We start from the raw sequence: 144,179 nt of genomic DNA, 5'->3' as shown, positions 1-144,179 counted from the left end.
CTGTAATGAGGGGAACGGTCACTGAAGCAGAACTACCCTAGATACTTGGTAGATGAGAAGGCAGGCAAGGTCGACAGAAGTATATTGGATATACATTATATGAATGTGTACTTTACTAGTACTCCTAGCAGCACCAGGGTATTAGATACCGTTCGGTTGCTAAGTGTTAGTAACTCGAATAAAAGCTGCGGAATAAACGGAGACTAGCTAAAGGTGAGATGATGATATGTGTTGGAAGTGTTTCCAAGGTTGATGTGATCAAGCATCGCATGCTCCCTCTACCATCGAGATTGGTGTTAAACCTAAATAATTGTTATTTGGTGTTTGCGTTGAGCATAAACATGATTGGATTATGTTTATCGCAATACGGTTATTCATTTAAGGAGAATAATGGTTACTCTGTTTATTTGAATAATACCTTCAATGGTCTTGCACCTAAAATGAATCTCGATCGCAGTGATACACATGTTCGTGCCAAAAGATATAAAATAGTAATGATAGTACCACATACTTGTGGCACTGCCATTTGAGTCATATTGGTATAGAACGCATGAAGAAGCTCCATGTAGATGGATCTTTGGACTCACTCGTTTTTGAAAAGATTGAGACATGCGAACCATGTCTATTGGTATATATGCATGAAGAAACTCCATGCAGATGGATCGTTTGGACTCACTTGATTTTGAATCACTTGAGACATGCAAATAATACCACATGGGCAAGATGACTAAAAAGCCTCGTTTTCAGTAAGATGGAACAAGAGAGCAACTTGTTGGAAGTAATACATTTGATGTGTGCAGTCCAATGAGTGCTGAGGCACGCAGTGGATATCGATATGCTCTTACTTCACAGATGATTTGAGTAGATGCTGAGAATATTTACTTGATGAAACACAAGTCTGAATTATTGAAAGGTTCAAGTAATTTCAGAGTGAAGTTGAAGATCGTCGTGACAAGAGGATAAAATGTCTATGATATGATCATAGAGATATCTGGGTTACGAGTTTGGCACACAATTAAGATATTGTGGAAAGTGTTTCACAATTAATACCGCCTGGAACACCATAGTGTGATGGTGTGTCCGATCATCATAACTGCACCCTATTGGATATGGTACATACCATGATGTCTCTTTACCACTATCGTTTATGGGTTAGGCATTAGAGACAACCACATTCACTTTAAATAGGGCACCACGCAATTCCGTTGAGAAGACACCGTTTAGAGAAACCTAAGTTGTCGTTTCTTAAAAGTTTGGGGCTGCGATGCTTATGTGAAAAAGTTTCAGGCTGATAAGCTCGAACCCAAAGCGGATAAATGCATCTTCATAGAATACCCAAAACAGTTGGGTATACCTCCTATTTCAGATCTGGAAGCAAAAGTAATTACTTCTAGAAACGAGTCCTTTCTCGAGGAAAAGTTTCTCTCGAAAGAATTGAGTGGGAGGATGGTGGAGACTTAATAAGGTTATTGAACCGTCACTTCAACTAGTGTGTAGCAGGGCACAGGAAGTTGTTCCTGTGGCACCTACACCAATTGAAGTGGAAGCTTATGATAGTGATCATGAAACTTCGGATCAAGTCACTACCAAACCTCGTAGGTCGACAAGGATATGTACTACTCCTGAGTGGTACGGTAATCCTGTCTTAGATATCATGTTGTTAGACAATACAGAACGTACGAGCTATGGAGAAGCGATGGTGGGCCCATATTCCGACAAATGGTTAGAAGCCATGAAATCCGAGATAGGATCCATGTATCAGAACAAAGCATGGACTTTGGTGAACTTGCCCGATGATCGGCAAGCCATTGAGATAAATGGATCTTTAAGAAGAAGACGGAAATGGACGGTAATGTTACCGTCTATGAAGCTCGACTTGTGGCAAAGAGAATTTTCACAAGTTCAAGGAGTTGACTACGATGAGATTTTCTCATCCGTAGCGATGCTTAAGTCCGTCGAATCATGTTAGCATTAGCTGCATTTATGAAATCTGGCAGATGGATGTCAAAACAAGTTTCCTTACCAGTTTTCGTAAGGAGAGGTTGTATGTGATACAATCAGAAAGGTTTTGTCGATCCTAAGGATGCTAAAAGGTATGCTAGCTCCAGCGATCCTTCTAGGGACTCGAGTAAGCATCTCGGAGTTGGAATGTACGCTTTGATGAGATGATCAAGGATTTTGGGTTTATACAAAGTTTATGAGAAACTTGTATTTGCAAAGAAGTGAGTGGGAGCACTATAGAATTTCTGATGAGTATATGTTGTTGACATATTGCTGATCAGAGATGATGTAGAATTTCTTGAAAGCATAAAGGGTTGTTTGAAAGGAGTTTTTCAAAGGAAGACCTGGATAAAGCTGCTTACATATTGGGCATCAAGATCTATAGAGATAGATCAAGACGCCTGATGATACTTTCAAAGAACGCACACCTTGACATGATTTTGAAAGAGTTCAAAATAGATCAGCAAAGAAGGAGTTCTTGGCTGTGTTACAAGGTGTGAGTATTGAGTAAGACTCAAGACCTGACCACAGCAGAAGAGAGAGAAAGGACGAAGGTCGTCCCCTATGCTTTAGACGTAGGCTCTACAGTATGCTATGCTGTGTACCGCACTTGAAGTGTGCCTTGCCATGAGTTGGTCAAGGGGTACAATAGTGATCCGGGAATGGATCACATGACTGCGGTCGAACTTATCCTTAGTATCTAGTGGACTAAGGAATTTTCTCGATTATGGAGGTGAAAAGGAGTTCGTCGTAAAGGGTTACGTCGATGCGAACTTTGACACTAATCCGGATGACTCTGAGTAGTAAACCGGATTCGTATAGTAGAGCAGTTATTTGAAATGGCTCCAAGTAGCGCGTGGTAGCATCCACAAGATGACATAGATATTCGTAAAGCACACACGGATCTGAAAGGTTCAGACCCGTTGACTAATAACCTCTCTCACAAGCATAACATGATCAAACCAGAACTCATTGAGTGTTAATCACATAGTGATGTGAACTAGATTGTTGACTCTAGTAAACTCTTTGGATGTTGGTCACATGGTGATGTGACCTGTGAGTGTTAATCACATGGTGATGTGAACTAGATTATTGACTCTAGTGCAAGTGGGAGACTGTTGGAAATATGCCCTAGAGGCAATAATAAATTGGTTATTATTATATTTCCTTGTTCATGATAATCGTTTATTATCCATGCTAGAATTGTATTGATAGGAAACTCAGATACATGTGTGGATACATAGACAACACCATGTCCCTAGTAAGCCTCTAGTTGACTAGCTCGTTGATCAATAGATGGTTACGGTTTCCTGACCATGGACATTGGATGTCGTTGATAACGGGATCACATCATTAGGAGAATGATGTGATGGACAAGACCCAATCCTAAGCCTAGCACAAGATCGTGTAGTTCGTTTGCTAAGAGCTTTTCTAATGTCAAGTATCATTTCCTTAGACCATGAGATTGTGCAACTCCCGGATACCGTAGGAATGCTTTGGGTGTACCAAACGTCACAACGTAACTGGGTGGCTATAAAGGTGCACTACAGGTATCTCCGAAAGTGTCTGTTGGGTTGGCACGAATCGAGACTGGGATTTGTCACTCCGTGTAAACGGAGAGGTATCTCTGGGCCCACTCGGTAGGACATCATCATAATGTGCACAATGTGACCAAGGAGTTGATCACGGGATGATGTGTTACGGAACGAGTAAAGAGACTTGCCGGTAACGAGATTGAACAAGGTATCGGGATACCGACGATCGAATCTCGGGCAAGTACCATACCGATAGATAAAGGGAATTGTATACGGGATTGATTGAATCCCCGACATCGTGGTTCATCCGATGAGATCATCGTGGAACATGTGGGAGCCAACATGGGTATCCAGATCCCGCTATTGGTTATTGACCGGAGAACGTCTCGGTCATGTCTGCATGGTTCCCGAACCCGTAGGGTCTACACACTTAAGGTTCGATGACGCTAGGGTTATAGGGAATAGATATACGTGGTTACCGAATGTTGTTCGGAGTCCCGGATGAGATCCCGGACGTCACGAGGAGTTCCGGAATGGTCCGGAGGTAAAGATTTATATATGGGAAGTCCCGTTTTGGCCACCGGAAGAGTTTCGGGTGTCACCGGTAATGTACCGGGACCACCGGAGGGTTCCGGGGGTCCACCGGGAGGGGCCAGCAGCCCCGGAGGGCCCTATGGGCTGTATGTGGAGAGGGACCAGCCCCTTAGTGGGCTGGGCGCCTTCCCTCCCAGGGCCCATGCACCTGGGGGTTTGGGGGAACCCTAAGGGGAGGCGCCCCCCCTTGCCTTGGGGGGCAAGGCAACCCCCCTGGCCGCCGCCCCTCCTCAGATTGGATCTGAGGGGGCCGGCCCCCCTCTCCCTTGCCCCTATATATATGTGGGGGGTGGGAGGGCAGCAGCAACCCAAGTTCTGGCGCAGCCCTCCCCCTCTTCCATGTCCTCCTCCTCTCCTGCGGTGCTTGGCGAAGCCCTGCAGGATTGCCACGCTCCTCCACCACCACCACGCCGTCGTGCTGCTGCTGGACGGAGTCTTCCCCAACCTCTCCCTCTCTCCTTGCTGGATCAAGGTGTGGGAGTCGTCACCGGGCTGCACGTGTGTTGAACGCGGAGGCGCCGTGGTTCGGCGCTTAGATCAGAATCAACCGCGACCTGAATCGCTACGAGTACGACTCCTTCATCCGCGTTCTTGCAATGCTTCCGCATCGCGATCTACAATGGTATGTAGATGCACTCGCCTTCCCCTCGTTGCTAGATTACTCCATAGATTGATCTTGGTGATGCGTAAAAAATTTTGAATTTCTGCTATGTTACCCAACAGTTAAAGGGCCCAAAACCCAAAAGCGGCTTAATGTGTAACGCCCACGATGCGGCTATATCTCCCACGTGTCGAGGCACGACTTAGAGGCATAACCGCATTGTAGGTTTTGTCGCAAGAAGGGTCATCTTCACACAATCCCATGTAATGAACAAGAATGGGATAAAGAGAGTTGGCTTACAATCGCCACTTCACACAATACTTAAATAAATCATACATCAATCAGAGTACACACATAGACCGACTACGGTCAAAGTCAAAAGAAAAGAAGATAACCCAACTGCTAGATCCCCGATCGTCCCAACTGGGCTCCACTACTGATCAACAAGAAACGAAACATAGTAACGACCAAGGTCCTCGTCGAACTCCCACTTGAGTTCGGTAGCATCACCTGCACTGGTATAGTCGGCACCTGCAACTGTTTTGGTAGAATCTACGAGTCACGAGGACTCAGCAATCTCACACCCGCGAGATCAAGAGTATTTAAGCTTATAGGAAGGATGGGGTAATGAGGTGGAGCTGCAGCAAGCACTAAGCATATATGGTGGCTAACATACGCAAATAAAAGCGAGAAGATGAGCAACGGAACGGTCGTCAACTAGCAATGATCAAGAAGTGATCCTGAACCCCTACTTACGTCAAACATAACCCAAAAGCCGTGTTCACTTCCCGGACTCCGCCGAAAAGAGACCATCACGGTTACACACACGGTTGATGCGTTTTAATTAAGTCAAGTGTCAAGTTCTCTACAACCGGACATTAACAAATTCCCATCTGCCACATAACTGCGGGCACGGCTCTCGAAAGTTTATACTCTGCAGGGGTGTCCCAACTTAGCCCATTATAAGCTCTCACGGTCAATGAAGGATATTCCTTCTCCCGGGAAGACCCGATCAGTCTCGGAATCCCGGTTTACAAGACATTTCGACAATGGTAGAACAAGACCAGCAAAGCCGCCCGATGTGCCGACAATCCCGATAGGAGCTGCACATATCTCGTTCTTAGGGCAACACCGGATAAGTCAAGCTACGAGTAAAACCAGGCCTCGAGTTTCCCCGAGGTGGCCCCGCAGGCTGCTCGGTTCGGACCAACACTTAGAGAAGCACTGGCCCGGGGGGTTAAATAAAGATGACCCTCGGGAGCGCGACTCCCTAGGGAAAAGAAATAGGTGATAGGCAAATGGTTAAACCAAGGTTGGGCCTTGCTGGAGGAGTTTTATTCAAAGCGAACTGTCAAGGGGGTCCCATAAATCACCCAACCGCGTAAGGGACGCAAAGTCAAGGAACATAACACCGGTATGACGGAAACTAGGGCGGCAAGAGTGGAACAAAACACCAGGCATAAGGCCGAGCCTTCCACCCTTTACCAAGTATATAGATGCATTAATTAAATAAGAGATATTGTGATATCCCAACATATCCATGTTCCAACATGGAACCAACTTCAACTTCACCTACAACTAGCAATGCTATAAGAAGGGCTGAGCAAAAGCGGTAACTTAGCCAAACAACGGTTTGCTAGGAAAGGATGGTTAGAGGCTTGACATGGCAACATGGGAGGCATGATATAGCAAGTGGTAGGTAGTGCAACATAGCGATAGAGCGAACAACTAGCAAGCAAAGATAGAGGTGATTTCGAGGGTATGGTCATCTTGCCTGAAATTTCGCTAGGAAGAAGATCAAGTCCATGAAGAAGACAAACAGACGAAGTCGAACGAATCCTCACAACTCAAAAGGGCCCAAAACCCAAAAGCGGCTTAAGGCCCGTAAGTGTAAACCACCATGGATATATGACTTGTATTGTAAGGCATGTAAGATAAGTCACCGGACTGGACACATTTGTATGAGCCGGCCGGGACTCTGTAAGCCGCGGGGCATCAACCCATGTATATAAGGGGACGACCCGGCAGCGGCTTAGGGCAAGAAAAGAACAGATCGAAAGCCAGGCTAAGCGTATTCGCTCCCTAGTAACCGAAATCCTAGCAATACCACCTCAAACTGGATTAGGCTTTTACCTTCACCGTAAGGGGCCGAACCAGTATAACTCCTCGTATCCTTTGTCCCGTTTTAACCCCTTTAAGGTAACTACGTCGCAATGGCTCCACGACTATGTCCTTCTGCTAGACATCTGTCGTGACAATTCCACGACAGTTGGTGCCCACCGTGGGGCCAGCACATGGTGGTTTTGAGTTCTTGAAGGGCAGCTTTGAAGGGATCAAGGGATACGCTGTGGGCTGGATGACCAAGAGTCATCGCGGCAAGCTCTACATCGACGATGCAAGCTGGGGCCCCGAGGCCGGCTCAATTGAGTACGGGTACCGGGTCCCCTTCGGTGGAGTCCATGTCTTCATCGGCAAGATCGGCGAACCGGGCCCTGAGCCGGACATCTGCACCGACATCATCGAGACGTCTCAGCATGCACGACCCGCCCGGGTTCAACCCGCCGTGAAGCGTGCCTTTGTCGGATTTATCCATGGGGCCGAATTGGAAGGCTCTATGTCTGGCGGTGAGACGGCCATCTACTCTGATGGTGAGTCGTCCACGGGCAAGACCAGCTCAATGTATCAACTACAAGACAGACGGCTTGGGGGCTGTTCCGATGGTGACAGTATTCTAGACCCCCATGAGCGGCCGAACAGGGTGGCGATCTTCATGGCTGGCACCCAGCCGGTTCTCGGTTCGACAGCCGCCGCGGCTATGACTTCCAGCGCAGCGGCGGTAACGGCGGCGGGTACTGGCGGATCAGCACGCCCGCCGGCTCAAGTTTTAACGGATTCGTTGGAGGCTCTGGCAACTTTGATGGGAGTGGAGGTAACCCCGGACAACCAGGAACATCATAAGGTGGATGTGGCTAAGCTGCGTGATGAGATAGCACAAGCCAAGGAAGAGCTGGCGACGGAGAACGCTAGGATGATTGTAGAGCGGGCCGTTTTGAACGCCCAAGCACAGCGGATTCAAGCGGATTCATACCGGCTCACGGTGGATCAGAACGGTTCAAACGAAGTCTTGAGGAGAAAACACTGGAGTCGTCAGCCCTTGGTTTATGAGTCGAGGAACCTCTTCAACACACCGGGAGGAGGGGTTAATAACCCGCCGGTGATAAACCAGACGGCTGAAGCGCCAGGGGGTGGAGTGCCGGTTCAGCCGTGCGTGACAGGTTCTCTGCAGATGAATAACACCCCGCCTCAGCATGTGGTAACGCTGCTGGGTCATTATTCCAACCCTTTAGACAATATGATTGCTGCAGCTACGCGATTGGCGGCTCTGCCAGTCGAGGGCGAGACTCCGATGGCGGTTGAAACCCAAAGGGCCAGGGAACTTCTTCAAACAGCGCTAGTACAGCAGCAGGCTTATTCTTATAGTCGTGACCGGATTCATTCGACCCCTCGTCCAAGCCGGAGCTACAGTAGGCACATTGACTCGCCAGCAGTTTTGAGTACTGAGCAGCACCGTAACCAACCTCGTGGGCATGACCCGGCGCGCAATGGTGCCAATGCACAAAATTTGGTGGACCAGGGCAGAGCGCGCCGCGAGGCCGAGCTGGCGGCTCAGCTGGCGGTTCATCAGCACGCGTCGGTTTACCCAACAACTTCAGTGGAGGCAGGTGTGACTTCTAGAGCTTGGGGTGTGCCGTGTTTAACGGCGGCTCTGCGAAACGAGCGTTTGCCCAAGGACTTCAAGGGCCCTCGTAAGGTGCCTAATTACACAGCAGATCAGCCCCCTGAGGCTTCGGTGGGATTTATGAAATGGCTATGGAGATGTTGGATGTTAGTGAGGCTGCATATGCTAAGTATTTCACCATGATGTTGGAAGGGATGGCACATACCTGGTTGAAAGGGCTGCCTGCCAACTCCATTGGGTCATGGGCAGAGCTGAAGGCCCGGTTTATCCAAAATTTCAAAGATACATGCAAGCAGCCTATGTCGATCGTGGATTTGGTCTCTTATGTTAAATCTGAGGGCGAGTCGACGACCAGCTGGGTGCGCCGGGTCTCGACTATCATACATTCTTCAGATAATATCAACGTTGGCTCAACGGTTTTAATGTTGGAGAAAAATTGCCGTTTCCTTCCACTCAAGCAGAAGCTTGGGCGGCTTAACTATCATTGCAGTGACATGGGGGAGCTCATGGCGGCTCTTTTCAAGTATGCCGACTCTGATAGTACCAAGGACCCCGACTCTGAGGATGAATGATCGGGAAAGGGAAAGAAGAGTAGTGGTGTGAGGGGACAGCAGCACAACCCGGTTAATCAGGGCGGCAACGGTAAGCGCAAGGCTGATGATTTTGTGGCTAACACCGGGGCACGGAATTATAACCAGCGTCATAAGGGGAGGCCGGCTCAAGGGACAAAATTTGACCTTGAAGCAACAATGAATCAGCCATGTCCGAAGCACGGAAAACAGGAAAAGCCGTCTACCCATCTATGGAAGGATTGCAGTATCATGAGACAATTCAGGGAGTCTTTCCAACACAACCATGGTCCGAATGGAGGTTCAGGGTCCGGCCCTCATGGTCCGAGTCATGGAGGCGGCGGCTCAAATTCCAGGTTTCAAGGCCAAGGCAGTCAAGGTGGTTACAACCAGCAGAATAACCTGGGGAATCAGCAGCAGCAACAGTTGGGTTATTAGAGCAATCCGAAGCAATTGAACAGTGGACAGTACCACGTCTTCACCACTAGCTTGTGTAAGCGGGATCAGAAGCTTCATAAGAGGGCAGTGAATGCTGTTGAGCCGGCGGTGCCATGTTACTTACGGTGGTCGGAGCAGCCTATTGTATGGAGTCGTGAGGATCACCCGCCCCGGGTTTACAATCCGGGTCACCTGGTTCTAGTGGTGGCGCCTCAGGTTGGGGGCTATAAATTTACTAAGGTGCTCATGGATGGAGGCAGCAGCATTAATATACTTTACTATGAAACCTTCCGTCGCATGGGATTGACCGACAAAAGTCTTAAGCCGTTAAACACCGTCTTTCACGGTGTGGTGCCTGGTAAGTCAGCATATCCAGTGGGTAAGATATCTTTGGAGGTTGCTTTTGGAGATGAGCATGATTCCAGATCTGAGACCTTAACCTTCGAAGTGGTTAAAATCAAGAGCCCTTATCATGCTCTGTTTGGGCGGCCGGCTTATTCTAAATTCATGGCAAGGCCCTTTTATTTTTACTTGCAGCTTAAGATGCCAGGTTACAAGGGCACCGTCACAGTGCATGAGAGTCGCAAGGTGGCCTTGGAGTGTGAAGAAGGCGATGCTGCTTATGCTGAGTCTGTTTGTGCAACGGAGGAGCTGAAATTTTACAAGGATAACGTTGACCCGGCGGACATGACGTCCTTGAAAAAGCCAACCACAGAGCATGATCCTTTGCTAAAGTTTAAATCGGCAGATGACACTAAAGTGGTTGATTTCGTTCCTGGCGACTCATCTAAGCAGTTCAGAATCAGTGCTAATCTGGATCCGAAATAGGAAAGCGCGCTCATCGAGTTCATCCGTGAGAACCGGGACATCTTTGCATGGAAGCCTTCAGACATGCCGGGTGTACCAAGGGAACTCACTGAGCACACTCTTAATATTGATCTGAAGTTTAAGACGGTCAAGCAATTCCTTCGTCGTTTTAACGAAGAGAGGCGGAAGGCCATTGGTGAAGAAGTGGCCCGGCTCTTGTCGGCCGGGTTTATCATTGAAGTTTTTCATCCTGAGTGGTTGGCTAACCCGGTGTTGGTGCTTAAGAAGAACGGCACTTGGAGAATGTGTGTGGACTACACGGATTTAAACAAGGCTTGTCCGGCTCATCCGTTTGCTCTCCCTCGTATTGATCTAATCATTGATGCTACGACGGGTTGTGAGCGTTTGAGTTTTTTGGATGCTTATTCTGGTTATCATCAGATCAAGATGGCAGTCAAGGACCAGGAGAAGACAGCTTTCATTACTCCATTTGGAGCCTTCTACTATGTGTCTATGCCTTTCGGGCTCAAGAGTGCCCAGGCGACTTACCAACGGTGTGTGCAAAACTGCCTTCACAATCAGATCAGGCATAATGTTCATGCTTATGTAGATGACATTGTGGTGAAGTCCAGGAAGAAGGAGACCCTGATTGATGATTTGAAGGAGACGTTTGACAATCTCTGGGTTTATGAAATTATGCTTAACCCGGCCAAATGCGTTTTTGGTGTACCGGCGGGTAAGATTTTGGGTTTTTTGGTTTCATACCGAGGTATCGAAGCTAACCTGGAGAAAATCAAGGCTATTACTTCTCTGGCTAAGCCAAAGTGTGTTAATGACGTCCAACGCTTGGCGGGTCAGATAGCGGCTTTAAGCCGGTTCATAAGCCGCCTAGGAGAAAAGGCTATCCCTCTGTACCAGATGATGAAGAAGACAGGTAATTTCGTTTGGAGCGATGTTGTTGATGAGGCATTTGAGGCGCTTAAGAAACAACTAGCTGAGCCGCCGATTCTCGCTGCTCCTATTGATAAGGAGCCTTTTTTCTTATATGTGGCTGCCAATGGCCGGGCTGTCAGCGTGGCCATTGTGGTGGAAAGGAAAGAGGCAGGCAAGGAGTATCTGGTTCAATGGCCGGTTTACTACATCAGCGAGGTACTTTTTGAATCCAAGCAGAGGTATCCGCATTGGCAGAAGCTTGTGTATGGGGTCTTCATGGCAAGTCGAAAGCTCAAGCAATATTTTTTAGGTCATCCCATTACTATGGTTAGTTCTGCTCCTTTAGGGGATATCATCCAAAATAGAGAAGCCACAGGTCGGGTAGCCAAGTGGGCCATTGAGCTTGGACCTCATGGTTTAAAGTATGTGCCTCATACGGCCATCAAGTTGCAAGCACTCGTGGATTTTATCAATGATTGGACAGAGCTGCAGACGCCTGAGGAAAAGCCAGATAACACATATTGGACTATTCACTTTGATGGATCCAGGCAGTTGGAAGGCTCGGGGGCTGGAGTTGTCTTGACTTCCCCACGAGGTGATAAATTTTCTTATTTTCTCCGGTTAATGTTCCCTTGTACTAACAATGCAGCTGTAGGAGATGAATTTGAGCCGGGTGAGGTGCTTCGGTGACTCAGATCTGGTAGCTCAGCAAGTTTCTGGCACTTGGGATTCTAAGGGTCCACTCATGGCGGCTTATCGTCGAGAGGTTGATGCTATTGCGGGTCACTTCAAGGGTTACCAAGTTGAGCATATTGATCGCAGGAAGAATGAGGCGGCTGACACTTTAAGCCGGTTAGGGTCTCAGCGTAAGCCGGTGCCACCTAACACGTTCTTGGATATTCTGCTTAACCCTTCTGTCAAATTACCTACAGAGGAGGATCTTGCTGTTCCTGACCCGGAAGCACAATTGGTGGCGGCTCTTCATGCCATTCCTGATTGGACAGTTCCGTATTTGGCTTACATGACCCAGGGCGAGTTACCTGAGGATGAGATTTTGGCCAGGCAGATAACCAGGAGGTCTAAGTCAATGACGATTGTCAATGGGGAGTTGCACCATCGTAGTGTCACAGGGGCGTTTCAACGTTGCGTCTCTCCTGAAGAAGCCTGTGAGATTCTGCGAGAGATTCACGAAGGAGATTGTGGTCATCATGCCGGCTCTAAATCTCTCGTATCCAAGGCTTTACGTCATGGGTTTTATTGGTTGACGGCTCATGCTGATGCTGAGGATTTGGTCAGCAAATGTGACGGTTGTTAGAAGTTTTCACGACGAGCTCATGTTCCGGCTCAAGAGTTGAGGATGATTCCAATTACTTGGCCGTTTGCGACTTGGGGGCTTGATATGGTCGGGCCTTTCAAGAGGTCGAAAGATAAGAAAACCCACCTTTTGGTGGCAGTTGATAAGTTTACTAAGTGGGTTGAAGCGGAGCCGGTTAGCAAGTGTGATGCAGCAACGGCGGTTCAATTCATCAAGAAGGTGATCTTCCGTTTTGACTTTCCCCACAAAATTATAACGGATAATGACACTAATCTGTCTAAGGGTGTTATGAAAGAGTTTTATCAATGAGAGCATATTCGACTTGATGTTTCCTCCATGGCTCACCCCCAGTCTAATGGTCAAGCGGAACGAGCTAATCAAGAGATTCTGCGAGGCATCAAGCCCCGGCTTATGGTTCCTTTGCAAAGAACGTCGGGTTGTTGGGTGGAGGAGTTACCCTGAGTGTTATGGAGTATCAATACAACCCTCAACAGATCTACGGGTTACACACCTTTCTTCATGGTCTATGGAGCAGAGGCGGTTCTCCCTGGTGACATCCGTCATGATACGCCCCGTGTGGCGGCTTATGTTGAAGCTGATAATGAAAGGGCACGTCAGGATGCACTTGACCTGTTGGATGAGGAGCGTGACCTCGCGGCGGCTCATTCAGCGATTTATCAACAAGATCTACGTCGTTATCACAACTGCCGGGTCAAAACCAGAACCTTTCAAGAAGGCGACTTGGTGCTCCGGCTTATCCAGGATCAAACTGATATGCATAAACTATCACTGCCTTGGGAAGGACCTTTTGTGGTCAGCAAGAATCTGCATAATGGGTCATACTATCTTATCGATGTTCGAGACCACAAGGACTCATGCACATCGGAGGAGGAGACCCGTCGGTCGTGGAATATTGCTCATCTTCGGCCCTACTATACTTGAGCCACCGGCTCTCATGATGTACATAGTTTGATGATGTATATATTAGAAACAGTATAATAAAGCTGACATCTGTGATAATTCAGGGCCTCTGTCGTTTCACTTCTTCGAAGCTGAGTCTTTATCATCGTCTTATATGTTCACCTAAGAGGCTTCACGCCAAATTACAGGGACCAAAGAGAGTTGGATGCACAGCACAGCTCAAACATAGGTCCCCAATGAGCACAACTCATAAATATATCACTTGGGGGCTTCCTGTTCAAACATAGGTGTATTCACCAAAGAGAACATAGCATTACTACCTTCTTGACCAGGTTATCTTGTTCAAACATAGGTGTATTCACCAAAGAGGACATAACCTTTCCGGGTCATCCTACTTGTATACCAACTGCTTCTTCATCAGGTAATCCTGATTGACCCGCCGAACTCTTAACAATCAATCTTTTATGGTGTATTCACCAAAGATCCTGATCTTGTTAAGGTTAAAACGCCGGTTTGTCATTTGAGAGCACGATTTACAGATAGTCAGGATAGATCCAGGCTCATAAGCCGCCTTCCTTGAAACTTGGATAAATCGGCATGTGATGCACGATGCTACTCCGACCCCGCGTACTCTTGATAAGTCTATCTTTAAATATGACCTGAACTTATCTGGGTTCAAATGTGGATTGGGTCATGTGAGAGCTGGCTCACGGAAAGCGTGTACCTTCCAGTGGCCATCAGGCTAGTTTCATTGAAGAAGAAACTTTGGCTTGGCGGCCTGCAAAAGCCTTTGATTTTTTTATTTTGGCTTTATATCATCTCTTTTTTCTTACCATATGGCTTTTACGAATCGGGCCAAGCTGCCCTATTTATGTCTCATATTTGAAGCATCTTCGGGTCTTTGCAACCCGCCAGGATGGCAGACTCTAAGTCACCAGAGAATAATAAACTTATGCTTAGACTTATGGCTCTAAAAGCTCTAACTGCATGGAGCTGATAAGCTTGCAGTTTAAGTAAATACCACAGGTATGATATTATGTTATATAAAAAGTTGTGATCATCCCGGCCCTCGTTATGGACTATTTGTCCCCAGCAGTTTAATTTGGGCATTGTGACCCGCCCGGCGGTAAACCGCCAGGGCAGTTGTAATCTATTTGTGTGCAGGGTACTGTTCAATCTGATCTGCTCAAATCAATGCTATCATAAGCATAAAGCAGTAGCTTTTCAAGTGGTGGATCATCAGTCTTGCGCCAAACAAAAACATGCACGATGGCACGACAGATCAAGGTTTCACTAGCCTATTACATGACTGAGTGAGCCAATAAAGATCGAGTGTTTTTTCAAAGGCTCACATATATAACCTGCTCGGTGGATCACTCTTCTTGGCCTTGCTGACTTGAGGCTTCTGGATCATCCTTCTCCGGTTCTTCGTCCTCCTCTGCCGTCTGAAAGTTTGGTGATGACCAATCGATGCCACATAAGGCTTGAAATTCAGCATCATCATCTATAAGTTCGGACGGGTCAACTTCAGGGGCAAAAGTATGCTTACGGATTGGAGGGATTAGATCCATCACTTTATAAGCCGGCGTGGGCATCTTCTAATTCTCCATGCTATAAGCCAGGTGGTATTTTGACAGATCCGTTTCATTTGCAATTAGACTGGCTAGAGGACATATTTCTTTCACACAGGCAGCGAAGTCCTTTTGATCAAATGAAGTGCCGTCTTCTTTCAAGCTAGGATATCCAATAGCTACCTCAGACGGGTCTAGCTCTGGTAACCATGCCTTGGCCCGGCTCAAAGCTGTCATGGCACCGGCTCTTGCAGACGACCACTTCATCTCGTCCATCCTAGCAGGCAGCATAGAATTTTTTTCAAGACATCTATCAAGAGAGTAGGTGCTTGATTAGTCAGAGAAATTGTGGCCAGTGCACGCTGAGCTCCAGTGTATAGCTGTTCCACAAGTGTGTAAACAGCCTTGAGCTTCACAAGCATATCTTGGTTAAGATTTCTGCTCCTGCGACGTGAGTAAGTCATAGATTGGTTAGAGGCGGTTTATACTATCAAGGAAAAGATTCACTTTTGATGATTAGCAAGGCGACTCACCAAAGATAGCAGAAACCATCTGGGATACACGGTGTTTTAAACCAGTGAGCTCAGTGGTCACCTCTTGAAGAGCCGTCTTCGCTTTTTCAGCTCGCTGCGTCAAAGGAGTCCTTTCTTCAGCCCAAGCGTTTTCCTCCGCCTCAAAACTGTTCTTCAGCTTTTCCATTTCAGCCACGCTTGGAATTTTGACTCAGCTTTCCGGGTCTCAGATTCTTGATTCTCCAGCCAGGTCTTTGCATCAGCCAATTGTGATTGAAGTTCAGCAGTAGCATCCTGTACAAACACAGAGTTGCAAATACATTCATATCTGGGTGACAGGAATATAAGTCCCAAGCCTTTTGCAAGCAACAACACTTGGCACTTGGGGGCTAATGCCTGCCGAAACATTATTCATACAACGGCACATATAAATAAGTCCCAAGCACTTTGCACGCCAGAATACTTGGCACTTGGGGGCTAATGCATATCGCTTGCGTCTTCTTATTCCTTTATGATAACCCGGTGGTGCCGTAAACAATCACAACCGGTTTATGGGAGCTATATAGGTAAGCTCTCTTTATAAACAATGGTGAACAGGACCGGCTCATTCATGCTGATTAAACTGGCCCTTGGGGACTACGGATGCAATGTTAACTGTTTAAAATCCGGTTAACTATAATGGTGAAAGCCGGCCTTGGAAGGATTCTACTAAAGATGCTCATGCTTATTCTAAGTCTACAACACATTCAATTTTAGCACACCCAGTAGACTTGGGGGCTGGCAGGATGTACATAACTTATTCAAGCAGGAATTCATACCTCAAATTTTTGATGCATCTGCTTCACCATATCAAGTTCAAGATTACGGCTGGTGTGTACTTGATTGAGGTAGCCAGGAAGTATTTCACTACTACTCAATTGCGCATAGTGGGCGACATCAAACCTCACTTTCCGCCTTTCAATGACCTCTTGTTTGGCGGAGTGCTTAGCCAAGACAGTTGGATTTCCCTGTTCTTTAAATCCGGTGCCAGTGATCATCACATCTTCACTATGCTCTTCTGACGGTTTAAGTGGGCTTGATGATTCAGTGTTCAAAGAATTGATATTTGTATGGTCAAGGGAGAGATCAGGAATTTCAGGCTGAACATCATGGGCAGGTTCTTCTGGTTGTTTTTTAGAAGCATCTGATGCCGGGACTTGCTGCTCCGGTTCAACGACTTTAGGATCTTCAGCCAGCTTGGTCACCTTTGCCTTCTTACTAGGCTTTGCTTGGCCACTTCACGGGTTATGACAAGTCAGTACAATTATAAAAGCATAAGAAGGTACAAAATAAAGAGTAATTGTTGTTACCTAGGGGCAGTTTTGAAAGCCGGCAGCTGGGTATGTGATGAGTCGCCGGAGGAAGAGCGAGAAACCTCCTGGTAGTTTGAATCGGAGGAATTAAGTGGCTGGCAAATGAGACCCGCCAGCGGGTAAAAAGAGTTTAAGTTCGGAAGGACCTCGTTTTGAAGTTTTCGTCGAGCTGGTGTATTTGGTAAGCAGGAGGATCATTCTTCACCTCCGTTGTTCCGAGTCTGTCGCCGGTTCTCGTGCTGCTGTTGCTTGAAAAGAAAGTGAGGATCCAAATGAGCAAAGGGGTGTGAAAATCTTACTTTCCGGGTTACTCGTCGAATTTTCTGTCTTGGCTAATGTGCTGAGCCGGAGGAAATAATAGTTACCTCTTCTTCAACTGCTTGGCTGGCCCCCGTATCATCCTGATAATAATCAGTGTTAAGATAATTGAAAAAGGAGCCAAGGGAGTCAAGGGCTACCTCCGACTCAGAGCTATCATTCAGCTCAAACATTTCAGAGGCACTTGGTTTCTTCTTATGTTTTTTGGCGGCTTTCTTGGCAGCCCTGGCCTTTTTGGCAGCCTCATGGTCATATTTCTTCTTCCAAAAATCAGATTCAGCCTGTGAAAATCAACAAAGTTGAGTTAATAGAGTATATAAATGATTAGGTAAAAGTAAGTAAGTTGGAGACTCACATCCGGTGGCGGGTTAAGTTTGCAAAAAGGGTTCAGACCCACTTTGCTACAGTCTTCTGGATCTTCATTTAGAAGGGACTTTGTCATCTCATTGATGGCTTCGTTAGTTAAACACACAGATCTGTGGTGCAGTGGATCCTTTATGTCGCCCGTGTAAGTACACATTAAGCCGGGCCGGCGGCTCAAGGGTATGATTCGCCAAGAAACCCAGCACCGAACCAAGTCAATGCTGGTTAACCCATTTCCCGGCAGAGCCTTGACCTTTGCAATGGTAGGAGAAAGCTTTGCATGTTCAGCGGTGGTAAGCTTTTCAAGAAGATGATGCTTCGGGTCAAGAGGCTGGGCACGATAACCCGGCAGTGGATTCTCATCAGCCGGAGAGGTATCTTTGCAATAAAACCATATCTAGTTCCAATCTTTTGGGTGACTCGGCAAGCAAGCATAGGGGAAGATGGCATCTCTTCTTCGTTGAATTCAGATTCCGCCAAGTTCCAAGCTGGTCCCATTCGTGAACTCGTTTTGGCGGTTCAAGTAAAAAATTTCTCTAAAGAGTTCAACGCTGGGCTCCTCTTGAAGGTACACTTCACAGAAAACTTGAAAGTTGCAGATGTCTAACAGGAATTGGGTCCAATGTCCTGAGGATGAAGTTGAAAGAAATGCAGAACATCTCGGAAATTTAGAGCCGGGTGGTGAGAAGCCCCGATTCATGTGATCAGTAAAAACAATGACTTCATCATCCTTTGGCTGAGGTTTTTCTTCATCTAGATTGGGGGCGCGATAAGGCATGACATTTTTTGCTGGCAGGTACCCGATTTTGACAAAGTCTTTGAGTGTATTCTGAGCGACAATGGAGGGAACCCAATTACAGGAAGTGATTGTCTTTGGTGGCATTGTGAAGAAATAAGCCTAAAAGAAAGATTTTTTTTGCCGGTTTAAGTTGATTCATTAAGCCAGAAGTAAAACGCTACAGTATATATTCAGAGTTGCGGCTTAAATGGGGCCTAATGATATATGACTAATTATAACTGGTCATGTAAGCCGCCGTGACAGCAATGGTACTCAACATCTATCAAGAGGAAATTTTACTAAGTGTTGGGACAAATAGGTTTCACAGATTGGAGCTATAAGATTGGGTCTGCAGCAGTTCAGAGAAATGAAATAAAATCTAAACCTAAGGTGGTGGCAGCAGAAAAGTGGGGATGCCCAGATGAGATCTGTTGCAATGAGGATATATTCTGATATTAAAAAACAGGTGCTAAAACTGCTACCGCACAAGATTTGTGTCGTTTTCAGATCAAAACTATGCAATCTAGGAAAGGGAAGGAGGAACGGTGATGAACACCGACGAACAGGGAAACCCTAAGACAGATCTATTAAGAGGAAAAGTGAATACTTACCGAAGCTGATGAATAGCGGAGGGGCGCCGAGATGTTCTGGTTCGTTCAGGGTGATGCAGTGGCCAGAGTTGAAGCAGTGGACGAAGATCGACGGTGGCGGAGCTCGGGCGCGCTGGAGCGTTGCGAGGAAGAAGATGAAGACGAGAAGGCAAAGGGGGAGAGTACAAAGAGGACCCGTGGCCCTATTTATAAGGCTGGAAGGATAAGTGGCATGCGCGGGAATCGAGGAGACAAGAAAATGGATATGTGGCGGCGCGAGCACCTCGATTTTTGAAGGTTCATTAAAAAGGAAGATTTATTAAGATTTGGGCCGAATGTAATATTAATAACAAGTGACGTCACGGCGGGTTACCGCAATCTCAGGAGATGACATCATGGCGGGTTACAATATCTCAGAAGAAGATGAAGAATGATTTTTTCTAAGTGTTGAAGATTGACATGAACAAGTTCAAATCAACCTCGGGCCTAATTTTGGGGACATGACTATTGGATATGATCCGCCCAGGAGGGGCTGGGTTATCCCAATGGAGGTTCATAAACCAAGCCCATGAATATGTTGAATATGGCGGTTCATGTAGTAGGCTTGTTAACGGGCCCAAAACCCAAAAGCGGCTTAAGGCGCGTAAGTGTAAACCACCATGGATATATGACTTGTATTGTAAGGCATGTAAGATAAGTCACCGGACCAGACACGTTTGTATGAGCCGGCCGGGACTCTGTAAGCCACGGGGCGTCAACCCGTGTATATAAGGGGACGACCCAGCAGCGGCTTAGGGCAAGAAAACAACAGATCGAAAGCCACGCTAAGCGTATTCGCTCCCTGGTAATCGAAACCCTAGCAATACCACCTCAAACTGGATTAGGCTTTTACCTTCACCGTAAGGGGCCGAACCAGTATAACTCCTTGTGTCCTTTGTCCCGTTTTAACCCCTTTAAGCTAACTACGTCGCAATGGCTCCACGACTAGGTCCTTCTGCTAGGACATCTGCCGTGACAATTCCACGACAAATCCCGTGAAGAAGCCCAAAGGTAGACCTAAGCCTGAAACTAAGTGCTTCTACTGCAAAGGGAATGGTCACTGGAAGTGGATCTGCCCCAAATACTTGGCGGATAAGAAGGATGGCAAAGTGAACAAAGATATATTTGATATACATGTTATTGATGTGTATTTTACTAGTGTTCATAGTAACCCCTGGGTATTTGATACCGATTCAGTAGCTAAGATTAGTAACTCGAAACAAGAGTTGTAGAATAAGCAGAGACTAGTTAAGAGTGAGGTGACGATGTGTGTTGGAAGTGATTCCAAGGTTGATACGATCACCATTGCACACTCCCTCTACCTTCGGGATTAGTGTTGAACGTAAATAAATGTTATTTGGTGTTTGCGTTGAGCATGAATATGATTAGATCATGTTTATTGCAATACGATTATTCATTTAAGTCAGAGAATAATTGTTGTTCGGTTTAAGTCAATAAAACCTTCTATGGTCATACACCCCATGTGAATGGTTTATTGAATCTTGATCGTAGTGATACACATATTCATAATATTAATGCCAAAAGATGCAAAGTTAATAATGATAGTGCAACATACTTGTGGCACTGCCGTTTAGGTCATATTGGAGTAAAGCGCATGAAGAAACTCCATATGGATGGACTTTTCGAATCACTTGATTATGAATCATTTGATACTTGCGAACCATGCTTCATGGGCAAGATGACTAAAACTCCGTTCTTCGAAACAATGGAGCGAGCTAATAACTTATTGGAAATAATACATACCGATGTATGCGGTCCGATGAGTGTTGAGGCACGCGGCGGGTATCGTTATTTTCTGACCTTCACAGATGATTTGGGTATGTATGGGTATATCTACTTAATGAAACACAAGTCTGAAACATTTGAAAAGTTCAAAGAATTTTAGAGTGAAGTGGAGAATCATCATAACAAGAAAATAAAGTTTCTACGATCTGATCGCGGAGGCGAATATTTGAGTTACGAGTTTGGCCTTCATTTAAACAATGAGGAATAGTTTCACAACTCACGCCACCTGGAACACCACGGCGTAATGGTCTGTCCGAACATCGTAACCGTACTTTATTAGATATGGTGCGATCTATGATGTCTGTTACCGATTTACCACTATCATTTTGGGGTTATGCATTAGAGACAGCTGCATTCACGTTAAATAGGGCACCGTCTAAATCCGTTGAGACGACACCGTATGAACTGTGGTTTGGCAAGAAACCTAAGCTGTCGTTTCTTAAAGTTTGGGGTTGCGACACTTATGTCAAAAGGCTTCAGCCTGATAAGCTCGAACCCAAATCGGAGAAGTGCGTCTTCATAGTATACCCTAAGGAAACAATTGGGTACACCTTCTACCACAAATCCGAAGGCAAGATATTTGTTGCCAAGAATGGAAACTTTCTGGAGAAGGAGTTTCTCTCAAAAGAAGTGAGTGGGAGGAAAGTAGAACTTGATGAGGTAATTGTACCTTCTCTCGAATTGGAAAGTAGCTCATCACAGAAAACCGTTCCCGTGATGCCTACACCAACTAGAGAGGAAGCTAATGATGATGATCATGAAACCTCAGGTTAAGTTACTATCGAACCTCGTAGGTCAGCCAAAGCACGTTCCGCACTAGAGTGGTATGGTAATCCTGTTCTGGAAGTCATGTTAATAGACCATGATGAACCTACAAACTATGAAGATGCTATGATGAGCCCAGATTCCGACAGATGGCTTGAGGCCATGAAATCTGAGATAGGATCCATGTATGAGAAGAAAGTGTGGACTTTGGTGGACTTTCCCGATGATCAGGAAGCCATTTAGAATAAATAGATCTTCAAGAGGAAGACCGACGCTGATGGTAGTGTTACTATCTACAAAGCTCGAGTTGTAGCAAAAGGTTTTCGACAAGTTCAAGGTGTTGACTACGATGAGATTTTCTCACACGCAGCGATGCTTAAGTCTGTCCAAATCATATTAGCAATTGCTGCATTTTATGAAATCCGGCAAATGGATGTCAAAACTGCATTACTTAATGGATTTCTTAAAGAAGAGTTGTATATGATGCAACTAGAAGGTTTTGTCAATCCTAAAGATGCTAACAAAGTGTGCAAGCTCGAGTGATCTATCTATGAACCGGTGCATGCATCACGGAGTTGGAATATACGCTTTGATGAGTCGATCAAAGGATATAGTTTTATACAGACTTCTGGTGAAGCCTGTATTTACAAGAAAGTGAGTGGGAGCACTACAGCCTTTCTGATAAGTATATGTGAATGACATATTGTTGATCGGAAATGATGTAGAATTTTTCTACAAAGCATAAATGAGTATTTGAAAGGAGTTTTTCAATGAAAGACCTCGGTGAAGCTGCTTACATATTGCGCATCAACATCTATAGAGATAGATCAAGATGCTTGATAAGATTTTCAATGAGTACATACCTTGACAAGATTTTGATGGAGTTCAAAATGGATCTGTCAAAGAAGGAGTTCTAGCCTGTATTGTAAGGTGTGAAGTTGAGTAAGACTCAAAGCCCGACCACGGTAGAAGATAGAGAGAGAGAATGTAAGTCATTCCCTATGCCTCAGCCATAGGTTCTATAAAGTATGCCATGCTGTGTACCTTGCCATGAGTTTGGCAAGGGGTACAATAGTGATCCAGGAATAGATCACTAGACAATGGTCTAAATTATCCTTAGAGGACTAAGGAAATGTTTCTCGGTTATGGAGGTGATAAAGAGTTCGTCGTAAAGAGTTACGTCGATGCAAGCTTTGACACTGATCTGGATGACTCTAAGTCTCAATCTAGATACATATTGAACGTGGGAGCAATTAGCTAGAGTATCTCCCTGCAGAGCATTGTATTCATAGAAATTTGCAAAATACATATGGATCTGAATGTGCAGACCCATTGACTAAACTTCTCTAACAAGCTAAATATGATCACAACTTAGTACTCTTTGGGTGTTAATCACATAGCGATGTGAACTAGATTATTGACTCTAGTAAACCCTTTGGGTGTTGGTCACATGGCGATGTGAACTATGGGTGTTAATCACATAAAGATGTGAACTGTTGGTGTTAAATCACATAGAGATGTGAACTAGATTATTGACTCTAGTGCAAGTGGGAGAATGAAGGAAATATGCCCTAGAGGCAATAATAAAGTTGTTATTTTATATTTCCTTATATCATGATAAATGTTTATTATTCCTGCTAGAATTGTATTAACCGGAAACTTGATACATGTGTGGATACATAGACAAAACACCGTGTCCCTAGCAAGCCTCTACTAGACTAGCTCGTTAATCAAAGATGGTTAAGTCTCCTAACCATAGACATGTGTTGTCATTTGATGAACGGGGTCACATCATTAGGAGAATGATGTGATGGACATGACCCATCTGTTAGCATAGCATATTGACCGTTCAGTTTTATTGCTATTGCTTTCTTCATGTCAAATACATATTCCTTCGATTATGATATTATGCAACTCCCGGTACCAGAGGAATGCCTTGTGTGCTATCAAATGTCACAACGTAACTTTGTGATTATAAAGATGCTCTACAGGTATCTCCAAAGGTGTTTGTTGGGTTGGCATAGATCGAGATTAGGATTTGTCACTCAGAGTATCAGAGAGGTATCTCTGGGCCCTCTCGGTAATACACATCATAAGAAGCCTTTCAAGCAAAGTGACTAATGAGTTAGTTGCAGGATGATGTATTACGGAACGAGTAAAGAGACTTGCCGGTAACGAGATTGAACTAGGCATGAAGATACCGACGATCGAATCTCGGGCAAGTAACATACGATGGCAAAGGGAATAACGTATATTGTCATTACGGTACGACCGATAAAGATCTTCATAGAATATGTGGGAACCAATATGAGCATCCAGGTTCCGCTGTTGGTTATTGACTACAGAGGTGTCTCAGTCATGTCTACATAGTTCTCGAACCCGTAGGGTCCGCACGCTTAACGTTCAATGACGATTTTGTATTATATGAGTTATGTGATTTGGTAACCAAATGTTGTTCGGAGTCCCGGATGAGATAACGGACATGACGAGGAGTCTCAAAATGGTCGAGAGGTAAAGAATGATATATAGGACGATAGTATTCGTACACCAGAAGTGTTCCGGGGGTACAGGGTACATATCGGGTCATCGAAAAGGGGTTCCGGGCACCCCTGGCAAAGATATGGGCCTAATGGGCCAAGAGGGGAAACACAACAGCCAGCACGTGCTGCTGCGCCCCCATATAGGCCGAACCAGGAGGGGAAGGAAACAGGGGAAGAGAGAAAGGAAGGGAGGGATTCGGCCTCCCCTTCCTTCCCTCCTCCCTCCTCCTTCCTTCGCCCTCCGGTAATTATGGTAGGGGGGCGAATAGGACTACGGCCCCAAGTAGGATTCCTCCTACTTGGGCGCCCCCTTGGCTGCTCCCTCTCCCTCCCACCTATATATATGAAGGGGGGAGGCGCCAAGAACACACACCAACAATTGTTAGCTATGTGCGGCGCCCCCCTCTGATACGTCTCCAACGTATCTATAATTTTTGATTGCTCCATGCTATATTATCTACTGTTTTGGACAATATTGGGCTTTATTATCCACTTTTATATTATTTTTGGGACTAACCTATTAACCGGAGGCCCAGCCCAGAATTGCTGTTTTTTGCCTATTTCAGAGTTTCATAGAAAAAGAATATCAAACGGAGTCCAAACGGAATGAAACCTTCGGGAGCGTGATTTTTGGAACAAACATGATCCAGGAGACTTGGACCCTACGTAAGAGAAGCTTCCAAGAGGCCACGAGGTAGGGGGCGCGCCCACCCCCCAGCTCGCGCCCTCCACCCTCGTGGGCCCCACGTTGCTCCACCGACGTACTTCTTCCTCCTATATATACCTACGTACCCCCAAACGATCAGATACGGAGCCAAAAACCTAATTCCACTGCCGCAACCTTCTGTACCCACGAGATCCCATCTTGGGGCCTGTTCCGGAGCTCCGCCGGAGGGGTCATCCATCACGGAGGGCTTCTACATCATCACCATAGCCTCTCCGATGAATTGTGAGTAGTTTACCTCAGACCTTCGGGTCCATAGTTAGTAGCTAGATGGCTTCTTCTCTCTTTTTGGATCTCAATACAATGTTCTCCCCCTCTCTCGTGGAGATCTATTCGATGTAATCTTCTTTTTCGGTGTGTTTGTTGAGACCGATGAATTGTGGGTTTATGATCAAGATTATCTATGAACAATATTTGAATCTTCTGTGATTTCTTTTATGTATGATTGGTTATCTTTGCAAGTCTCTTCGAATTATCAGTTTGGTTTGGCCTACTAGATTGATCTTTCTTGCAATGGGAGAAGTGCTTAGCTTTGGGTTCAATCTTGCGCTATCCTTTCCCAGTGACAGCAGGGGCAGCAAGGCACGTATTGTATTGTTGCCATCGAGGATAACAAGATGGTTTTTTTGATCATATTGCATGAATTTATCCCTCTACATCATGTCATCTTGCTTAAGGCGTTACTCTGTTTTCATCAACTTAATACTCTAGATGCATGCTGGATAGCGGTCGATGAGTGGAGTAATAGTAGTAGATGCAGGCAGGAGTCGGTCTACTTGTCTCGAACGTGATGCCTATATACATGATCATACCTAGATATTCTCATAACTATGCTCAATTCTGTCAATTGCTCAACAGTAATTCGTTCACCCACCGTAAAATACTTATGCTCTTGAGAGAAGCCACTAGTGAAACCTATGGCCCTCGTGTCTATCTTCATCATATTAATCTTCCAACACTTTGTTATTGCCTTTGCTTTTTTACTTTGCATCTTTATCATAAAAATACCAAAAATATTATCTTATCATATCTATCAGATCTCACTCTCGTAAGTGACCATGAAGGGATTGACAACCCCTTATTGCGTTAGTTGCGAGGATTTATTTGTATTGTGCAGGTGCGAGGGACTCGCGCGTAGCCTCCTACTGGATTTATATCTTGGTTCTCAAAAACTAAGGGAAATACTTACGCTACTTTGCTTCATCACCCTTTCCTCTTCAAGGGAAAACCAACGCAGTGCTCAAGAGGTAGCAAGAAGGATTTCTGGCGCCGTTGCCGGGGAGGTCTATGCAAAAGTCGACATACCAAGTACCCATCACAAACCCTTATCTCCCGCATTACATTATTTGCCATTTGCCTCTCGTTTTCCTCTCCCCCACTTCACCCTTGCCATTTTATTCGCCCTCTCTTTTCTGTTTGCCTCTTTTTCGCTTGCTTTTTGTTTGCTTGTGTGTTGGATTGCTTGCTTGTCACGATGGCTCAAGATAATACCAAATTGTGGGACTTTACCAATACCAACAATAATGATTTCCTTCGCACTCGGATTACTCCTCTTACCAATACTGAATCTTTTGAAATCAATGCTGCTTTGTTGAATATTGTCATGAAAGATCAATTCGCCGGCCTTCCTAGTGAAGATGCCGCTACTCATCTAAATAGCTTCGTTGATTTGTGTGATATGCAAAAGAAGAAAGATGTTGATAATGATATTGTTAAACTGAAGCTATTTCCTTTTTCGCTTAGAGATCGTGCTAAAGCTTGGTTTTCGTCTTTGCCTAAAAATAGTATTGATTCTTGGAACAAGTGCAAAGATGCTTTTATCTCTAAGTATTTTCCTTCCGCTAAGATCATCTCTCTTAGAAACGATATTATGAATTTTAGGCAACTTGATCATGAACATGTTGCACAAGCTTGGGAGAGGATGAAATTAATGATACATAATTGCCCTACTCATGGTTTGAATTTGTGGATGATTATACAAAAATTTTATGCCGTATTGAATTTTGCTTCTCGAAATCTTTTAGATTCGGCCGCGGGAGGCACTTTTATGGAAATCACTTTAGGAGAATGTAACACCCCGAGACCGACGCTTCAGAAGACTTCCATATTTTGTTATCTCCGCGTGTTTCTTTTGGCGCTTGCTCTTTTATTTTTGCATTGCATCATGTCATCATGCCATCATGTCATTAATTTTTAAAACTCAACCAAGTAAATTGCATGGATCTTCGATCCATTTAAATCGAGGGAAATGCACATGGTGATTTCTCTTTATAACATATCCTCCCAATATTAGGGAGCTATATTAAAAATATTCCATTAACTTTGGAATCACCATAACACACTTGCAATTTAATTCTCATGCCTTTTGCTTCATGTTTGTTCTCCAAACTTTCTCCATTTTTCGAGGCTCCTCCTAAAGTCTCAACATTTCTGGACACTCCTAAATCCTAGACTCCATTCAAACTCCTTTCGCGCAAGTTAAATAATTTTGGGTTTAACTTCGCCTATTTTGCTGGAACCACTTTTGTTGGGTTGGAAACATTCCATAAAGCCTTACAAAAATATCCCACCATTGTATTCTTCTCCTTGGCCTCTTCTCTTGATTCTTTTTGGTCTCTCTCTATTTTTCTGTTAGGAGAATATCAAGAGAGAGGGGAGCAGTGCATAGCCGAAGCCCGCTTAAGGCCACCTGCGGCCTGACCTAGCCAGCCCAAGAGGCCTGCCCGGTCTCCTCTTATCCACACTCTCTCCCGATCCCCATCTCTCCCTCTCGTCCCTCCCTGCGCCGTCACGCACACACACGCATGCATAGAGCCAGGGAGAGGAGCTCCCTTCTGCTCGCACCCTCCATGGCGCTGCCTTGCTGCTCCCTCGCGCCGCCATCTTCCTCACTCGATCTCTCCCTCCACTCTCTCCCTCGCGCCCGACGCCCTCCTGGCCAGCCGTGCCCCTCCATGGCTTGCTGCTCCCTCCAGCGCCCAGCCTCCTCCTCGTCCAGAGACGCAGCACCATCCCCACCTCCAGCCGCGCCCATCCTGGAGCTCGCCCGCCGTCCAGTCGTGTCGCCATGCCTGGCTTGCTCCGGCCATGGCCACGTCGCCCCGCGCCTCTGCCTCCGCGCCACTCGTCGGAGCCCCGCGAGTTCGTCCCCGCCGCGCCAAGCCCTCTCCATCGACCTCCGCGACCAGCACCTCCACTACCTCCCCGTCGCTGCGCCTGCCTCCTCTCGTCGCTGCCGCCTTCCGTTCCTCGTCACCGCGCCAGTAGCCGTTGCTGCCGTGGTCTTCTGCATCAACAAATCCCAGCACCCGCGGCCCTCTGCTTCGTCTCGCCAAACCGTCGATGTTCCTCCTCCGGTACCCTGTCCCCGTTGGTTTTGCTCGAGCACGCCACCACTGCGCCTCAAGTTCTCCTACATGAGCACCTCAAGTTCTGCTACAGGAGCACCTCAAGTTCTGCTACATGTAACAGCTAGTACCTTGGAACGTCTACGACTACGCGGACTCGCCAAGTACCACGACGACCGTGTACCACTACTTCCACTACGACCGTTTCGAGAACTTCTACTTCCTCTACACCGCACCGAAACGCCGAGTTCCTCGCCGTGACCCCGAACATCTACGGAAACTTGTGCGACTATGAACGTGAACGACTACCGTCGACCCTAAGTTACTCGGATTCGTCAAGTACCTCTCCGAAAACGAACGGGTGCCACTACTTCCACTTCGAACGTGTTCCGCCCCAAATGCATGCTTCGAAGGTATAACCCCGAGACGATGACCCGTGGACGAGCGCTTGTGATGTGTTGTATGAGATGCCCGTGTTTGCACCATGTCCAAATTGGACCTTGCACGTTCCTCGTTTCCTTGCCACCGTCTTGTGGGAACCCGTTAACCGGGATCACCCCACCATCATTTTGCATGTTCCGTTCATCCACAGTTTCTTTTGCACCGACATCTCGACGAGTTGTCGGATCACCGTTATGTTGTCGTGGCATCATTTTTGGATTCGTTGCCATGGCACCCCCTTTCTTCCACCACGGTAACAAATGCCTCGTATCATTTTATACCAACACTTTCATAAAATTGCATATACCTTGCATATGTCATTCGCATCATGATAACAACATTTAAAATGTCTAAAATTGATGTTTGCATTAAAATTGTTAAATGACATGAGGATTTATCGGAATTGTTATTTGTTATTTTCCGGCCTCTTTTAAACTTGCCTAGATAGGTTGTTTAATTATGCTTCACCTCTTGCCATGGCTAATAACATTTAATATTGTTGGGTACATAATGAGAGAGAACTAAATAATTGATGTGGTGTTTCGTCAATATGCAACTCGTTGCATATTGAGCTCCACTTAATTTGTAGTGTTGTTTGTTGCACTTTGCCATGCCATGCTCATTAAACCGGACATGCATCATACTTGATTGTGCATCATGCCATGTGTATGTGGTGATTGTTTACTATGTTGTTTGTTTCTTTCCGGGTTGCTTCTCTCGTTAGCTTCGGTTTCGTTCCAGAGTTGTGAGGATTCGTTCGTCTACGTCCGTTTGTCTTCTTCATGGACTCGTTCTTCTTCCTTGCGGGATCTCAGGCAAGATGACCATACCCTCGAAATCACTTCTATCTTTGCTTTGCTAGTTGCTCGTTCTATTGCCATGCTGCGCTACCTACCACTTGCTATATCATGCCTCCCATACTGCCATGTCAGCCCCTAACCTTGTCACCCTTCCTAGCAAACCATTGTTTGGCTATGTTACCGCTTTGCTCAGCCCCTCTTATAGCGTTGTTAGTTGCAGGTGAAGATGAAGATTGCTCCATGTTGGATTATGTTTATGTTGGGATATCACAATATCTCTTATTTAATTATTAATGCATCTATATACTTGGTAAGGGTGGAAGGCTCGGCCTTATGCCTGGTGTTTTGTTCCACTCTTGCCGCCCTAGTTTCCGTCATACCGGTGTTATGTTCCTTGATTTTGCGTTCCTTACGCGGTTGGGTGATTTATGGGACCCCCTTGATAGTTCGCTTTGAATAAAACTCCTCCAGCAAGGCCCAACCTTGGTTTTACCATTTGCCTACCTAAGCCTTTTTCCCTTGGGTTCTGCAGACTCAAGGGTCATCTTTATTTTAAACCCCCCGGGCCAGTGTTCCTCTGAGTGCTGGTCCAAACTAGAGCCCTTTGCAGTGCCACCTCGGGGAAACTTGAGGTCTGGTTTTAGTTGTACGGACTGCTCATCCGGTGTGCCCTGAGAATGAGATATGTGCAGCTCCTATCGGGATTTGTCGGCACATCGGGCGGCTTTGCTGGTCTTGTTTTACCATTGTCGAAATGTCTTGTAAACCGGGATTCCGAGACTGATCGGGTCTTCCCAGGAGAAGGTTTATCCTTCGTTGACCGTGAGAGCTTATAATGGGCTAAGTTGGGACACCCCTGCAGGGTATTATCTTTCGAAAGCCGTGCCCGCGGTTATGTGGCAGATGGGAATTTGTTAATATCCGGTTATAGAGAATTTGACACTTGACCTTAATTAAAATACATCAACCGCGTGTGTACCCATGATGGTCTCTTCTCGACGGAGTCCGGGAAGTGAACACGGTTTCTGGGTTATGTTTGACGTAAGTAGGAGTTCAGGATCACTTCTTGATCATTGCTAGTTCACGACCGTTCCGTTGCTTCTCTTCTCGCTCTTATTTGCGTATGTTAGCCACCATGTAAGCTTAGTGCTTGCTGCAGCTCCACCTCATTACCCTTTCCTTCCTATAAGCTTAAATAGTCTTGATCTCGTGGGTGTGAGATTGCTGAGTCCTCGTGACTCACAGATACTTCCAAAACAGTTGCAGGTGCCGATGGTACCAGTGCAGGTGACGCAACTAAGCTCAAGTGGGAGCTCGATGAAGCTCTTGTTCGTTGTGTTGTTTCGTTTCCTGTTGATCAGTAGTGGTGCCCAGTTGGGACGATCAGGGATCTAGCAGTTGGGTTGTCTTCTTTTCTTTTGGTTCCGTAGTCGGGCCTATGTGTGTACTCTGTATGAGGTATGTTTTATTTATGTATTGTGTGAAGTGGCGATTTTAAGCCAACTCTTTATCCCATTCTTGTTCATTACATGGGATTGTGTGAAGATGACCCTTCTTGCGACAAAACCACAATGCGGTTATGCCTCTAAGTCGTGCCTCGACACGTGGGAGATATAGCCGCATCGTGGGCGTTACAAGTTGGTAATCAGAGCCATCCCCGACTTAGGAGCCCCCTGCTTCATCGAATCGCTGGCGTTGTTGAGTCTAGAGCAAAAATGTTTTGAGTCTTAGGATTATATATATCGGAGAGTAGGATTCTTTTTACTCCTCAGTCCCTTCGTCGCTCTGGTGAGGTCTCCTCACGTAGAAGTTTTGACTTTTCTCTCCTCAAATTTCACTAAAATTTTTTAGGATCACGCGGGTATCTTGGAATCGTTCCGATGGTTTTGTGACGAGAACATTGTTCTTGGTGCCTCCTGACATTTAGGGGTTGTGGCAGTGTCCCGGGGAGTTGAGCTCCGAGGTGTTGTCGTCACAATTTTATCGTTGCAGTTCCGGAATACCTGAGTTTCGCCGACATCGAAATCTCTTTTATGTTGTTGTTGGTGAGATCACCTCGACGCCACCCAGTACTGGGGCGGGAGTTCGGGAGTATTGCCATAACTCGTATAACGGATGCTTTTCGAAGGTTGAGGTAAACGATTTCCGAAGGTTTCTTGGTTATGTGTTGACGGATGGATACAGCGGGATCTAGGGATTGTTAGTTTGGGTGATATATTTTGTGTCCCCTGTATCCCCAACACCAGATTGCATAACCAGAAAGTTTCGGGAGTTTATAAGTGGGAATTCAAGTAGATCTTAGGATATCTTTCCGACAGATGCATGATATGAGATTGGGGTTCGACGTCTAGTGGTCCGCCTGTACACGGTTGGTTTTACAGTGGTCTCGTAGTGTCTTAAAGATTCCTTGGCTATGCCGACTCGGGGACGCTTCGTATGTCATGTGCATTGCCTTGTACATGATGGTGCTGTACGATTGAGCCCGTGTGGGCCCCACCACGAAAACTTCAGACGGAATCTCTATCATATGTTTGTTCCGGCTTATTCTGCGAGCCAATCCTTTGTTTTGTTTTTATTTGTGGTATTCGAGTTGCTTCGAAGTCAAATGTTGAATCCATACCTTTCCTAAACGGTGTTCTCATATTTCTATGTGGATACTAATCCTTCTTGATCATCGAGGTCGTCATGTTAATTCTTTTCCAACCGGCGTGCTTCTCTTCAAGTGGATCCGATCTTTTCAACATCCGCAAGATCAACTCTAAGTTTTCTCAATGGTGTTTGTTTCATCCGTCCCAAGTTGCCTTTGTTTTCCCACCCTCCCACCCTTTTTCTTCAAGGACTCAGATTTCTTAATCAAGTATCCTTTTTATTGATGCAAAGTCTCTTCATTCTTTTCTTTCAATGTTCTTATCCGGTGATTTTCCATGAAGATGCTCACGAAACTTCAAGTTTATCATTCTTCATTCTTTTCTTCTCCGGTGGATTCAATTCAAGCTTTGTCGATCATACCCTTTCCTCGTTTCAAATGCTTTCTCATGCCGGTATATCTCTTAATCATTCCCCGCTTGCTATTCAATTGTTCCGGAGTGCTGAAGATATCTCTGAAGATTCATGTTTCCACTCCGCATCAATTCTAACTATTTCAAGGTTGTTACCTCATTCAAGCCATTTAATTCAACCGGTGCAATCTTATTTTCAAGTAATCATTTCAACGGTGTTTCTTTTGAGTGGGCCCTAACACACAGGTCTTTTCCCAGGATCTTACCTGACTCTTCTAATTCTTTCCGGAGTTATTCTCAAATTCTCTCCAAAGTTTGACGTAAGAAAGATTTATCATCAGAAAAATGTCTTTCTCCAAGATCTTTCAAATTCTTTTCGTCGTTGGTTCAACCTTTCCAATTTTTCATTCCGGAGTGCCTCAATAATTCTTGGTGGTGTTTCTCGTCATCATTCTCAACATTTGAAGACCGAAGAAGAATTTCTCTTGAATCTTGGTCCGTTCTCTTGAAGATTCATAGTTCTAGCTTATGCCATCCTCTCATAATTGTTTTCGATTGTGAGAATTATTTTCACCCACCCGGAGCATTTCACAAGTCTTTTCAGTTTGATTCTCGAAGGCCATCATTTCAGAAGATTTATTCGTTCTCAACATTCAGCTCTCGTTCTCCAAATCATACCGGTGCATCACTCAAATATCCTCTAATCAGTCCATGATCTCTTCGTTCTCGTGTATCTAAATTCTGTCAAGTATCTTCATTCTTTTTCTAATTCTTTCCGTTGAATCGTGCCTTTGCTACTTTCATTTTCAATTCTCGCGGTGGTTCGATAAAGATTTCTCTTCCCTCGTTATCATATCAATTTATTCGTTGTTTCAATTCTACCGATGGTTCGATGAAGACCTTCTCAAGTTTGTGCTATATCTATCTTAATCCTTTCTATGAGAATAAGTAGTATGCAAAAATCCATTGCTTGTCATCAATCTAAATTGGTGAAGGATAAGCATAATGTAATTCTTATTCTTGTTTCATCCAAGTGATTAATTCTTTCTTCCGGAGTTCGTTCATGTTATCAAATTTTTGGCTCCAAGTTGTTCATCTTTTCTTTCGGAGCTCCAAGTTATTTCAATTATATCATTTCAAAGCTTCATCTAATCATTGCAAGGCTTCTCCCGGAGTTCTTTTCAAGTTTCCATTTCGTTTGATCACTCTTTTATTACCGGAGTTCTTCATGGAGGCTCTACATGGTGGTTCGTCAAGGATTCTTTTCATTCTTCAATTGTTCTTCAAGATTTCTCTTGGAGTCAAGATCCACCAAGCTATACTCAAAAAATAAACATGGTGTTCAACACATGTCTTGTTTTGAGGAGTTCAAGTATTCTTCATCTTGCATTCCGAAGTGCAATTCTTTCTACCTTATCTTTTGAGGTGGTGTTATGTCATTCTTGACAATATCCCTTCATGCTTCATGATTCACATGTTGTCAAGAATGAGGTATTTTAAATCCATCAATCTCTTCATTGGAGTTATCTTGGGTTATATTTCACCTAAAGCTTTCCCTAAGGAATGTTGCTATTATGGTGCTTATCAATGATCCAAGTTTTCTCCTATCCTCTCGGCGAGAGAAGATTTCATCTCTTCGTTGATCTCAAGCAAGCAATTGTTTTCGTTAGTGGCAAAATTTTCACCTCATGTTTTGAGATGTCTCCATAAGCCCACGAGGATCATATCCTTTTGTTGTTGGTTTTTTCCAACAACTCCGTTATAACCTTCTTGGAAGGATGCTTTCCAAGCTCATTTGTGGCAGAAGTTGGCATTTTCTTCTCCATTCTTATTTCAAGGGTCTATCTTCTATTATTTATTTCTTCCGGAGGCATCGTGATGTTGCTCTCTTCACTCATCTTCTCGTTTTGCGAGGATCGTGTTCTTTTCTTACTTATCCTTTTAACCGGAGTGTCGTGTTTTTATTCGAGCTCTCTCATCTTATCAAGTTTCGTCTCCTTCCTCAAACGGAGTGCTGTCGGAAATCATTCTTACCCCTTGTGCCATTCTTTCATTAGTTCCAGAGGCAATGTGTTGTTAATTTCATCGAGTATCCTCTCATCTTGTCAAGATCATGTTCAATTCCTTCCATTTACAGTCCGAGTGCTGCCCAAATTATATCATTCTTATCCCTTCCCTATCTTGTTTTAATCGGAGTGGTTTTAAATATCTATCGTGTCAATTAACTTCAAAGTTCTCATGGTGTTCCTTGTTTTCCGTTTACTACGAAGTGCTCTCAATTTGCTTATCTTCGTTGTGTCTTTTCTTTCGATTTGTTCAACCCCGCAAGGTTCTTTGGTTTCATTCAATTGTCAGAGAAGCAATTTGTTTTACCTCTTCCTCTTCCGCATTTCTCCGGCGCCATCCTAGATCTCGGGACGAGGTCCTCTCGTAGTGGTGGAGTGTTGTAATGCCTCGAGACCGACGCTTTAGAAGACTTCCATATTTTGTGATCTCCGCGTGTTTCTTTTGGCGCTTGCTCTTTTATTTTTGCATTGCATCATGTCATCATGCCATCATGTCATTAATTTTTAAAACTCAACCAAGTAAATTGCATGGATCTTCGATCCATTTAAATCGAGGGAAATGCACATGGTGATTTCTCTTTATAACATATCCTCCCAATATTAGGGAGCTATATTAAAAATATTCCATTAACTTTGGAATCACCATAACACACTTGCAATTTAATTCTCATGCCTTTTGCTTCATGTTTGTTCTCCAAACTTTCTCCATTTTTTTCGAGGCTCCTCCTAAAGTCTCAACATTTCTGGACACTCCTAAATCCTAGACTCCATTCAAACTCCTTTCGCGCAAGTTAAATAATTTTGGGTTTAACTTCGCCTATTTTGCTGGAACCACTTTTGTTGTTGGAAACATTCCATAAAGCCTTACAAAAATATCCCACCATTGTATTCTTCTCCTTGGCCTCTTCTCTTGATTCTTTTTGGTCTCTCTCTATTTTTCTGTTAGGAGAATATCAAGAGAGAGGGGAGCAGTGCATAGCCGAAGCCCGCTTAAGGCCACCTGCGGCCTGACCTAGCCAGCCCAAGAGGCCTGCCCGGTCTCCTCTTATCCACGCTCTCTCCCGATCCCCATCTCTCCCTCTCGTCCCTCCCTGCGCCATCACGCACACACACGCATGCATAGAGCCAGGGAGAGGAGCTCCCTTCTGCTCGCACCCTCCATGGTGCTGCCTTGCTGCTCCCTCGCGCCGCCATCTTCCTCACTCGATCTCTCCCTCCACTCTCTCCCTCGCGCCCGACGCCCTCCAGGCCAGTCGTGCCCCTCCATGGCTTGCTGCTCCCTCCAGCGCCCAGCCTCCTCCTCGTCCAGAGACGCAGCGCCATCCCCACCTCCAGCCGCGCCCGTCCTGGAGCTCGCCCGCCGTCCAGTCGTGTCGCCATGCCTGGCTTGCTCCGGCCATGGCCACGTCGCCCCGCGCCTCTGCCTCCGCGCCACTCGTCGGAGCCCCGCGAGTTCGTCCCTGCCGCGCCAAGCCCTCTCCATCGACCTCCGCGACCAGCACCTCCACTACCTCCCCGTCGCTGCGCCTGCCTCCTCTCGTCGCTGCCGCCTTCCATTCCTCGTCACCGCGCCAGTAGCCGTCGCTGCCGTGGTCTTCTGCATCGCCAAATCCCAGCACCCGCGGCCCTCTGCTTCGTCTCGCCAAACCGTCGATGTTCCTCCTCCGGTACCCTGTCCCCGTTGGTTTTGCTCGAGCACGCCACCACTGCGCCTCAAGTTCTGCTACATGAGCACCTCAAGTTCTGCTATAGGAGCACCTCAAGTTCTGCTACATGTAACAGCTAGTACCTTGGAACGTCTATGACTACGCGGACTCGCCAAGTACCACGACGACCGTGTACCACTACTTCCACTACGACCGTTTCAAGAACGTCTACTTCCTCTACACCGCACCGAAACGCCGAGTTCCTCGCCGTGACCCCGAACATCTACGGAAACTTGTGCGACTATGAACGTGAACGACTACCGTCGACCCTAAGTTACTCGGATTCGTCAAGTACCTCTCCGAAAATGAACGGGTGCCACTACTTCCACTTCGAACGCGTTCCGCCCCAAATGCATGCTTCGAAGGTATAACCCCGAGACGATGACCCGTGGACGAGCGCTTGTGATGTGTTGTATGAGATGCCCGTGTTTGCACCATGTCCAAATTGGACCTTGCATGTTCCTCGTTTCCTTGCCACCGTCATGTGGGAACCCGTTAACCGGGATCACCCCACCATCGTTTTGCATGTTCCGTTCATCCACAATTTCTTTTGCACCGACATCTCGACGAGTTGTCGGATCACCGTTATGTTGCCGTGGCATCATTTTCGGATTCGTTGTCGTGGCACCCCCTTTCTTCCACCACGGTAACAAATGCCTCGTATCATTTTATACCAACACTTTCATAAAATTTCATATACCTTGCATATGTCATTCGCATCATGATAACAACATTTATTGCATTAAAATTGTTAAATGACATGAGGATTTATCGGAATTGTTATTTGTTATTTTCCGGCCTCTTTTAAACTTGCCTAGATAGGTTGTTTAATTATGCTTCACCTCTTGCCATGGCTAATAACATTTAATATTGTTGGGTACATAATGAGAGAGAACTAAATAATTGATGTGGTGTTTCGTCAATATGCAACTCGTTGCATATTGAGCTCCACTTAATTTGTAGTGTTGTTTGTTGCACTTTGCCATGCCATGCTCATTAAACCGGACATGCATCATACTTGATTGTGCATCATGCCATGTGTATGTGGTGATTGTTTACTATGTTGTTTGTTTCTTTCCGGGTTGCTTCTCTCGTTAGCTTCGGTTTCGTTCCGAGGTTGTGAGGATTCGTTCGTCTACGTCCGTTTGTCTTCTTCATGGACTCATTCTTCTTCCTTGCGGGATCTCAGGCAAGATGACCATACCCTCGAAATCACTTCTATCTTTGCTTTGCTAGTTGCTCGTTCTATTGCCATGCTGCGCTACCTACCACTTGCTATATCATGCCTCCCATACTGCCATGTCAGCCCCTAACCTTTTCACCCTTCCTAGCAAACCGTTGTTTGGCTATGTTACCGCTTTGCTCAGCCCCTCTTATAGCGTTGTTAGTTGCAGGTGAAGATGAAGATTGCTCCATGTTGGATTATGTTTATGTTGGGATATCACAATATCTCTTATTTAATTATTTAATGCATCTATATACTTGGTAAGGGTGGAAGGCTCGGCCTTATGCCTGGTGTTTTGTTCCACTCTTGCCGCCCTAGTTTCCGTCATACCGGTGTTATGTTCCTTGATTTTGCGTTCCTTACGCGGTTGGGTGATTTATGGGACCCCCTTGATAGTTCGCTTTGAATAAAACTCCTCCAGCAAGGCCCAACCTTGGTTTTACCATTTGCCTACCTAAGCCTTTTTCCCTTGGGTTCTGCAGACTCAAGGGTCATCTTTATTTTAAACCCCCAGGCCAGTGTTCCTCTGAGTGCTGGTCCAAACTAGAGCCCTTTGCAGCTCCACCTCGGGGAAACTTGAGGTCTGGTTTTAGTTGTACGGACTGCTCATCCGGTGTGCCCTGAGAACGAGATATGTGCAGCTCCTATCGGGATTTGTTGGCAGATCGGACGGCTTTGCTGGTCTTGTTTTACCATTGTCAAAATGTCTTGTAAACCGGGATTCCGAGACTGATCGGGTCTTCCCGGGAGAAGGTTTATCCTTCGTTGACCGTGAGAGCTTATAATGGGCTAAGTTGGGACACCCCTGCAGGGTATTATCTTTCGAAAGCCGTGCCCGCGGTTATGTGGCAGATGGGAATTTGTTAATATCCAGTTGTAGAGAATTTGACACTTGACCTTAATTAAAATACATCAACCGCGTGTGTAGCCGTGATGGTCTCTTCTCGGCGGAGTCCGGGAAGTGAACACGGTTTCTGGGTTATGTTTGGCGTAAGTAGGAGTTCAGGATCACTTCTTGATCATTGCTAGTTCACGACCGTTCCGTTGCTTCTCTTCTCGCTCTTATTTGCGTATGTTAGCCACCATATAAGCTTAGTGCTTGCTGCAGCTCCACCTCATTACCCTTTCCTTCCTATAAGCTTAAATAGTGTTGATCTCGCGGGTGTGAGATTGCTGAGTCCTCGTGACTCACAGATACTTCCAAAACAGTTGCAGGTGCCGATGGTACCAGTGCAGGAGACGCAACTGAGCTCAAGTGGGAGCTCGATGAAGCTCTTGATCGTTGTGTTGCTTCGTTTCCTGTTGATCAGTAGTGGTGCCCAGTTGGGACGATCAGGGATCTAGCAGTTGGGTTGTCTTCTTTTCTTTTGGTTCCGTAGTCGGGCCTATGTGTGTACTCTGTATGAGGTATGTTTTATTTATGTATTGTGTGAAGTGGCGATTGTAAGCCAACTCTTTATCCCATTCTTGTTCATTACATGGGATTGTGTGAAGATGACCCTTCTTGCGACAAAACCACAATGCGGTTATGCCTCTAAGTCGTGCCTCGACACGTGGGAGATATAGCCGCATCGTGGGCATTACAGAGAAGCTACTAAACTCCTAGATAATATTATGGTTAATTATTCTCAATGGCACACTGAAAGATCTACTAATAAAAAAGTGCATGCGATATAAGAAATTAATGTTTTGAGTGGAAAGATGGATGAACTTATGAAATTATTTGCTAGTAAGAGTGTTTCTTCTGATCCTAATGATATGCCCTTGTCTACTTTGATTGAGAATAATATTGAATCTATGGATGTGAATTTTGTTGGTAGGAATAATTTTTGGTAACAACGCGTATAGAGGAAACTTTAATCCTAGGCCTTATCCTAGTAATTCCTCTAATAATTATGGTAATTCCTACAACAACTCTTATGGAAATTTTAATAAGATGCCTTCTGAATTTGAGACTAGTGTTCAAGAGTTTATGAATTCACAAAAGAATTTTAATGCTTTGCTTGAAGAGAAATTGCTTAAAGTTGATGAATTGGCTAGGAACGTTGATAGAATTTCTCTTGATGTTGATTCTTTAAAGCTTAGATCTATTTCTCCTAAGCATGATATCAATGAGTCTCTCAAAGCCATGAGAATTTCCATTGATGAGTGCAAAGAAAGAACCTCTAGGATGCGTGCTAAGAAAGATTGCTTTATGAAAGCGTGTTCTTCAAATTTCTATGAAAATAAAGATGAAGATCTAAAAGTTATTGATGTGTCCCCTATTAAATCTTTGTTTTTCAATATGAATCTTGATAATGATGGGACTGAATATGATCCACCTTTACCTAGAAGGCGTTCCAAAAAATTCGGAGTTTTTAGATCTTGATGCTAAAATTGATAAAAGTGGGATTGAAGAAATCAAAACCCTAGATGTTGCTAAACCCACTATTTTGGATTTCAAGGAATTTAATTATGAAAATTGCTCTTTGATTGATTGTATTTCCTTGTTGCAATCCGTGCTAAATTCTCCTCATGCTTATAGTCAAAATAAAGCGTTTACTAAACATATCGTTGATGCCTTGATGCAATCTTATGAAGAAAAGGTTGAGTTGGAAGTTTCTATCCCTAGAAAACTTTATGATGAGTGGGAACCAACTATTAAAATTAAGATTAAGGATCATGAGTTCTATGCTTTATGTGATTTGGGTGCTAGTGTTTCCACTATTCCCAAAACTTTGTGCGATTTGCTAGATTTCCGCGATTTTGATGATTGCTCTCTAAACTTGCACCTTGCGGATTCCACTAGTAAGAAACCTATGGGAAGAATTAATGATGTTCTTATTGTTGCGAATAGGAATTATGTGCCCGTAGATTTTATCGTTCTTGATATAGATTGCAATCCTTCATGTCCTATTATTCTTGGTAGACCTTTCCTTAGAACGATTGGTGCAATTATTGATATGAAGGAAGGGAATATTAGATTCCAATTTCCATTAAATAAAGGCATGGAACACTTCCCTAGGAAGAAAATAAAATTGCCATATGAATCTATCATGAGAGCCACTTATGGATTGCCTACCAAAGATGGCAATACCTAGATCTATCCTTGCTTTTATGCCTAGCTAGGGGCGTTAAACGATAGCGCTTGTTGGGAGGCAACCCAATTTTATTTTTAGTTTTTTGCTTTTTGCTTCTGTTTAGGAATAAATATTTGATCTAGCCTATGGTTAGATGTGTTTTATCTTTTAATTAGTGTTTGTGCCAAGTTAAACCTATACGATCTTCTTGGATGATAGTTATTTGATCTTGCAGAAATTTCCAGAAACTTTCTGTTCACGAAAACAATTGTTAAAAATCACCAGAACGTGATAAACTACTGATTCCAATTGCTGCTGATCAATAAACAAATTGCCTAGGTCTTCCAGTTTGGATGATTTTTTGGAGTTCCAGAAGTTTGCGTTAGTTACAGATTACTACAGACTGTTCTGTTTTTGACAGATTCTGTTTTTCGTGTGTTGTTTGCTTATTTTGATGAATCTATGGCTAGTAAAATAGTTTATAAACCATAGAGAAGTTGGAATATAGTAGGCTTAACACCAATATAAATAAATAATAAGTTCATTACAGTACCTTGAAGTGGTCTTTTGTTTTCTTTCGCTAACGGAGCTCACAAGATTTCTGTTGAGTTTTGTGTTGTGAAGTTTTCAAGTTTTGGGTGAAAGATTTTGATGGATTATGGAATAAGGAGTGGCAAGAGCCTAAGCTTGGGGATGCCCATGGCACCCCCAAGATAATCTAAGGACACCAAAAAGCCAAAGCTTGGGGATGCCCCGGAAGGCATCCCCTCTTTCGTCTACTTCCATCGGTAACTTTACTAGGAGCTATATTTTAATTCACCACATGATATGTGTTTTGCTTGGAGCGTCTTGTATGATTTGAGTCTTTGCTTTTTAGTTTAACACAATCATCCTTGCTGTACACACCTTTTGAGAGAGCCATACATGATTTGGAAATTATTAGAATACTCTTTGTGCTTCGCTTATATCTTTTGAGTTATATAGTTTTGCTCTAGTACTTCACTTATATCTTTTAGAGCACGGTGGTGGATTTGTTTTATAGAAACTATTGATCTCTCATGCTTCACTTAGATTATTTTGAGAGTCTTAAATAGCATGGTAATTTGCTTAAATAATCCTAATATGCTAGGTATTCAAGATTAGTAAAAACTTTCTTATGAGTGTGTTGAATACTAAGAGAAGTTTGATGCTTGATGATTGTTTTGAGATATGGAGGTAATAATATCAAAGTCCTGCTAGTTGAGTAGTTGTGAATTTTAGAAATGCTTGTGTTGAAGTGTGCAAGTCCCGTAGCATGCACGTATGGTAAACGTTATGTAACAAATTTGAAACATGAGGTGTTCTTTGAGTGTCCTCCTTATGAGTGGCGGTCGGGGACGAGCGATGGTCTTTTCCTACTAATCTATCCCCCTAGGAGCATGCGTGTAGTGCTTGGTTTTTGATGACTTGTAGATTTTTGCAATAAGTATGTGAGTTCTTTATGACTAATGATGAGTCCATGGATTATACGCACTCTCACCCTTCCAGCATTGCTAGCCTCTTCGGTACCGTGCATTGCCCTTTCTCACATTGAGAGTTGGTGCAAACTTCGCCGGTGCATCCAAAACCCGTGATATGATACGCTCTTTCACACATAAACCTCCTTATATCTTCCTCAAAACAGCCACCATACCTACCTATTATGGCATTTCCATAGCCATTCCGAGATATATTGCCATGCAACTTTCCACCATTCCGTTTATCATGACACATTCATCATTGCCATATTGCTTAGCATGATCATGTAGTTGACATAGTATTTGTGGCAAAGCCACCGTTCATAATTCTTTCATGCATGTCACTCTTGATTCATTGCATATCCCGGTACACCGCCGGAGGCATTCATATAGAGTCATACTTTCTAGTATCGAGTTGTAATCATTGAGTTGTAAATACATAGAAGTGTGATGATCATCATTTAATAGAGCATTGTCCCAAAAAAAAGAGAAAGGCCAAATAAAAAAAGGAAGGCCCAAAAAAAAGATAAAAGGGGCAATGCTACTATCAATTTTTTTCACACTTGTGCTTCAAAGTAGCACCAGAATCTTCATGGTAGAGAGTCTTTTGTTTTGTCACTTTCATATACTAGTGGGAATTTTTCATTAGAGAACTTGGCTTGTATATTCCAACAATGGGCCTCCTCAAGTGCCCTAGGTCTTCGTGAGCAAGCAAGTTGGATGCACACCCACTTAGTTTCTTTTGTTGAGCTTTCATACATTTATAGCTCTAGTGCATCCGTTGCATGGCAATCCCTACTCCTTGCATTAACATCAATCGATGGGCATCTCCATAGCCCATTGATTAGGCTCGTTGATGTGAGACTTTCTCCTTTTTTGTCTTCTCCACATAACCCCCATCGTCATATTCTATTCCACCCATAGTGCTATGTCCATGGCTCACGCTCATGTATTGCGTGAAGGTTTATAAAGTTTGAGATTACTAAAGTATGAAACAATTGCTTGGCTTGTCATCGGGGTTGTGCATGATGAGAGCATTCTTGTGTGACGAAAATGGAGCATGACTAAACTATATGATTTTGTAGGGATGAACTTTCTTTGGCCATGCTATTTTGAGAAGACATAATTGCTTAGTTAGTATGCTTGAAGTATTTTTTTTATGTCAATATGAACTTTTATCTTGAATCTTTCGGATCTGAATATTCATACCACAATTAAGAAGAACTACATTGAAATTATGCCAAGTAGCACTCCGCATCAAAAATTCTGTTTTTGTCATTTACCTACTCGAGGACGAGCAGGAATTAAGCTTGGGGATGCTTGATACGTCTCCAACGTATCTATAATTTTTGATTGCTCCATGCTATATTATCTACTGCTTTGGACAATATTGGGCTTTATTATCCACTTTTATATTATTTTTGGGACTAACCTATTAACCGGAGGCCCAGCCCAGAATTGCTGTTTTTTGCCTATTTCAAAGTTTCGCATAAAAAGAATATCAAACGGAGTCCAAATGGAATGAAACCTTCGGGAGCGTGATTTTTGGAACAAACATGACCCAGGAGACTTGGACCCTACGTAAGAGAAGCTTCCAGGAGGCCACGAGGTAGGGGGGTGCGCCCACCCCCCCAGGGCGCGCCCTCCACCCTCGTGGGCCCCATGTTGCTCCACCGACGTACTTCTTCCTCCTATATATACCTACGTACCCCCAAACGATCAGATACGGAGCCAAAAACCTAATTCCACCGCCTCAACCTTCTGTACCCACGAGATCCCATCTTGGGGCCTGTTCCGGAGCTTCGCCGGAGGGGGCATCCATCACGGAGGGCTTCTACATCATTACCATAGCCTCTCCGATGAAGTGTGAGTAGTTTACCTCAGACCTCCCATTCCATAGTTAGTAGCTAGATGGCTTCTTCTCTCTTTTTGGATCTCAATACAATGTTCTCCCCCTCTCTCGTGGAGATCTATTCGATGCAATCTTCTTTTCGTGGTGTGTCTGTTGAGACCGATGAATTGTGGGTTTATGATAAAAATTATCTATGAACAATATTTGAATCTTCTCTGAATTCTTTTATGTATGATTGGTTATCTTTGCAAGTCTCTTCGAATTATCAGTTTGGTTTGGCCTACTTGATTGATCTTTCTTGCAATGGGAGAAGTGCTTAGCTTTGGGTTCAATCTTGCGGTGTCCTTTCCCAGTGACAGCACGGGCAGCAAGGCACGTATTGTATTGTTGCCATCGAGGATAACAAGATGGTTTTTTTTATCATATTGCATGAATTTATCCCTCTACATCATGTCATCTTGCTTAAGGCATTACTCTGTTTTCATGAACTTAATACTCTAGATGCATGCTGGATAGCGGTCGATGAGTGGAGTAATAGTAGTAGATGCAAGTAGGAGCCGGTCTACTTGTCTCGGACATGATGCCTATATACATGATCATACCTAGATATTCTCATAAGTATGCTCAATTCTGTCAATTGCTCAACAGTAATTCGTTCACCCATCGTAAAATACATATGCTCTTGAGAGAAGCCACTAGTGAAACCTATGGCCCCCGGGTCGATATTCATCATATTAATCTTCCAACACTTTGTTATTGCCTTTGCTTTTTTGCTTTGCTTTTATTTTACTTTGCATCTTTATCTTAAAAATACCAAAAATATTATCCTATCAGATCTCACTCTCGTAAGTGACCGTGAAGGGATTGACAACCCCGTATCGCGTTGGTTGCGAGGATTTATTTGTATTGTGCAGGTGCGAGGGACTCGCGCGTAGCCTCCTACTGGATTGATACCTTGGTTCTCAAAAACTGAGGGAAATACTTACGCTACTTTGCTGCATTACCCTTTCCTCTTCAAGGGAAAACCAACGCAGCGCTCAAGAGGTAGCACCCTCCACAGTTTACGCCTCCGGTCATATCTTCGTAGTGCTTAGGCGAAGCCCTGCACGGATCACTTCACCATCACCGTCACCATGCCGTCGTGCTGACGGAACTCTCCCTTGACACTTTGCTGGATCAAGAATTGGAGGGACGTCATCGAGCTGAACGTGTGCAGAACTCGGAGGTGCCGTCGTTCGGTGCTTGATAGCTCAGAACGAGATGAAGTTCGACTACATCAAATGCATTGTCAAACGCTTTCGCTTTAGGTCTACGAGGGTACGCGGACACACTCTCCTCCTCTCGTTGCTATGCATCTCCTAGATAGATATTGCATGAGCGTAGGAATTTTTTTGAAATTGCGTTCGTGTTCCAACAATGAGATCTTTTGACCTAGAAATATTAGGAGAGTAATTTCGGTACGGAATGTCGCTGTCTCGAGGCGGAGCTTGGGCATGTGCACTTTTGCCCTCTGGTGGAGCGATTCCGCCAGGGGAACTTTTCTCCTGGAGGGGGAAATCAAAGCCATCGTCATCACCAACAACCCTCTCATCTTTGGGAGGCCAATCTTCATCAACATCTTCAACAACACCATCTCATCTCAAACCCTAGTTCATCTCTTGTCTTCAATCTTTGTACCAGAACGTCAGACTGGTACTTGTGGGTGACTAGTAGTGTTGATTACATCTTGTAGTTGATTGTTGTATAGTTTATTTGGTGGGAGATTATATGTTCAGATAAATTATGCTATTTAATACTCCTCCGATCTTGAGCATGAATATCATTTGTGAGTAGTTATGTTTGTTGTTGAGGCCACGGGAAAAGTCATCTTGCAAGTAATCATGTGAATTTGATATGTGTTCGTTATTTTGATGATATGCATGTTGAGATTCCCTTAGTGGTGTTATGTGAACGTCGACTACATGACACTTCACCATCTTTGGGCATAAGGAAATGCATTTTGGAGTAGTTATTAGATGATGGGTTGGTAGAGTGACAGAAGCTTAAACCCTAGTTTATGCGTTATTCCATAAGGGGCTGATTTGGATCCATATGTTTAATGCTATGGTTAAATTTTATCTTAATACTTTTCTCGTAGTTGTGGATGCTTGCGAGGGGGTTAATCATAAGTGGGAGATTCGTTCAAGTAAGAACAACACCCAAGCACCATTCCACCCACATATCAAATTATCAAAGTAGCGAACGCGAATCAAACCAACATGGTGAAAGTGACTAGATGAAATTCCCGTGTGCCCTCAGAACGCTTTGCTTATCATAAGAGATAGTTTTGGCCTATCCTTTGCCACAAAATTATTGGGTTACCTTGCTGCAATTTTTTATTGTTACCGTTACTTGCTTGTTACAAACTATCTTGCTATCAAACTATTTGTTACCTACAATTTCATTGCTTGCAGAAATTACCTTGCTGAAAACCGCTTGTCATTTCCTTCTACTCCACGTTGGGTTCGACACTCTTACTTATCAAAAGGACTATGATTGATCCCCTATACATTTGGGTCATCAAGACTCTTTTCTGGTGCTGTTGCCGGGGAGTGAAGCGCTCTTGGTAAGTGGAAATCGGTAAGGTAAATTTTATATTACGTGCTGAAATTTATTGTCACTTGTTACTATGGAAAGCAATCCTTTGAGGGGCTTGTTCGGGGTATCTTCACCTCGATCGGAAGCACAATTAGTTTATCCTCAACCTACTGCACCTACTGAAAATATTGGTTATGAAATTCCTTCGGGTATGATAGAACACCTGTTAGCTAATCCTTATGTAGGAGATGGAACGGAACATCCAGATATGCATCCAATACATGTGGATGAAATTTGTGGATTGTTTAAGCTTGCAGGTTTGCCCGAAGATGAAGTTGAGAAGAAGTTTTTCCCTTTATCTTTGAAGGGAAAAGCATTGAAATTGTATAGGCTATGCAATGGTATTGGATCTTGGAACTGGAATTGATTGAATTTGGAATATCACCAAAAAAATATCCTATGCATCTAGTTCATCGTGATCGGAATTGTATATATAATTTTTGGCCTTGTGAATGAGAAAGTATCGCTCTAACTTGGGGGAGGCTTAAGTCAATGTTATATTCATGCCCCAATCATGAGCTCTCGAGAGAAATTATTATTCAGAATTCTTATGCTCGGCTTTCTCGTAATGATCAATCCATGCTCGATACTTCATGTGCCGATGCTTTTATAAAGAATACAATTGAGTTCAGGTGGGATCTTTTAGAAAGAATTAAACGCAACTCTAAAGATTGGGAACTCGATGAAGGTAAAGAGTTAGGTATCAAGCTTGAGTTTGATTGTGTTAAATCTTTTATGAATACCGATGCTTTTCACAAGTTTAGCACTAATATGGACTTGACTCTGAGATAGTAGCCCCTTTTTGTGAATCATTTGCTACTAATGTTGATCTCCCTGAGGAGAAGTGGTTTAAATATCAACCCCCTATTAAAGAAGAAATCAAAGAACTAGTTAAAGCTAAAGATGAAACTATCATTTACAATGTTGACCCAGTTGTGCCTACTGTTTATATTAAAAACCCACCTTTCCCTGTTAGGATAAAGGAACATGCTAAGGTTTTAGTTGTGGGTCAAAAAGTAATATTAAAGCACGTAAACCCTCTGAACAAATTAAAGTAGAACCTAGTGTTGCTATGGTTAAATATCCCTTTGTCGAAAAAGTTGATGGGCATGTTATTTATTTCTGTCATGAAGCTGCTAGAATTGCAAAACCAGGTACAAAAGATAAACATAGACCAGTTGTTGGCATGCCTGTTGTCTTAGTCAAAATAGGAGATCATTGTTATCATGATTTATGTGCTATGGGTGCTAGTATGAGTGCTATTCCTTTTACCTTGTACCAGGAAATTATGAATGATATAGCACCCGCTGAAATAGAAGACATTGATGTCACTATTAAACTTGCAAATAGAGACACCATCACACCACTTGGGATAGTTAGAGATGTTGAAGTCTTGTGTGGGAAAATAAAATAACCTAGTGATTTTCTAGTTCTTGGTTCCCCACAAGATGACTTTTGTACCATAATTTTTGGTAGACCCTTCCTGAACACTGTCAATGCTAAGATAGATTGTGAGAAAGAAACTGTCATTGTTAGTTTTGGTGATGTTTCTCATGAGTTTAATTTTTCTAAGTTTCGTAGACAACCTCATAATAAATAATTACCTAGTAAGGATGAAATAATTGGTCTTGCTTCTATTGCCATACCTCCTACTGATCCACTAGAACAATATTTGTTAGACCATGAAAATGTTATGCACTTGCATGAAAGAAATGAAATAGATAACATTTTCTTTGAACAACAACCTATCCTTAAGCACAATTTGCATGTTGAAATTCCCGGGGGTCCTCCTCCACCTAAAGGTGATCCTGTGTTTGAATTAAAGCAACCGCCTGACACTCTGAAGTATGCTTATCTTGATGAGAAAAAGATATATCATGTTATTATTAGTGCTAACCTTTCAGAACATGAAGAAGAAAGATTATTAAAAATTCTGAGGAAGCACCGTGCTGCTATTGGATATACTCTTGACGATCTTAAGGGCATTAGTCCCACTCTCTGTCAGCACAAGATTAATATGGAACCTGATGATAAACCCGTTGTTGATCACCAACGATGATTGAATCCTAAGATGAAAGAAGTGGTAAGAACTAAAATACTAAAACTTGTGGAAGCAGGTATAATCTATCCCATAGCTGATAGTAGATGCATAAGTCATGTCCATTGTGTCCCTAAGAAGGGAGGAATTACCATTGTTCCTAATGATAAAAATGAACTTATCCCACAAAGAATTGTAACTGGCTATAGAATGGTAATTGATTTCAGGAAATTAAACAAAGCTACTAGAAAAGATCATTACCCCTTGCCTTTTATTGAACAAATGCTAGAAAGATTATCTAAGCACACACACTTTTGTTTTCTTGATGGATATTCTAGTTTCTCTCAAATACCCGTGTCACAACTTGATCAAGAGAAAACCACCTTTACGTGTCCTTTTGGAACCTATGCTTATAGACATATGCCTTTTGGTTTATGCAATGCACCTGCTACCTTTCAAAGATGTATGAATGCTATATTCTTTAATTTTCGTGAAAAGATTGTTGAGGTTTTCATGAATGATTTTTCTGTTTACGGGACTTCCTTTTTGATGATTGCTTAAGCAACCTTGATCGAGTTTTGCAGAGATGTGAACAAACAGATCTTGTCTTGAATTGGGAGAAGTGCCACTTTACAGTAAATGAAGGTATTGTCTTGGGGCATAAAATTTCTGAACGAGTTATTTAGGGTGGAGCTAAAGTCGATGCAATTGAGAAAATGCCGTGTCCTAAAGACATCAAAGGTATTCAAAGTTTCCTTGGTCATGATGGTTTCTATAGGAAGTTTATTAAAGACTTCTCTAAAATTGCTAGGCCTCTTACCACTGGTACAGCGAGCTTCTATACAAACGGTTTTTAACCCCTTTCCGCAACGGCATTTTAAACCGTCGCCTAGTGAGTGTAGGCGATAGGGGGGTCATTCCCACACGACCCGGAAACCGTCGGGAATAGGGAGCCATGATGCATACAGTTGTCCCTATAAAACTGTTTCTGATATCTCAAATATCCCAAACGCTCCATCCTTGCTACTCGTGTGTGCTGGTATTACCATCGCAGTCGGTATTCTGTGGTGCTATGTTTGCGATGCACGTCCCATCACAAATAGTTCACGATTATAGAACGTGTATGATAAGCAGACAATCACACACATTCACTTTTCCCGAACCGTATGCGATAACTAATTAAGAAGATTAGCTAATCATCGTACGAGTGTCGGATAGGATTACGAAACATTGGACCGTCGTAACAACGTCGTACATGATAACTGTCACACACGCTATTCAGTGGTACAACGTTTACGATGCATACGCCATTAGAAATAGATCATGATTGCAAATCATGTACGATAAGGCAACTATCACCGACATTTAGTTTGCCTGCACCGTTTGTGATATTGTCTGACATCACACACACTTTGCGAACAGCAACTATGTGCATGCTCGCACACGTTTCCTCTCTGTGAAGAGTGTTGGATTATGGTGTATATCACAAACATTTGTGTTTTACCGATTGTATGCGCCGTAACGACCTGCAAAGCGTAATTTCACCGTAATTTAATTGCTGCTGTTCAAAATTGTACCGGCTTTGAATTTGAAAGTATGCTATAGCTTTATTCATATCCATCAGGTTCAAACAACCAATGCATTATTCGATTCACAGGTACATATGTTCAAGAATTTCATAAGCACCAAATAAAGAATGATGAACCACAGTTGTATACTTGTACTATTAAAACGGTAAAGAAATAGGCGAAATACATTCTGGTTCCAGAACAAGGTGAAGCGGAATGCCCATATTGTGTCCTCCTCCCTGCAGAAGGAACACATGACTCTAGTCCAACCCCTTGTGATGGCTGACCGTCCATCCTTCACTGTCTTCATGAACACATCTAGATAGTCATCATGTTCTGGTAGAAATACTTTAATCTTTGCATGCCCAGCAATCATGTAGTTTGAGAGGTAATCTTGAGTAAACTGCTTTGGGATCCATTGCAAACGAAAAAGATTCAGACATTGTCATCTAACACAACTCATTATGGGCAGTAAAAAGAAGGCTGCAGAGTTCTTACTTACCATCCTGCAGTTCGCCGTTGTCTTGGATAAAGTGTAAACAAATAGTTTAATTGCCATCTTTTGACCCATTTTACTAATAATCTTATCAGCTTCCTCACTTGATGCTAGTTCATCCATATCTCATTGCCCCATGCGCAGAAAGGGTCGAAGCGCGGATCTTTACCAATGACATATGCACCTAAATGCACCAAATTAATATTAGAAGCTAAACAACAATTGCACAATGATGTAGTACAACACTCCCTCCATCCCATTATATAGTATCTTATAACATCCAATATACTCACATATTGGATGAATTAACATCTTATATTATGAGCTAGAGGGAGTTTATTGCATTTTCACAAATTATCGGCTGATTAACTACTGCTGCTGCTCTTCTACGTATATCTAGACATCACCAGAACATTAAGGTAACACTCTTCCTTGTTGCTATGTAGCCTAGGATTGCATATTTAGACATTCAGTATAGTGCATGTTGCTATGTAGCCTCAGATATATTAGATATGCCCTAGTTAACCTAACGATAAATAGGTTATAGATATATTCAGTTAAAAGTACGATTCATCGATTATTCCCTTATCAGCCCCTGGCCTATATGGTACCAGCTACCGATATCCCGGACAGTGGGTATATATAAGCCATGGGATGAAACTAACATCGATGGAAAACAACAGTCGTTCCCAAAATTGTCCTGCGTAAGTACATCGAGAGGCATGTTAAGCACAACAGGCTAAACATCAACCAAATATATCCATGGCAGACAAAATAATCTCCAAACGATAGCTTTAGTGTGCAGGTTTAAGCATGCTAGTTAAACAAAACAAGTGGAAAGGTGTGTTAACTACAACAGGCCTAACATTTAACAACAAGCAACTATTGTCATTCAAACTGGTATTGTGCTGGTCTAAGTACACTGGTTATTGTTAAATAAAAGTGGAAAGGCGTGTTAACTACAGCATGCTTAACAACAACCAAATGTAGTCCTTCATAGTGGTATTGTTGAAACTAGTATTGATGAAATTGAACTGCACAGTTCATACTTGCACATATAGAACATCATGTTGTGAATAATTGGAATAAACAAGGCATACTATGAACAACCAAAGATAGCATTTGAAACTGGACATATGCTAACTACAAACAACCGAACAACCAAAAAACTTTAAAAGAGGCATATGCTAGCTATAACAGGCTTAACAACAAGCAAATATATGCATTCCTACTGCAAACAACCAAATATAGCAATTAAAACTGGACATATTCTCACTACACTACAAAAGGGATTCTACAAAACAAATCATGGGTTCCCCCCTGTGAAGAGGCATGACAAAACAAATCATGGGTTTCCTCACTTGTCACAGATGGGCTCGTTCCCGTGGGAAGAGCATGGACCCTGGGTGCACTCCATGTTGTCGCAGATGGGCTCCTTCTCCTTGGAAGAGCATGACTGTAGGGTGCCCTCCCTGATGTCGCAGATAGGCTCTTTCCCCTTGGAAGAGTCGGAGAGGGTGCCCTCGTCATGGTCACCGTTGATGAGGTATGACTTGGCAGCTGTGGATCCCAAGCCAGCGTCGCAGAACGTGCCCTTCAAAAATGACACAAGGGGCTCGATGGTGATGTAGGATGGCACATTCTTGACAGTGAGCCAGAGGTGATCAGCGGCGGGGCCATGGCGGTTGAACCGAAGGGGTTGGGGGTGGGCCACTTAACCTGTGACATAGCCCCTGTCAGGCCGTCGCTGCCGACCACCTCGATGTCGTAGATGGCGTCCGTGACATACCCGCATACTCTAGCCCGCTGATAGAGAGCTTACTGCCAGTAATGGTCGTCAGCTTCCTCGACGGCCACCTCGGCGACGTCGGGCGAAGAGGCTGTGATACACCTCTTTTGGGCCAGTCGCTCCACGAGAAGCGTAGCCGGGCTTAGGCTGCAATGCTCTGGAGATGGGAACGGGGATGGGGATCTATGGGAAAGGGGGCGTTTGGCAGGTGTCATCTAAAAAACTCAGGGCGGCTAGGGCATGGAGATCGGTGGGTAAGCTGCACGGGAAACCAGCAGATGTTGACAATGGAGGCCTTGCGGCGGCGACAACCTTGCTGTGGTTTCGAGCGAGGGAGGGGTTGTGGTGGTGGGGTGTGTGTGTGTGCACGCGCGCGTGCCCACGAGGATTTTTTGGGGTGTGTGTGTGTGTGGAGGGTGGGGGTGTTTGAGGAAATGACACGACTACTAAAAATTGTACTACGCGGGAGTAAAATGTCGGGGCTATTAAAAATTTTGATGATGCATCGCACACGGTCCCTAAATAACAACTGTGTGTTATGAAACAAAAAAACCCTCGAGCGGGGCAGATATTTTCGAGGGATGCAGGCGGGAGCGGGAACAACAAACATCACACATGGTCGAAACATTATAACCGTGTGTTATCAAACAAAAAAACTGAAGGAAATATGCCCTAGAGGCAATAATAAAGTTATTATTTTATTCCTTATATCACGATAAATGTTTATTATTCATGCTAGAATTGTATTAACCGGAAACGTAATACTTGTGTGAATACATAGACAAACAGAGTGTCACTATTATGCCTCTACTTGACTAGCTCGTTGATCAAAGATGGTTATGTTTCCTAGCCATTGACATGGGTTTTCATTTGATTAACGGGATCACATCATTAGGAGAATGATGTGATTGACTTGACCCATTCCGTTAGCTTAGCACTCGATCGTATAGTATGTTGCTATTGCTTTCTTCATGACTTATACATGTTCCTATGACTATGAGATTATGCAACTCCCGTTTACCGGAGGAACACTTTGTGTGCTACCAAACGTCACAACGTAACTGGGTGATTATAAAGGTGCTCTACAGGTGTCTCCAAAGGTACTTGTTGAGTTGGCGTATTTCGAGATTAGGATTTGTCACTCCGATTGTTGGAGAGGTATCTTTGGGCCCACTCGGTAATGCACATCACTTAAGCCTAGCAAGAATTGCAACTAATGAGTGAGTTGCGGGATGATGTACTACGGAACGAGTAAAGAGACTTGCCAGTAACGAGATTGAACTAGGTATTGAGATACCGACGATCGAATCTCGGGCAAGTAATATACCGATGACAAAGGGAACAACGTATGTTGTTATGCGGTCTGACCGATAAAGATCTTCGTAGAATATGTGGGAGCCAATATGAGCATCCAGGTTCCGCTATTGGTTATTGACCGGAGACGTGTCTCGGTCATGTCTACATAGTTCTCGAACCCGTAGGGTCCGCACGCTTAACGTTTCGATGACAGTTATATTATGGGTTTATATGTTTTGATGTACCGAAGATTGTTCGGAGTCCCGGATGTGATCACGGACATGACGAGGAGTCTCGAAATAGTTGAGACATGAAGATTGATATATTGGAAGCCTATATTTGGATATCGGAAGTGTTCCCGATGAAATCGGGATTTTACTGGAGTACCGGAGGGGTTACCGGAACCCCCCGGGGGTTAATGCGCCATAGTGCGCCTTAGTGGAGAAGAGGAGAGGCGGACAGGGCAAGGGCCGCGCGCCCCTCCCCCCTAGTCCGAATAGGACAAGGAGAGGGGGGCGGCGTCCCCCTTTCCTTCTTCTCCTCCACCTCTTTCCCCCTCTTCTCCTAATCCAACAAGGAAAAGGGAGGGAGTCCTACTCCCGGTGGGAGTAGGACTCCTCCTGGCGCGCCCCCTCCTGGCCGGCCGCACCTCCCCCCTTGCTCCTTTATATACGGGGGCAAGGGGGCACCCCAGAGACACAATAATTGATCGTTTGATCTTTTAGCCGTGTGCGGTGCCCCCCTCCACCATAGTCCACCTCGATAATATTGTAGCGATGCTTAGGCGAAGCCCTGCGTCGGCAGAACATCATCATCGTCACCACGCCGTCGTGCTGACGAAACTCTCCCTCAACACTCGGCTGGATCGGAGTTCGAGGGACGTCATCGGGCTGAACGTGTGCTGAACTCGGAGGTGCCGTGCGTTCGGTACTTGATCGGTCAGATCGTGAAGACATATGACTACATCAACCGCGTTGTGCTAACGCTTCCGCTTTCAGTCTACGAGGGTACGTGGACAACACTCTCCCCTCTCGTTGCTATGCATCACCATGATCTTGCGTGTGCGTAGGATTTTTTTTGAAATTACTACGTTCCCCAATAGTGGCGTCAGAGCCAGGTTTTATGCGTTGATGTTATATGCACGGGTAGAACACAAGTGAGTTGTGGGCGATACAAGTCATACTGCTTACCAGCATGTCACACTTTGGTTCGGCGGTATTGTTGGATGAAGCGGCCCGGACCGACATTACGCGTACGCTTACGCGAGACTGGTTCTACCGACGTGCTTTGCAGACAGGTGGCTGGCGGGTGTCAGTTTCTCCAACTTTAGTTGAACCGAGTGTGGCTACGCCCGGTCCTTGCGAAGGTTAAAAGAGCACCAACTTGACAAACTATCGTTGTGGTTTTGATGCGTAGGTAAGAACGGTTCTTGCTAAGCCCGTAGCAGCCACGTAAAATTTGCAACAATAAAGTAGAGGACGTCTAACTTGTTTTTGCAGGGCATGTTGTGATGTGATATGGTCAAGACATGATGCTAAATTTTATTGTTGAGATGATCATTTTTGTAACCAAGTTATCGGCAACTGGCAGGAGCCATATGGTTGTCGCTTTATTGTATGCAATGCAATCGCCCTGTAACGCTTTACTTTATTACTAAGCGGTAGCGATAGTCGTAGAAGCATAAGATTGGCGAGACGACAACGGTGCTACGATGGAGATCAAGGTGTCGCGCCGGTGACGATGGTGATCATGACGGTGCTTCGGAGATGGAGATCACAAGAACAAGATGATGATGGCCATATCATATCACTTATATTGATTGCATGTGATGTTTATCTTTTATGCATCTTATCTTGCTTTGATTGACGGTAGCATTATAAGATGATCTCTCACTAAATTTCAAGATAAAGGTCTTCTCCCTGAGTATGCACCATTGCCAAAGTTCGTCGTGCCCAGACACCACGTGATGATCGGGTGTGATAAGCTCTACGTCCATGTACAACGGGTGCAAGCCAGTTTTGCACACGCAGAATACTCAGGTTAAACTTGACGAGCCTAGCATATGCAGATATGGCCTCGGAACACTGAGACCGAAAGGTCGAGCGTGAATCATATAGTAGATATGATCAACATAGTGATGTTCACCATTGAAAACTACTCCATTTCACGTGATGATTGGTTATGGTTTTGTTGATTTGGATCACGTGATCACTTAGAGGATTAGAGAGTTGTCTATCTAAGTGGGAGTTCTTAAGTAATATGATTAATTGAACTTAAATTTATCATGAACTTAGTACCTGATAGTATCTTGCTTGTCTATGTTGATTGTAGATAGATGGCCCGTGCTGTTGTTCCGTTGAATTTTAATGCGTTCCTTGAGAAAGAAAAGTTGAAAGATGATGGTAGCAATTACACGGACTGGGTCCGTAACTTGAGGATTATCCTCATTGCTGCACAGAAGAATTACGTCCTGGAAGCACCGCTATATGCCAAACCTGCTGCAGGAGCAACACCAGATGTTATGAACGTCTGGCAGAGCAAAGCTGATGACTACTCGATAGTTCAGTGTGCCATGCTTTACGGCTTAGAACCGGGACTTCAACGACGTTTTGAACGTCATGGAGCATATGAGATGTTCCAGGAGTTGAAGTTAATATTTCAAGCAAATGCCCGGATTGAGAGATATGAAGTCTCCAATAAGTTCTACAGCTACAAGATGGAGGAGAATAGTTCTGTCAGTGAGCATATACTCAGAATGTCTGGGTATAACAATCACTTGCTTCAACTGGGAGTTAATCTTTCGGATGATAGCGTCATTGACAGAATTCTTCAATCACTGCCACCAAGCTACAAGAGCTTCGTGATGAACTATAACATGCAAGGGATGGATAAGACGATTCCTGAGCTCTTCGCAATGCTAAAAGCTGCGGAGGTAGAAATCAAGAAGGAGCATCAAGTGTTGATGGTTAATAAGACCACCAGTTTCAAGAAAAAGGGCAAAGGGAAGAAGAAGGGGAACTTCAAGAAGAACAACAAGCAAGTTGCTGCTCAAGAGAAGAAACCCAAGTCTGGACCTAAGCCTGAAACTGAGTGCTTCTACTGCAAGCAGACCGGTGACTGGAAGCGGAACTGCCCCAAGTATTTGGCGGATAAGAAGGATGGCAAGGTGAACAAAGGTACATGTGGTCTACATGTTATTGATGTGTACCTTACTACAAATCGCAGTAGCACGTGGGTATTTGATACTGGTTCTGTTGCTAATATTTGCAACTCGAAACAGGGACTACAAATTAAGCGGACACTGGCCAAGGACGAGGTGACGATGCGCGTGGGAAATGGTTCCAATGTTGATATGATCGCCGTCGGCACGCTACCTCTACATCTACCTTCGGGATTAGTATTAGACCTAAATTGTTATTTGGTGCCAGCGTTGAGCATGAACATTATATCTGGATCTTGTTTGATGCGAGACGGTTATTCATTTAAATCAGAGAATAATGATGGTTATATTTATATGAGTAATATCTTTTATGGTCATGCACCCTTAAAGAGTGGTCTATTTTTGATGAATCTCGATAGTAGTGATACACATATTCATAATGTTGAAGCCAAAAGATGCAGAGTTGATAATGATTGTGCAACTTATTTGTGGCACTGCCGTTTAGGTCATATCGGTGTAAAGCGTATGAAGAAACTCCATACTGATGGACTTTTGGAACCACTTGATTATGAATCACTTGGTACTTTCGAACCGTGCCTCATGGGCAAGATGACTAAAATGCCGTTCTCCGGTACTATGGAGAGAGCAACAAATTTGTTGGAAATCATACATACAGATGTATGTGGTCCGATGAATGTTGAGGCTCGTGGCGGATATCGTTATTTTCTCACCTTCACAGATGATTTGAGCAGATATGGGTATATCTTCTTAATGAAACATAAGTCTGAAACATTTGAAAAGTTCAAAGAATTTCAGAGTGAAGTGGAAAATCATCGTAAGAAGAAAATAAAGTTTCTGCGATCTGATCATGGAGGAGAATATTTGAGTTACGAGTTTGGTCTTCATTTGAAACAATGCGGAATAGTTTCGCAACTCACGCCACCCGGAACATCACAGCGTAATGGTGTGTCCGAACGTCGTAACCGCACTTTTATTAGATATGGTGCGATCTACGATGTCCCTTACTGATTTACCGCTATCGTTTTGGGGTTATGCTTTAGAGACGGCTGCATTCACGTTAAATAGGGCACCATCTAAATCCGTTGAGATGACAGCTTATGAATTGTGGTTTGGCAAGAAACCCAAGTTGTCGTTTCTTAAAATTTGGGGCTGCGATGCTTATGTGAAAAAGCTTCAACCTGATAAACTCGAACCCAAATCAGAGAAATGTGTCTTCATAGGATACCCAAAAGAGACTGTTGGGTACACCTTCTATCAGAGATCTGAAGGCAAGATATTCGTTGCTAAGAATGGATCCTTTCTAGAGAAGGAGTTTCTCTCGAAAGAAATGAGTGGGAGAAAAGTAGAACTTCATGAGGTAACTGTACCTGCTCCCTTATTGGAAAGTAGATCATCATAGAAACCGTTTCCTGTGATGCCTACACCAATTAGTGAGGAAGTTAATGATGATGATCATGAAACTTCAGATCAAGTTGTTACTGAACCTCGTAGGTCAAACAGAATAAGATCCGCACCAGAGTGGTACGGTAATCCTGTTCTGGAGGTTATGTTACTTGACCATTACGAACCTACAAACTATGAAGAAGCGATGGTGAGCCCAGATTCCGCAAAATGGCTTGAGGCCATGAAATCTGAGATGGGATCCATGTGTGAGAACAAAGTATGGACTTTGGTTGACTTGCCCGATGATCGGCAAGCCATTGAAAATAAATGGATCTTCAAGAAGAAGACTGACGCTGACGGTAATGTTACTGTCTATAAAGCTTGACTTGTTGCGAAAGGTTTTCGACAAGTTCAAGGGATTGACTACGATGAGACCTTCTCACCTGTAGCGATGCTTAAGTCTGTCCGAATCATGTTAGCAATTGCCGCATTTTATGATTATGAAATTTGGCAAATGGATGTCAAAACTGCATTCCTGAATGGATTTCTGGAAGAAGAGTTGTATATGATGCAACCGGAAGGTTTTGTCGATCCAAAGGGAGCTAACAAAGTGTGTAAGCTCCAGCGATCCATTTATGGACTAGTGCAAGCCTCTCGGAGTTGGAATAAACGCTTTGATAGTGTGATCAAAGCATTTCGTTTTGTACAGACTTTTGGAGAAGCCTGTATTTACAAGAAAGTGAGTGGGAGCTATGTAGCATTTCTGATATTATATGTGGATGACATATTGCTGATTGGAAACGATATAGAATTTCTGGATAGCATAAAGGGATACTTGAATAAGAGTTTTTCAATGAAAGACCTCGGTGAAGCTGCTTATATATTGGGCATCAAGATCTATAGAGATAGATCAAGACGCTTAACTGGACTTTCACAAAGCACATACCTTGACAAAGTTTTGAAGAATTTCAAAATGGATCAAGCAAAGAAAGGGTTCTTGCCTGTGTTACAAGGTGTGAAGTTGAGTAAGACTCAATGCCCGACCACTGCAGAAGATAGAGAGAAGATGAAAGATGTTCCCTATGCTTCAGCCATAGGCTCTATCATGTATGAAATGTTGTGTACCAGACCTGATGTGTGCCTTGCTATAAGTTTGGCAGGGAGGTACCATAGTAATCCAGGAGTGGACCACTGGACAGCGGTCAAGAACATCCTGAAATACCTGAAAAGGACTAAGGATATGTTTCTCGTTTATGGAGGTGACAAAGAGCTAGTCGTAAATGGTTACGTCGATGCAAGCTTTGACACTGATCCGGACGATTCTAAATCGCAAACCGGATACGTGTTTACATTGAACGGTGGAGCTGTCAGTTGGTGCAGTTCTAAACAAAGCGTTGTGGCGGGATCTACGTGTGAAGCGGAGTACATAGCTGCTTTGGAAGCAACAAATGAAGGAGTCTGGATGAAGGAGTTCATATCCGATCTAGGTGTCATACCTAGTGCATCAGGTCCAATGAATATCTTTTGTGACAATACTGGTGCAATTTCCTTGGCAAAGGAATCCAGATTTCACAAGAGAACCAAGCACATCAAGAGACGCTTCAATTCCATCCGGGATTTAGTCCAGGTGGGAGACATAGAAATTTGCAAGATACATACAGATCTGAATGTTGCAGACCCGTTGACTAAGCCTCTTCCACGAGCAAAACATGATCAGCACCAAGGCTCCATGGGTGTTAGAATCATTACTGTGTAATCTGGATTATTGACTCTAGTGCAAGTGGGAGACTGAAGGAAATATGCCCTAGAGGCAATAATAAAGTTATTATTTATTTCCTTATACCATGATAAATGTTTATTATTCATGCTAGAATTGTATTAACCGGAAACGTAATACTTGTGTGAATACATAGACAAACAGAGTGTCACTAGTATGCCTCTACTTGACTAGCTCGTTGATCAAAGATGGTTATGTTTCCTAGCCATTGACATGGGTTTTCATTTGATTAACGGGATCACATCATTAGGAGAATGATGTGATTGACTTGACCCATTCCGTTAGCTTAGCACTCGATCGTATAGTATGTTGCTATTGCTTTCTTCATGACTTATACATGTTCCTATGACTATGAGATTATGCAACTCCCGTTTACCTGAGGAACACTTTGTGTGCTACCAAACGTCACAACGTAACTGGGTGATTATAAAGGTGCTCTACAGGTGTCTCCAAAGGTACTTGTTGGGTTGGCGTATTTCGAGATTAGGATTTGTCACTCCAATTGTTGGAGAGGTATCTTTGGGCCCACTCGTTAATGGGCCATAGTGCGCCTTAGTGGAGAAGAGGAGAGGCGGCCAGGGCAAGGGCCGCGCGCCCCTCCCACCTTGTCCGAATAGGACAAGGAGAGGGGGGCGGCGCCCCCCTTTCCTTCTTCTCCTCCACCTCTTTCCCCCTCTTCTCCTAATCCAACAAGGAAAAGGGAGGGAGTCCAACTCCCGGTGGGAGTAGGACTCCTCCTGGCGCGCCCCCTCCTGGCCGACCGCACCTCCCCCCTTGCTCCTTTATATACGGGGGCAAGGGGGCACCCCAGAGACACAACAATTGATCGTTTGATCTTTTAGCCGTGTGCGGTGCCCCCCTCCACCATAGTCCACCTCGATAATATTGTAGGGGTGCTTAGGCGAAGCCCTGCGTCGGTAGAACATCATCATCGTCACCACGCCGTCGTGCTGACGAAACTTAGTTCGAGGGACGTCATCGGGCTGACGTGTGCTGAACTCGGAGGTGTCGTGCGTTCGGTACTTGATCGGTCAGATCGTGAAGACATATGACTACATCAACCGCGTTGTGCTAACGCTTCCGCTTTCAGTCTACGAGGGTACATGGACAACACTCTCCCCTCTCGTTGCTATGCATCACCATGATCTTGCGTGTGCGTAGGATTTTTTTTTTGAAATTACTACGTTCCCCAACAAAAACCCTGCAGGTGGGTAGATAATTTTGAGAGGGGAAGCCTCGTGGATGCCAATGTACTGTGCTGATGTGCGTGATAGGGGCACCAGCGTGGCACACGGTTAGTGTGAGTGAACCATGTCTGTTCCATCATCCAACTTGTCTAATGTTCATAACTTTGGCGAAAATGACGTGGAAAATGGTTAGAACATGAACACACTTGCATGTTGTCCAAATATATGTATGCAAAGGCTGATTTGATGTTAAAATAGCAAATGCACAACTTAGATGTGGCACCTATCTCATAAAGTGCATGGTATTCCTTGTCCCCCCCTTCTTGTCGGCAGGAGGGGAATCTTAAGCTATGAACGCATGCCCGCCTCCACGGAGGTTCACCTAGCAAAGTGCAAAGTAGCAGTCACCCCCCATCAAACACACACACACGCACACACGCACACACACACACACACAGTTTCTGTCGGCGGGATAGGGCATCTTGATAACCCATATGTATAGGGGATCGCAACAGTTTTCAAGGGTAGAGTATTCAACCCAAATTTATTGATCCGACACAAGGGGAGCCAAACAATATTCACGAGTATTCGCAGTTGAGTTGTCAATTCAACCACACCTGAAAGACTTAATATCTGCAGCAAAATATTTAGTAGCAAAGTAGTATGGATGTAACGGTAACAATGGTAACAGTAACAGTAACAATTTTGTAGTGATTGTAATAGTGACAACGACAAAGTAACTTAGCAATGATCAATATGTGAAAAGCTCGTAGGCATTGGATCAGTGATGGATAATTATGTTGGATGGTATTCATCATGCAACAGTTATAACCTAGGGCGAGACAGAACTAGCTCCAATTCATCAACGTAATGTAGGCATGTATTCCTCATATAGTCATACGTGCTTATGGAAAAGAACTTGCATGACATCTTTTCTCCTACCCTCCCGTGGTAGCGGGGTCCATAAGGAAACTAAGGGATATTAAGGCCTCCTTTTAATAGTGAACCGGAACAAAGCATTAGCACTTAGTGAATACATGAACTCCTCAAACTACGGTAATCACCGGAAAGAATCCCAATTATTGTCACCTTGGGGTATGCGGATCATAACACGTAATAGGTGTCTACAACTTGCAAGATAGGATCAAGAACACACATATATTCATGAAAACATAATAGGTTCAGATCTGAAATCATGGCAATCGGGCCCTAGTGACAAGCATTAAGCATAGCAAAGTCATAGCAACATCAATCTCAGAACATAGTGGGTACTAGGTATCAAGCCCTGAAAGAACTAACTCGATTACATGATAAATCTCATCCAGCCCATCACCGTCCAACAAGCCTATGAAGGAATTACTCACTCCCGGCGGTGAGCATCATGGAATTGGCGATGGAGGAAGGTTGATGATGACGATGTCGACGGATTCCCCTCTTCGGAGCCCAAACAGACTCCAGATCAGCCCTCTCGACGAAGAACAGCAGGCGGCGGCGGCTCTGTATCGTAAAACGTGATGAATCCTTCTCTCTAATTTTTTTCTCCGTGAATAGGTACTTATAGAGTTGGGGTTAGGGTCGGAGGAGGTCCAGGGGCCCCACAAGCCTGGGAGGCGTGCCCTGGGGGGTAGTCGCGCCCCCAGGGCTTGTGGGCTCTGGGTGGCCCCCCTCTGGTATCTTTTTGCGCCAGTATTTTTTTTATATATTCCACAAAAATTCTCTGTAAATTTTCAGGTCAATCTGAAAACTTTGATTTCTGCACAAAAATAACACCATGGTAATTCTGCTGAAAACATCGTCAGTCCGGGTTAGGTCCATTCAAATCATGCAAATTAGAGTCCAAAACAAGGGTAAAAGAGGAAAAGTAGATACGATGGAGACGTATCAACTCCCCCAAGATTAACCCATTGCTTGTCCTCAATCAATTCAGTTGACAAACTGAAAGTGACAAAGATAAACTTTTACAAACTCTGTTTGATCTTGTTGTTGTAAATATGTCTAGCCAATACTCAAGTTTTCAGCAAAGATTATGAACGAACCATATTCACAATAACATTTAGGTCTCACATTTTACTCGTATCAATAATATAACCAGCTAGCAAGCAATAATAAGATATTTTGGATGGCAACACTTTTTCAAAACAATCATGATATAATATGACATAATGGTATCTTGCTTGCCCTTTCTGAGACCGCAAAACATAAATGCAGAGCACCCCTGAAGATCAAGGACTGACTGGACATTGTAATTCATGGAAAAAGAGATCCAGTCACAGTCATACTAAATACTAAATAAAATCAAGACATATAAATGTCAGAAGTGCTCTCCAGCTGGTGCTTTAATAAGAGGATGGTGACTCAACAATAAAAGTAAATAGATAGGGCCTTCGCACAGGGAAGCGGGGATTTGCAGAGGTGCAGAGCTTGAAGCTTTTAAAACAGAGATGAATATAATTTTGAGCAGTATGCTTTCATTGTCAACATAACAACCAAGAGATCTCACTATCTTCCATGGTAGACACATTATAGGCGGTTCCCAAACAGAATGGTAAAGCTTTTACCCCCGCCCCCTCCACCAACAATCACACTCCACGGCTACCCGAATCCATGGGTGCCGTCCATACCAACAACAGTCCTGGGGGAGTTTTTTTAATTTTTTGAAATTTTGATTTTGATCTTTGATCATAGGACTAGGCATCCCAATTACCAGCCACTTTATCGTGAATGACAAGTGAATAAACACTCATCATGAGAATAACCCACCTAGCATGGAAGATACTGACAGCCCCAGGTTGCTCCATGAGCGATTCAGGCATACCAAACAGATTATGATTTGAAGGTTTAGAGTTTGGCACATGCAAATTTACTCGGAACGGTAGGTAAATACCGCATATAGGTAGGTATGTTGGACTCATATGGAACAACTTTGGGTTTAATGAAGTGGATGCACAAGCAGTATTCCTGCTTAGTAGTGAAGGCTAGCAAAAGATTGAGGAGCGACCAACTAGAGAGCGACAATAGCCATAAACATGCTTTGAGGTTAATCTACATTGAATGCAAGCATGAGTAGGATATAAATCACCATGAACATAAATATCTTGGAGGCTATGTTGTTTTTGATTCAACTACATGCGTGAACATGTGCCAAGTCAAGTCACTTGAATCATTCAGAAGAGGATAACATCCCATCATACTACATCATAACCATTTTAAAATGCATGTTGACACACACAAGACAAACTATTATACACTCCTAGCTAATCAAGCATGGCATGTGTAACTATAATCTCTAATTGCCATTGCAAACATGTTTCATCCATAATAGGTTGAATTAGGAATGATGAGCTAATAATATTTACAAAAACAAAATAGGTCAAGTTCATACCAATTTTCTTCGTCTCAATCATTTCATCAAATATCGTCATTATTGCCTTTCACTTGCATGACTGAATGATGTGAATAATAATAAGAGTGCACGTGCATTGGACTAAGCTAGAATCTGCAAACATTTATTCAAAGGAGAATACAAGGTAATATGGGCTCTTTGTTAGATCAACAATAATGCATATGAGAGCCACTCAACATTTTCATAGTGGTCTTCTCCTTACACCCAAAGAAAAGAAAATAATTTCAAGGAAACACAATGAAAATATTTTTGGAGTTTTTGTTTTTCTGAAGAAAGCAAATTAACGAAAAGAAAACAAAAATGAGAAAAAAATTTACACGGGAAAGCTCCCAACAAGCAAAAGAAGAACGGGAAATATTATTGGGTTTTCTTCTAATACTACTACTAAAAAGAAAAGAGAAATATTTTTAGTTTTTATCAAAGTTTTTCAAACAGACAAGAATAAAGCAAGAAAAATAAACTAACATGGATAATACAAAGAAAAAGTATGAACACCGACAACTGGAATGAAAGTGTGAACATGAATGTAATGTTTGTGAGAGATACGTACTCCCCCAAGCATAGGCTTTTGGCCTAAGTTGGTCTATGGCCACGGCTCGAAATAACCCTCTCCTGGATACTGCGGAGGGTCCTGAGGGTTCCATTGGTGGCGAGCTCCTATGGCTCCCACTGATAAACAGGCTCCTGATATGCAGCAGGAGCTGGTGCTGGCTCAGGTGCGGGAGGTTGCGCGAAGCTCCAGTACGCATAAATGTCATTGGGCATAATAGTGTATCTGCCTGAATGAATATCGAACAAATAAGGTGCAGGCAAAGTAATAATCTCACAAGTACCCTGGCTAAATACAAAGTTCTACTGGAGTCACTTATGCTTATCATTTGTAATAAAATTGTGTGCTACGATGCTAGCATAATCTAAATATTTAGTGGGCAGTAGCATCTCCTCCTACTCCTCATGCCTAATAGGTATCTCAAAATGTGCGTCGAGGCGGGAGGCATAAAATAGCAAGGTCAGGTGAGCTGAGAGTTCCACTCTCCCCTCGACCAGTCAGACATCTCCCGGCAAATAATGCATAATAACATAAAACTGGAAAATGTAAACTAGCCACTCTCGCTTCTGACTCTCCTCTCTCTTCCCCCACAATAGTGTCAGCAATGAAATTCTCCATGTTTCTAGGACGTGGCTCACTGATGCTGCCCTCATAAGGTATTTTGCAAACATTGCAAAAATCATGTAATGTCATTTCCTTAGGCTCATCATACAAGTGAAATTCTACCATGGGAGGATCCTTCTTGGAATGAAAACGAAAATTTTGCACGAAGGTATTTGTGAGTAAGAGCTATTGGTCACACTTATCTTGGAGGAAGGGAATGATGTCGGCCTTGTCCGCCAAATAATAGAAATCGTCATAAATTCCTCCTTACCTCAGAAACATGTCACTTGGCCATTCACACGGCCGAACCTCCATCGCACGTGGAAGGTTGTACTTGGGCTTTTTCTTTGGAGTTTTCTCTGAGTCTCGGCTAGATGAGCCCCTTAACCACCTCCTCATTGCTTTTATTTTCTCTGAAAATTTCTGAAATTTTTAGTGAACCAAACTCAACAAAATTGATGGGAACTACTCCCATAACTGTCTAGAGGTTATATCATGCAACAGAACTACTTTGGACCATATAAATTTGACATGCAAGCTCAAGAACATGGCACCATAGCAGCAAAAATTTGCAAATAAATAGATTACTATAACAAAAACTACTTGGACCATTGGAGGAGTCACATACCGATGATCAATCCCCCCAAAACATTTTTGCAAATGGAGCTACGATCAAGGAGATCAAAAATGGCAATAAGATGAGCAAGAACACGGGTTTGAGCAATGGTGTAATTTTTTCTGGAGGAAGACGAAGTGGATGGGTGGCTGGAATAAGTGAGGGGCCCCTGTGGGACCCACAGACAGCTAGGAGCGCCCTGGGGGTGGGTGCGCCCTGTGCACTTGTGGCCCACTGGTGCACCCCCTGAGGTGTGTTCAGTGCCAAAAAATCTTAAATATTTAATTTTCAGGGCATTCGGAGAACTTTTATTTTCTGGTCACTTTTTTATTGCACGGATAATTCAGAAAACAGAAAAATAATAACGTTTCTACTTTATTAAATGTAAATAACAGAAAGTAAAAAGTGAGTATAGAAAGTTGTGTTTACTAAATTCATCCATCTCATGCTCATCAAAAGGAATCCATTAATAAGGTTGATCAAGTCTAATTAACAAACTTCTTCCGACTGGCATGAAACCAGAGAATTTTCAAATAACACTAGGTTACTTCAACGGGGATATCCGTGTCCCCAACAATAAGAATATCATATTTCTTTTTGATAATCAGAGTAGGGAATTTAAAACCTCCAATAACAATTGTCGGAATTTCTCCGATAGAGGTGATACAATTCACTTGAGGTTTGTTTCTTCAGAAAGTGTACCGTATGCTCATTACCATTAACATGAAAAGTGACATTGCCCTTATTGCAATCAATAACAGCCCCTGCAGTATTCAAAAAGGGTCTACCAAGGATGATCGACATACTGTTGTCCTCGGGTATATCAAGAATAACAAAGTCTGTTAAGATAGTAACATTTGCGACTAAGACAAGCACGTCCTCACAAATACCGATGGGTATAGTAATTGATTTATCAGCCATTTTCAAAGAGATTCAATGGGTGTCAACTTATTCAAATCAAGTCTACGATACAAAGAGAAAGGCATAACACCGGCTCCAAGATCACATAAAGCAGTTTTAACATAGTTTCTTTTAATGGAGCTTGGTATAGTTGATATTCCAGGATCTCCTAGTTTCTTAGTTATTCCACACTTAAATGTGTAATTGGCATGCATGGTGGAAATTTTAGCTTGCGATATATTTCTTTTATTTGTAACTGTCAGGGTTCTGGGATCGGGGGTACCCAGACCTGCTTGCCTGCGGCTGAGCCCTTTAGTTGATCGACGGCCCAGCTGCGAGACCCCACGAGCAAGGCCCTCACGAGGACCCCTGGCCTCTCGAGGGGGACGGTGTCAAGACCTCCCAAGGAGCAGCTCCCCGAGCATGCCTCCCGAGGAGCGGAGATCTCTATGCAAGTGCCCTGCCTCACGAGGTTCACGATAACGTGAGCCATGATGACCAATGTCAGGCAGGCGCCAGCGGGCACATAGGGGGACAATTTCCTTTTTGGTGCTAAGGAAGCAAGGACAGACGCAGGTTCCCGTGGGAGGCCCCAAGGGTTTCCATTCTGGTGCAACGAGACCAAGACCACGAGCTTGGCAGGATGGATGTCATCATCGAGCCCACTGCTGCGTCATGACTAGAAGCTTTGTAGGCGAAGTCCACCTTTCGTCAGGATAAGATGTACCTCTTGTCCCCTTTCAAAAATGGCCACTGTGGAATCCCTTCCCGCCTAAGCTATGAGGGAAGAGGACCAAGGCCACTATAAATATAGGCTAGACTCCACCGTAGGGGGGATCGACTCATTCTCCCATCTGAGCCCTCGCGAGGCAGCTCACCCACTGTACCAGTTCATCTTCCACCTCTTCGTGAGGCGAATCCACCGCAAAATAGGAGTAGGGGCTTACACCGCAAGGTGGCCCAAACCTGGGTAAATCTCTGTGTTCATTCCTTTCTCCCAGCTCGCATGTACTCGGTGAGACCAGGCCGTGTGTGTGGTGAGCAGATCATCATCGTGAAGTGAGATCCTTCGTACACGCCCCAGAGTTTGAACCTTGTTGGGTCCGTGGAGCCCCAATTCCGACATTTGGCATGCCAGGTAGGGGCGTGTCGAAGCCTTCGTTTCTTCATCAACCTCGCTCCATCCTCGTTTCGCCATGTCCATGACTGAAGCTCGCCGCGTCCGCGCTGAGCGCAGGGCCGCTCGCGTCGCTCAGACGGCCCCGGCGGGCCGTGGCGCCCCTCGCCGCTCCGCTTCCCCAGTGGTGAACGCGGCCACTGACCCTGCTGCTCATGAGCAGCAGGATTCTTTGTTGCCTCCTTCCTTGCCACGCGACAGCCGCACCGCAACTCTTTCCCTCACCCTTGCCACGGCCTCGTTTTCCCATGTTCGTTGCGGGCCGGCGAATGCATAGGCTGCGCTGCTCATTGCGCACGAGCTGCTGCGCTAACGCCCCGCCGATGAGGGCTACGATGCCTAGCTGGGTCGCATCACTGAGCTCGTCAATGCCGCGGGCGGGGCCCCAGCGCCCTCCCACTCGCTCCGCCCCCGCCGTCCCATGCGGGCGACGTGGCTCATGACGCGCCGCCACCTCCGCCCCGGCGCAGCACTGACGATGAACCAAGGCGCGACGCGCATCTGCGCAGCCCGCAGCACGGAGAATCGGCCCCGATGCGGGGCAAGGTCAGCTGCCAGGTCGTGCAGCGACCGCAGTACGACGCGCGTGCGCTGCCGGCGCCGCCACGCCGGCCTCAAGACCGTGCAGCCCAGGAGGCCGCGGGAGATGAACGTCAAGATTGTGCCCCGCTCACACGGCCGTCCCCATGAGCACAGCGGGTTACCACGCGTTCTCTCGTGAGCTGCGTCGCGTTGTCTTGTCGGCCAAGTTCAAGCCCGACCTGCCCCCGCGCTACGACGACACTCATGACCCTGCTGAGTTCCTCCAGCCCTACTCGCTGAGCATCGAAGCAGCGGACGGCAACGACAAGGTCATGGCGAACTGGTTTCCCATGGCCCTCAAGGACGACGCGCGCTCCTGGATCATGCACCTCCCCGAGGGATCCATCTCCTCATGGGAGGAGCTCCGCGAGCGGTTCATCGCCAACTTCCGCAGGACCCGCAACCGCGACCTGACTGTCAACGACCTGCGGCGCGTCAAGCAGCAGCCAGGCGAGACCCTCCAGAAGTTCATGCAGCGCTTCACCCAAGTCGACCTCAAGGTTCCGAAGGCATCCGACGAGGCCATCAGCTCCACGTTCACTCAAGGCGTGACAGACATCAGGATGAGCGATGAGCTCGCCATCCACGATGACCTATGTTCAGCACTGGAACTGTTCAACCTGGCGGCAAATGCGCCAGGGCGGAAGAAGGCTGACTTTCTCTCCTCAAGCCCGCAGATGTTGACCCTCAAGACAAGAAGGCCAAGGCCAAGGAGGTGAATCGCAAGAGTCCTGTCGTGCTTGCAGGAGTGCCTGAGTTAAAAGTGCGGCCGCGAGCACGACGAACCAGCCAAGGATAACCGCCCATTCTGAGTCTTCCACAACGTTCATACCTGTTGGGGACACACATAATAGGTAGGCCCACAACGGGTCAAAATACATTAAAGCATGGGGTCCACACATCAGGTGGATCTAGATAAATTTCATACACACATACTATCCACTTGGATAAGCAGCGTACCATCCACTTGGATGACTGTCCACCATTCGGCCGTATGACTCACCCGGATACACGGAGACCAACAGGCAGCATGGCAGTCAAAGCATCATTCTCATAGTGGAGGTTTCGTATTGGGCTGGCATTATGGCATTCAAGCCCCACTTTGTAACATAAGAGGTGAGGGGGTGGTGCACTCTATATAAGCCACCCCCGCCACGTAGCTATGGGAACAGGCCCTCATTCTTCCCCTCGCTCTCATCTTTCTCATCACTAGGCTCAGGACATTGCTCAGACATGGAGATCTGTTCTCCCCCTCTCTCAAATACACCATGTAACTCCGTGTTTATGACAGATAAAGGAAAGCCTCTCCGGAGCACGAGATGTTGGGTTGTTATCTCCATCGTGAGAGGCCCGAACTTGCTAAAACCACTGTGTCACCCATTTGCATCTCTATAGATTATGCTCCCTTACACCACCCCTCTCTATTGTCGGAATCGTTCCCATGACAGTTGGCGCCCACCGTGGGAAATGGCGTCTATCGAGCCATGATGCAAATGGCTTTATTTCTTCGATATTCGCCCGTCGATCAACAATCCTTGATGGAGAATTTGATTCAGGATGTTCCAGACGTCGCTCCATTCACTAGAGAGACATGATACTCTTCACACAGAGGAATCAGGAAGTTCCATTCAATCTCGTCTTTTACTTTACAATCGATCTTTAATCTAACAATGGTTGTTTTTTTGGTATGTACACACGCTCATGCGAATCCCGTGGAGTTTCGATCAATCGAAAAGGAAAGAAGATACAAGGCGAGGAGGACGGCCGCACCATCTTCTCCGCATCAAACAGGCGAGGAGGACAGCCGCATCATCTTCTTCATATGAACGAAAAAGTGCGAGCAACGGCGGCGCTCGCGCCACCAAGCACCGTTCGGACGAGCGTCATGGAGGCCGAGCCCCCGACCTGGCCAGTCCATTGTCGCCTGTCTTCTTGGTCACTGACCACCGAAGCCTCCACCAAGTCAACCGCACCCCTCCCGCCGGCGTCGCAGGCATGATGCAATCCTCCCTGATCAGCTACCTGGACATGGTCGCCGCAACGTACGCGCAGACCCAGCGCGGCGTGGAAATAGGAAGCCGGTCACATCTCCGGGCGTTGCGGTTCTTCCCTCCGTCGCCAGCTGCTGGTCATGGCCCTTTCTCCTTTAACCATGCAAGGTGAGTGGGCCATCTCCTCCTTGATTACCTTCATGCAGGTAAATGCATGCGAGTACATGAAACGGAAGGGCGTTGAAATCTTCAACGTCAGATTAATTGGCTGCCTCAGTAAGCGGCCAATTGGTGAGGATTACTAACGTCACTTCTATCTAATTGCTACGGCTAGAATAGGCCAGTTATTTCCACTACTTCCGCCGGTTCCGCGCGAGTTAAATCGTACATGCATGCATGTATGACTGACCATCAGGCCTTGAACTTCCTGGTCATGCTTGCTAGTGACTTGCAGGGTCTCCCGATGGATCTTTCACTCGGACAGCTGCGAACCCGATTCGTTCAGTGTTCACATAGATGAATCCACTCGGGTACAGACTCAAGTTCACTAGGACACGGACCTGAGCTCACTCGGCCACCTACGCGTCGTTGGTCAGCGCTGATAATTTGGTATGTGGGTGGACCGGTGCTTGGGTGCTGTCCTTGCTTGGACAAGCATCCCACTTATGATTAACTCCTATTGCAAGCATCCGCAACTACAAAAGAAGTATTAAGGTAAACCTAACCATAGCATTAAACATATGGATCCAAATCAGCCCCTTATGAAGCAACGCATAAACTAGGGTTTAAGCTTCTGTCACTCTAGCAACCCATCATCTAGTTATTACTTCCCAATGCCTTCCTCTAGGCCAGAATAATGGTGAAGTGTCATGTAGTCGACGTTCACATGACACCACTAGAGAAGAGACAACATACATCTCATCAAAATATCGAACGAATACCAAATTCACATGACTACTAATAGCAAGACTTCTCCCATGTCCTCGGGAACAAACGTAACTACTCACAAAGCATATTCATGTTCATAATCAGAGGAGTATTAATATGCATAATGGATCTGAACATATGATCTTCCACCAATTAAACCAACTAGCATCAATTACAAGGAGTAATCAACACTACTAGCAACCTACAGGTACCAGTCTCAGACTTAGAGACAAGAATTGGATACAAGAGATGAACTAGGGTTTGAGAGGAGATGGTGCTGGTGAAGATGTTGATGGATATTGACCCCCTCCCGATGAGAGGATCGTTGGTGATGACGATGGCGATGATTTCCCCCTCCCGGAGGGAAGTGTCCCCGGCAGAATAGCTCCGCCATAGCCCTAGATTGGTTCCGCCAAGGTTCCGCCTCGTGGCGGCGGAGTCTCGTCCCGAAAGCTTGCTTATGATTTTTCTTCGGACGAAAGACTTCATATAGCAGAAGATGGGCACCTGTCGGCGTTTTGGGAATGGGGGTCCCCAGACTTGCCTGCCTGCGCCCAACAGCATGGCCAAGCAGCAAGTCGTACGGCCCATCTTCGTCAACAAGGCACCCAAGACCCTCGCGAGGGTCCAAGCCTCGCGAGGCGGACAACACAAGACGTCCTCCGGAGTGGCCCTGCCAGGAAGGCTCACGAGGAGCGGAGATATCAATGCAAGGCAAACCTCACGAGGCTCTCGTGACGTGAGCTATGACGAATGGTACCAAGCGGGTGCCAGTGCGCGCAGCGTCCCTATTTCCTCTTTGGTGCTAAGGAGGCCAGCACAGGCGAAGAGTACCGAGGCATCAGGCAAAGGTTGCCTTATTGGTGCAACGAGACCAAGACCAGGAGGACGGCAAGGCGGAGGTCATCGTGGAGCCCAAGACGGCGTCACCCCAGAGCTTTTCGCAGGCGAAGACCGCTTTTGTCAGGATAGCTTGTACTGGCTGTCCCCTTCAAATTTGCCCGCTGTTGTTGGCTCCCTTCCCGCTCGATATTTGGGAAGAGTACCAGGCCCCTATAAATAGGACTAGCCACCACAGTAGGAGGCAACTGATCCCGAACTGGTTCAGATCATCCTCAACTACACAAGCACAAGAACACGCCAACCTCAGGAGGCTGTTCTTCCCTTGTACTATTCATCATCAGCCCAAGAGGCAATCCACCACCACCACACTGGAGTAGGGTATTACACCACAACGATGGCCCGAACCAGTATAAACCTCGTGTCTTTCTGTGTTGCGAGTTCGTCCGCGAGATCTTAGCGAGCTAGAGCATAGATCGGTAGGAGGGAGAGACTTCGCGCGAACCCCAGTGTTCGAACCTTAAGGGTTTGCCGGAACCCCACATCCGACATTTGGCGCGCCAGGTAGGGGTGCGTCAGAGTTTCTTCTCTGCCAGTCAGCTCTCCGACGCTGACCGGCCACTATGTCTGGCGACCAAAGGGCCGGCTCCAACCGCTGGGTAGCCTGGCCGGCCTGGACAGCGCCGCCTACCCATGAAGGTCTCGACCCCGCACACCAAGCGGCACGGGCGCCGCCAAACTCCGCCGGGCGCGGACAGCGCGGCCAGGCATCATCCACCCTCACCCCGCAGCAAGTACGAGCCGCGGCCAGAGCGGCGAGTCACGTCGCAGCAACGGCGCCGCACTCACGGCAGGAGCAAGCAAACATGCGGGCGGCACTCACGGTGGCAAGGGAGCTGCTGCGATGCAGGCTGATGGAGAGCGGCCGGGACACGCTGCTTGAGCGTGTTGCCGAGCTGCTGGACGCAGCGGCGTCGGGAGCACCACCCTTCTACTATCGACTTTCTCCCTAGGCCACTGCAGGGCCGCGCGGCGAACCTCACCACATCCGCACGCCATCAACTGCGCCCGGGGGCTTCATCAACATCAGCACGGCCGGCGGCGTAGGGGGCTCCAACTCCCCCATGCCACCCTCGACAAGCACGAGCGCAAGCATCGCCCCCCATGTTCCCGGCCGGATGACGTATTGTCATCCCCAGGACGCCATCATGGGCGGAGCAACATGGAGCGTGGGGCACCACGGCGAGGTGTTCGGGGTGACGGCCCCGGAAGCCTATGTGCCCCGCATGATGGACCAAGGGTACGCACCAGAGGACGACCTCGGCTCATTCATTGGAGAAGATTGGGGAGAGGGGGCGCTAGGAGCCGAAGCCTTCCAAGAACCAACGGAGAACCACAACGATCGCGCCGGCAGCGGTAACTACAGGGTACCGCTAGTCTCTCAGGATTAGGCTTATGCTAACCATGGACTACAGATGAATCAGGTTGCAGCGTCGATCGACGACCCAGGCACGGCGGCACCCGTTCCAACAAGGGAGATGCGCTGGGGGCCACCGAGAGGGAGCCAGGAGCAAGGCCCCTCCCCGCGGCGCGCGACGCCTGACGACACCCGGAGGTAGGCCCTCTGCCGGGAAGGCCTCGACAACCGTTCCCCTGGCAGAGGACCTGTGGTCGCCGAGGGAACCAGTGGCGTCCTCTTTCCCTCCTCTGTGTCGTCCTGGTGACCGGTCGGCTCAGAGGAGGTCGAGGGTGGCGCAGGGTGGGGCCCTCGTCTGGCGATATGAAGCAAGGCCGGTACCTGTGAAGAAGGCCCAGTGCCTGTGAAGCTCGCCGCCCGTGACACTCTCACATAATAATGAGTTGGGGCTGTACACGCCCCGGAGTCTCAGGGGTGCCGGCCTCAGGCCCTGGGGCTCCCTCCCACGCCTAGTGGCAGCACTTAGCTCCGCGCTGGTGAGAAGACTTGAAGACCAGAAGACTAGACTAGGTGCCGGACGCGGCCTTTTGCTTTGGATCTGTCTCTTTCTATAGCTTTGCCTTCTGGATTTGGATTTGAGTTGAAGTTGAGTTTTATTGATGCGCGCGGGGGGAGCCTTTTCACGTTTGAGCAATTCCTTGCCTTCTGGATCTCGTTTTGTCTGGGACTCATGTCAATCGCCTTTCCCTCACGAGCTCCTCGCGAGCGGGACTGCGCGAAGCACGCTCACGCCAAGCATGCGCTAACACTGCAACTGGTGCTCACCTCTCATGGGGCCCCTTCCGACGGGGCGACGATCTCCGCAAGGTTCTCAGGAACTCCACACATCGCAGCCCAGCCCGAAGCTGGCGCTGACTAAGGTAAACTCACATCAGGATTCACAAGTTCACAAGAACACAAACTCACATCGCATGGGAAGTAAAAGCTGCAATTTGCTTACATGAGGGGCTCCCCTCTCAAAACGCTCTTACCAGTTTCCAAGGGCCACGCCCGAGTTTTGCGTAGGAACAAATGACATGAGAACAAGGGATCAGCCAGAAATGTCGCTCGCTGCATCGCCTGCGGACGCGTCACTCGCGTCGTCATCGTCTTCATCGGCATCATCGCCGCCATCGGCGACGCCCCCGTCGCCATCGTCGACCACGTCGCCTTCGTCTGCGATGACCACCACCGCATCATCCTCCGAAGCAAAGGCCCTGACCAACGCGTCCACATTGTCCTCAACCCAGCACGCTAGGTCGCCCCAGACAGCCGTGGGTACGGGGGCGATGGCGGCGTCAAAGTCAAAGTTGGGGTCGGCATCCAGGAGGTGGCTAAAGACACGTGAGAAAGCGTGCTCGAGCAAACCACACCCCCTTTCCTCCACAAGCTGGCGAGCTCTGGCAGATCGAGCCTCCAGGCGCATCACCACCTCGGTGAAGAAGTCAGGTGGCTAGCATAGTCATTTGAGTGAGGGGTCGGCGCCTCCACGTTGCAGGTATGGCCGAGGGCGATATTGGCCCTGTTCCAGAGATCCTGAAGCATAGGGGCATGCTCGCGCTCCAGCGTTCGACGTTGGAGCACCTCCTCCGTGTTTTGCCTCGTGACGGCTTCTGCGTCATCAACCCACCTCCGGAGGGAACGCAGCTCGGCGCGGGCGGAGGCCAAGTCCGACTGCGCCGTGACTAGGGCGGCGGCCGTGGCTTCCGCGCGCCTCTCAACCTCGTCCAACCTGGGCCTGAGGGCAGCGGCCCTGCCCTCATCTTCCACGCCCGCAAGATTCAGCTTCAGGTCGTACCTGCCCTCCAGGTCCGCGCGAACCTTGGCCACCCGGCGGTTCATCTCCTCCTCAACTCCAGCCTCGCGAGCCCCAACGGCGTCTTCTGCTTGGGCAACTTGACGCTCCCTCGTCTCTAGTTGCTCGAGCTCGCGGCTACGCTCCATGGCCTCCAGGGCCAGCGCCTCCTCACGCTTCCGAACCTCCTCTTCCTTCGCGGGCGTCCCCCTCAGCACCGCAAGAGTGGCCTTGCGCGCCTCCCCCTACTGCTCAAGAGACGCGCTCCAGGCCTGGAGCTCCCACGCACATTTCTCCGCAGCCTCGCAAGCCTCTTCCAAGGCTCGAGAGCGGGCTTCGTGGGAGACCTTGAGAGACGCCTCGGCCTTCGCGTTCTCAAGGTCATGCTGATAGCGGCCAAGGTTGATGGCCACCTTCAGCTTGCGCCGCTCCTCCGCCAACCGGAGACCTTCAGCCTCAAGACACGAATCGACGCTCGCGAGCTCTTCACCAAGTCGGCCCATCGCGTTCATCGCCTCCTGGAAGAGCTCATGGCGAATCACGCTCCGCCCGCGCTCAAGCTCGAACGCCCGGCCCTCTTCGTCCTCCACCTCGGGGGCTGCGGGCGGGGCGCCACCCCTCGGCAGGGGGCTAGGGGCTGGCGCCTCACCCGACACCAGCCGGTCCTCGCAAGAAGCCCAAGCCGGCTGGGGCTCGCTGCTTGAAGAGGAGCCGAGGATCGAAGCCAACCAGTTGCCGTCAAAGACCAGCGGAGGAGTCTTGGGCACGCCTGCCAGGCTCCACGCCAGACCAAGGGGGAGGGGCGACAAGGCTGCAGGTTCAGCGCGCCAGGAAGGCAGGAGTGCCCCTTCGACCAGCCCTGCTCCAAGGGCCACCAGTGGACTCGGAGCGCTCGTGGCCGGCGGAAGAGTTAAGGATGGAGGAGGCCGTTTCTCAAGAGGCGCGGCCGCCTCGACGGAAGGAGCCCTGAAGAACCGACGTCAGGAGATGAAAAACAGCACACAAGGAGCCACAGCGATACGATACTTACATGTCAACGGCGATGTAATTCCTCCGCTTCAGCGGTCCAAAGATGTTGTTGCCGGTGGGAGATCCTTTCCTCTTGTGGAGCTCCTCGAAGTCCACACAAAGATGACCAAAATGCTGGACGTGACGTCCGGTGCGCAGCGTTGTCGAAGAAGAGCTCGGAAGAATATCTTCAGGGGTGCCCGGTTGCGGCAAACAGCCAGGCACCGTTTCACCACGACCCCCCGAGGCTCCTGGAGCCTTGGCCTTGGGAGTCGCATGCAGTGTCTCCTCAGCAACTGACGCCTCAGGAGGGGAGTGGCAGGCTCCTGAGGACGATGCCCCAGGATCACCACTCAGCACGTGCTCCTCAGCACTCGAGTCACCGGCCTCCGCCGGAGCTCGCCCACCTGCACCGTCACTTGGGGCGAGCTCAGGATCAGGGGCAAGGAAGGGAACCACAACGAGAGGGTTCTCACGAGGCCCCTCCAGGCCGTCCGGCCACGGCCCCCATTCATCGAAGAGAAGCATGTTCTTTACAAATTCATCCTTGTTCTTGCAGCGGTACAGCAAACAGTTCTTCCCAGGCAGTTCGACCGGCAGAAAGACACCCGTCAGGACCTTGAGCACTGTTCACCGCGCCCCAAGGAGGAGCCCGGACTCCTGAAACCTCATGCGGTCCTGGCTGCTGAGCAAGGTCCACATTGGGCGAGAATGGCGCTGAAGCGAAGCGACCCGACGTTGGACGAATTCCTTCACCACCATCGGTGCAGTTACGCTGCTATCTTTCAGCAACCTCAACCTGAGCCAGACGTGGGCAAGGCCGGGGCTCACGAGCCGCTGATGGCTCCAGCCGGAGTTAGGAACAGTAGGCCCCGACGGAGCCTGAAGGAGAGGACTGAGCACACCGGCATCGACGAACACCCATCGTATCCGGAATTCGCTCGTGGATGGAGGAAGCTCGAAGTCGATCCCCTCACCCGCCGTCGCAGCCACGGCCTGGAAGCTCACGCACCCCAAGCATTGTTGAGGGTCCGCCAGATGCAATGAGAAGAAGTGACGGAGGAGGGCCACCGAAGGAGCAATGCCCACCATGGCTTCGCACACGAAGGCGAAGACAGCAAGAAGAGTCACAGTCTAAGGGTCGAGATGCAACATGTGGATCTGGTAATGCTCAAGCACCGCATTGAAGAAGGCGGAGAAGGAAGGAATCAGACCCGCCCAGAGGGCGTCTATGAAGATTGGGACCTCGGTGGCCATCTGAGCCGTGCGAGTAGGAGACGCGGGCCAGGCCACCGTCTCCCCCCACTCATTGAAACTGGAAGCAAGCATCGGGCGCACCTTGTCCATGGCCTCGTCGTTGAGCACCCGAGACCGGCCGAGCGCTGGCGCAAAGGACGGAGGCACAGCTGGCGGAGACAGAGGTCTTTTCCCCTTCTCAGCTTGTTTCGGCGCCATGGCGGTGGAGCAGGCGGGGCGCAAGTCAGATTGGAAAAGAGAAGCAGAGCCTCAAGGAAGCAGGGGAATTGGGGAAGCAAGGCGCAGGAGGCGGAGGAATAACTGTGTAGGCCGCAGGGGCTGCATAGCCAGGCGGATTTGAAGGCAGCGTGGGGAAGCGGAGACACCCACGTCCAATCAACCGCCACACGTCGACCGAGGCCGCAAGCTTTTGGGGCCCGCGGTGCTCCTAACTTGATCCTTGGCTTCGCCGGGAAGCCAAGCCCGAGCGCACCTTGGGCCCGGGGGCTACTGTCGGCGTTCTGGGAACGGGGGTCCCCAGACTTGCCTGCCTGCGGCCCACAGCGTGGCCAAGCAGCAGGCCGTATAGCCCATCTTCATCAACAAGGCACCCAAGACCCTTGCGAGGGTCCAATCCTCGCGAGGCGGACAACGCAAGACCTCCTCTGGAGTGGCCTAGCCAGGCAGGCTCGCGAGGAGCGGAGATATGAAGGCAAGGCAAACCTAACGAGACTCTCGTGACGTGAGCCATGACGAACGGTACCAGGCGGGCGCCAGTGCGCGCAGCGTCCCTATTTCCTCTTTGGTGCTAAGGAGGCCAGCGCAGGTGCAGAGTACCGAGGCATCACGCAAAGGTTGCCATATTGGTGCAACGAGACCAAGACCAGGAGGACGACAAGGCGGAGGTCATCGTGGAGCCCAAGACGGCGTCACCCCAGAGCTTTTTGCAGGCGAAGACCGCTTTTGTCAGGATAGCTTGTACTAGTTGTCCCCCTTCAAATTTGCCCGCCGTTGTCGGCTCCCTTCCCGCTCGATATTTGGGAAGAGGACCAGGGCCCCTATAAATAGGACTAGCCACCACAGTAGGAGGCAACTGGTCCCGAACTGGTTCAGATCATCCTCAACTACACAAGCACAAGAACACCCCAACCTCAGGAGGCTGTTCTTCCCTTGTACTGTTCATCATCAGCCCAAGAGGCAATCCACCACCACCACACTGGAGTAGGGTATTACACCACAACGGTGGCCCGAACCAGTATAAACCTCATGTCTTTCTGTGTTGCGAGTTCGTCGAGTTCGTCCGCGAGATCTTAGGGAGCTAGAGTGTAGATCGGTAGGAGGGAGAGACTTCGCGCGCACCCTAGTGTTTGAACCTTAAGGGTTTGCCGGAACCCCACATCCGACAGCACCGGAGAGACAACAGGGGGCCCACGAGGCAGGGGGCGCGCCCTGGGGGGTAGGGCGCGCCCCCCACCCTCGTGCCCAGGGTGTGGGTCCCCTCTGGTATTTTCTTCGCTCAGTATTTTTTATTATTTCCAAAAATAACTTCCGTGGAGTTTCAGGACTTTTGGAGTTGTGCAGAATAGGTCTCTAATATTTGCTCCTTTTCCTGCCCAGAATTCCAGGTGCCGGCATTCTCCCTCTTCATGTAAACCTTGTAAAATAAGAGAGAATAGGCATAAGTATTGTGACATAATGTGTAATAACTGCCCATAATGCAATAAATATCGATATAAAAGCATGATGCAAAATGGACGTATCAAGCGCATCTTCATCATTCAGCCGCCCGCGCACCGTCGCTCAGCTGGACGCATCGTCATCACTCGGCCGCCCCGCGCGTCGCCACTCAGATGGACCCGTCATCAGCACTCGGTCGCCTGTGCGTCATCACTCGGCTGGACGCGTCGTCATCACTCGGCTGCCCCGCGCGTCGCCACTCAGATGGACCTGTCCTCAGCACTCGGTCGCCCGTGCGTCATTACTCAGCTGGACGCGTCGTCATTCCTCGGCCGCCCCGCGCGTCGCCACTCTGATGGACCGTCCTTAGCACTCAGTTGCCCGCGCGTCATTACTCAGTTGGACGCATCGTCATCAATCGGCCGCCCTGCGCGTCGCCACTCAGCTTGACCCGTGCTCAGCACGCGGACACCGTGCATCGACACTATACGGGACGCGACTACATCACTCAGATGCCCCGCGTATCATCAATCCGCGGGATGCGTCTACATCACTCGGACGACTCGTGCGTCGCCACTCCGCGTGATGCGTCTACATCACTCGGATGCCCCGTGCATCGCCACTCCGCGGGACGCATCTACATCACTCAGACGTCTCGTGTGTCGCCACTCCCCGGGATGCGTCTACATCACTCGGATGCCCCGTGCATCGACACTCCATGGATGCGTCTACATCACTCGAACGCCCCACGCATCGTCACTCCACCGCACACATCTTCATCACTTGGATGACTCGTGCGTCGCCACTCCGCGGGATGCGTCTACATCACTCGGACGCCCCGTACATCGTCACTCCACGAGATGCGTTTATATCACTCAGACGACTCGTGCGTCGCCGCTCCGTGGGATGCGTCTACATCACTCCGACGCCCCGTGCATCGCCACTCCGCGGGACGCGTCTACATCACTCGGACGTCTCATGCATCGCCACTCCGTGGGATGCGTCTACATCGCTCGGACGCCCCATGCATCGACACTCCACAGACGCGTCTACATCACTCGGACGCCCCGCGCATCGTCACTCCGCCGCACGCATCTTCATCACTCGGCCGCCCAGCGCGTCGCCACTCTGTGGTATGTGTCTACACCACTTGGCCGCCCATGCATCGCCACTCGGTTGGGCTAGGCCTCACCCGGAATTTCCACGGCGAATCGATTGCCCATAGTTCCTTTTCGAAATGACGTCAGTCAGTCCGGCTGACCACCCTCCATGGGGATCCGTGCACTCGGACACATAAAACACCCGACTGAAGTCACCTTGAGGATCGCTATGAGATGAGCTTGACGCCCTCCGCGGGTTAATTTGGCCCTTCCACTAGGGTCCAAGGCGCATGCCTCATAAACTTGAACTCGTAGATGGCATGTGCTGGCGTTCCCCCGGTGTTGGCGATATTACTACTGGGCGTAAACCGGCCAGGAGAGGCCGGGTTAACCCCATAATGGTTCACTGTATCTGAAGCCCATGAAGACCAAGATGGTGGCGCTTTATGAAGGCCCAGGGCCCAAAGCCGGTTTAAGGCCTGTACACATAAACCGACATTGATATATAAACTTGTGTTGTAAGATAGAAAGAGCAGAGACCGAGCCGGACACATTGATGAGCCGGCCTCGGGATTCTGTAAACCGACGGGCGTCAACCCATGTATATAAGGGGACGACCCGGCGGCGGTTTAGGGACAACAGGCAACAACTCGAGACTCAGGCAAAGCGTATTCGCTCCGTGGTCATCGAAACCCTAGCAATTCCACAACAACTGGATTAGGCCTTTACCTTCACCGCAAGGGGCCGAACCAGTATAAACTCTCTGTGTCCCTTGTCCGCTTTAACCCCTTTAAGCTAACCCGTAGCGATGGCTCCATGACTAAGTCCTTTCCCCAGGACATCTGCCGTGACAAAACCACAAAAGTTGGCGCCCACCGTGGGGCTATGGCACGATGGTTTCAAGTTCTTAGAGGGCAGCTTCGAAGGACTCAAGGGCTACGCTGTGGGCCGGATGACCAAGAGTCGTCGCGGCAAGCTCTAGATCAATGACGCAGGCTGGGGCCCAGAGGCCAGCTCAATCGAGTACGGGTACCGGGTCCCCTTCGGCGGCATACACGTTTTCATTGGCAAGATTGGCGAACTGGGGCTTGAGCCAGACATCTGCACCGACATCGTCGAAACGGCTAAGCATGCGAGATCTTCCCGGGTTAAGCCTGTCATGAAGCGTGCCTTCGTGGGAGTCATCCACGGAGTTGAATCTGAGGATAGATCGGAATCTGGTGGTGAAACCATCGTTTACTCCGGCAACGAGTCATCGACCGGGGAGACCGAGTCATTGTACCAGTTGCAAGATAGCCGGATCGGGGGCTGTTCCGATGGCGACAGTATTTCGGACCCCTTTGATCCGCCAAACCGGGTCGCGATCTTCATGGCCGGTACACAGCCAGTGCTCCACTCTTCGACAGCAGCGGCAATGATTTCCGGATTAGTAGCAGCGGCAGCGGCCGGGGTAGGAGGCCCCGTGCGACCACCAGCTCAGGTTTTATCTGATTTGTTCGACACTTTGGCAACATTGATGGCGGAGGTTAATCCGGCGGATCAAGATGGGCATAATGCGGAAATCGCGAAGGTGAAAGATCAGATAACTCAGGCCAAAGCCGACCTGGCAGCTGAGGATGCCAGGATGACTGCAGAACGGGCCGCATTGGATGCACAGGCTTACCGGCTCATGTTGGATCAGAGTGCATCAAACGATGTCATGAGGAGAAGATACCGGTCTCACCTACCGCCGGTTTATGAGGCCAGGAACCTCTTTAATACCCCAGGAGCGGGGACCAGTAATCCGCCCGCGGTAAACCGGGCAGAGGCACCTGGAACGGGAGCGCCGGTTCAGCCGCGTCCATCAGATCCGCCCCGTCACAGCATGTCCCAACACCACCGGCTCACTATTCTAACCCGATGGATAACATTGTCGCTGCCGCTTCACGACTGGCGGCTCTCCTGATCGAAGGCGAGTCCCCAGTAGCGGTCGAGACGCGACGGGCTAGGGAGCTCCTTCAGACAGCTTTAACCCACCAGCAGGCTTATTCATATAGTCGTGAAAGGATTCATTCTACTCCTCGCCCGAGCCGGAGTTACAGCAGGCATATCGATCAACCGGCCGTGTCAAGCAGTGCGCGGAACCGTGATCCGCCTCGCGGCCATAACCCGGCGGGCGGCGGTGGCGATGCTCAGGATGTGGTGGATCGCGCTAGGGCACGTCGAGAGGCCGAGTTAGAGGCGCAGCACGAGGCCCGCCAACTTACTCCAGTTCGTCTGACCATGTCAGTGGAACCAGGGGTTAATTCTAGCTCTTTGGGAGTGCCGTGCCTCGTCCCAGCACTGCGCAACGTGCGCCTGCCCAAGGATTTCAAAGGCCCACGTAAAGTGCCGAATTACATCGCCGATTTATCCCCTGAGTCATGGGTCGAAAGCTATGAGATGGCAATGGAGATGCTGGATGTGGATGATGCGACGTGCGCTAAATACTTTACCATGATGTTGGAAGGAACGACTCGCACTTGGATAAAAAACTTACCAGCTAACTCCATTGGGTCATGGGCTGAATTGAGGGCCCGGTTTATTCAGAATTTCAAAGACACGTGCAAGCAGCCCATGTCGATTGTGGACTTGGCTGCCTGTGTTCAGGTGGAAGGAGAATCAACAACCCATTGGGTGCGTCGGGTTTCGCAAATCTTGCATTCATCAGACCGCATCAACGCTGACACAGCAGTTTTGACGTTGGAAGGCAATTGCCGGTTTACACCTCTGAAGTTGAAATTGGGACGGCTCAAACGTCACTGCAATGACATGGGGACTCTTATGGCCGCTCTGGTGAAGTATGCCGACTCTGATAGTACCAAGGATCCCAAGTCTGATGAAGACAAGACAGGGAAGGGAAATAAGGGCGGCAATACCAAGGGGCAGCAGCATAACCCGGTGGGTCATGGAAACAACGGTAAGCGTAAAGCGGATAACAATTTGGATTTTGTGGCTAATACCAACACGCAGGACAAGGCTAGCGGCGTAAGGGTAAACCGCCTCGGCGTAGTGGAGGACCAAGTCCTAATCCGGAGCGCCTGTCTTATCTGTTAAACCAGCCTTGTCCAAAGCATGGGTCGCAGGACAAACCGGCTACTCACCTCTGGAAGGATTGTTATATCATGCAGGAGTTCAAAAAGTTCAGGCCCCGGATCTCATGGCCCGGGTTACGGTGGTGGCAGTTCTGGTTCAGGTTTTCACAGTAGTCAGAGCGGACATAACAATCCAGGCAATCAGGGCAACCAAGGTGGTTATAATCATCAGGGCAATCAGCAGCAACAGCAGCAGTCGGGTTATCAGAGCAACCCGAAGCAGTTGAACAGTGGGCAGTATCATGTCTTCACCACTAGTCTGGACAAGCGCGATCAGAAGCTTCATAAAAGGGCAGTGAATTCCGTTGAACCGGCGGTGCCCCGTTATTTACGCTAGTCTCAACAGCCCATTGTATGGAGTCGAGAGGATCATCCGCCCCGGGTTGATAATCCGGGTCATCTGGCATTGGTGGTGGCACCTCAGGTGGGAGGTTATAAGTTCACCAAAGTACTCATGGATGGGGGGAGTAGTATTAACATCCTCTACTATGAAACTTTCCGTCGCATGGGGTTAACAGATAAAAATCTTAAACCGTCCAACACAGTTTTCCATGGTGTGGTGCCTGGTAAATCGGCATATCCAGTTGGTAAGATAGCTCTAGAGGTTGCTTTTGGTGATGAGCATGATTCAAGATCAGAGATGTTGACCTTTGAGGTGGTGAAAATCAAGAGCCCATATCATGCCCTGTTTGGACGGCCGGCTTATGCTAAGTTTATGGCAAGGCCCTGTTATGTCTATCTGCAGCTCAAGATGCCCGGTCACAAGGGAACTATCAAAGTGCATGGGAGCCGCCAGATCGCTTTAGAATGTGAAGAAGGTGATGCGGCTTATGCTGAGTCGGTTTGTGCAACAGAAGAGTTGAAGTTCTACAAGGATAATGTTGATCCGGCAGATATGACTTCATTGAAGAAACCAACTACAGAGCATGACCCGGCCTTGAAGTTTAAATCGGCTGATGAGACTAAGCATGTTGATTTTATTCCTGGCGATTCATCCAAGCAGTTTAGCATCAGCGCTAATTTGGATCCAAAATAGGAAAGCGCGCTCATCGAGTTCATCCGTGAGAACCGGGACATCTTTGCGTGGAAGCCTTCTGACATGCCAGGTGTACCGAGAGAACTCGCTGAGCACACTCTCAATGTCGATCCCAAGTATAAACCAGTCAAGCAATTTCTTCGTCGGTTCAATGAAGAAAGACGCAAGGCTATTGGTGAGGAAGTAGCCAGGCTCTTGGCGGCTGGATTTATCATCGAAGTGTTTCATCCTGAGTGGTTGGCTAATCCGGTGCTGGTACTTAAGAAGAATGACACTTGGCGTATGTGTGTGGACTATACAGATCTCAACAAGGCTTGCCCAGCAGATCCTTTTGCCCTCCCGTGTATTGATCAAATCTTCGATGCTACGGCGGGTTGCGAGCGTTTGAGTTTTCTGGATGCGTATTCTGGTTACCATCAGATCAAAATGGCAGTTAAGGACCAGGAGAAAACAGCCTTCATAACTCCCTTTGGAGCCTTCTGCTATGTGTCTATGCCCTTTGGGCTCAAGAGTGCCCAGGCGACTTATCAGCGGTGTGTGCAGAATTGTCTTCATGATCAGATCGGCTGCAATGTTCATGCCTATGTGGATGATATTGTGGTGAAATCCAGAAAGGAGGAGACATTGATTGATGACTTGAAGGAGACTTTTGATAACCTCCGGGTTTATAAAATGATGCTTAACCCGGCCAAGTGTGTCTTTGGTGTACCGGCAGGCAAACTTTTGGGCTTTCTGGTATCTAACAGAGGCATCGAAGCTAATCCGGAGAAAATCAAGGCTATAACTTCTTTGGCTAAACCGAAGTGTATCAATGACGTTCAACGCCTGGCAGGCCGGATTGCCGCGTTGAGCCGGTTTATCAGTCGCCTTGGTGAGAAGGCCATTCCTTTATATCAGATGCTGAAGAAAATGGATAGCTTCGTCTGGAGTAACGCCGCCAATGAAGCGTTTGAGGACTTAAAGAGGCAGCTCGCTAATGCGCCCGTTCTTGCTGCTCCTGTTGATAAGGAGCCATTGTTGCTATATGTGGCAGCTAACGCCCGGGCTGTTAGCGTGGCTATTGTGGTGGAGCGCAAGGAGGCCGGAAAGGAATATCTGGTTCAACGGCCAGTTTATTATATCAGTGAGGTACTTATTGAGTCCAAGCAAAGGTACCCGCATTGGCAGAAGCTGGTGTATGGAGTTTTCATGGCAAGCCGGAAGCTTAAGCAATATTTCCAAGGTCATCCCATCACGGTGGTCAGCTCTGCTCCTTTGGGGGATATAATCCAGAACAGGGAAGCAACTGGCCGGATTGCTAAGTGGGCTATTGAGCTTGGGCCTCACGGATTAAAATATATGCCCCGAACGGCGATCAAATCTCAAGCACTTGTGGATTTCATCAATGATTGGACAGAACTACAGGCGCCAGAAGAGAAGCTGGATCATACTTATTGGACTATTCATTTTGATGGGTCCAGGCAATTGGAGGGCTCGGGGCTGGAGTCGTATTAACTTCCCCACGAGGGGATAAGTTTTGTTATGTTCTCCGTTTAATGTTCCCTTGCACTAACAATGCAGCTGAATATGAGGCTTTACTCCATGGTCTTCGGATGGCTAAGGAGATGAATCTAAGCCAAGTGTGCTTCGGTGACTCGGACCTAGTGGCTCAACAAGTGTCCGGTACTTGGGACTCCAAGGACCCACTCATGGCGGCATATCACCGTGAGGTGGATATTGTTGCAGCTCACTTCAAAGGTTATCAGGTGGATCATGTGGACTGGCGGAAGAATGAAGCGGCGGACACTTTAAGCCGCTTGGGTTCCCAACGTAAACCTGTTCCACCTAATGTCTTCCTGGATGTGCTGCATAATCCGTCCGTCAAGTTCCCTAGTGAAGAGGATTTGGCTGTTCCTGATCCGGAGGCTCAGTTGGTGGCGGCTCTTCATGTTATTCCGGATTGGACGGCTCCATATTTGGCGTATATGAACTGGGGCGAGTTACCAGAAGATGAAACTTCGGCCAGGCAGATAATCCGGCGGTCCAAGTCCATGATTGTTATCCACGGAGAGTTACATCATTGCAGTGTGACAGGGGCGTTTCAACGTTGCGTATCTCCTGAAGAAGGCCGTGAAATTTTGTGTGAGATCCATGAAGGAGATTGTGGTCACCACGCCGGTTCAAAGTCTCTGGTAGCCAAGGCGTTTCGTCACGGTTTCTATTGGTTGACGGCTCATGTTGATGCCGAGGACTTGGTCAAAATGTGTGATGGATGTCAGAAATTCTCGCGGCGCGCTCATGTACCGGCTCAAGAATTGAGGATGATTCCAATCACTTGGTCATTTGCAACTTGGGGGCTGGATATGGTTGGGCCCTTTAAGAGACCCAAGGACAAAAGGACCCACCTTTTGGTGGCAGTTGATAACTTCACTAAGTGGGTGGAGGCAGAGCCAGTCAGTAAGTGTGATGCAGCTACGACGGTTCAATTCCTCAAGAAGGTGATTTTCCGGTTTGGCTTTCCACACAGCATTATAACTGATAATGGTACAAATCTGTCCAAAGGAGCTATGAAGGAGTTCTGTCAACGTGAGCACATCCGGCTTGACGTATCATCAGTGGCTCACCCCCAGTCTAATGGTCAAGCGGAGAGAGCCAATCAAGAGATCTTGAGAGGCATCAAGCCCCGGCTTATGGTTCCTTTGCAACGGACGCCGGGTTGTTGGGTGGACGAGTTACCTTCTGTGTTATGGAGCATCAATACCACGCCCAACAGATCCACGGGTTACACGGCTTTCTTCATGGTTCATGGAGCGGAGGCGGTCCTCCCTAGTGACATCCGTCATGACTCGCCCCGTGTGGCGGCATATGTCAAAGCTGATAATAAGAAGGCATGGCATGAAGCACTTGACCTGTTAGATGAGGAGCGTGACATTGCAGTGGCTCGTTCGGCGATTTACCAGCAGGATCTGCGTCACTATCACAACCATCGGGTTAGAACCAAAACTTTTCAAGAAGGCGATCTGGTGCTCCGACTCATCCAGGATCATACTGATATGCACAAGTTATCCCCCCCTTGGGAAGGACCCTTTGTGGTCAGCAAGAATCTGCACAACGGGTCATACTACCTAATTGATGTTTGAGAGCACAAAGACTCACGTAAATCGGAGGAGGAGACCCACCGGCCGTGGAATATTGCTCATCTTCGGCCATACTATACTTGAGCCATAGGCTCTGCTTATGTACATAGTTATGACAATGTATATATTATGATCAATATAATAAACCAGAACCTCAGCTAAAGCAGGGTATCTGTTGTTTTTCTTACATCATGTGTGGTTACATGGGGGCTTCTATTTCATGAAGAGGCGATTGGTTTACCCCTTGATTCAGCTTATCAAAGCTTTATATAAAAATCACTTGGGGGCTTGGTTGCATTTGAACCATAGCTACACCTCTTGATCGGCGCAATGCCACAATATCACTTGGGGGCTTGGTCGTATTCGAACCATAGTCACACCTCTTGATCGGCTCAAAGCCAAACTACTTCGGGGCCAAAGAGAGTGTTGCAAAAGAACAACTCAAATATAGGCACCCACTGAGCACAGCTCAAAATGTTACTTGGGGATTCTTTGCTGTCGCAATGAACAAAGAATCTACACTTGTAATAGGCTATCAAGCCATGGCTTGGAAGCCTAGTGTATACACCTAAAACCCCGGGTTAGCCTGACTTTTTAAGTAAGTCACTCCGCCCAGGTAAACCTGGTATGACCCGTCGAACTTTGACAAGTTACTCTAATAAGACCCTGAACTTGTCAAGTTAAAACGACGATTAGTTAAGGATTGAGGACCATCTTAAAAGGCTTTGTAAAATGGTTTAACTCAGTGGCCTGGCAGCCCATGAAAAGCCTCGAATTTGGGGCCTGGCAGCCCGTGAATAGCCTCGACTACAAGTGATTAGATTTATAATATATTTTTAGACCGGCGTTCATTAACCCGGCCTAACTTTCAGCTACAATTTGTCAGTATATGATCAATCATAATCCGGAGACTATTAAGCCGGTCTGGTTTCGACTATGAGTCGCCAGCAATGAATATGGATAAACCGGCGTTTATCACAACCAGGAACGATTTCATCATAAACCGGCACAATATGAAAGGATTTATTGTTACTCAAGATTAGGGTTATCACCCTCATTATAAAGTTGGTCTGCCAACATTATGACTCAAAGTCACAGGACACTATCAACTTTTTGTGTGCAGGAATAGATCGCTACGGATTATGAACATAATATGTCTTAAGCATGGCAGATTAAGAAGTGTCAGGCACAAATAAATATGCACGAAGGCATAACAGACCAAGTGTTTTAACTAGCCTATTACAAGGCGTTTCAGTGCCCAAAAGGATAATTGTTTCTGAATGAGCATTGCAACACGTGGAAGACTAAACCGGCCTCCGGATCATGATTCATCTCCAGCTTGACCTGACGGCTGCGAATCATCTTGCACCGGTTCATCCTCTTCGTCTCTACCCAGCGGCTGGAAGTCAATAGTTGTCCAGTCGATCCCAGTTAGGGCTTGGAACACAGCTTCATCGCTTATAAGGGTGGACGGTTCAATGTCAGGGGCATAAGTGTGCTTACGAATTGGCGGGATGAGATTTTGAACCTTAGGAGTTGGTGCGGCCACCCGTTTGTTGTTAACACCATAACTTCCCTGATAATGTGAAAGATCAGCTTCTTCAGCTAATTGGCAAGCCAGCGGACGTACTTCCCAGTTTATGGCTCGGAGGTCCTCATTGCCAAATTCTGATCCGTCTTCTTTCAAGCTCGGATAGCCTTTGCTGACATCTTCTGGATCAAGATCGGGCACCCATGCTTTTGCCCGGGTTAGCGCGGTCAGAGCACCAGCTCTTGCAGCAGATCTCTTTAACTCTTCTACCCGGGCAGGCAACATTGACAGCCTTTCTAAGGTCTCCTTGATTAAAGTTGGGGGCGGTTTGTTGTGAGAAGAGGTGCAGATAATCCGTTGCGCGCCGGTATATAACTGCTCTATAAGAGTATAGGCAGCCTTCAGCTTCTTCTGTACATCAGAGCCCAGGTGGCTAATGCGAGTTCCTGTATCATTCAAAACATCAGTAAATCGGCAATGAATGAGATGATATGATGAGGATTTAAAGATAGGAGGCTTACCGAACACAGCAGCAGTCATAGCACGTACTTGCCGCTTTACACCAGTCAGCTCGTCTACCACTGGTTTAAGAGTTGCTCTGTGTCCTCGGCTCTTTTCTGCAAAGCGGATTTTTCTGTGTTCCAATCCGCCCGCTCTTTGTTGAAACTCTCCTTTAGCTTTTACATAGCGGCTAAAGCGCTAGTCAGCTCATCCTTTGCCTTGGAAGTTTCGGCTTGCTGGGACTTGATATTTTCTTGCAGATTGGCGGTTTGAGATTCCTTTTTACTCAGCTCAGCCCATAAGAAACAGACATATTATGAGTTGACGGTATATATTTGAAGTACCAAGCACATAACAAGTTATGCACCTGATACTTGGGGGCTAATGCATATTTGCTTGTTCTCGGAAATTTCTACAAGTCCCAAGCACAATACAAGTATTACTCTTGGCACTTGGGAGCTAATGTAGGTTTGCTCAAAATACTGACATGGAAATTCTTTTAAAAAGTCCCGGTTCATCTTTATAAAGTTAAACAGGCCCTTGGGGGCTACACCAGTGAAAAGATACAGTATTGCAAATATAAAGTTATTACTAAGTCCCGGTTTGGATTGATATCATAAACCGTCACTTGGGGGCTACGGGAGTTGATATTTGGAATTTAAAAGAGAAACAGTTATGCAGAGTTGAGTATTAGTTACCTCGTATCGCTCTTTCATCAAGTTTACCAAACCGGCTTCATAGTCGCGGCTGGTGTACAGACGGTTCAAGAAGCCAGAGTGAATGTCTTGAGCATTGAGATGAGCATAGCTTGACAAGTCGGCGTTCCATTTGCCTTTGCCGATAGCAAAAAGTTCATCCTTGGCGCTATGTTTGGATAAAGCGACCGGGTTGCCAGGAGCGGTGTGGCTGATGCCGGTAATCATAACATCATCCTCTTTATCATCAACAGCCTTCACGGGAGTTGGCGGTTTGTCAGTAGCCTTAGCTGGACTGGCCGATTTGTCATCAAGTCGGACCGAGCTGGTCGGTTTGTCAGCATGGCTTGTGGTGTCAATTTCTACTTGTTCAGTAAACAAGTCATGGTCTTGAGGCGGCGGATCATTAAGCATGGCCTCAGCATCGGTTTCTTCCGGATCTGGTGTCTTTTCCGGTTCAACAACCACATTATCGTCAGTCGGTTTATTCAACCGAGCCTTCTTGCTGGGTCGAGGCTTGGCACTGAAAAGAACAAATATGAAAGGTCAATACATCAGGTGAATATAAGGTATTAAGAGTCAGTTTAAGGCATAACTTACCCAAGAACTGTCTTGAGGGCAGGAAGTTGTGTAGCTGTTGACCCGCCAGAAGATGAGTGAGGTGTTCCCTGATAATTCGAATCAGACGGATTAAGAGGCTGTCGGAAACAACCCACCTTGGGGCAAGAAGTGTCAAGGGTATAAGAGACCTCTGATGGGCATTTCTGAACCGGAGTGTTCGGTAAACCAGCGGAGGTAACTACCTGGCCGCTGTGCCGGGTTGTGCGGTGAGCTTCGTGTTGCTGCGTCTTCAAAAGAAAGTTTGGGTCCAAGTAAGCAAGGGGGTGAGAAAATTTTACTTTCCGGTTTGCTCGATGGATTTTTGATGTTGGCAGAGGATCTGAATCGGAGGAAAGAATGATTACCTCTACATCATCAGCTTGACTGCCTTCAGCGTTGTCCTGATAATAGTCATTGTCAATGAGGTGTATGAAAAATGAACCAAGAGAGTCAAGTTCTACCTCTGAGTCCGGATTAGCTACATCGGCATCAGCATTTGGCTCGGAAGACGCAGTGGTCCTTTTCTTGGCAGGTTTTTTAACAACCTTGGTCTTCGGGCGAAGTGGCTTTGCCGGTTTGTCTTGTGGTTTTGCCGGTTTATCCTGTGGTTTTTTCTTCCAGAACGGATCATCACCCTGGCAAAGATGAACAAATTTTGAGAGAATGTTTAAAGGATTAAGCTGAAAACAAAGAAGTCATATGATTCTTACAGCTGGCGGTTTGTTGGAGGTGCAGAAAGGACTTAATCCGGTCTGGCCGCAGACGGCCTCCGGTTCATTCAACATCTTCTTGACAGCCTCTGTAACTTCAGCCTCTGTTACCTGAATATTAATATGTCATTGAGGATCAGTCAAACTCCCTGTGTATTCACACATCAAACCGGGGCGCCGGCTTAAGGGCAGAATGCTCCAGCTTATCCAACAACGAGCAAAGTCAACACCTGTTAAACCGTTCTCCATGAAGGCTCTAAGCTTTGACAGTTGTGGGGCATAGTTGGCCCTTTCCTTTGCAGTTAACCTCTGAGGAAAGGGATGTGTATTGCTAAGACGGTGAGGGCGGTAACCCGGCAAAGCGTTTTCATCAGTTGGAGATGTGTCTTTGCAATAAAACCAACTCTGGTTCCACTCCTTGGGTGAATGTGAAGCTTGGCGTGAGGGAAGCTGACTTCCTTCCTTTTCTGAACGCAATTCTGCCAAGTTCAGTATTGGGTCCATCTGTGAACTCTGTGCGACAGTTTAAGTGGAAGAAATCCCTAAACAATTCAACTGTGGGTTCCTCTTGAAGATAAGCCTCACAAAAGACTTGGAAATGGCAGATGTTGGACACAGAGTTTGGACCGATGTCCTGAGGGTGAAGCTGGAAACTGGCAAGCACATCTCAGAAGAATTTGGAACCGGGAGGGCTAAAGCCTCGAACCAGATGGTCAACAAAAACGACTACCTCTCCGTCCTTGGGTTTACGAGGATTTTCCGGACCAGGGGCCCTCCAGTGGATGACCTCCTTCTTGGCTAAAGCGCCAGTTGCGACACATCTGTTTAACTGATCTTCAGTGACCCGGGAAGGAACCCAGTTGCATTCATAGACTTGTTTGGCCAACTCAAGGGAAACTGAAACACAGTTATTGCCGGTTTAAGATTTATACGGAACAGGTATAAGGCGATACAATTTAAGCAGAGGTGTACGCATATTGCTAAACTGGAGTCTGATATTGCTAAGCTGGAATCTCACGATGGAGAAGGTGCAAAGATAAATGAATCGGAGGTTTACGAGGGGACTAATGATACCTACCGGATTATCATTTTTTCAAAGCTAAACCGCCTATATTGGTATGAAAGGTACAAATCTAAAGTACTTAAGTGCAGGAAAAACAAGTTTCGCAGATTGAGGTGATAAATTTCAGATCTGCGGTATGATAGAAAACTAGAAAATATTCAGACCTAATTTCAAGTGCTTAAATAGATCATCAAGTTCAGACAAGTTTATATATAAGGGAGATGCTCCAATAAGGAAAAGGGGGATTATGGCTACGGCCGCACAAGACGTATCAGATTCGATTTAGCTGTTTGTGTTATTAAGAACAGGGAAGAACGGCGCCGGAGCTTCAGTAAACTCTGATGAACACTGAAACCTAATGGTGAATCTAGAGTGAGGAGAAGAGGAACTTACTGATGCTGAGGAAGCAGCGGAGGATCGCCGCGTTTCTCTGGTGAGGTCAAGTTGATGCAGCGGCCGTTGTTGAGGCAGATGCGAAGATCGACGGCGGCGGCAGAGCTCGAATGTTGGTCGGCACGAGGAAGAAGACGATGCGAAGAGGCACGGGGGGGGAGTGAAAAGGACCCCTCGGCCTTATTTATAAGGTGAATGGATAAGTGGCAGGCGCGAGAATCGAGGAGCCCGAAAAATGGGATATGTGACAGCTCTGTTGCCTCGATTGTCGGAGGCTCGTTAATGAAGTTGGGTTATGTGCCGTTTTTAATAACAGATGATGTCATGGCGATTTATCATGGTCCTGGAAGGTGACGTCACGGCGGTTTACAAGATTATGCGAAGGTGCTAAAGAAGAAATTTTCTGAAGTATTGAGGATTGACATGAACCAATTCAAATCAATCTGGGGCCTAATGTTGGGGATATTACTGCTGGGCGTAAACCGGCCAGGAGAGGCCGGGTTAACCCCATAATGGTTCACTGTATCTGAAGCCCATGAAGACAAAGACGGTGGCGCTTTATGAAGGCCCAAGGCCCAAAGCCGGTTTAAGGCCTGTAGACATAAACCGACATTGATATGTAAACTTGTGTTATAAGATAGAAAGAGCAGAGACCGAGCCGGACACGTTGATGAGCCGGCCTCGGGATTCTGTAAACCGACGGGCGTCAACCCATGTATATAAGGGGACGACCCGGCGGCGGTATAGGGACAACAGACAACAACTCGATACTCAGGCAAAGTGTATTCGTTCCCTGGTCATCGAAACCCTAGCAATTCCACAACAACTGGATTAGGCCTTTACCTTCACCGCAAGGGGCCGAACCAGTATAAACTCTCTGCGTCCCTTGTCCGCTTTAACCCCTTTAAGCTAACCCGTAGCGATGGCTCCACGACTAAGTCCTTTCCCCAGGACATCTGCCATGACAAAACCACGACACCCGGGATAAGGAGTGGCATCTCTCCGGAGAGTCAGACCACACGCCAGCGTCGTCACTCCGGTTTTTATGGCATGTCCACCCTCGGACCTCAAGTCTATCTCTTCCGAGAGACATATGAATGCCACCAAGTTTTGCTCGGCAATCAACAACATCCGATCACTCGGAGAACCTTTTAGTCATCACCACTAGGTCACCCCGCGCGTCGCCATTGGTTAGACACATCCTCACCACTCGGCTGCCCCGCGCGTCGCCACTCGGTGAGACACATCTACATCAATCGGCCGCCCTGCGCATCGCCACCGGTTGGACACATCTTCACCACTCGGCCACTCACGCGCCTTCAGACAGCTAAGTCATTCTACATGCACTACATTCTGTTATTTCCGCGTTCGCGGGTGTCCTGTAACTCACACATCACGTTCACTCACAGGCCACGCCATCGAGTGTGCCTCTACGCTCGGTTGTTTATCTTCACATACTTCCTTAGTACTGGTTATTTGACTCTCGAGTCCAACTTCCATTTTAACACATGCGTCATTCACGAGCACCATGTGTTCTTCATTTCGAGTTTGCATCGGTCCTTGTGGGCCTTCTAACACATCAAGTTGGATCATTCACCGCGTCAAGTTCGATCAATGCCTTCGCTCTTCTAGACTCTTGTTAGTTCTGAACCAGCAAGTCCCTTGCACACCCAACGGGTGTCTCTGGGTGTCACTTACACAAATCATTTCAGCACACATCACATTTCCTCGAGAAATTATTATGTTGGATTGTGTTATTTTCATACACAAGTTACGGGACCACTCGGCGGCTTTGTGCGCCAACTTCATCGCTTCTCGGTCTCGGTCACTGTATCGGTCCTAGCGCACCGCAACACCGACCTTGCCGTTCTGTTGATTTCAAACACATTCGACCAACCCCTCTGTGGAGTCCTCTTCATCGTGTCAATGACATAGGCCTCATCGTCTCGTTGAGCATGAGACAGAGAAGTGCCTTTTGTAATTAAACCGCACACTTAACTACTTTGCGAGTTTGCCTCTCTTGAGCATCACTCGGAAGCTTCTCCTCATCTTTACCCGAGTCCGACTCAATGAATTACAAATTATCCATTCAAAACTATATTTCTCGTATTCTGACATGTCCATTGTCGAAGCCTGTAGTATGCTCGGGGGCTACGCCGCACTCGAGGGCTGCAGCACATTCGGAATGACACTCTCTTGGGTGGTCGAGTACTTCATCACCAGTCAGATCCTTCACTTCAACAAGCGAATTCGATCCGCCACTTTGACAAGTTACATAATCACTCAGACACTTTGCGCGCCATCTTCGTTACTACTCAGACTCAGTTGTCGCACCGGTCTTGTTGCGTCGCAACCACACTACACTAACCTTGTCGCTACATCAGCTTCGAAAGCATCTGGCTAACTCCTTCAAGGACCATTTATGCCACTTGGCAGGACTCATAGTCCTTCACTCCGCCACCCCGCGCATCACCACTTGGCTAGACACGTAGTCCTACACTCAGCCACCTCACACGTCATCACTCGGCCGCCCCGCACGTCGCCGCTCAGTTGTGCACGTCTTCATCACTAAGCCGCCTCGCACATCGCCACTTGGTTGTGCATGTTTTCATCACTCGGCCACCCCGCGCGTCGTCACTCGGTTATACACATCCTTGCCCCTCGGCCGCCCCACGCGTCACCATCAGTTGGACATGTTTTCACCACTACACCCCAACACGGGAATGAGTAAGTTACCCATATGATCAAACCTCATATCGCACTCTGTACCAAGCTTACCTCTTTCGAGCATCACTCGGGGTCTACACACTGCCGTGGGCCACGCCGCCCTGAGGGGTTACGCCCATTTAATCAACCTGTCAATCACATCAGGAATATTTTTCTGACCATACATGCTCGGTCCGCTAAAGATCTATAATGTAGCATCGTCCACTCGCACGATTGCCCAAATTATTACCTGGAGTCATCTTCAAGACTGCAAAAGGGTGAAACGACGCTCCTCTACGGATACACTTGGCCCTTATTCTAGGCTCCAAAGCATCAGTTCCACAAACTTGGACTCAGAGATGGCATGTGCTGGTGTTCCCCCGGGATAATGAGTGGCCTCTAACCGGAGATTCAGCCCAAACACTAGCCTCGCCACTCGGGTTTCATGGCACGTCCACATCGTACCACTAGTCTATCTCCTCCGGGAGACATACGAGTGCCACCAAGTTATTCCTTGCAGTTAACATACCCCGATCAATTGGGAAGCATGTCCACTCGGACAAATCCCTCTTTCATGTAAAAGGGTGAAAACAACGCTCCTCTACGGATACACTTGGCCCTTCTTCTAGGCTCCAAGGCGTTAGTTTCACAAACTTGGACCCAGAGATGACCTGTGCCGGCGTTCCCCTGGGATAGTGAGTGGCATCTCTCCGGAGAATTAGCCCACGCGCCGGCGTCATCACTCGGGTTTCATGACATGTCCTCACTCGGACCTCTAGTCAATCTCTCCCGAGAGACATATGAATGGCACCAAGTTTTGCCAGCAATCGACCCAATCCGATCAATCAGAAAACGTATAGTCCAGAATCCGTTGAAGCTTTGTTCAAATCGTAGTTGACTAAAGCTTGACGACAGGCGCCGAGTGCCCCCGCAGCACTCGGGCCAGATTAAGTTTGTAGTAAACACATTGTACTAAACCTCAACTGATTTGGGCGTTAAACCTATGGGAGCGCCGTCAGTCGGCATGTTCCTCACCCGGCTTTCTACTCTTTCATAAAATACACTCAATACCTAATGCTCATGCTTTGTCTGCAACCTGGTCCCAACCCAACTGTCTTGTTGGCAAGAGCAAAAGCTAACGGTCAATGTAAGAAGTACTAATGGAACGATTACTCCCTGGAGTGTCCAGCTTTTTTCTACACTCAACAGTTTCAAGGCCGAATTCATTCATCGTGCCGAGTGCACGAAGATTTCCTTGATTGATCCAGTTCCAGGTTGAATTTATTTACCGTGCCAAGTGCAAGAAGATCAGTCCGACTGACTCAGCTCCAGGATGAAGATCCATCTGATTGACTCAATTTTAGACTAAAAGATATTTATCATGCCGACTGCATGGAGGTGTACCAGGAGACTTAAACCCTCTGCCAGACTCATCTAGCCCGACAGAGGCTCAGGGACTACACCCATTGGGTGCACTCAGCGTGCCCCCACTGGAAGAGAACTCAGAAAGAAACATTTTGCTCGGTCAAGTCCAGCAACAACATTCAAGTACAACAAACCCTAAAGACTCCAACCGACTACTAGCAATCAGTCGAAGTCTCAGGGGCTACACCCTATGGGTGCGCTGATCGCGCACCCATAAAACAAAATTCCGAGTAATCTGTTACTCGATGCAAGACCAGCTCGAGATCACTCAAGTACTACTCGACTTTTGAGTCGAGGAGAAACAAGCTAGACCAATACCAAATCGTCAAGTACTACTCGACCTCCGAGTCGGAGAGGAACAAGTTCGATCAGTGTCAGCTAAGAAGATTTTTAGTTCTCTCAGACCCCCGTCGACTGCCTGCAGTCGACGACGGTCTCCGGGACTACACCCAGTGGGTGCACTCAAGGTGCCCCCACTGGAGTAATCTCCACTCGGTACGGCCTGACCAGTCCGAGTGACGAACAACAAACAAACAAGTTCTAAGGCCCCCGTCGACTACCAAAAAAAGAAACATTGCTATAAGGTGAGTTTAATGCTCCTGTGTGGACCTGTTTTGAGCCTTCTTCTAGGACTCAAAGCGTGAAACTCAAAAGTTTGGATCTAGAACTGACTCGTATTGACGTTCCTCCGGGATAAGAACAACACCTCTCTGAGAGAGCAGTCCATGCGTCAATCTTGTTGCCCGGATTTAATGACACAACCATACTCTGATCACGAGTTAACCTCTTCCGAGAGATGAACGAATGTCACCAAGTTGCTCCTCGCGGGCACTTACCCCAGATCAGTCGAGAAGCATAGTGCCAGAATCCATTGAGATTTTGTTCAAACCTTGGTTGTCTGAAAGCACGATGATGGGTACCGAGTATCTCTTTAATCACTCGGGCCAAATTGTGTCTTTCAAAAACTCATTATGCAAAATCACAACCGATTTTGGGGCTAATGTTGGGGACACACATAACAAGTAGGCCCACGAAGGGTCAAAATATATTAAAGCATGGGGCCACACATCAGGTGGGTCTAGATAAATTTCATACAGACATACTATCCACTCAGACAAGCAACGTACTATCCACTTGGATAAGCAGTGTATCATCCACTCGGATGACAATCCACCACTCGGGTGTATGACTCACTCGGATACACGGAGACCAACAGGCAGCATGGCAGTCAAAGCATCATTCTCATAGTGGAGGTTTCGTAGTGGACTGGCATTATGGCATTCATGCCCCACTTTGTAACATAAGAGCTGAGGGGGTGGCGCACTCTATATAACACTACGAAAAAAGACACATCCGTGACATTTTGGGCCAAACGAATTTTTTTCCTGTCATACTTATGACACTTTGTCGGCATTCTGGGAACGGGGGTCCCCAGACTTGCTTGCCTGCGGCCCACGGCGTGGCTGTGCTGCAGGCCTGTATGGCCCATCTTCATCAACGAGACGTTCAAGAATCTCGCGAGGGGCCAAGCCTCGCGAGGTGGATGACACAAGACCTCCTCAGGAGCGGCCTCACCAGGCTGCCTCGCCAGGAGGGGAGAAATCAAGGCGGGGCAAACCTCGCGAGGCTCTCGTGCCGTGAGCCATGACGATCAAGATCAGGCGGGCGCCAGCACGTGCAGCGTCCTTGTTTCCTCTTTGGTGCTAAGGAGGCAAGCGCAGGCGCGGAGTACCGAGGCATCAAGCAAAGGTTTCCATATCAGTGAAACGAGACCAAGACCGGCCGGACGGCAGGATGGAGGTCACCATGGAGCCCAAGACGGCGTCATCACCAGAGCCTTTTGCAGGCGAAGACCGCTTTTGTCAGGATAAGCTGTACTAGCTGTCCCCTTTCAAATTGGCCGTTGTTGGCTCCATTCCCGCTCAATATTTGGGGAGAGGACTAGGGCCTATATAAGTAGAACTAGCCACCATAGTGGAGGAAACTCATCTTAGACTGGATCTACACACCCACAAGTCTGCAGAGCACAAGAACACCTCAACCTCAGGAGGCTGTTCTTCCCCTTGTACTGCTCATCATCAGCCCAAGAGGAAATCCACCACCACTACACTGGAGTAGGGTATTACACCACAATGGTGGCCCGAACCAGTATAAATCTTGTGTCTTTGTGTTGCGAGTTCGTCGAGTTCGTCCGCAAGATCTTAGCGAGCTAGGGCATAGATCGGTAGGAAGGAAATCTCCGCGCGCACCCTAGTGTTCGAACCTTGAGGGTTTTGCCGGAACCCGTGATCCGCCATTTGGCGCGCCAAGTAGGGGTGTGCCAAAGCTTCCCTTCCATCGTTCGCGTCCAGTTGCTCCATCGTCTCCATGGCGGACGCTGGCCGTGCTCGTGCCGGGCGCCGGGCTGCCCTGGCCACCCGCGTCGCTCGGACGGCTCCCGTCGGTGGGCCACCTCGTCGTTCTCCGTCTCCTGCCGCCAACGCCGCCACCGGCCCGGCGGGGAACGAGCAGCAAGCATCCTTGTTGCACCCCTCGATGCGGCAGGACGGCCGCACCGCCACTCCATCACTGACTCCTGCTGGTTCGTCGTCTCACGCTCGTCGCGCTCCCATGGACGCATGGGCCGCACCGCCCGATCGACGACCTCTACGAGGACTGGCTCGACCGCATCGCCGAGATTGTCCGCGCCGCAGGGGGCTCCCCTGCGCCGTCCCTCTCTCCGCCGGGCCCACCGCCAGCTTCTGGCGACGCAGCTCACGGAGCACCTCCACCACCTCTGCCCCAAGATGGCACCTTGGCGCCAAGGCGTGCGGCTCCGCGACGCGATCCGCCGCGTCCGGCACCCGCGCGTGAAGAAGGAAGCTGCCAAGAAGTCCCTCGACCGCAAGAAAACGCTCCGCCACTCCTCGCCCCGCCGCGCCAGGATCGTCTATCGCGGCAGGCCCCCGCGCCACTTGCCATGGCGGCGCGTGAGCGTCAGGACCAAGCTCCGCCTCCACGACGGGCCCCGGCGACCACGGCCGGGTGCCGCGCCTTCACCCCCGAGCTGCGTAGCGTCGCCTGGCCAAGCAAGTTCAAGCCAGATCTGCCTCCATGGCTACAACGTCCTCAAGAAGCCGGGAAGCGGTGGAATCATCACGGTCCCATGCGAAGAAAGAGACGCGGTGTGCTCCCTCGAGCATGCCTTTCAAGCTGCAGCAATTGACGACCCCGACAGCCAGGGCGATGGCCCTCCGGAGGCCATCCCCAAGAAGAAGAAGCAGTTGCGCCATGCCGGACCTCAGGAGGGTGGCGTCGCGGCTGGAACCTCGTTAGGATCAGCGCCCGCTCCAGGGGCGCCTCCCTCTATCGCATAGGAAGGCGCGCCCAGCGCCCTCCTCGGGCAGGGCTCGGGGGCTCTCTTCTGGAGGGCCTCAGACCTTGCCAACATCACGAGGGAGACGCTCGGGCACCACTTGGAGGCGTGCTTCAAGGCACGTTTCCCTCAGGAGGACACAGGGCAAGGAGTGCCCACCGCTCAGGAGTTCATGACCAAGACCACTCAGGAACTGCAGGACGCAAGGGCCATGCGCGGCGACCGCCACTTACGAGGCGAAGCCCCTCATCCAGGCGAGGATGTCGGGCTGCGTGTCTGCGTCGATGTTCTAGGGCTCAACAGGGTTGCCTCTCAGGAGCTTTTCTGGCCTTCGCGTGTGGGCCATTGCGAGGGTCAACCACACAGCTACGTTCGCATGCCTTTCGGCTTGCCAAGCGTGTCGTCAGCCTATCAGCGCAACCTGCGGTGTGTCCTGGCGGCTTAGGAGGCCAAGCACCACGCCGTCCTGGCAGAGATGGAGACGGTCCTCAGGGAACCACCTGAGCCCCCAGAGCCTCTCGAGGCTCAGGGCCCTGGTGGCTCGTGAGGAGCATTCCCTTCACTGCGTACCTTCAACTGCCCCAACAACCCTTCATCAATAAAACCAGGTGACATTTTCCAAGTTCATTCAGCTAGGAGCGCCCCTTGGGCTGCATCATTCCCAGACCGCATGGGTCCGTCCCTGCGGCATGTATCACTTTTGTGTATGTCTTTAGCTTACCCTGTTGGGGGCGCCCCTCGGGCTGCATCATCCCCAAGCCGCTCGGGCCTGACCTAGTGGCATGTATCTTGCTGCATTTACCCAAGCTGACCTGCCTTTCATGCGTAATCTACCTGTGGTTATCACCTGCTCGACTATCACCTCCCACGGGGGCTACTCACACTGGCACGGTGTTTGCGCATGGGTCCGTCCCTGCCACGTCGACAAACCTGAGCGGTCGGGCTCTGGCTCGCGGCACGCTCCATGCACGTCACCTCACCAGGCCCTCAGTGCCTCCATTTCCTCATGGAGCAACCATTGGCAGGCTGGTAACCATAATGGAAAAACCGTGTTTCTCCTTGTGTTGGTTCGCAGGGATCTCATGAGGATGATGGCAGGTCGCACCGCGAGCTTCCTTTTCTCCCGTGCAATCCGCTTGCACGTTAAAAGGGGGGCTCTTGAGCATCGCGACTCAGGAGCTCTTACTGGCTCTCCAGCCCTCACCCCCTGGCCTTGACCACGGCATCGCGACCTGGCATACCAGCGGCGGCTGAGCTCGCTCAAGGGCCGGGACCTGAGGACGTAGAGCACTAAGGTGAACATGGGAGAAGGGAGACTCGTATGGGCCCGACCTAGCTATGCTGCGTAAGCTTGCGCGCGAGCCTGGCGCATCACAAGGACTCGGCCCCAAGCTAGCAAGATAAGTCCCGCGCTCGTACCAACTAATCGTTGGAGCCTAGGTGCTACGCTCGCCGCATACCTATCGCGGCCACGTCGCCCCCGTTTCTTACCTTACCATGGCTGCTTGAGCGCTAAAGGGGACCTCTTGAGCATTGCGCCTCAGGGGCTCTTACTGGACCTCGGGCCGCTCACCTCCTGGCCTTGACCACGGCACGCGACCTGGCATACCAGCGACGGCTACAGCTTGCCTGGGGACCGGGACCTGTCAGTGTAGAGCAGCAAGCTATTGCGAGGTTGGAAAGGGCAGACCGAGCCTTAACAGGACATGTGTTCGCAAATTTTTCATAACAAGGAAGATATACACAAAAGACAATACAGACCCTTTACACACCCCCACGGGATACTCCATGATTCTTCATAGGGAACAAAAGACGAGAACTTAGGGGAATCCTACCTACACCCTCCCGTGGCGGACGCCATCATTAACAGTGGGCCGCGGGAGGCCGGCGCCAACCCCATCCAGATCAGCGGCGGCAACGGCTAGACGACGCAACCCTGCTCCGGGCGCGGCGAGAGCTCGGGGGCACGTTGCTATCTTCGCTTGTCTCCAGAGTCTCGTAGAGCTCGGGAGAACCGCTGGGCTCCCCGGGGCTGCTGCTGCTGGAGTAGCCACGAGCGGGGCGCGCGTCAACCTGGCGCTCCCCTCCAGGGCAACACTCCAGGCGGCGGCCCTCCGCGTCGAAGACCTTGAAGAAAAGCGTGGAGGCGCCGTCATACTCGAAGTGGACCGCGAGGGCGCCCTTCGCACAGCAAACCCGCGCGACCTCGCCCCAGCTATGGGTCATGAAGATCTTGCCGGAGGGGACCGCATCGACCACTGCTCCGGTCGCCGGAGCGTCGCAGTCAGCATGCTGTAGCCAGAGCTCGAGAGGCCCCCTCGGCGGCATCACGTCAGTGAAGAACCGCGGGAAGCGGATCCAAGAGCTTGGAGGCATCGGCGCCCATAGCACAAGCTCGCGCGAGGAATCCGCAGCGTGGATTCCAGGAGCAACGGCACGCATCGCCATCGCGCGGCGACCACGGGCGCGGCGCGGGTGGCACCTCTCATCGCTCCCTCCTCCTGTGCCCCCGGCTTGGGCGTACAAGGGTAGCGGATACCTCGGAGGAGGCCGCTCGCACCAAGGCCTCGTCACCACCGGCATCACCGCTTCGTCACGACGATGGACCGGCCTCTTCTTCGGCGGAAGCGGCCCTGGATCATCGCGGGGAGCCTTTCCTTTCTCTTCAGCGGAAAACCTTCGGATCGGCGCCATTGTTTCTAGCAGAGGAGCAAGGAGGGAGAAGCAGGCGAATCGCGGAGAGATGGGCAAAGGGGGCTCTGCCCTCCTCCCCATTTATAGTTGAAGAAGGCCAACTGGCGCCTCCCATGATCACAGGTAATGATGGTTTTCCTTGCATGTCGCAGGGACTTATCAAGTCGAGCAGTTGCCGAGGCAGTGTGGGGAAGCGGAGAGGCCCACGTCCAATCAGCCGCCACGCGTCGACCAAGGCCGCAGGCTTTTGGGGCCCGCGGCGCTCCGTGCTTGACCTTTGGCTTCACCGCGAAGCCAAGCCCGAGGGCACCTTGGGCCCGGTGGCTACTGTCAGCGTTCTGGGAACGGGGGTCCCCAGACTTGCCTGCCTGTGGCCAACGGCGTGGCTGTGCTGCAGGCCTGTACGGCCAATCTTCATCAACGAGACGTTCAAGACCCTCGCGACGGGCCAAGCCTCGCGAGGCGGATGACGCAAGACCTCCTCGGGAGCGGCCTCACCAGGCTGCCTCGCGAGGAGCGGAGAAATCAAGGCGGGGCAAACCTCGCGAGGCTCTCATGACGTGAGCCATGACGATCAAGATCAGGCAGGCGCCATGGTGCTAAGGAGGCAAGCGCAGGCGCGGAGTACCAAGGCATCAAGCAAAGGTTTCCATATCAGTGAAACGAGACCAAGACCGGCGGACGGCAGGACGGAGGTCACCATGGAGCCCAAGACGGCGTCATCACCAGAGCCTTTTGCAGGCGAAGACCGCTTTTGTCAGGATAAGCTGTACTAGCTATCCCCTTTCAAATTGGCCGTTGTTGGCTCCCTTCCCGCTCAATATTTGGGGAGAGGACCAGGGCCTATATAAGTAGATCTAGCCACCATAGTGGAGGCAACTCATCTTAGACTGGATCTACACACCCACAAGTCCGCAGAGCACAAGAACACCTCAACCTCAGGAGGCTGTTCTTCCCCTTGTACTGTTCATCATCAGCCCAAGAGGCAATCCACCACCACCACACTGGAGTAGGGTATTACACCGCAACGGTGCCCCGAACCAGTATAAATCTTGTGTCTTTATGTTGCGAGTTCGTCGAGTTCGTCCACAAGATCTTAGTGAGCTAGGGCGTAGATCGGTATGTCGGATGTGGGGTTTCGGCAAAACCCTTAAGGTTCGAACTCTGGGGTGCGCGCGAAGTCTTTCCCCCCTACCGATCCACGCCCTAGCTCACTAAGAACTCGCGGACGAACTCGACGAACTCGCAACACAGAAAGACACGATATTTATACTGGTTTGGGCCACCGTTGTGGTGTAATACCCTACTCCAGTGTGGTGGTGGTGGATTGCCTCTTGGGCTGCTGAGGAACAGTACAAGGGGAAGAACAGCCTCCTGAGGTTGAGGTGTTCTTGTGCTCTGTGGACTCGTGGGTGAGAGCTCAATGAACTAGCTGGTGCCCCCTACTGTGGTGGCTAGCTCTACTTATATAGGCCCTGGTCCTCTCCCCAAATATTGAGCGGGAAGGGAGCCAACAACGGCGGGCAAATTTGAAGGGGAACAGCTAGTACAAGCTATCCTGACAAAAGCGGTCTCCGCCTGCAAAAGGCTCTAGTGGTGACAAGGAGGCTGTGCGCGCTGGCGCCCGCCTGGTGTCGATCGTCATGGCTCACGTCACGAAAGTCTCGTGAGGTTTGCCCCGCCTTGATATCTCCGCTCCTCGTGAGCCTGCCTGACTAGGCCACTCCTGTGGAGGTCTTGCGTCGTCCGCCTCGCGAGGGTCTTGGATGCTTTGTTGACGAAGGTGGGCCGTAGGGCCCGCTAACTTAGCCACGTCGTGGGCCACAGGCAGGCAAGTCTAGGGACCCCCGTTCCCAGAACGCCAAAAGTAGCCCCCGGGCCCAAGGTGCGCTCGGGCTTGGCTTCGCGGCGAAGCCAGGGGTCAAGTGCGGAGCGCCGCGGGCCCCAAAAGCCTGCGGCCTTGGTTGACGCGTGGCGGTTGATTGGACGTGGGCGTCTCCGCTTCCCCACGCTGCCTTAGAATCCCCCTGGCTACGCGGCCCCCGCGACCTACACAGTTCTTCCCTCGTCGTCTGCGCCACGCTTCCCCAATCTCCCTGCTCCTTCGAGACACTATTGCTTCTCTCCAATCTGACCTGCCCCCTGCCCGCTTCGTTGTCATGGCGCCGAAACAAGCAGACAAGGGGAAGAAGCCCTTATCTCCGCCAAGCACTCCTCCGGACGTTGAGCCGGCGCTGGGCCGATCCCCGGTGCTCAACGACGAGGCCATGGACAAGGTGCGTCCGATGCTTGCTTCCAGCTTCAACGAGTGTGGAGAGACGGTGGCTTGGCCTGCGTCTCGCACTCGCATGGCTCGGGCAGCCACTGAAATCCCAATCTTCATAGATGCCCTCTAGGCTAGCCTGATTCCTCCCTTCTCCGCCTTCTTCAACGTGGTGCTCGAGCATTATTAGATCCACATGCTACATCTTGACCCTCAATCAGTGACTCTTCTCGCCGTCTTCGCCTTCATGTGCGAAGCCATGGTGGGTGTCGCCCCTTCTGTGGCCCTCTTCCGCCATTTCTTCTCATTGCATCTGATCGACCCTCAGCAAAGCTCGGGGTGCGTGAGCTTCCAGGCCGTGCGCGACGGTGGGCGCGGGGATCGACTTCGAGCTTCCTCCGTCCACGAGCGAGTTTCGGACACGGTGGGTGTTCGTCGATGCCGGCATGATCAGCCCTCTGCTCCATGCCCCGCCAGGGCCCGCCGTTCCCAACCCCAGTTGGGGTCATGAGTAGCTTGCAAGCCCCCGACTCGCTCCCGTCTGGTTCAGGTTGGGGAACCTGAAGAAGCGTGGTGTGACCGCACCTACGGTGGTGAAGGAATTCGTCAAATGCCGGGTTGCTCCGCTTCAGCGCCACTCCCGCCCGATGTGGACCTTGCTCAAGAGTCAGGACCACATGAGGTTTCAGGACTCTGGGCTCCCTCTCGGGACGCGGCAAACAGTGCTCAAGGTCCTGACGGGCGTCCCTTTGCTGGCCGAACTGCCTGGGAAGAACTGCCTGTTGTATCGCTACAAGAACAAGAATGAATTTGTAGAGAGCATGCCTCCCTTCAATGAGGGGGGGCCGCAACCGCTCGGCCTGGTGGGGCCCCGCGAGAATCCTACCGTTGTGGCTCCCTTCCTCACCGCCGGTGCCGTGCTGGCCCCGAGTGAGGGTGCAGGAGGGCGAGCTCCGACGGGGGCGGGTGGCCCAAGTGCCGAGGAGCACATGCCGTGTGGTGATCCTGGGGCGTCGTCTTCGGGAGTTCGCGATTCCTCTCATGAGGCGTCGGTTGCTGAGGTGGCGCAGCACGCGGTTCCCGAGGCCAAGGCCCCGGATACCTCGTGAGGTTGTGTGAGATGGCGCCCGACTGTTCGCCGCAGCCGGGCACCCCTGAAACGGTTCTTCCGAGCTCTTCCTCAGCCTCACCCCGCGCTGACCGCCATGTCCAGCGCTTCGGTCGGCTTTGCGTGGACTTCGAGGAGCTCCGCAAGAGGAAAGGATCGCCAAGCGGCAACAGCATCTTTGGGCCACTGAAGCGAAGGAAGTACATCGCCGTCGACGTGTAAGTCCCGCATTGCTGTGGCTTCTTGTGTGTTGTTTCCATCTCCTGACATCAGTTCTTCAGGGCTCCTTCCGTCGAGGAGGATGCGCCCTCTGAGAAGTGGCCTCCTCCTTCCTCAACTCCCCCATCGGCCTTGAGCACCCCGGGTCCGCTTGCAGCCCCTGGAGCAGGGTTGTTTGAAGGAGCGCTCTTGCCTTCACGGCGCGCTGAACCCGCGGCTTGGTCGCTCCTTCCCCATGGTCTGGTGTGGAGCTTGGCGGGCGTGCCCAAATCCCCTCCTTTGGTCATGGGCAGTAGCTGGTTGGCTTCGATCTTTGGTTCCTCTGCAAGTAGTGAGCCCCAATTGGCTTGGGCTCCTCGCGAGGACTGGTTGAGGTTAGGTGCAGCGCCAGCCCCCAGCCCCCTACCGAGAGGTGGCGCGCCGCTTGATACCCCGCCCGCAGCCCCCGAGGCGGTGGACGAGGCGGGTCGTCCGTTCGAGTTCGAGCATGGGCGGAGCGTAGTCCGCCATGAGCTTTTCCAGGAGGCAATGAGCGCAATGAGCCGACTTGGTGAAGAGCTCGCGGGTGTTGACTCGCGCCTTGAGGCTGAGGGTCTTCGGCTGGTGGAGGAGAGGTGCAAGCTGAGGGTGGCTATCAACCTCGGCCGCTATCAGCGTGACCTTGAGAACGCGAAGGCCGAGGCATCCCTCAAGGTTTCCTGTGAAGCCCGCTCGCGAGCTTTGGAAGAGGCTCGCGAGGCTGCGGAGAAGCGCGCGTGGGAGCTCCAGGCTTGGAGTGCGTCCCTTGAGCAGCAGGTGGAGGCGCGCAGAACCGCTCTTGCATCGCTAAGGGGGACGCCCGTGGAGGAAGAGGAGGTCCGGAAGTGCGAGGAGGCGCTGGCCCTGGAAGTCATAGAGTGCAGCCTCGAGCTCGGGCAACTAGAGATGAGGGAGCGTCAAGTTGCTCAAGCAGAAGATGTCGTCGGGGCTCGCGAGGCCAGGGTCCAAGAGGAGGTCGACCCCCGGGTGGCCGAGGTTCACGTAGACCTGGAGGGTAGGTACGAATTGAAGCTGAAGCTCGCGGGTACGGAGGATGCGGGCAGGGCCGCTGCCCTCAGGCCCAGGTTGGATGAGGTTGAGAGGCGTGCGGAGGGCAAGGTCGCCGCACTGGTTACGGCGCAGGCGGACTTGGCCTCCGCCCGCGCCGAGCTGCTTTCTCTTCGGAAGCGGGTCGATGACGCTGAGGCCGTCGCACGGCAAAACAGGGAGGAAGTGCTCCAACGATGAACGCTGGAGCGCAAGCATGCCCCCATGCTTTAGGATCTCCGGAACAGGGCCAATACCGCCCTGGGCCATATTTGCGATGAGGATGCACCGGCCCCTCACTCGAATGACTATGCCAGCCACCTGACCTTCTTCACCGAGGTGGTTCCGCGCCTGGAGGCCCGATCTGACAGAGCTCGCCAGCTTGTGTAGGAGAGGGGTCGTGGCCTGCTTGAGCGCGCTTTCTCCCGTGTCTTCAGCCACCTTCTGAATGCCAACCCCAACTTTGATTTCGACGCCGCCATCGCCCCCGTACCCACGGCCGTCCGAGGCGATCTCGCGCGTTGGGTTGAGGACAATGTGGACTCGTTGGTCAGGGCCTTCACATCGGAGGATGACGCGGTGGTGGTCGTCGCAGACGAAGGCGACGTGGTTGACGACGGCGATGGGGGCGTTGCCGAAGGCGGCGACGGTGCTGACGAAGATGATGACGACGCGAGTGACGCGTCCGGGGGTGATGTAACAACTGACATTTCTGGCTGATCCCATGTTCTCCTGTCGTTTTACCCTGTACGCAAAACTCGGGCGTGGCCCTTGGAGAACTTGTAAGAGCATTTTGAGAGGGGAGCCCCTCATGTAAGCAAGTTACAGCCTTTACTTTCCTGTGCGGTATTTAATATGTGCCCTCGTGAACTCGTGAATCCAGGGGCGAGTTTTCCGTCGTGGTTTACCTTAGTCAGCGCCAGCTTTGAGCTGGGTCGCGAGGCGACGAGTTTCTGAGAATCCTGCGGAGCTTGTTGCCCCGCCAGAAGGGGCCCCACAAGAGGTGAGCACCAGTTGCAGCGCTGGCGCGCGCTTGGCGTGTGTGCGCTTCGTGCAGTCCCGCTCGCGAGGAGCTCGTGAGGGGAAGGCGACGGACATGAGTCCCAGACGAAACAAGATCCAAAAAGCAAGAAATCGCTCGAACGAGAAAAGGCACCCCCCGCGCGCATCGATAAAAACTCTACTTCAACTTAAATCCAAATCCAGAAAGCAAGGCTACAAAAAAAGAGATTCGAAATGAAAGGCCGCGTCCGGCGCTTAGTCTAGTCTTCTGGTCTTCAAGTCTTCTCACCAGCGCGGAGCTAAGTGCTGCCACTAGGCATGGGAGGGAGCCCCAGGGCCTGAGGCCGGCGCTCCTGAGACTCCGAGGCGTGTACAGCCCCAACTCATTATTACGTGAGAGTGTCACGGGCGGCGAGCTTCACACGCGCTGGGCCTTCTTCACAGATACCGGCCGTGCTTCATATCGCCTGACGAGGGGCCCGCCTTCCGCCACCCTTGACCTCCTTTGAGCCGACCGGCTACCAGGACGACACAAAAGAGGGAAAGGGGACGCTAGCGGCACCCTCGGCGACCACGGGTCCTCTGCCGGGGGAAGGGTTGTCGAGGCCTCCCCGGCAGAGGGCCTACCTCCGGACGTCACTCGGCTTCGCGCGGCGTGGGGAGGGGCCTGCTCCTGGCTCCCTTCGCGCAGCCCCCAGCGTGTTTCCCCCCGGTGGAAAGGATGCTGCTGTGCCGGGGTCGTCGACCGACGCCGTGACCTGATTCACTTGTGGCCCACGGTTAGTGTAAGCCTGCTCCTGAGAGATTAGTGGTACCCTATAGTTGTCGTTGCCGGCACGATTGTTGTGGTTCCCCGTCAGTTCCTGGAAGGCTTCCACTTCTAGCGTCCCCTCTTCCCAATCTTCTCCGAGGAACGAGTTGGGGTCGTCTTCTGGAGCGTACTCCTGGTCCATCATGCGGGGCACGTAAGCTTCCGGGGCCGTTACCCCGAACACCTCGCCGTAATGCCCCACACTCCACATTGCCCGGCCCGGCGTGGCGTCCTGAGGATGATAGCGCGGCATCCCACTTGGGCCATTGGAGGCGACGCTTGTGCCCATGCTTGTCGCGGGCGGCATGGGGGCGGCGGAGCCCCCGACGCCGCTGGCCGTGCCGGTGTTGACGAAGCCCCCAGGCGTACCCGAGGTCGCGCGGTTGTGGTGAGGCCCGCCGTTAGGCCCTGCAGCAGCCTGAGGAGAAAGCCGATAGCAGAAAGGCGGCGCTCCCGATGCCGCTGCGTCCAGCAGCTCGGCGATGCGCTCCAGCAGTGCATCCCGGCCGCTCTCCAACAGCCGTAACCGCAGCAGCTCCCTCGCTACCGTGAGTGCTGCCCGCATGTTTGCCTGCTCCCGCCGTGAGTGTGGCGCCGTCGCCGCGGCGTGGCTTGCTGCTCTGGCAGCGGCTCGTACTTGCCGTGGAGTGCGGGTGGACGATGCCTGGCCGCGTCGCCCGCGCCCCGCAGAATTGGACGGCACTCGTGCTGCCTGGAACGCGGGGTCGAGGTCTTCATGGGCAGGTGGCGCCGCCCGGGCTGGCCAGGCTGCCCAGCGGTCGGAGTCAGCCCTTGGGTTGCCGGCCATCGTGGCCGCGGAGCGTCGGCAAGTCGATTGGCGGAGAAGAACCTCCGGCGGACCCCTATCTGGTGCGCCAAATGTCGGATGTAGGGTTCCGGCAAAACCCTTAAGGTTCAAAATCTGGGGTGTGCACGAAGTCTTTCCCCCCTACCGATCCACACCCTCTCACTAAGAACTCGCGGACGAACTCGACGAACTCGTAGCACAGAAAGACACGAGATTTATACTGGTTCGGGCCACCGTTGTGGTGTAATGCCCTACTCCAGTGTGGTGGTGGTGGATTGCCTCTTGGGCTGATGAGGAACAGTACAAGGGGAAGAACAGCCTCCTGAGGTTGAGGTGTTCTTGTGCTCTGTGGACTACGGGTGAGAGCTCGATGAACTACCTGGTGCCCCCTACTGTGGTGGCTAGCCCTACTTATATAGGCCCTGGTCCTCTCCCCAAATATTGAGCGGGAAGGGAGCCAACAACGATGGGCAAATTTGAAGGGGAACAACTAGTACAAGCTATCCTGACAAAAGCGGTCTCCGCCTGCAAAAGGCTCTAGTGGTGACGCCGTCTTGGGCTCCACGGTGACCTCCGTCTTGCCGTCCTTCTGGTCTTGGTCTCCTTGCACCGATATGGCAACCTTTGCCTGATGCCTCGGTACTCCTTGCCTGCGCTTGCCTCCTTAGCACCAAAGAGGAAACAAGGACGCTGCGCGCGCTGGCGTCCGCCTGGCACCCACCTGGTGTCGATCGTCATGGCTCACGTCACGACAGCCTCGTGAGGTTTGCCCCGCCTTGATATCTCCGCTCCTCGTGAGCCTGCCTGACTAGGCCACTCCTGAGGAGGTCTTGCATCGTCCGCCTCGCGAGGCTTGGCCCCTCGCGAGGGTCTTGGATGCTTTGTTGACGAAGGTGGGCCATACGGCCCGCTAACTTAGCCATGCCATGGGCCGCAGGCAGGCAAGTCTAGGGACCCCCATTCCCAGAACGCTGACATGGCAGGAAGAAAATCTCCGCGCGCACCCCAGTGTTTGAACCTTGAGGGTTTTGCCGGAACCCGTGATCTGACACACTTCTATGGCGATAATTGTGACAAAACCCGGTATCATCATAGATGTGGTGGGCTCCTACTTCTATGACAAAAAATCATGACAGAAAATGGGCTTTTTGTCCTGGGTGGGCCGAAGACGCAGCTGCATGACATTCTTTGGGCCGTCCATGACCGAAAAAACCATGGTAGAAGCAAGGGCGAGGAAAATATCAGGGAGTTCCCGGTTACGGTGAGAGGTCGGGGGCCGAGCGATGCGCGTTTCTCTCGTACGTACGCGTGTGTGTGCAAGGCGTTGTGCTCTAACTGAACCTGAGCGAGGCATTGGGCTCTAACTGAACCCGGGCGATTGCACTAGCTACGTTACCGAACCCCGATCGATCCCTTGCTGTTAACTGAACCTGAGTGATTCCTTCGCTACTGCTGCTAACTGAAGCCGACCAATAACTGCTGCCTCCTTCCCTTGATGAACAGTGAGCGTTGTTGGGGGGTTTGGATGAACAGTTACCGGTGGGGGGTTGGATGAACAGGACACCGTTGTAGTAGAGACCGTTCTCGCTGGATGAACATGACCCCGATCGATTGAGACGGTGGATGAACAGGACCCCGTGGAGGGCTAGATGAACAGGACCCCTTGGAGGGCTGGATGAACAGGACCCTGTGGAGGGCTGGTAGAACAGTAGCCGGTGGTGTCGGATTCTGGGTTCCGGCAAACCCTTAAGGTTCAAACACTGGGGTGCGCACGAAGAACTCATTCTCCCTAGCTCGCTCTCGCAACGATCTCAAGGCCTAGCTCGCCGAACCCAAGGAATAAGAGACACGAGAGTTTATACAGGTTTGGCCACCATTGTGGTGTAATACCCTACTCCAGTGTGGTGTGGTGGATTGCCTTGTAGGCTGAGGATGAACAAGTACAAGGTATGAACAGCCCCCTGACGAGAGGTGTTCTTGAGCTTGATGAGCTGGTGTGTGTGAGAGTGGTCCGAATCATCCGTCCCCTCTATGGTGGTGGCTAGTCCTATTTATAGAGGCCCGGGTCCTCTTCCCAAATGTAGGCGGGAAGGGATCCCACAATGGCCAATTTTGATGGGAGACAACTAGTACAAGTTATCCTGACAAAAGGTGGTCTTCGCCTGCCAAAGGCTCTGGTGGTGACGCTGTTGTGGGCTCTACGATGACCACCATCCTGCCGTCCTGCTGGTCTCGGTCTCGTTGCACCAATATGGGAACCTTTGCCTGATACCTCGGGACTCCTCGCCTGCGCTTGCCTCTTTAGCACCAAAGAGGAAACTGGTACACTGCGCCCGCTGGCGTCTGCCTGGCCTTGGTCGTCATGGCTCACATCACGCGCACCTTGCGGGGTGCCCCCTGCCTTGATATCTCTGCTCCTCGGGAGCCAGCCTAGCGAGGCTGCCCCTGAGGAGGTCTTGATGTCGTTCGCCTCGTCGGGCTTGGCCCCTCGCGAGGGTCTTGAGTGGTTGCTGCTGAAGATGGGTTGTACCAGGCCGCGGGTGGAGCCACGCTGTGGGCCGCAGGCAGGCAAGTCTGGGTACCCCTGTTCCCAGAAAGCCGACAGTAGCCCCCGGGCCCAAGGCGCGCTCGGGCTCGGCTTCGAGGCAAAGCCAAAGGGCAAGTGCGGAGCACCGCGGGCCCCAGCCGCTTGCGGCCTTGATTGACGCGTGGTGATTGACGGGACGTGGGCGTCTCCGCTTCCCCACGCTGCCTCGGCAACCATTCGACTTGACGAGACCCTGCTGCATGCATAAGAAAACAATCATTACCTGTGATCGTGGAGGCCGGCGGTTGGCCTCCTTCTGGCTATAAATGAGGAGAGGGGCGGAGCCCCCGTCGGTCATCTCTTCCTCCATTTCGCCTGCTTCTTCTTCTTCCTCCTTGCTTCATCACCTTGTTGTGACACCCATGGCGCCGATAAGGAGATTCTCAGTCGCAGAGAAGGGAAAAAAACCCCGCAAAGAGCTAGGGCCACTCCCACCAAAGAAAAGACTCGCCCGCTCTCGCGACGCCGTCGTGAGTCGGGAGGTGACAAGGCCTTGGTACGAGTGGCCTTCCCCGGCTACCCGCTGCCCTTGTACGCCCAGGCAGAGGGCTCCGGAAGTGGAGGTGGCGGCCCGTGCCGCTCGCGCCACTGCCGCGACGGCCACACTGTGGTGGCACGCGCCGCCAGCCCACGAACTCACGCTGATGGCTCTTCGCGCGAGTTCGTGGTGTGGGCAGCAATGCCCCCGCGCACGTGGATCAAATTTCTGTAGTTCTTCGCTGAAAAGATGCCACCGAGGGGGTCACTCAAGTTGTGGCTGCAGCACGCCGAGTGCGACACCCCGGCGACGGGAGCAGGTTGAGGTCGTCTCCCCGGGCAAGATCTTCATGACCCGTGGATGGGGTGAGGTCGCCCGCGCCTGCCGCGTGGAGGGGGCCCTCGCCATCCATTTCGACTACGACGACGCCTCCACGCTATTCTTCAAGGTCTTTGACAAGGAAGGCCGCCGCCTGGAATGCTGCCCGGGAGGGGGTCGCCAGGACTGTGCGGCGGCTGGCGCTGGGCCCGCCCTTGGTCTTGCCGACAGCTCCTCCAATAGCAGCGATGGCTCCTGGGAGTCCAGCGACTCTCCCGAGCCCTACGAGACTCCGGAGACGAGCGACGATAGCTATGTGCCCCCGAGCTCTCGCCGTGCCCAGAGCACGGCAGCGACGTCCACCCGTCGTCGCCGCTGATCTGGATGGGGTTGGCGCCGGTCTCCCGTGGCCCACTGTTGATGATGACATCGGCGGCGGCGCCTGTAGATGTGGCTCCTGGAAACCTTCATCTTTTGTTCCCTGCGAGGAATCGAGGTGAACCCCGTGGGGGTGTGTAAAGAATCTGTATTACTTTTGTAGCGATCTTATTCCCATTATGAAATTCGTGATTGCGCGTCTTGCTTCAGCATTGTTCCCCCTTTTCGTCCTTCGCGACAGCTTAGTGCTCTACGCCGACATGTCCCAGTCCCCAGGCAGGCTTCAGCCGTCGCTGGTATGACAGGTCGTGATGCCGTGGTCAAGGCCAGGAGGTGAGCGGCCCAGGGTCTGGTAAGAACTCCTGAGGCGCGATGCTCAAGAAGTGCCCCTTGGCGTGCAAGCAGCTTCCTAAAGGCAGAAAAGGAAGGCGACATTGCTAGAGCAAGGCTGCAGGGGCCGAAAATCCTAAGTCACGTGCTGGGCTTGACTTGAATACGCGACTTATCTTATCAAGCCCGAGGTGGTTCCCTTGTGCAGCGTCCGATTCATGCATTAGCGGTGGTGGTATGGCTGGGTTAGGCCCGCGCCAGCTTCCCTTTCTTTTTCATGCCGTTCTAGGTGCTCTGCGTCCTCAGGTCCCCGCCCTCGAGCGAGCTCAGCCGCCACTGGTATGCCAGGTCGTGGTGCCGTGGTCAAGGCCAGGGGGTGAGGGTTGGAGAGCCAGTAAGAGCCCCTGAGGCGCGATGCTCCGGAGCCCCCCTTTAACGCGCAAGTGAATTGCATGAGAAAAAAGGAAGGAGCTTGCGGTGCCGCCCACAATTAGGCTCCGGAGATTCCTGCAGGTTAGCGCGAGGGAGGAATACAGATTGCCATCGTGTTCGCAGGCCTGCCGCTGGTCTTTCTGCAAGAAATTGAAGGCACTGAGGGCCTGGTGAGGTGACGTGCGCGGGGCGTGCCGCGAGCCAGAGCTCGACCACTCAGGTTTGTCAGCGTTGCAGGGACGGATCCGAGCACAAGCGCCGTGCCAACATATGTAGCCCCTGTTGCGGGATGAGCAGGAAGCCGGCCAGCAACGCAGGTGGCCACGAGGTTGCTGCTGAAGATGGGTTGTACCAGGCCGCGGGTGGAGCCACGCTGTGGGCCGGAGGCAGGCAAGTCTGGTTACCCCTGTTCCCAGAAAGCCGACAGTAGCCCCCGGGCCCAAGGCGCGCTCGGGCTCGGCTTCGAGGCAAAGTCAAAGGGCAAGTGCGGAGCACCGCGGGCCCCAGCCGCTTGCGGCCTTGATTGACGCGTGGTGATTGACGGGACGTGGGCGTCTCCGCTTCCCCACGCTGCCTCGGCAACCATTCGACTTGACGAGACCCTGCTGCATGCATAAGAAAACCATCATTACCTGTGATCGTGGAGGCCGGCGATTGGCCTCCTTCTGGCTATAAATGAGGAGAGGGGCGGAGCCCCCGTCGGTCATCTCTTCCTCCATTCCGCCTGCTTCTTCTTCTTCCTCCTTGCTTCATCGCCTTGTTGTGACACCCATGGCGCCGATAAGGAGATTCTCAGTCGCAGAGAAGGGAAAAAAACCCCGCAAAGAGCTAGGGCCACTCCCACCAAAGAAGAGACTCGCCCGCTCTCGCGACGCCGTCGTGAGTCGGGAGGTGACAAGGCCTTGGTACGAGCGGCCTTCCCCGGCTACTCGCTGCCCTTGTACGCCCAGGCAGAGGGCTCCGGAAGTGGAGGTGGCGGCCCGCGACGCTCGCGCCACTGACGCGACGGCCACACTGCGGTGGCACGCGCCGCCAGCCCATGAACTCACGCTGATGGCTCTTCGCGCGAGTTCGTGGTGTGGGCAGCAATGCCCCCGCGCACGTGGATCAAATTTCTGTAGTTCTTCGCTGAAAAGATGCCGCCGAGGGGGCCACTCAAGTTGTGGCTGCAGCACGCCGAGTGCGACACCCCGGCGACGGGAGCAGGTTGAGGTCGTCTCCCCGGGCAAGATCTTCATGACCCGTGGATGGGGTGAGGTCGCCCGCGCCTGCCGCGTGGAGGGGGCCCTCGCCATCCATTTCGACTACGACGACGCCTCCACGCTATTCTTCAAGGTATTTGACGAGGAAGGCCGCCGCCTGGAATGCTGCCCGGGAGGGGGTCGCCAGGACTGTGCGGCGGCTGGCGCTGGGCCCGCCCTTGGTCTTGCCGACAGCTCCTCCAACAGCAGCGATGGCTCCTGGGAGTCCGGCGACTCTCCCGAGCCCTACGAGACTCCGGAGACGAGCGACGATAGCTATGTGCCCCCGAGCTCTCGCCATGCCCAGAGCACGGCAGCGACGTCCACCCGTCGTCGCCGCTGATCTGGATGGGGTTGGCGCTGGTCTCCCGTGGCCCACTGTTGATGATGACGTCGGCGGCGGCGCCTGTAGATGTGGCTCCTGGAAACCTTCATCTTTTGTTCCCTGCGAGGAATCGAGGTGAACCCCGTGGGTGTGTGTAAAGAATCTGTATTACTTTTGTAGCGATCTTATTCCCATTATGAAATTCGTGATTGCGCGTCTTGCTTCAGCATTGTTCCCCCTTTTCGTCCTTCGCGGCAGCTTAGTGCTCTACGCCGACATGTCCCAGTCCCTAGGCAGGCTTCAGCCGTCGCTGGTATGCCAGGTCGCGATGCCGTGGTCAAGGCCAGGAGGTGAGCGGCCCAGGGTCTGGTAAGAACTCCTGAGGTGCGATGCTCAAGGAGTCACCCTTGGCGTGCAAGCAGCTTCCTAAAGGCAGAAAAGGAAGGCGACATTGCTAGAGCAAGGCTGCAGGGGCCGAAAATCCTAAGTCACGTGCTGGGCTTGACTTGAATACGCGACTTAACTTATCAAGCCCGAGGTGGTTTCCTTGTGCAGCGTCCGATTCATGCATTAGCGGTGGTGGTATGGCTGGGTTAGGCCTGCGCCAGCTTCCCTTTTTTTTAAACCGTTCTAGGTGCTCTGCGTCCTCAGGTCCCCGCCCTCGAGCGAGCTCAGCCGCCACTGGTATGCCAGGTCGTGGTGCCGTGGTCAAGGCCAGGGGGTGAGGGTTGGAGAGCCAGTAAGAGCCCCTGAGGCGCGATGCTCAGGAGCCCCCCTTTAACGCGCAAGTGAGTTGCATGAGAAAAAAGGAAGGAGCTTGCGGTGCCGCCCACAATTAGGCTCCGGAGATTCCTGCAGGTTAGCGCGAGGGAGGAATACAGATTGCCATCGTGTTCGCAGGCCTGCCGCTGGTCTTTCTGCAAGAAATTGAAGGCACTGAGGGCCTGGTGAGGTGACGTGCGCGGGGCGTGCCGCGAGCCAGAGCTCGACCACTCAGGTTTGTCAGCGTTGCAGGGACGGATCCGAGCACAAGCGCCGTGCCAACATATGTAGCCCCTGTTGCGGGATGAGCAGGAAGCCGGCCAGCAACGCGGGTGGCCACGAGGGGCAACAAGTAAGCAGGTGATGATCATGAAATGACTCAAGCAACGAGGCAAGTTAGTTCAAACAGATGCACGAATGATACATGCCACTGGGACGGACCCGAGCGGCCTGGGGATGATGCAGCCCGAGGGGCGCCCCCAACAGAATAAGCTAAAGATGCAAAAGGATACATGTCGCAGGGAAAGGCCCATCCGACCTGGGGATGAGGCAGCCCGAGGGGCACCCCCAGCTGATTGAACCGGAAAGAGTCACTTGGTACCGTTGCTGAAGAGGTGTTGTAGTAGTTGAAGATGCGCGCTGAAGAAGTCGCTCCTCACGGGCCGCCTGGGTCCTGAGCCTCAGGAGGCTCTGGGGCCCGGGTGGTTCTTGAAGAACCGTCGCCCTCTCTGCCAGGACTACGTGATGCCTCGCCTCCTGAGCCGCCAGAACGCTCCGCAAGCGGCACTGGAAGGTCACAGCCGCGTTCGGCAAGCCGAAAGGCATGCGAAGAGGGGGACCCTCACACCGACCAACACGTGAAGGCCAGAAGCGCTCCTGAGATGCTACCCTGTTGAGTCCTGGGATGTCGACACAGACGCGCAGCTCGTCGTCCTCGCCAGGACGCGGAGCTGCGCCAGGTGGTGGGCGGCGGTCGCCGCGTATGTCCTTGCTTCTTGAAGCTCCTCAGTCGCCTTGGTGATGAACTCCTGAGCACCAGGCGCTCCATGCCTTGTGCCCTCTTGAGGGAAACGTGCGGTGAAGCACGCCTCCAGGCCGCCCCGGGCCCCCGAAACATAGGGGCCCCCACGTATGTGTGCTTTGTGTATTAGGCCCGTGAAAAAATTGACCATACGCTAATTTAGGTGCAACATGCCTCTACGTGTAGGTGTGGTAATTGGTAAGTAAATCAGGAATTCCCTGAATTAGTGGAGTGTCGTTCCCCACGCGTAGGCCCTCACACAACGACATGAGCGATCAATCTAGCTGCAAACCAATCCCTCAAAAATTACCTAGGCGCATACCACGCCCGACTCGCGCCGCTGCAGCATCCTTCCGTGGAGTCCTCACCGATGCTTCCTCCTCCAACGGCGGCTCAGATGATTTTATGTTCATCGGACAGGAGTATCAACACCCCCGAGATCCTGACGGGTAGTCTTGAACAATACAATAGGTAAGCATCTTCTTGATTCATCATGTGCTAGAGCTAGCTAGGTTCTGTGATAGATAGGTTGCTAATTAGTGGCATAATCTTTTCGCAAAAAAAGTGGCACAATTAGTAGCTAGTGAATTAGCGGAGAAGAGTAGGATGTAGTTGTCAGGCTTTCTGATCAATTAATCTAGCTGTGTCGGTGGTCCTCGATGAAAGACGAGGGGAGAGAATGACTAGGATCCATGAATTAATGATAATAATAGTTGAGATGAAATTAATCAGAGAATGCATGGTCGATTTAATTTATTTAGTGGCTAAATTAATTTTAGCATTGTAAATAATAAAGTAACTCTAGCTGCGGGCGATAAGGAGCCGTTCAATTTTTTGTGTGTGTGGCAAACTATATAGTGAAATATACAATGCAAATAATTTCCTTGGCAAAATCTAAAGTAAGATAGAATTAATATAACCATATACCATTAAATCAGGAAACTAGATCGACATACTGGGTTGCACTCCCTCCACTGATAAAAAGTTAAGAGTAACCTGTGTTTAAAAATTATCATACCATGCAAGATGCGTAAAGAGCCCCGGATTTTGTTTTTGCCCCGGCCCCCTCAAATCTCAGGACTGGCCCTGCACGCCTCCACATGGTGCCCGAGCGCCTCCCTCGTGACGTTGGCTAGGTCTGAGGCCCTCAAGAAGAGAGCCCCCGAGCCCAGCCTGAGGAGGGTGCCGCGCGCACCTTCCTATGCGAGGGAGGGAGGCGCCCCGTCCGTGGGTGCGAGTCCTGAGGTGGCACCGTCGCTCTCCTGAGGCCCTTGGTGGAGTAGCTACTTCTTCTTCTTGGGGATGGCCTCAGGAGGGTAGATGGTGCCTTGTTATCTGGGTCTTCGGCTGCTGCAGCTTGGTAAGCGCGCTCGAGAGAGCACACCGCGTCCTTCTCCTCACAGGCGACCGTGATGACGCCGCTGGTCCCTGGCATCTTGAGGACATTGTAGCCGTAATGGGCACTGCCATAAAATTGGCCAGGGCTGGGTACCCGAGGATGGCGTTGTACGGCAGGTGGATGTGGGCGACGTCGAAAACAATGAGCTCGGTGCGGTAGTTATCGCGCTTGCCGAAGGTGATAGGGAGGCGGACCTGCCCTATTGGGGTGGTGGAGCCGTCAGTCACTCCTGAGAAGGGCTTGGTAGGCTACAGCTGATCGTATGGCACTTGGAGTCGGTCGAACGTCTCAATGGAAAGGACATTGGGTCCTGCTCCACCGTCAATGAGGGTCTTGGTGACTTGGACGTTGCTGATGATGGGTGAGCAGAGCATCGGGAGGGCGCCGGCAGTTGCCGCATACTTGAGCTGGTCGGACGGGCTGAAGGTAATGGCGCACTTCGACCACCTGAGCGGGCGCGTGGCGTCGAGCCTGGGGAGGGCCGCGTTCACTTCGCGGGCGAACTGCTTGAAGGTGCGCTGGGAGGCTGGGGCCTGAGCACCACCCAAGATGCAGGCGATGGCACGAGGCTCCTGGAAGCCCCCAGCCCCATCGTCCTGATAGTGGTCATTGTTCCTCCTTGGTGGTGGCAGCAGTGGAGGGAGGCCAGCGTTGCCCTGAGGACGGTCCTCATGAGGCCGCTCCCTCCAGGCGCCCTCGCGAGGCTGGTCCTGCCAGCGATCCTCATGAGGTCGGTCGCGCCACTCCTGGCGGGGGCCGCGGTCATCCCAGCGTCCTCCACTTCGTCCTCCTCCTCGATCGTAGCCCCGGTCGTTGCGCTCGGGGCGTCGACCGAAGCGCCCATCGCGGATGGCTCTAAGCTCTTGGCAGTCGTTGGTGTTGTGGCTGTGTAACTTGTGGAAGGCGCAGAACGGACGGCTGCTCTTGGACGACTCGGGGTGGTCTCGGACGCGCTTCATCTCCGGCTCAGTTGCAAGCACAGCTACTCCCTTGCGCTTCACATCTTTGGTCTTGGCCTTCTTGTCTTCCGGGTCGGCGGCTGGAAGCTCGAGGAGCGAGAGGTGCCCTTCCTCAGCTCTCGTGCACTTGGTCGCCATGTTGAACATCTCCAGGGCTGTGCATAGGTCCTTGTGGATGGCGAGCTCCTCCTTCATCTTGACGTCGCGGATGCCGTCGGAGAACACAGAGATGATGGCCTCGTCCGTCACCTTGGGGATCTTGAGGCGAACGCTGTTGAAGCGCTGGATGTACTTCTGCAGGGTTTCCCCTGGCTGCTGCTTGATGTGCCGCAGGTCACCCGCGGCCGGCGGGCGGTCGCGAGTGCCCTGGAAGTTGGCGACGAAACGCTCGCGCATCTCGCCCCAGGAGGAGATCGATCCCGCGGGCAAGTTCAGGAGCCACGAGCGTGCGCCATCTTTGAGGCCCATGGGGAACCAGTTTGCCATGATCTTCTCGTTGCCGTTGGCTGCCTTGATGCTCAGCTCGTAGAGCTGCAAGAACTCCGCAGGGTCAGGGGTGCCATCATAGCACGGGGGCACGTCTGGCTTGAACTTGCCGGGCTAGACGAAGCTGCGCAGCTCGGGAGTGAAGGCGCGGCAGCCTGCTGTGGTCACCGGAGCTCGCCGCGGGGGCGGAGCCTAGTCCTGGTATCCACGCGCTGCCGCTGCAGGCGGCACGCGGTCCTGACGCGGTGGTGCTGGAGCATTTTCTTGCGGCCGGGGGACTTCTTGGCAGCTTCCTCTTCGTGCGCGGGCGCCCGGCGTGGCGGGTCACGCTGCGGGGCCGTGCGTCTTGGTGCGAGGGCGCCGTCTTGATGCAGAGGTGGTGAAGGCGCTCCGTGAGCTACGTCGCCCGCGGCTGGAGGTGGTGGAGGCAGCGAGAGAGACGGTGCGGGAGATCCCCCAGCAGCGCTGACGAGCTCGGCGATGCGGTCCAGCCAGTTGTCGTAGAGGTCATCGACCGGGCGGTAACGCAGGAGCTCGCGTTCCATGAGCAGCGCGGCCTGCGCGTCCGTGGACGCATGACGAGCATGGGACGACGAGCCGGCCGTAGTTATTGACGGGGTGGCGGTGCGTCCGTCCCGTCGCACAAAGGGGTGCAGCGATGAAGCTTGCTGCTCGTTCCCCGCCGGGCCGGTGGCGGCATTGGCAGCGGGTGATGGAGAACGGCGGGGAGGTCCGCAAACGGGCGCTGTCTGAGCGACACGAGCGGCAAGGGCGGCCCGGCGCTCAGCACGGGCTCGGTGAGCGTCTGCCATGGATACGGCGGAGCAGGGGAGCGTGGATCGACGGAAGAAAGGCTTCAGCGCACCCCTACCTGGCGCGCCAAATGTCGGATTCTGGGTTCCGGCAAACCCTTGAGGTTCGAACTCTGGGGTGCACACAAAGAACTCTCTCTCCCAAGCTCGCTCTCGCAACGATCTCAAGGCCTAGCTTGCCGAACCCAAGGAACAAGAGACATGAGAGTTTATACTGGTTCGGGCCATCGTTGTAGTGTAATACCCTACTCCAGTGTGGTGTGGTGGATTGCCTTGTAGGCTGAGGATGAATAAGTACAAGGTGTGAACGACCTCCTGCGGAGAGGTGTTCTTGAGCTCGAGGAGCTGGTGTAAGTGAGGGTGGTCCGAATGATCCGTCCCCTTCTATGGTGGTGGCTAGTCCTATTTATAGAGGCCCTCGTCCTCTTCCCAAATGTTAGGCGGGAAGGGATCCCACAACGGCCAATTTTGAAGGGAGACAACTAGTACAAGTTATCCTGACAAAAGGTTGTCTTCGCCTGCCAAAGGCTCTGGTGGTGACGCTGTTGTGGGCTCCGTGGTGACCTCCATCCTGTCGTCACGTTGGTCTTGGTCTCATTGCACCGATATGGGAACCTTTGCCTGATGCCTCGGGACTCCTCGCCTGCGCCTGCGTCTTTAGCACCAAAGAGGAAACTGGTACACTGCGCTCCCTGGCGCCCGCCTGGCCTTGGTCGTCAAGGCTCACGTCACGCGCACCTCGCGGGGTGCCCCCTGCCTTGATATCTCCGCTCCTCAGGAGCCAGCCTAGCGAGGCTGCCCCAGAGGAGGTCTTGATGTCGTCCACCTCGCGAGGGTCTGGAGTGGTTGCTGCTGAAGATGGGCCGTACCAGGCCGCTGGTGGAGCCACGCCGTGGGCTGCAGGTAGGCAAGTCTGGGTACCCCCATTCCAAGGACGCCGACTGGTGGAGGGCTGGATGAACAGTAGCCCGTGGAGGGGTGGTTGAACAGGACCCTGTGGAGAGGGCTGGTTGAACAGTAGCCGGTGGAGGAGCGCGCGGTGGAGGCTAGATGAACAGGAGCCCGTGGATGAACAGTCGCAGGTGGAGGTTGGAGGAGGTCGACGGTGGATGAACAGTAGCTCATGGAGGCAGTCGATGGTGGAGATGAACAGTATCCCGTGGAGTCCCGTTTTGCGGTATGCCACACCCCTCCCGATGAACATGACCCCCGTTTCGACCGTAGCGCTCCAACACAAGTCCGTTTCCGCCGTTTTGCAGTACGCCACACCCATCCCGATCAACAGGACCCCGTTTCGACCGTAGGAGGTCCGTTTCCTCCATTTTGCGGTACGCCTAACCCCTCCCGATGAACAGGATCCCGTTTCGACCGTGGCCGGTCGAACACAAGGCCATTTCCTCCGTTCTGCGGTACGCCAGGCCTCGTTTCCATCGGCTGTTCCGTCCAAGCCGGTTGGCTCCCGATGAACAACACGCGTTCAGTTGCCTCCCGATGAACACGGCGCATTCCGTTGCCTCCCCATGAACACGACGATGATGTTGTTTCTCCGTTCCGACCCAGCCATGTACACGAGCCCTGACCGTACGTATGCGCGAGTAGGTGTTCGAGACCCCGCCCGTATGTACGTACGTGGCCGTATTTACTTTCTTGCACCCTGGCCGTTGTACGTGCGTGTACATGCTACGTGCGCCCCTCTACTACGACATGTGCCCTTCCTTACTCGGCCACGGTTCATCGCTGCAGCCTGCAGACGGACCAATCGTATTTACGTACACGTTCGCGACTAGAATGACAACGCTACATACGCTTCGACTAGGTGGGTCCCGACTGTCAAGCACTTCCTTGCGTGCGAAGATGTAGCTGGTGGGTCCCAGCAGTCAGGGGGTGAATCATTTTTTTCCCGTAATATGGACGCACTTCCTTGCGTGGGAAGATGTAGCTGGTGGGTCCCAGCAGTCAGGGAGGAAACTTTTTTTCACGAAATACAGTGGCCTGTCCAGTGGGTCCCTGTTGTCAGTGGAGGAATCATTATTTTCCGCGTAATAAGGAGGCACTTCCTTGCTGTAGCCGTGGACCCAGCTGTCAGCGTCTCCACGTAGAGTACTCTTCCGATGGAATTAGGTCGTTGACCACATTGACCACGCCGCGTCGAGAGCACCAAGGTGGTGGACGACGGCGAGGCCTAGGAAGGGGACGACGCGGAGCCGGGGAAGACGCGGCAGTGGATGCCCACGTGGAGAGGAGTACGAGGGTTCACTGGTTCGCCTGCGGTGTGAGGCTGCCGTCGCCGCAGGGCCTGGCCAGCGGTGGGAGTGGTAGGGGGCAGTGAGGCCTCCGCGGCAGCACAGCCGGCCACGGGAGGCAGGAGCAGGCGGCACGACCGCGCTGCTTTGGGCGGCTGGAGCAAGAAGACCAGAGGTTGAAGAAGCACTACGGCCGTTGGATGGACATCGTACGGTCACTGGAGCTAGAATTGTTCATATTGACTAAGTTGACAAAGCCCTCTGTCCCTGTCAAGTTGGTAGGCCCACAAGTTAGCCCCACTATGGTGGGTCCCAGCTAGCAGGGGGTATTCATTTTTTGTGCGTAATAAGGAGGCACTTCCTTGTGTGCGAAGATATAGCTGGTGGGTCCGACCTATCAGCGGGGGGACTTTTTTCACGAAATACAGAGGCCCTTCCGGTGGATCCCAGCTGTCAGGTGCAGGAATCATTATTTTGCGCGTAATAAGGAGGCATTTCCTTGCGTGCAGCCGTGGACCCAACTGTTAGCCTCTCCACGCACAGTCTATTTCTGATGGATGTCGTTCGTTGACCACGTTGACCACTCCGCGCCGAGCGCATCCAAGGTGGTGGACGACGGCGAGGCCCCGGACAGCAACGTGTCGGTGATGGGAAGACGCGGGAGTAGAGTCGTAGACGGACAGGTGTACGAGGGTTAACTGGTTCTGGTGCGGTGTGGTTCGGTAGTCGGTGGAGAAGAACAGGAGGTGTGGAGGGGAGGAGGGATGGCCTGGCCTACAGCGGGGTAGTGCTTCACAGCGAAGCATGCTAAGCACAGCTGCTAGCAGCAGGAGGCGGGAGCAGGTGGTACCGGTGGCGCTGGAGGAAGAAGACGAGAGATTGAAGATGGATGTCGGTCATTGGATGTAAATCCAACGGCTAACGATGTCAGAATCATTTGTTGACTAAGTTGACAACGACTTGCATTGGCTTCGACCTATTGGCCCACATTTCAGCCTCCAAAAATGTGGCACATATTCAACCCATTTTTCAGAATTTACAGTCAATTTGATCTCTTTTTTTAGAATTACAATCCATTAGCTGGGTTGGGTGAACAAATAATGTAGTGTCCATGTAGCCCATTTATTTTTTTCCTAAAAAATTACAGGCCATTTGCACTTTCTCGAAATACATGATTTTGCTGGGCTGATTCTAATTATAATGTTGGGTTGGCCACAACAGTGTTATCAAAAAATAAACAGGGGCTGAGCATTTTGTGATAAATATATTTAAATAATAAGTGATTTATTATTACATTGGTCCTTAAATCTTACCACGCTTTTGTACACAATCACCAGGATTTCCGTTGCCAAAAAATCCAGGATGTTATTGTTAAGAAATTATTTTTATAAGTTAATAAGATGTGGGATATTGTTTTCTTACATATGTAAGTATATGATGACAATAACAATAATATATAATAACATATAAAATAATTTAAATATATATAATATAGTTAGAAGGGAAACATAAGTTGGACTAGGCGTTCCTATTCTTATATAGAAAAATAGAACGGACCTCTCTGTTTTTTCTTCAAAAAATACATAAATTGGGCTGCCGATGTTTCTGGAAAAATAAAACCTCGGGTGGGAGGTCCATGTCGGTGTCAAAACCGGCGGATCTCGGGTAGGGGGTCCCGAACTATGCTTCTAGGATCAATGGTAACAGGAGACGGGGGACACGATGTTTACCCAGGTTCGGGCCCTCTCTATGGAGGTAATACCCTACTTCCTGCTTGATTGATCTTGATGAATATGAGTGTTACAAGAGTTGATCTACCACGAGATCGTAATGGCTAAACCCTAGAAGTCTAGCCTATATGAATATGGTAATGAGTATATATCCGTCTATCCGAACTACGTTCTCCGGTTTATATAGACACCGGGGAGATCTAGGGTTACACGGGGTCGGTTACATAAGAAGGAATCTACATAGTCGGTTGCCAAGCTTGCCTTCCACGCCAAGTAGAGTCCAATCCGGACACGGGTATAGTCTTCGGCCTTCATGTCTTCACAGCCCCTCAATCCGGCCCAATGGATAACAGGTCGGACGCCCGAGGACCCCTTAGTCCAGGACTCCCTCAGTAGCCCCTGAACCTGGCTTCAATGACGAGGAGTCCGGTGCGCAGATTGTCTTCGGCATTGCAAGGCGGGTTCCCCTTTTTCCGAACTCCAAGATAGTCTACGGATGCGATGATTGTATCCGGACCTGTTACACACACCATGCACAACCGCAGAGAGAATATATATTTTGACAACTTTTTTGTAGCACGACATTACGTCCGGCTGGTCATAATTCAAAACCGCTTTTATGTTCGATGCCCCACGTCCCGAGACACAGTTGCCATTGGCACGTCTTGTCAAAGCAGAGATCGTGTCCCCTTATCGCGGGATTCTCATCAATGCGGGCATGGGTGACCCAACCGTGCCGTTTATACAGCCCTTGGGAGTAGGCGAATCTTAAGGAGAGTGAGGAGGCGTTTAATATTTGCTGCCTTTATAAGGGGATAAGGTCTCCCTCTTCCTCTCTTACGCCTTCTCTCTGTCTCCGTCTTTCCAATCTTGAGCTCCAGCGCCCAAGTACTCATCTCCTTTCCACTCAAGCGATCATGTCCGGATCCGGAGGTCACAGCAAGTGGATGGTCTCCTCCGTCAGGGAGGAGGACATTACTGAGCTTCAGGCGGCCGGGTATTTGGCGAAGGAGATCGACCACCGTCTGCCGGCCGAGGGACAAATCGTCCCCACGCCGAAGCCCACTGAGAGGGTAGTATTCATCCCCCATTTCTTCCGCGGGCTAGGGTTTCCACTCCACCCATTCATCTGTGGGCTGATGTATTATTACGGGATAGATTTCCATGATCTGTCCCCGAATTCCTTCCTCAACATCTCGGCGTTTATCGTCATGTGTGAGGCCTTCCTCCGGATCCAACCCTACTTCAGGCTGTGGCTCAAAGTCTTCAACGTGAAGCCGAAGGTGGTGGATGGCCAGCAGGCGGAGTGCGGGGGAGCCATGGTATGCAAGCTATCCAACGTCTCCTGGCCCAAAGGCACTTTTGTGGAGACAGTAAAGGAGTAGCAAAACCAGTGGTTCTACACCACAGAACCTCGCGGCACCACCTGGGCCGCAGCTGCCGAATTCCGCTCTGGTGCTCCTATGCGACTCACCTCCTGGGTCGAGAAGAGTCCGGACTGGTGTTCACCTGATGAGTTGATAGCGCTGCAGACGCGTGTTCAGAGCATGGTGACCAAGAATGTCAAGCTTGTTGACGTAATCCAGGTGATGCTGGTTCGCCGGGTTCTTCCGTGCCAGCGCCGAAGCCGCCCTCTGTGGGAATTCAATTCGAAGAAGCACCAGACCTTGATAAGGCTCTTCGAGACTACTCACGAAGGCGCCTGGAAGTTGCTCTTTAAGGGCAACGAGAAGCCACCGGCCACGGACTCAGACCGTGGTCACGATTGTAAACAAACTGCCAGCGAGGTATGTTATTTCTGACGTATCCCCAACTTAATTGTTTTGAGGATAATGTCTGAGCTTTTGTTATTGCTCTTTTCATGACTGGACGGAGAGGGCGAAGCGGATCCAGTGTCCGGCTCCGCTGCCTGAAGAACCGGTCATCCCGCGTCTAGCGAAGATGCTGGTGCCGGCGCCGTACAAGGCGCCGGAGAAGAAGGCCAAGAAGAAGGCCAAGGGGGCCAAGAGTGGTCCCCGTCGCAAGGGCACTTCGGACGTAGCCCATTCCCCTGTCCCTGAGGACAATGGCGAGGAAGAGGAGGAGGAAGAAAACAATTCTCCCCCGAGGAGAAGAAAAAAAAGAGGGCGGCCTCGGCGCATCTGGAGGCGGAAGCGCCCAAAAAGGGGAAGGGCGCCCCAGCGGTCAATACCGCGTGGGACGTTGACAGTAGTCCAGAACGACGCCCCCGCACTAAGCCCCAAGCCGCATCTTAAGTGACATGGCTCATTCATGCGCACACCCATCCCTTTCTCTTTATTATTTTAACATAGTTAACCGCACTATCGCAGTCCGGCCCGTGACCTTATCCAGCGATCCTCATCTGGAGGTTCGTTGGCTTCGTCGGAGATGGCGAGCATGTCACCACTGCCTGCTTACTCCCCCGGGGCCAGGGACGACACCGAAGTGTTGTCCCGGAGGACCGCTCCGAAGGGAGGAGCCCAGGACGCTGTCCGGGAGGCGCCTCAAGGAGAGACCTCCACTGCCGGACACATGGGGGAGCCGATCCCCATGGAGACTGGCGAAGAGGGCCGCACCCAGTTTGGCCCTCAGCCGAATACGATTCTGGAGACCCATATGGCTCCGGAGTCGGGCGAGCAGCCCCCTTTGAAGGAGGGGGTGCGCCGCTTCCGCCGGTGGTCCCTGTTCATCCAGGGATGCCGGATAACCTGATGGAGGCGCTACGAGGCGCCTCCGTTATGGACGAGCACCGTGTCCTTATGGGCGCGGTGATCGAGAAGGTTCAGTCCGCCAAGAGTGGACTGAACGAAGCCTGCAGCAACCTGTTGACATGTTTTGAGGTAAGTGACATAGAAAGAGAAAAACCCCATGCAGTCAGTAGCCCCTGAGACACTGTCCGGTGCTCGGTGAGACAAACCGGATAGAGGGTCAATCTTTTATTGTAGGAGACTAACGTGATATGTATGCATAAGCAGGCGTCGCTGTTGGCCGCAACCTCGCATGCTGCCGAAGTCTCTGAACTGAGGCTGAGGCTGGAGCGGACCGAGAGCGAGCTCGGCGAGGTTAAGGTTCGGCTCCAGGAGCAGGAAGGTGAGTAACGACTTGCTGTGTATTCGGAAAGCATAGGCGCTGCGTATTCAATGTAGTGTCGTAATATGTGCAGGAGCCGCGACCGAGGTCGAGGCCCTGGGCAAGGCCGAGGAGAAGGATGTCCAGCAGCAAGCCGCCCGTAAGAAGCTCGAGGCCCGGGTCAAAGAAATCTAGTAGGAGCTCCAGGATGCGGTGAAAAAATGTGAGACCTTGGAGCATGATGCGTCGACTCGAGGGGCCGAACTCACCGAGGCTCGTCAGAGCGCGGAGACCGCACGGGATGAGGCCCAGGCCGCTCTCCAGGAGATCCAGGAGGCCAAGAAGATTACGGCGGGTAAGGCTTTTAAGATGCAAAGCAAGTATGCGGAGAAGCAGTACCTTTTACTAACCCGGGTGCGGAGTTCCCCAGGGGCTTTTGCGTATCTACCACGCAGCGTATCAGACGCTGCCGAGTTCTACCGAGCTGAAGGAGGGGGTTCTATGGAGAAGCTATCCTGGTCGCAGTATGCGACGCCAGAGCATCCCGTGTCCTTCACCGATCAGCTGAAGCAGCTGGTGGAGCTGCACAGGGTGGCCGGACTAGCCATGAAGGATTTGATGATCCGGCTGTGGCCAGCCGAAGCTATGCCCGGCAACTACTTCAGACTCGTGAGGCGGCTAGTGGAAGCCTGTCCGCGGCTGGACGTCGTCAAGCACTCTGCCTGTATTGATGATGCCCGTATGGCCTTCGCTCGTTGCAAGATGTGGTGGGCGAAGATGAACGGTGTTGAAGTTGCCAGCGGGCCGCCGGAGGGCAAGGAGCACCGCACAACCGAGAGATATTTTGCGGATGTCATAGAAGGGTCTCGACTTGTGGCAGCTCAATGTTCGCAGGACATTGTATTTGAATAAATGTATTCATGTTGCCCTTGCCTTGTATTATGGAAACAAAGCCTGTAATGTAATTTTGTTATGCTTTAATTGTTTCCTCCTGCGCGGGCGTGTTGTTTGTAATCTGAGGGTTGACCAGTCGTCGGCTTCTGTCCTCGCGTAGGTAGTATGGAGGTGTTCGGGATGGAATCTAAATAATCTTGATCCAATTATATGGTCCTTTGAAGGAGTTGTTTAGCGCAACGAACAAGGCAATCAGACTATACGGCTTAAACGCCCTCACTTAGCCATAGGAGTTTTATAATAAAGCAAGTGCGCATCCCCTGGTCCAAGCCAGGGTGCTATCAGCATCTGATCGGGAAGTGCCGATCCTTCGCATAATGCGGAAAATAATCTCCAACGATTTTGTAACCCTCGAACAGCTGACCGGCTCTCGCCGTATCATGACAATCAGTTTTCGGCTTTCTCTACTGAGGTGCTCATCCGGTCAAGGCCAGGGCACAATCGCAGTAGTTCTCCCTTTACTACCCTAGCCGATAGAGCGGAACGTAGGGTAGCAAGCACAGGAGCCGGGCAACCCAACTATTGGCCAAAGACATGATTCGGAGCCAATGCATATAATCCTAAATTCGGGGTGCCGACTTATATATAAGAAGTGTTCGGACTTTGCTGCCGTATTGTGGGGCGATAAGTAGCCCCTGGCGAATATGAAATGTACAAAAGAGTACCGATGCAACTGATAAGCAGATCGAAATAAAATGAAGTAAGAAGCGAAAACCACAGAAACTGGGCCGCAAACCATTTTCATTATAACTGGATGGATACATCAAGGCGTATCTTGTACAAAATAGTGCGATAAGCATCCAGGCTACTTAACATGCCGGGATCAAGAGGGCGCGGCGTGCGGGTCCTGAGAAATAAGTGGAGATACCGTCAAGAAGAACGTATAGAGGTTACCCTATGCACCTATGCTGCTTGCCTCCTTTGTATGCCGATCCTTTAAAGGGACTGGTGATCAGGCCCGTGAGAAAAGGAACCTGAAACAAAAAGAAAAAGGTGAAACTATGTGTGTCTGGGATTGGTCTAGCCGAACTGTAAATCCTGGGTTAGCTTGTGCCTCCGTCGATGTCCATGGGATTTTGAGTGCGTAATTATGTACGCGTGGTGCGAATGCCACTACTTCATCGGGACTGGGACGGAGGCCGAATTGCTAATCGAGCTCTTGACGAGCCACGCTGTCCTGCTGCAGTGTAGTCCGGAACTTCTTAATGATGTCCAGGGCCTCGACAGCCGTACCATGGTGCTGCTTGAGAAGGCCGCTCTGTACCTATGCTGCTAGGGCGGCGGTGTGCTCCTCTATTCGGAGGGAGCGTTCCGTATTGCCATTGACTATTATGACGCCGCATGGACCGGGCATCTTGAGCTTGAGATAAGCATAATGTGGCACTGCATTGAATCTAGCAAATGCGGTTCGTCCGAGCAGTGTGTGGTAGCCGCTGCGGAAGGGAACGATGTCGAAGATTAACTCTTCGCTTCAGAAATTGTCCGGAGAACATAAGACCACCTCCAGCGTGATTGAGCCCGTGCAGCGGGCTTCTACTCCTGGTATGACTCCTTTAAAGGTAGTCTTTGTTGGTTTGATTCGTGAGGGGTCAATGCCCATCTTCCACACTGTGTCCTAATAGAGCAGGTTGAGGCTGCTACCACCGTCCATCAGGACTCGTGTTAGGTGAAACCCGTCAATAATTGGGTCAAGGACTAGTGCGGCCGAACCGCCGTGGCGGATACTAGTTGGGTGATCTCGACGATCGAAGGTGATCGGGAACGACAACCACGGATTGAATTTTGGGGCGACTGGCTCTACCGCGTAGACGTCCCTAAGTTCTCGCTTACGCTCCCTTTTGGGGATGTGTGTAGCATATATCATGTTCACCATTTTGACTTGAGGGGGAAATTTCTTCTGCCCCCCCAGTGTTCAGCTGCCAGGGCTCTTCGTCCTCGTCCTCACTTTGTGATCCCTTTTCTTTGTTTTCGGCATTTAACTTGCCAGCCTGCTTGAAAACCCAAAAATCCCTGTTGGTATGATTGGCTTGCTTATCCGGGGTGCCGTGTATCTGGCACGGACGGTCGAGTATGCGGTCCAGGCTGGAAGGTCCTTCGTTGTTTATTTTGTAGGGCTTCTTCCGTTGGCCGGACTTGGAGCCACTGAATCCAGCGTTGACTGTGGTGTCATCGGTGTTGTCGCCATTGCTTCGGCGTTTGTGTCTATTGCGCCGGAGCTTGCCAGTGTTGTTCTTGGCCTCAGTGGGGCCTGCCTCGCTGGCTGTGTTTTTGCTACGAGCCACCCAACTGTCCTCACCTGCACAAAAGCGGGTCATGAGTGCCGTAAGGGCTGCCATAGACTTCAGCTTTTCTTGGCCGAGGTGGCGTGCTAGCCATTCATCACGGATGCTGTGTTTGAAGGCTGCTAGGGCCTCGGCATCTGGACAGTCGACGATCTGGTTCTTTTTGGTTAGGAACCTAGTCCAGAATTTTCTGGCTGATTCTCCAGGTTGTCGAACTATGTGGCTTAGGTCATCGGCATCTGGTGGCTGGACATAAGTTCCTTGGAAGTTATCAAGGAAAGCCTCTTCCAAGTCCTCCTAGCTGCCAATGGAATTCTCAGGCAGGCTATTTAACCAGTGTCGAGCTGGTCCTTTGAGCTTTAATGGGAGGTATTTGATAGCGTGGAGGTCGTCTCCTCGGGCTATGTGGATGTGCAGGATAAAATCTTCGATCCACACTGCGGGATCGGTTGTTCCGTCGTATGATTCGATATTGACAGGCTTGAACCCCTCGGGGAATTCGTGATCCAGCACCTCGTCTGTGAAGCAGAGAGGGTGTGCGGCGCCTCTATAGCGGGCTGCATCGCGGCGTAGCTCTGATGGACTCCGTCTGCGGCATTCGGCCCGGGCGTGGTTAGGTTTGTCACGTCCAAATAGGTAGCCGTCGCCGTGCCTCGAGGCACGTCCTCGCGATCAGTAGATCGATCTTGTATGTCCTGATCTACTGTCCAGGGTCTGCCGGAGGTCGTACGTGTGACCCTGAACTCTTCCATCTCAATTTTTACGGGGCGGTGGGGCAGGCTGCTGTTCGGCATGAGTTACCGCTTTATCCCGACCGCGGGGTGGCCGGTCGGCCGCCCTGTCTCGACCACGTGGTGGTCGTTTCGCATTACGCGAGGGAGATATGTGCTCCGGTGCCTCCTCATTAAATTGAGGTAGCAGTCTGCGTTTCGGGTAGCTCTTGGTTGGGCGCTTGAGGCCGTATTTTCGGCTGTCAGGACATCAGTCCATCTATCGACGAGCAGGTCTTGTTCAGCTTGAAGCTGCTGATGTTTCTTTTTCAGGCTCCTTGCAGTGGCTATGAGCTGAAGCTTAAAGCGCTCCTGCTCTAGAGGATCCTCAGGCACGATGAAGTCTTTGTTGCCGAGGCTTGTCTCCTCCTTGGAGGGTGGGCGGTAACTATCGTCCTCCGAGTCATCTTCTATGTCCTGTTCGTCAGGGTTATCTTGCCCGTTGTCGTGTTCCTCCTGTTCGGATGCTGCTCCGACAGGGTCTTTATTGTTTTCGGCGTCGCCTGGAGTACTATTTTCTTCGGTGCCAGTGTTGCCATCCTTTGAGCGACGGGGCTTAGAGCGGCGTTTGGGCCGCCGGCGCTTGGACTGCGTCTCAGAGGGTTTATTCGCATCTGGCTCTTCTTTGTCGTCGCCAGATCCTTTAGGTGTATCAACCATGTACACGTCGTACGAAGAGGTGGCTGTTCAACGTCCAGTAAATGGCGGGTCTTGGCCTTGCTCCTTGTCGGCATCGTCGTCCGTACCGTCGATGTCTTCGGAGCCATGGTCAAGCACGTCTGTTAAGTCATCGACAGTGGCTATGAAGTGGGTGGCGGGTGGGAAGCAAAATTCCTCGTCATCCGCCTCTAGCTCGAACCGAACATAGTTCAGCCGTGAGTCCTCCTCCAAGGACAAATTCTTTAAAGAGTTTAGCACGTCACCCAAAGGTGACTGCTGGAAGATGTCTGCGGCGCTAAATTTGAAAATCAATAACCGATCCAGCTCGGAGTGCGCAGGCGTACCTAATCCGGAACGTATAGCCGGAGACGAGTCCGGAGTTCCATTGACGCAAACATTGTAGGATGTCGAGTCCGTGTGCGGCTCCAACGCCGCAGACTTTGTGGCCTCGGAGGGTATGATCTGCTTCGGTTCTGAGGTCGTTGCAGCAATAGGATCCATCTCGTGGATGTAATCCGATGACAGATATGAGTCATGTTCATCGGGACGAGGGGGAGCGATCGCTGCGGTTTCAAACCCATTGAAGATCGAGTCTCCACGGGTATCCGCGATGTAGTTCAAGCTTCCAAATCTGACCTGGTGGCCAGGGGTGTAGCTATCGATCTGCTCCAGACGGCCAAGCAAGTTGGCCCGCAGTACAAAGCCGCCGAACACAAAAATCTGTCCGTGAAGGAAGGTTCTTCCTTGGACAGCATCATTATCGACGATTGAAGGGGCCAACAAACCTTTTGTCGACGGCATAGTGGAACTCTCAATGAAAGCACCAATGTCGGTGTCAAAACCGGCGGATCTCGGGTAGGGGTCCCGAACTGTGCGTCTAGGATCAATGGTAACAGGAGACGGGGGACATGATGTTTACCCAGGTTCGGGCCCTCTCTATGGAGGTAATACCCTACTTCCTGCTTGATTGATCTTGATGAATATGAGTGTTACAAGAGTTGATCTACCACGAGATCGTAATGGCTAAACCCTAGAAGTCTAGCCTATATGATTATGGTAATGAGTATATATCCGTCTATCCGGACTACGTTCTCCAGTTTATATAGACACCGGGGAGATCTAGGGTTACACGGGGTCGGTTACATAAGAAGGAATCTACATAGTCGGTTGCCAAGCTTGCCTTCCACGCCAAGTAGAGTCCAATCCGGACATGGGTATAGTCTTCGGCCTTCATGTCTTCACAGCCCTTCAGTCCGGCCCAATGGAAAACAGGGCGGACGTCCGAGGACCCCTTAGTCCAGTACTCCCTTAGTCCATAGGCCAGTCGACACATGACGGCCCTCAAGAAAATACAAACCGACATGTCGTGGGCTGCGCATGTTAAAAAAGAAAGCCTAGACGGGGCAGCCCAAAACCCAGTTGATACTTGCTGCCCCAGTGATAATAAATGATACCTACCAACTCCCCGGTTTCGTTGTGAATTTATCTCCTATAGTAACTACGTTGAAGCACCTAAAAATGTAACTATGTTGACAAACCCGTGGGCCCCAACGTCAGTATAGCATTAGGAGGAAGTATTTTTTTGATGAGGCACTTGCTTGCGTATGGCCATAGACCTGGTGTGTCCCGACTGTCTGCCTCTCCCCGTACAGTCCTCTCCAGATTCCTCTCGTTTTTTCAGCATGTTCACAACGGCGGACAGCGGCGCCGCGGCGAGCGCACAAAGGCGCAGGAGGAGATCGGACCACCTGAGGCAGTGCCTTATTTGTAATGAAAGTACTAAAGTAGCCCAGTGGCCAAGTGACACTACCCGACAGCTGTTCCGCCCGGGTTCGATTCCACCTGATGTAGGGAAAATATCTCCAATTTTTTTTGCCTCTGCCATTATTGACATGTGGGTCCCCATTGTCATCTACGCACACCACGTCCAACACTTGCCAAAACTTCGTCCCTCGTTTTCTTTGTTTTTCTCACACTCGACATTGTGTGGGCATTTTGAAAATAGCATATCTTTTTGACTGTGCATCATATGAAGATGTGCTATGCATGAATGTTGATCAGCATGATGTTAACTGGCTGGTAGTTCCATTTTCGACCATGAATAAAACTTCCAACATGATGTTAACCCTGTTGAAAAGGCCGTGTTAATATAAATGCTCTGCCTCTGAAAGTTGCAGTTTCTTATCTGAAACTGAACTTGTAGTTTCTTCTCTGAGAATCACATTGTCTGCACTTTTATACTCCTATGAAACTACATTTTTTAAGTACTAAAAATAAATCTCTAGAATTCATAAAATACTCCATATGCTCAATACTACAAATTTGAAATTCAAAAGACATTACTATCTGAAAGTACTCTCAAAATACACAACACAAAACACAATTCACAACCTGCAAATACTGATAACCCTAAGCTCCTCCTGACAATTCACAACCTACCCGACTATTGGGCTGGGGGGGCAATCCCCTCCTATTCCTCGGCGGTAGACAGCCGCCCCGTGATACAATGTGAACGGCGAGGGAGGGGATGGCGGGGAAGCGTCATCGGTCCAACTGCTTTTCTCCTCTTGCAGTTGGGTTCGGTTGACGAAGACTCCATCGGCTTGCTCTGGCACGACACCCTCACAAACGACACCCTGTAGATGCTCGATCCTTCAATCTCTGGTGGATGCTCCATCTGGGATTGATACTCCCACCACCGCTCCCTCACAATCGGATTCGGTGAATCTGTTTGCTCCATGGCCCAGAGAAGCAGCTCTATGTACTCCCGCGTGACTCCCTTCGGGAGTCACTACAAAAAAAGACACATCCGTGACATTTTGGGCCGAACGAAAAAAAATTCTGTCATACATATGACACTTCTATGACGATAATTGTGACAAAACCCGGTATCATCATAGATGTGGTGGGCTCCTACTTCTATGACAAAAAATCATGACAGAAAATGGGCTTTTTGTCCTGGGCGGGCCGGAGACGCAGCTGCATGACATTCTTTGGGCCGTCCATGACGGAAAAAACCGTGGTAGAAGCGAGGGCGAGGAAAATTTCGGGGAGTTCCCAGTTACGGTGGGAGGTCGGGGGCCGAGCGATGCGCGTTTCTCTTGTACACGTACGCGCGTGTGTGCGAGGAGTTGGCTCTAACTGAACCCGAGCGAGGCGTTGGGCTCTAACTGAACCCGAGCAATTGCACTGCCGGCTACACGTTACTGAACCCGAGCGATCGATCGATGGCTGTTAACTGAACCCGATCGAGTGATTCCTTCGCTACTGCTGCTAACTGAAGCCGATCGATTGGATGAATAGTGAGCATTGCGGGGGGGGTTGGATGAACAGTGAGCGGTAGCGTTGCCTCTGGATGGATAGGACACCGTGGTGTGGAGGGCTGGATGAACAGTAGACGGTGGAGGGGTGCCCGTGGAGGGGTGGTTGAACAGGACCCCGTGGTGTGGAGGGCTGGATGAACAGTAGACGGTGGAGGGGTGGTTGAACAGGACCCCGTGGTGTGGAGGGTTGGATGAACAGTAGACGGTGGAGGGGTGGTTGAACAGTAGCCGGTGGAGTAGCGCGCGGTGGAGGCTGGATGAACAGGAGCCCGTGGAGGCTGGAGGAGGTCGACGGTAGCCCGTGGAGGCTGGAGGAGGTCGACGGTAGCCCGTGGAGGCTGGAGGAGGTCGACGGTGGAGATGAACAGTATCCTGTGGAGTCCTGTTTTGCGGTACGCCACACCCCTCCCGATCAACAGGACCCCCGTTTCGACCGTAGCGCTCCAACACAAGTCCGTTTCCTCCGTTTTGCGGTATGCCACACCCCTCCCGATCAACAGGACCCCCGTTTCGACCGTAGGAGGTCCGTTTCCTCCGTTTTGCGGTACGCCAGACCCCTCCCGATGAACAGGATCCCGTTTCGAACGTGGCCGGTCGAACACAAGGCCGATTCCTTCGTTTTGCGGTAAGCCAGGCCTCGTTTCCATTGCCTGTTCCGTCCAAGCCCTCCCGATGAACACGACCACGCATTCCGTTCCGACCCAGCCGGTTGGCTCCCACGCGTTCCGTTGCCTCCCGATGAACACGACGCATTCTGTTGCCTCCCCATGAACACGACGCATTCCGTTGCCTCCCCATGAACACGACGACGACGTTCCGACCTAGCCGTGTACACGAGCCCTGGCCGTACGTATGCGCGAGTAGGCGTTCGAGACCCTGCCCGTATGTACGTACGTGGCCGTATTTTCGTTCTTGCACCCTGGCCGCTGTACGTACATGTACATGCTACGTGCGCGCCTCTACTATGACACGTACGCGCCTCTACTACGACACGTGCGCGCCTCAACATCGACCAGTATATATGTACGTACACGTTCGCGACCAGAATGACAACGCTATGTACGCTTCGACCAGGTGGGTCCCAACTGTCAGGCACTTCCTTGCCTGCGAAGATGTAGCTGGTGGGTCCCAGCAGTCAGGGGGCGAATCATTTTTTTTGCCCGGACGCACTTCCTTGCGTGCGAAGGTGTAGCTGCTGGGTCCCAGCAGTCAGGGGGGGAATCGTTTTGTTTTTTTTGCCCGGACGCACTTCCTTGCGTGCGAAGATGTAGTTGGTGGGTCCCAGCAGTCAGGGGGGCGAATCTTTTTTTTTCGGACGCACTTCCTTGCATGCGCAGATGTAGCTGGTGGGTCCCAGCAGTCAGGGGGAAACGTTTTTTTCGCAAAATACGGTGGCCTGTCCGGTGGGTCCCCGCTGTCAGCTGGAGGAATAATTATTTTGCGCGTAATAAGGAGACACTTCCTTGCTGCGGCCGTGGACCCAGCTGTCAGCCTCTCCACGTACAGTCCACGTCCGATGGAAGCCATTCCTTGACCACGTTGACCATGCCGCACTGAGAGCACCAGGGCGGTGGACGACGGTGAGGCCTAGGAAGGGGACGACGCGGAGCCGGGGAAGACGCGGCAGTGGATGCCCACGCGTAGACGAGTATGAGGGTTCACTCGTTCGACAGCGGTGTGAGGCTGCCGGCGCCGCAGAATAACAGGGGGTGTGGGTGCGTAGAGGGATGGCCTGGCCAGCGGTGGGAGTAGTAGGGGGCAGTGAGGCCTCCGCGGCATCACAGCCGGCCACGGGCGGCAGGAGCAGGCGGCACGACCGGCGCTGCTTTGGGCGGCTAGAGCAAGAAGACTAGAGGTTGAAGAAGCACTACGGCTGTTGGATGGACATCGTACGGTCACTGGAGCTAGAATCGTTCATATATTGACTAAAGTTGACAAAGGCCTCCATCCCAGTCAACTTAGTAGGCCCACAACTCAGCCTCCCACCAAGGTGGGTCCCAGCTAGCAGGGGGTATTCATTTTTTTGTGCGTAATAAGGAGGCACTTCCGGTGGGTCCGAGCTGACAGCGGGGGGAACGTTTTTTTCGCGAAATACGGTGGCCCATCCTGTGGGTCCCAGCAGTCAGGGGGAAACAATTTTTTTTGCGAAATACTGGTGGCCCGTCCGGTGGGTCCCTGCTGTTAGGTGGAGGAATAATTATTTTCCGCGTAATAAGGAGGCACTTCCTTGCGGCTGCCGTGGACCCAGCTGTCAGCCTCTCCACGGATAGTACTCTTCCGATGGAAGTCGGTCGTTGACCACATTGACCATGCAGCGCCGAGAGCACCACGGCGGTGGACGACGGCGAGGCCTAGGAAGGGGATGACGCGGAGCCGGGGAAGACGCGGCAGTGGAAGCCCGCGCGGAGAGGAGTACGAGGGTTCACCGGTTCGGCTGCGGTGTGAGGCTGCCGTCGCCGCAGAATAACAGGGGGTGTGGGTGAGTAGAGGGATGCCCTGGCCAGCGGTGGGAGTAGTAGGGGGCGCTGAGACCTGCGCGGCAGCACAGCCGGCCACGGGAGGCGGGAGTAGGCGGTCCCGCCGGCGCTGCTTTGGCGGCTGGAGCAAGAAGGTCAGAGATTGAAGAAACACGACGGCCGTTGGATTGACATCCAACGGTTACGTCTGCTAGAATCGTTTGTTGACGTATATAATAACTAAAATAATCTTGCATACGCGTAAACTAAACAGGCCCACAAGTCAGACCACTCCCTCTTTTTTTAATAATTTATATATAGCTCATGGCAACATCTTATGCAATTTATTGCAGTCTTTTTTTTGGTTGGCCAAGGCCAATTTCACGTATTTCTGTGGGTTCCAAACTATTTTTAATACCGAAATGTCGAGCCAGATTTAAAGTAATTTGAAGATATATTTAAATTAGGTTAATGCCCAGTGAAATAGGAATCTGAAAATGTGAAAAAAATCAGAAATTATAAAGTAATTGCCAATTTGTCATCTGTTTTTATATTTTCAACCCATTTGATATTACTTTTCAAGATTTGCAGGCGTCGTTGAAAGAGTTGCAGCCCATCAGGGCATAGAAAAATAAGGAGGCCTGGATTGGGTATTCTTCAGAAAAAATAAACTGGCTCTTTTCACAAAGAAAAAATTAGCTGGGCTGGTCACATGGTGAACATAAATATAAGCCTGGGCTAGATGGGCAACAGCTCAGTTTCAAACCCGTGCCGCGTTCTCAACAATAGCCCAAACAAAAAAAATTACTGGCTCGAGTAGTACGTCCCAGGTGTCAAGCCGATCTTTGTTTGTTCTCTTGTTATTGGACTATATACGCTCACCAATGTCGTGGGTCCCAGATGTCAGGAAAACACTAGGAGGAAGCATTTTTATGTTTCCCATACGCTGACGTGGTGGGCCCCTACTGTTCATCCTCTCCACGTGACTTTGTCGATTCCTGTTGTTTGTTGACCATTGTTGACAACGCGACGGAGGGCAGGCCGCGGGCGAGCGCACCAAAGTGCGCGGGGACGTCGGCGTTAACGATTTAGGAGACGGTGGGGCGGCGATGCGTGCGCTGAGGCGCAGCCAGCCGTGGGAGGCGGAAGCAGGCGGCCCCGCCGGCGCTGGTTTGGTTTTGGCGGCTGGAGGAAGACAGGACTGGAAGAAACACGATAGACTGTAAAAGCAGCAGGAGTACTTAACAACCTTAACTGAAAACCAGCAGGGGGCACTTAACAACCAAAGCTGAAAGCAACGGGGTCAATAAACAGGATATTCGCTTTAGAGCCATGGAAAAGCATGAACATAATCTTCTGTCCTATTCTCCAAGATGGACAGACCTTCATTATTTGAGAACCACCCATGAATAAGTATCTTTTCACCTCCAAGGGGAATTGAGTAGGTCGACATAAACATCATGTTGTGACCAAGCGCAAGTCTGACCCGACCATGGTCAGGCATCTGTATAGGAACAATAGAACTCGGCAGTTCCTGTTTCAAGAAGATCACAGCTGTAAAACTGTGTATAAGCAATAGTTTATGAACAACATATATAACAGAAAACAGCTCGTACCATAAGTTTCTCGACACAGTTGGACCTGTTCAACGAGTGCAGCAGTGGCACACATATCCCACGTGGCCTTCCACCATTGAAACGCCCCACAAGGACCTCAAGACGATCAATAAAGTGTAGGAACTTGTGGATGTCGATCCAGTCAACTTCAGTGCCATTAGTAACAGCCGAGTTATTACAGAGTAACAAACGAGCAGACTGCTTAACTCTGAAAAAACCTACACGTGCCACCAATTATAAGAAAATATTAGTTAGAAGTAGCATCTTCGTGAGAGATTCGTTGCTACTTCTAAAGTTAAATTGTGATTAGTTAGACAGAATAGGTGGATTAAGAAGTAATCGAGGCAACAAGCAAGAACCAGATACAAAACTAACATGGATGAACAATTGGAACGACGTCGGGGTGGAAGATCGCAGTGAAGATGAGACCAGGTTCTGCTATTTCCATCAACATTCGTGCGCCAACTTTCAGTCCGTAACACTTGAGAAAGTTTATCCAAGTTCGGCCATAAAAAAAGCAGCGATCTTCTTGGTTCATGAACCCAACTCGGAACTTATATCCATGGCTTGTCTTCACTGTGACCATTAAACTAGTGTATTCAGTTATGGCAAGGCCGAGCATCTTGAGTACATGTGTTCTGGCAGAGCAAATAATACACTGCAGGAAAAATAATATGAGAACACAGCATGTTCAAAAAACCCCACCCTCCCGGATAGAAAAGAGGATTCTAGGAACATACTGTGCGCGTTTCAAAATGTTGTGTTAGGATGAGAAGGAACAAGTGTGGCGTCTCGCCGAGGGCGCAGAAACCTGTAGGGTACTCGCACTTTGGGCACTGCAAATGAAACACACTAGATTCAGTAGGAAGAAAAATGCATCAACGGCGGCGGCTGCCATCCTAGGATTACCTGCGACCAAGGGACTTGGATTTATCGGGGATGGATGAAGAATTCGTACCTGGTTCTCCATGAGAAAACCCTATGCAATCGCCGAGAGGGGGTTTTCTCTGAACAAGCAGACGAGGGAGAAGGGGATTCAGGCCCAGTGAAATATTGCCGCTTCGTCCGTCCAGCTTACTGCTAAAGCTGGAAAGGGGGGTTGTGATTTGACGGCTCATTGGGCATTACTGCGGCGCTACGACCGGGGTGTGTCTACCGTGAAGTTGTGCACTCTAATTTGTGCATATGGCACGTGGACCCCGTTGCCGGTTGCCCCACATATCAGCGAAAGGAAGTAGAAAGACAGGAGTAACTAGTTACACATAAATATATTTTTGACAGAGAGATACTCCCTCTGTAAAGAAATATACAAATCTTTTATATCACAGGCTCACCTTGCCGAGAAATATACTCCCTCTGCAACGCACGGGCATTATGGGGGTTCAGCTTTTTTTATGGGGGTTCAGCTGAGAATATAATACTCAGATAGGCTCACGGTTCTGGACTTTGGGCCGCAGGCCGACCCTGCATGTTTGGGGGCCCATGTGTTCTACCTCAGCGCTTTTCATATTGCAAGCGATCGGTACGGCGCTGGTTTTAGATGCTGTCGCAAGGCGAATACACAAAATTGAATAAAGCACGGCAGCTGTTGGAATGAAATCGAACGACAGTTCCTAACCAGCAATCAGAGTTGCAATTCTATCAACGATATACCATGTGATAAATAATACTGTCGTACTACTTATACACACAGGACACTTGTTTCACCATGCCAGATTATTACATCAAAATCTCTCGGAGGATAGATCAGTTCGGCAGTTGCGTGCTGCTACTGAAGAATTTCAAAGTTGATTTGGACCAGCTCTCCTTGCCGAGAAAGTTCGATTTTGACATCATCCCCTACCGCAAGATATGATTTAGATTTGAACCTTGACCATCCTTTAGCATCAATCATCATGCGACCATCCTTTGTACTTACGGTATATTGAGCAGGTTCATTCACACCAAGGCTGCGCATGGTAAGAGAAACTTGGCCGCGGTCGCCCGGATTGTTGAACGACTCCCTCGTTGCTCTAGGAATTCTCTGTTTGCAAACAAGAAGACATACCCAAACAGTTAGATCAACACAGTGAATCATGTGAAACAACATGGAAAGAAAAAAGAACGAAGCACTTGGGCGGCCAATGCTTACCAAGAAGGTGGACATGTCGGTTTTTGTAAGGACTTTGGTATATGAAGTGCGAACTGCAGCCCAGTCTGTTGCCGGTGCAACTGCACGGGCCGGAGCAGATGCAAGTGCAAGTGTTGGTGCAGGTGCCGAAGCCGCTGCTGCTGCCGGAGATGGTGCTCCTTGTAGAGCTGGTGCCGGTGTCGGAGCAG

Source organism: Triticum aestivum, chromosome 2D (assembly GCF_018294505.1).
Source record: "Triticum aestivum cultivar Chinese Spring chromosome 2D, IWGSC CS RefSeq v2.1, whole genome shotgun sequence".
Taxonomy (NCBI): Eukaryota; Viridiplantae; Streptophyta; class Magnoliopsida; order Poales; family Poaceae; genus Triticum; species Triticum aestivum.
This window is presented reverse-complemented; position numbering follows the sequence as displayed.